The sequence below is a fragment of the Athene noctua genome, chromosome 1 (assembly GCF_965140245.1).
Source record: "Athene noctua chromosome 1, bAthNoc1.hap1.1, whole genome shotgun sequence".
In the NCBI taxonomy this organism is placed as follows: domain Eukaryota; kingdom Metazoa; phylum Chordata; class Aves; order Strigiformes; family Strigidae; genus Athene; species Athene noctua.
In genome coordinates this window covers 102,455,622-102,563,124 of record NC_134037.1, presented here as the reverse complement: position 1 = coordinate 102,563,124, position 107,503 = coordinate 102,455,622, and the positions used below count along the sequence as shown (strand labels likewise).

Sequence of the window (107,503 nt, the reverse complement as noted above, 5' to 3'; positions counted from 1 at the left end):
GCAGCAAGGTTGAAAATTATGGGGTGGGGGAAAAAAAAAAAAAGGGTTGGTGAAATTATGACCACAGATAATTGCAAAGTACACAGTTTATCTTTTTTTGTAATTCGGTCATTCCTTACTCAAGGCTTCTATTTTCTGATTTGTTTTGCATGTATTTATATAAATGTAGAAATATTTATATATAACATTGTTTAAGTATCAGGGAAATAATATCTGTAATAAATTGGCTATAACTTTAATATTTATGAATTATGTGTAAAATCTAGAATGTATCATGTGTTTGTGGGGAGAAAATACTCAGCAACAAAAAAACCACAAAATCCCCAGACCTGAAACCATCATAACAGAATACAAAACAAGGCTGAAAGCATTAAGCTAAATGACATTCAGTAAGTACTTTTAAAATGTTGCTGTTTAGAATTTTGCTGAGCTTGTTCCTTCAAGTGTGTCACCTTGTTAATCACAAGCTAACAAATACCTGGATGTGCAACATCTGCAATTCCCCGGCTGTAAATATAAGATGATTATATTATTAGTGTCACTTGCTTCAGTCAGCTAAACCTTTCTTGACCTCTACTAAAAAGTCTAATCGTCTTTTTAAAGGATTGTAAATTTCATTTTATAAAGGGATGAGGGTTGAGGTTCACATCAGTAATACTTTTTTTACTTTGTTCATACTTCAGGATAACACTTTGTACTCCCCCCAGTCTGCATTAGGAGGCTCTTTCTTACTCTGGTGGAAGCACATAACCAAGATAACGCCTGATGCCAGTGCTCCTCACAGCTGTCTTAACTACTCCATCTGTAATGTTATTGGGAATTTGTTGCCAGAGATGAAAGCTTGTGGATTGTCAGCCTTTTTACATCTTCAGCTCTCCCCTAGGTCTGTACAGCTTCCTTCTGTGTCCCTCAAACTAGACTTCATGGTGATGACCAAGCCAGTAAAATCCAGGCCTCTAGGCCTAGTGACTAGCTTTGGGAGCAACCTGGACTGAAGGGTTCAGTGTGTTGCTGCACCATACGGTTAATGTCTTTTATTGGGACGGTGGACATTTCACATGCAGCCGCACAGACCTTTTTGTTTGACATGAAGCCCTATCAGCTCTCATGCTCCAGTCTTAGCATGTTATTTTAAGTGCATTTTATTTTATGCTAAATAACTTGGTGTTTTGTTTAGAAGCTCCACCACTGTGATAATTTTCTTTATGACCTGAGTGTGTAGGGGAGAAGCTGAATGTTCAACTACTGTGCAAGTACCTTCAGCAGAAAATCACAGCTGTTTTCCTTTCTGGAAGATTAAGTTGCACAAGGGGAGTTGCATCTCAAATCTCTTCACATTAGAGTCCTGTTGTGATCAGCTGAGTATGCAATCTGCCTCCCTTCTGCCCTGGACTTTCTTTCTCTGTTCCTTTTTAGGAGCTGCCTTTGGCAAGTTGTGACTCTGTATTTCCATTCCACTCTTTAGATTATTGACATTATTATTGCCAATCCTGCATTTTAGTGGGAGTGGGATGGTGCTCTTCATACCTTAACTGGCATTAAATGAGAACTTTCTTAGGGAAGCATCCACTTCTCTACCATTAGCTGTTCAGTTCCTCAGCTCCTGATGGTGGGTGACCCAGAGTCCTACTTGACCCTGCATGAAGAAGGTTGGAGACTATAACACTGGATTCAGTTATTTTCAAGGCTTGCCTTCTGCTGGAGTGCTTCCAGCTGCTAAAGGAGTGACCCCAGCCGGGGAGCCTGCTAACCACACCTCTGCCTACATAGCTAATGTGTCACCATTTGACTGGCCACTTTTTCTGGGTAACTGGTTCAGGTTCTGTTGGTACTGCTTCAACATATCCTGAGGGACAGGAACACAGAAAGGTTTCTTACCAGTGATGGGAAGTCTTACAGACAAGTTTGTCTTTAGGGAAGTATCTGTCCTTACTATGAATTACTTATTTTTCCTCATGGGATTTGAATGTTTAGAAGAATGGCAAGGTGTAGAGTTGGCTACTTCTTTTGGGCTATGTTCAAGCAAAGGTAGGAAGAGTCCCACATTGCAAGCAAGTATTGCTGAGGCAAAAAAGTCTTCATCTTTTAGTGCCTGGTGAAAGTCTTGTGTGTGTGGATAGCACATCTTAATCTCCAGTTGCTGTCAACTTCTAGTTACCAGTAAGCAGCTTCACCTTGTTGAAGTGTCATTTGTTGGTTTGGGGAACTAGCAGTGGTTGATGTTACTATCAGCCTGGGATTACTATGTAGAATTGGCTGCTGGGACTGCAGCAGGCGTGCCCAGAAGGAGCTGGAGCCTCCCTGCCTCTCATTGCTGCCAGCAACCAGTGCCTGTGCAGTCTGGGGGTTTGCTGTTGTGGAAGTTTGAACTGTTGGCTAAGGGGCAGTGCAGAATTCCACATCAGGTGGGTGGTTGATAGAGGGTCTTGGCCAGTCAGTGCTTGCCCTCAGCCCAGGCTCTGGAAGTTCATCCACTGGAAAACCCTCTGAGGCCTTACAGAGTCCCGCAGAGCTACGCTCTTCAGACTGTTAGGCAGCTCTTTTCAGTAAAAGGGAGAAGGTTTTTTTTTTATTATCTATTTTATTCCAAGGCTAACAATGGTCGGGGGAAAGAGTGATTGCTGGTTCTGTTCTGGGAGAGTCAGCTCAGTGATGGCTAATTCAGGTGTGATGTTTGACGTAGCAACTGCACTGAGCTGGCTTTGTCAATAATTGGTTTTTTACTTTATATTAATCTACGTATTTTGTGAAATGTTACAGGCTGATACAAGAAGATAAGCTACATTAAAATAGTTTAGATGCTTACAAAGCAGGGCCCTGTGAATACCACATGTTGAATGTGTGTTGTACCCCTCTGATTGTGTAGGGGCGTGTTTGGACGCTGTTTAGTGCACCTTATCACCAGCTGGCCCTGAGAAGTAGGTGAGTATTTATGGTGGTAGATGGAAGCTTCATACTAAAACATCCTCTCAATTCAGCTTGAGACCCTATGGAAGGGTATGGTGACTTTATCTTACTTAACTTTTGAAGTTCACTGTATCCACCTGCACACTTAAAACCCACATGCACCAAGATTCATGTGTCCAAGTCATCTGGCCAGGACTATTGCTACAGAGGACAGGAGTAACAGCTGCTGAGTCCTCCCTGCATACCACATGGTTGGTGATGGCAGCTGGCTTTTGGAAAGATCTTTTATTCAATAATAACTGTGGTGCTGTGTTTTGCCTCAGTATCCTGCTTCACCTTTCATAAATCTTAAGTAAGGCTGCCCATTGTCTTTTCTTGGTTTGGAGTGCCTTGGCTAGAATATAATAATGTGAAGAGGAATGGCACACGCAACACACTGTAATCTCATTTTCTCCCTCTCGTTACTGAAGTGCAGGTCTGCTTCTGAGAAGTCAACTGTACTGTGGCCATTTGGAGCTGAGGCTTCCTGGGCTGGGTGTAAACAACATGTTTCTTAGCATCTACCCACTTTATTGCTGTCAGTCACATGTTTATCTATACATGCTGCTCTTTAAAGTCTTGCTCGATTATTTCTTCTGCTGTTTCATACATGTACATTTCTATTCATACTTCATTTGCAGCAGTTTTAGCCTTTCTTCTACACATTTTTGTACCAAATATATAAACTGCTTTGCATGTTCTTATCTTGAGGCTGTTACATATTCAGCCTCTATTTTTTTCCCTGCTCTTCTGCCCCCTTTCTTCCTCTCCTGGCTTGCAAACATTAGATGGCCCAAATCTTACATGTTTGTGTCTTGATGGAGGGATTTGTCAAACATTCTTCTCTTGGAGGAAAAAATAAGCGAGAGAGTATGAGGAGTTTCGCAGTGCACCAGGTGTAGGAGCTAAGAAATGGCAAGTACTGATCTTCGTCTCCATGACAGCAATGATTAAATGTTACTTTTTTATCAGTTTGTGAATATATATTTTCACAGTCTCTTTCCAGACAGCGTGAGCTCGGAGGTGGTAAGTTTTCCAGCTTGTCCTTTGCGTAGGATCCTGGAAGGAAAGCCAGGCTGGCTAGTCAGCCCGGGGCAGGGTGGGACAGCTGAGCTCAGGTTAGCGATGGCATCTGTGCAGACCACTGTGGGGTGTATTAGTGACTTACAAAACCAAGATGCTGATTTGAAATCAACCATGTATGTGAGGAATAATGTGTAAAATGTATTTCTGTACTTGCAGTACTGTAAACATGGAGGATGCTAAAACCTTCTAATAAATCAGATAAAAGGTTGTATAAAAATAACAAAGGCAAGGAGATCAGCAATATGTTCTCTGATGTAACCCACTAGTGTCCTCTAACCAGAGAAACTGGCATTAGAGAGGTAATGTTTGCCTCCCATAAAGACAGCTCCAAGGAGCCTGTGTTTTCCTGCAGTGATTGTATCGGAGTCTTTTGGAATGAATAATTCAGCACAAAGTACACTAGAAGATGAAAAAAAATCTGCAGTAATTGTTGGGCATCTGTTTAATGCTGTTGAACTAGTCAGGCATCTCCTCTGTGTATTATACATCTTCTCATGTCAAGCTCTAGTAATTCATAAAGTGTTTTAGTAGCTGAAAACTGGCATGAACTCTGAAACAGAAGTAATTTATATTCTTTTTTTCTGTGTACTACTTTTACAATGTAGGCTTTAAGCTCTCTATCTCTACTGTCAGCTTGAATAGGATGGAGCTGAAAATAAGGAATTTTGAGTGGGATTTTTAACTGAGAGGTAAATGCTGTGTGATAGCAACATATGTGGCACTTGGGGCATGCAGAAGGACACTTCACCTGGGAGGCTAGGGGGTAACAACTGTTAATATCAACATGTGAGACATTTAAGTAAAATATTTCAGTGTGGGTAGCATTTCAAATGGATGGGCAGATGTGGAGTAAAAGTTACACAGGTGTTGTTGAAAGACGTCACGTCCATCTAGGACAACAAACCCAAGAAACCAGCATGGTTGTTTCACTGCACTGGAGTATAACATGGGCTCGGGCTGGGAAGCTCTACTCCAGGCATAGCTGTTGAGGTGTGCAGGCTTTCCCAGCTATGATTGCAGTGACAGGAAGATGGGGTTGTTTCCTGCTCTCAGATCTTCAGGATCCACTTGTAAATCTTCACCAGTGACAGAGACCTAGTTGAGAAATATTTGAGGAGGGCATGTGGCACTGGGAATGAGTACCCACATAAGCAGCACTCTGGTTGAGTGCCAGCTTGCAAAGAGGGAGGGGACAGAAAGTCATTTTGTTCCACTGAAGTTGGGGACATGCTGTGGTATAATTATCTGAAATCGAGACATACCATTGTGAGTGTCTTCCTGAACAAAATGCTTCCTGAAATGAATTTAACCCTTTTTTAACATTACCAAATCTCAAGAATAATCTGAAGTACTCTACAATTTAAAAAAAACCTTGGCAAGTAGAGATTAAATTTAAATTTTAGGTTCTAATTACATTTAAAATTCTGGGGTAAAACAAGAAATGCTGTCATAATTTACTTAAAATATGCCTACAACGACATTACAGAATCAATGTTACTTCTACTCTTGATTAATATATATAATTAATGAAAGATTCATTCATAGGAATTTGTGAATTCACCTTGTCCTTGTTTGTATTTTCTGCCCGTATTTCCTTCATCTTTAACCTTAGTCTTTGTGTCAGAGAAATGAGTTTATATGTGTAAATGGGAAAACTCACACGCATTTGGAAAAGCATTTGTCTAAGGCAGAGCTGTGCTACCCTCTGAACAGGTTACGTGGGTAGCTGAGAAGGCAAAAAGCAATTCTGAAAAAGGAAACTTTGCATTGGGGGACTATGTGTGTGTTGGAACAGATGGATCTCCTTCCCGCTTGCATCTACTGACATTGCTGCCTGGCTGGAGAGGGGGCTCGGTGTGTCTCTGGCTGGGAGGGATGGCGATTTTTTGACACTGCTCTTAAATTCTGTATTGTCACATATTTCCAAGTGTCTGGGGAATTGTGTGTCTCAGACTTACTGCTTTGGTCTCCTCCTTTCATCACTCCTCTAGCTGCAGTTATAGCTTACCATGTTTCTCATGCCCAAGTCTCCCCATTTCTGATTTGTGCTGCTTGACCCGGTTTTGCCTGGGAACATGATGTAAAATGTGTGGAGGCGCGGTTGCCTAGTGAAGTGGTGTGCCTTCAATCAGACAACAGGCTGCAGACCTGCCCTTTGGTCCTTGTTTTGCTGAGTTTGCCTAGTACATCTGATTGCTGCAACTACCCTTCGCTCTGGAGAAATAGGCTTTGAGAACAAACTAGAAATGCACCTCATAATGAACTTAATAGTTGACTCATGTTTATGGACTATCCTTCTTTTTAGTAGAAACAGGTTAATCAGGCAAGATTGTTCTTTGTGTGTTGCTTTGGAAGGGGCTGATGGGATGGAAGGTGGGAGCCCTGCTCAGCTCTTCCTCTGCACTGTGAGTGAGGGGGAAACTGCAAAACGAGGGTGCATTCCACAGGGAAGGTGCTGCAGAGGTTGTGCATGTGATGGAGAGCCCACAAAGCTGAGCTCCAGGCCAGGGTTTCTTCCAGCTTTCCCACCTCACAAATGTGTGTTGGATTAAAATTCAGAAAGGCCTGTGAAGTGACATGGGACCTTCAAATGCAGGTGCTTTGAGAGAGATATTTTACTACTTTGGTGTTTCAGTCAGTCACTGAACATTGTAAGTATGATATAATTTAAAAAACAACCAAGTTTCATACACGAATTACTTCAGGTTTGAGATAGCTGCATTGCTGTTACCAGAAATAAATACGCCTAAGCCTTTGTCTCCCTGCAGGGGGCTGTTGTCACATGGCACCATTCTATTTTTCTGGCTTTATCTCTTAATTAACTAATCTCTAATAATGCTTGCTTTTTTTAAAAAATTTTTTTTTTTTAAATAAGCATTTGTGATCTGTCCCCGTTTTACCTTGATTAAGGTAAGAGCAATGGGATTTTTTTACAAAACAAGTCAGGTGGAAGTAGTTAACTGTTTTGCTGGGATTCCTTTTCTTTATATCAGCCTTGAAAAATCTTCCCTGGCCGTTAGCTAGGAACTGTTCAGTGCTTACAAGCTCGATATAGCATTCCCATGCTCTTTGCTAAGCTGCACGGATGCATTTGTCTGGTATTATAAAATGTCCCAGCTCATGTAATGCATAGAGGCTAATCTTATCAATTGTATTAAGGTTACTTAGGAATTAATAGCTTTAAGGAAGCTGTTTATATTTTCTCCTTTAAAGCACTTTATTGTGTTCTGTGTACCTTCAGATAAATGTCACCAGTAAAATAGTGCACTTCTCATCCTTTAAAAAAAAAAAAAATTCTTAAAAGGTGACGCTTCAAGGCCTTGGTCTGGCTTTCAGATCTGGGTACTTGGATTTAAGCCGGTAATCCATATGAAGGTACCTAAAAAGAAGTGGCCTGGTTTGTATGAAAGCTCACATCCTCCTGAAGTTTGTTAGTTTGAAAATCAGGGCATGGCTCTGGAAGTTGTTGGATTGCTGCAAGCAGATTTGACTACACAAGCTTTAGACTTAAATTTAAAATAACAACAATGCTTTATTTTGAATGTGTGTTGCAAGTTAGATTTAAATGGGGGGAAAAATGAGGTTATAAACCCAGTTTAGCTGATTGACAAAGGTCGTGAGGATAACGGTGGTTTCACTTGTTGAGTATGTCTAGAAATTAAGGCCTGTGAAGATGTTTTAATTCCTATGTACCACAAGACGATACTACTAAAACGTTCCAGCAGATTCTGTTTCTAGTAAGAGGCAAGTGATTTAAGGGTCTGCTTGCTCATCCTGAGCTTAGCTGGGCATATGAGAAGAGGAAGGTTTGCTGTCTCTCAGAGCATTATATAGAGTGGGGGAAGAGCCCCACCTGAAACACATAAAGCGGGTCCAAAAAAATGAATTCAGAAGTGAAGTCAGCAGTAACGCAAATCAAAGAAATCTGTATTAAATTGTATATATTTAAACATTTTCTTTAAAGAGTTCTTTACTTGCAATAGAATTTTTAATACCTAAATTTACATTTGCAGGCAGCAGAGATAGCTTTATCTAGAACAGCATTTATGAAGTCACAAGAAAGTGTATGTAAGATTGGATGAATGGTATATTACAGATAATATTTTACAAAGCAGTCATATTACAATCTTGTAGTAATTATGAGATGTTACAAAGATTTTCATTAACCAGGAGGCTTTATTTTAGACAGTATTAGCATATACACTACTTGTTCTTATGTTTATGAAGCCCTGATTCCAGTACTATTCTTCATAAACCTGTCTCAGATGGTGTCTCTACCTGCCTAATACCATGAGACTCTTGCTCTGGGAACTCGTTTCTCCAATGTGGCGTTGAAAGAGTAATTTGACAATTTGTTATGTCTCTCTAGCAATAGACTGGGGAAAAAAAAAAAAATAGAGGCCACAAATAATTGGAGAGTCATCTCTAAATCAATGGCCTAAACCAGATTTCTAGGGCAGCAATAAATCTAGATCTCTTTGAAAAATCAGATGTCATCACGTAACTGGTATAAATCACAGCACACTGAAGCCTCACAAGGAAAAACTGTAATTAATCCTTGTAATGCAGCTCCTATCCATATGTGACTCCTCTGAAAAGCTCTTCTCTGATATATGTGGCCACATCATGCTCCATCCACAATCCTGTTCTCTAATGGACCAACTGAGAGGAGCAGCCAGTTGTAGCAATCTCTTACTGAGAAGAAAGGAGTTGGTTCGGTTTGTACAGTTCTGCCATGCAGAGTATCCCTCAGTAAAGCAATAGATGATAGGCTGTGGTGAGTAGCAAGTTGGCTTTTATGTTAGTGCCCTTGTTCTAGTCAGTCTTGTGCACAAAAGAAGAGGGTTGACCTCTTAATTAATTACTGTAACTGAAGTTAAAAGCTTTGACCAGCTTTGAAAAAGTGAAAGGTTGCCACAAATACCTGTCAAAATCAAACCTTAGGGGCAGATGGCCTGAAACAGCCTGGCCATTGAGATGCAGACTATGGCTTGATGTATGGACATGTTCCTACCTCTCCTGCTGTCAACCGGTCTGTCCATCCTAGAAGGAGTTTGAACAAAAGCTGGAGGAGCTGAGTGCTGCTGGGGCAAGTGCACAAGTGATGAAGAATGAAAACTAACGCGCTGCGCTATGATTAGGCAGCTGCAGACATGGCTTCGTTTGAAGACTGGAAGGTGGAAGGGACCTGCTGAGAAAACTCTCCCAGCTACACTGCAGAGTAGAGCTTTTGCCCAGCCGGGGTGGTAAAAAAAAAAAAAAAAAAAAAAAAAAGAGTGGTGCCTGGCTTGTAGCTGAGGGACTGAGATGTCTGCAATTGTTTTTGCAGGAGGTTGGGGCTTGCTCCCAAGTTTATTGCCCTTTAGCTGAAATTATCTAGCAGCTGCATGATGCTCTGTTTCCTTACTAGAGGCCACACACCACAGCAAACTCTTTCCATGACTTATTCCAACTTTGTATATGAGGAAGGGTCCCCCAGCTATGACAATATGTTTGGAGAAATGCAGCATATGCAAAATTTGCCTTCCCTTTGACTTAAAAGGTATAATGAAGGGTACCCTATCACTGATAATGAAAAATAAAGCTTGTAAAATTTGCACACCGGGGGCTGATTTAAACTTTCTTTTCCCTGGCCTCAAAGTTCGAGGCTTGATGTACTTGCAGATGAATGGTATCCATTTGCTAGGATGCTGGAAAATATTTAAAGTGTTAGTTCTAAGTAGCCTTTTTTTTTTTTTTTTTTTCTTGTTTTAAAAATAATTGGGCATGAATATTGTGGAGCAAGCTATGAGATTACATACTTTTTTAAATGTTCAGAATAACTGTAGCTGCCACATGCTCATAGCATCGATTCCACCTACTACAAGTGGAATTTTCTAAGCTTCTGCTTGTTTAAATACAAGGTGAAGCATAAGTCTACAACATACTAATTCAAGATATACAGGCTGAAAAAAAACCCTGAGAAACAAAACCCATAAATCTTACCTTAATGTTGTTTTCATGATACTTGTGCTGTTTCATTAAATTACATTTTTTGCTTAGTACATAAATTCTCAGCATAAGTTTACATTTTGTTCTATGTACATCTTAAGAGTAGAGCAGAAAATACCATTGCTTAACACGTTAACAAAAATGACATTATATGAGAGGTTTGTCAAAATAACTGTATACTAAGTTATATACAATTCTGGAAATACTTCTTCCTTTGAGTTCTAAGATGTTACTCCCCAGAAAACCAATCTGTTTGCCTTCTAAAGTTGAAGTACATAAAGCATGCTGATAAAGCAACGTGAGCAAAAAATATTAACTTTTCAAATTTCACTTTTAATTTCAAAATAAGATGGAATGGCTCACTGTGTGATGCCAGCAATTTTATTTTATTTTTTTAAACTAACTGTCCCTGATAAGGGTACACATGAATATTGCAAGTCCTAGAGGGGTCATTTCCCCAAGAAGATATTAATATGGTGTACTGACATTGTGGATAAATGTATTATCCCAAGGTGCACTATGTTGTATACTCCCATACACAAAAAAAAAAAAAAGCATAGATATGTGTGTTCTGATGGTTGATACATAGCTTTTAAAACAGATATTCACAATTCTCAGTTTTTTTAAATTCCTCTCTGATAAAAAGTCCACACCAATTAGAAGCTCAACTGACCGTTGTGACAGCTGGCGTCTTCCCAGCTTCCCCTCCTTCGGCCCCTTCGGCGTCTGCTTCCACCTGATTGAACTTACCAATCTTTTTCAAATTCTCCAGCGCATACTTCAAAGTGTCCTTCAGGCTGTTCTCCAGGATCCACCCTTCGCTTTCGCATTCAGGGTCTTCGGGATTTGGAATGCTTTCCAGAGAGGTGTGCAGAAGACGCAAGCCAACTGTCACGGACATCTGTGCCATGCAATGGAAAAGACAGAGTGGCAGGCAAACCTTTATACCTTTGTCTGCATCTTCATTGTCCTCTGTTATCAGCAGCCTGGGCTGGTGATGTGAATAAAATGCCAAAGGCACCAAACAGATACAGCTTAAGGGCTGTGAGAATCCTCCACAGGAGAGGAGATCCTGAGCAGCCTTCCCGCTTTGAGGTGGCCAGGAGAGGTGAGGGGGAGCTGGTGGGAGGAAAATGTCCCTTCACGAGTAGGGAAGGAGAGGGTGGAGGTCTGAAATCAGTGAGCACCACAGGAAGCGTGACAGTTGATAAGCAATGAGTGGACGCATCAACTGATGAAGGATGCACGTGATGAAGGAAGCACAGCAGCTTTGTGTGGCCATGTGCACAAGGTGCCTTTCCATGTACCCCATCACAGGGGCGGCACCTTCTGGGAGATTTTAATGAAACTTTTTCTCCTGTGCACTAGATGTCCATAAAGCTGTATGTGCCACAACATCCTCTGCCACCACTCAGTTTTAACTCTAAATATTTTTGCTTTACATTGACCTTAATATGTTTCACAAGTATATTAATCTGATCAAGGAAATATTCATGAGTGTGCGGAACTGAGCCATATTAGGATTTAAGCCATCAGCTTGTCTATTTCAACTTTTGGTTTTGTTTTTATATAGATATGTGCAAATAGGGAAATCAAGGCAGCAGGTGATCTGTATCTCCTACTGGTTCCATCTAAAACAAATTTCTATTTCTGTCAGGCCCAGCAACCCTCAATTAGACTTTTTCTACTGCATTACGCTGATGTAACACCCCAAATGTGCCTCCATAGAGAAATAATGGTTTTAGCTAGTCTCCTGCTTTCTAACACCATGCAGAACAATCTGAGTTCCACCATTGTGGTGTTTATGAAGGAAAGTGATTCATCTGTGAAGTAGAGAAAGAAAGAAAAGACAATGCCAAAAAGAGACAGCTTGATGAGGTGGTAGAGCAGGTGGTCAGGATGGGGCAGCAGTGAGACTAGTTTGGCCTTTCATGTGCTAGGTAAAGCTAAGATTGAGACCACTTATTGTTGTTAGCAACCTCATAGGATTTGTTCTGTAAGGGAAGTAAAATACCTCTGTTATCCTACCCAAATTGCCAAGGAAGTGGTTACCTTTGGTGTTCCTGAACCCTAATGGCTAAAGAGGTCAGCATCCCTGTGTGTTGCTTATCCCGTGGCACAGCTGAGGCCCATGGAGAGCTGCCCTGGACCTGCAAGGTGCTGCTCTCTGTTGAGGTTTTTGAACTGGAGATGGAGGAAGCTTGTAAACTGTCATGTAGGATTACGGCGTTGTGTAGCTGGGCAGATCTGAAGTTAGGATTCAGCCACATAGCATGGCTGATGGAAAAATTCACATCTGGCTTTTGGACTCATGGAACTGCTCAAGCATGTGCTGCTGTGGACCATTCATTAGTCTGTCTACTGTGGTCATCCTGCCTGTGTATGATCAGTGTCTCCAAACTCTTGGAAGACTAAAGCTACCATTGGTTAGTCCCAGAATTTTCAGATGTTCATGTTTCTCTGTCTTCACTCAAGACCAGAAAGGGAAAAACATTGGTCAAACAAGCAAGTTTGATCAAATACTTCCATATTCAAAGAATATCCATACCCATATTCTGTTTAACTTGCAACACCTTGGTCCTTAAAGAATTTTACTATTTGGTAAATTATTCTATCTTCCTATATGATAGCATAGAGCCTTGGGCCATCAGTTTTGGTGAAGTCCTGCACCAGGAAAGGAACAACCCCATGCACCATTATATGCTGGGGGTGACTGGCTGAAAGCAGCTTGGCAGTAAAGGGCATTAGGGTCCTCGTGGACACTAAGTTGAACACGAGCCAGCTTGTGGCAAAGGTGGTGAATGGTATCCATGAGCACAAATTGAAATGCAGGAACTTCTGTTTGAACATCAGGAAACACTTTTTCACTGTGAGGCTGACTGAGCACTGGCACATGTTGCCCAGAAAAGTGTTGGAGTCTCCATCCTTGGAGATATTCAAAAGCTGTCTTAGATGTGGTCCTGGGAAACCAGCTCCAAGTGGCCCTGCTTGAGCAGGTTGTTGTGGACAAGATGGCCTCCAGACTCCCTCCCAACCTCAACCAGTTTCTGACTTTGAGTTGTAGACTTGTGCTTAATCACAACCTAGCAGAGAAGGCTTGGGTATCAAGGTCTCACAGCTAGCCCAGTCTCGCTGATTGATGATGTCCCCTAGCCAATAGACAAACTGTTATGAAAACCCTTGTCATTTTATAGCGACTTTAAAGTGGCAGGAAAAACAAGGCTGCAGTGTTTCTCCAGGGCTGGGTATGGGCAGGTGGGGCTGGTGCATCCTTCTGCACCACAGCATGCTCAGCCCCTCGATCTATGCCAGCAGAGCAAACTGTCCTTCTGGACAGTCCCTGCTGCCTATGGGCTGGTTTTGAAGATTATCAGGAGTTCACTCCTAGTATTCAGTGCATCGGAGTTTACTCTCCAGCACATGATGTGCAATGCACTTCCTGCTCATGTTTGATCGCTCTCCTGGGTTCCTACCTCCTGGAGCTCAGTGCTGGGCTCCCTCAGTGGCACCACACGAGATGAATCTCAGGGTATCAGCCATTGCCGTGCCTGTGACCTATCAAGAGCCATGTGTTTATACAGGTGAAGGACCTGGAGCATCTCAGGAACCAGCTACTGCTCTCCCTTCCTTTTGAAATGCTTTATTCAGGTCAACCTCGAACCCCCCATTTCCTCTTTGCTGGTTGAGGCAGGTCAAGAAGACAGCTCTGCTTGCTCTCCTTGGCCTTCTGCAGAGAAGCCCATATGTTTGCTAGGGTTTAGTCTGAGGCAGCTGAGCTAGAGCAGGGCGTGATGTTTTTTCACCCTCATGACTGGTTGTCATTCATGGGAAGCCTATAGCTTTTGCTAGTAAAAGCAGTATGTGGATAATGATACATTTCCAGAAAATATGACATGCTACTTTTTTTTTCAAATAGAAGTTTTGATATGTCAGAATAGGTTCATTTTTCCTTGCACCTAATACAGAAACACTAAACCTAAACGTCCTTCCCTGAGGTCCCTACAACCATTTAGCACATTACGTTTTTCTACAGCTCAAGGTAACAACAGCAATTAGCATTTTCCTCCATGCTCTGTCCCCCTTCCCACACCTCAGTAATACCCACCCAGCTGGAAGAGTCCTCTGTCAGCCCCCAAGAAGGGTTTTGCTAGGGAGACGCTGTGGCCGAGTTCACAGTGGCTCCAGGTGCAAAGCAAACCAGGACACTCCTTTGCTTTTGTACTTTTCTGTAATTTCTCATCAAGCTAGTCAAAGGGAAGATGAGAAGCACAGAGCCAGCATGTTAACTGACTGCTGGGTCCCACCCTGGTCAGACTGACATCTTACCTTGGCCAGGAGTTGGGACTTCTGCTATTCTCCTACTCAGTATAAAATTGTTTCCTACCTGACTGTAATTTAAAGAAAGTAGTTATATTTCAAGGGGGACTAAATTATTGTCCGCTTCCTGCTTTGCCTTAAAAGCAGAGAGAGTCTGAGACTCAAATCTGGACCCTTTATGATAGAATATCAGGCAAGTCATAAATATGCAGGAGGGCCAATTATTATAACCCAGGACTGTGATATTTCCTTAAAGCTCTGCCCCAAGAGTCTTCTGATTGCCTGAAAAAAATCTCACCTTATATTTTGAGAAAGATGAAGAAAAAAGAGAAGATTGTATTTCTCATTACATCACAAATCGGAAAAAGTACCTGGGTGTACTTTGAAGAGTTAGAAGTAAAATACTGCATTTCTATAGCTGCTATTAATGTTAGCGTATTACTGTCATTAATCTCCTGCAAGTCAGCAGAGGTGTTACAGGTTCCTAGATGATTTGTTGCAGCTGGCATTAGTATCTCTGCACATTTTTCCTCCGACTTTCTGAATTTCCTTCTGATTTTCGTATACAGCTGAAATTACCATCTCTTCAAAAACTCTTTATTTGAATCTGGGCTGAGACATGAGCTTCTCTTTCTTTTCTTACCAGAATAACAGTGCTATGGGGAGGTAGTACATTTCTCAGCCCTGCAGAGTGGTTATTTTTAAAATAACACACATGAAATAACTTTAGGTTTTTTTTTTTTCGGTTCACAGATTACTTGGGTAGCTGTTTATTTTCTAAAAAGCATCTTCTTTCCTGGAAGGGTGTAGGTCAGTGCTTGTATCAAAATATAATGCATCTTTTAAAATTTGCATTTATCTAAATTTTTGAAAAGCCAGCCAAATCATTTAAAATAGGCAATGCCATTTGCAGCAGCCATTTCAAGGGTTAGAAAGGGTCACACAGGGAGCTTCACCCTCCTCGTTTCCCATTCGGTCCTGCCCTACCTCTGCATCCAGCACCTCATGTGCCAGCCTTTGTGCCACTGCCAGCCCATGCTCCCTGCTTATTAGTATTGATTAAACACCCCTGCTTGAAAACTGGCCATCTCCCAGAGGCAGAAGGACATGTTTTGCTCACATTGAATGAATAGTATTTTAGCAGCAAAGCTAAAATGCTATGATGGACTGTGGTCTCCACAAACATCTGCACTGGGCAGTATCGGCACCTGTTTGCATATGCATGGTCATTTTGGGAAGCAGAATAAAATAAATCTATCTGCTTCACCTAAGCCACTTCTTGTGACCTTAAAACATTGGTGGAGCTGATGATGGACCTTAAACCAAATGTTGCTCTGAAGCTGGACACTGCATGGCTCTAGGTCTTACTCTCATCAGCACATAAATCCCTTAATTGCACTTTCTGTCCCACAAATTACTGCCACCTCTTTCCAATACACCGCTGTGTGTACTTTTCATTCTCCACTAATGGTGACACACGTGAAATTAATGCATCTGGACAGCTGAGCCCTCACATGCTCTTCTCTTCCCAGCACCCCGCATTTGGCAGAAAATCAGTCCCTTTTTCCCTCTTGCTGTGGGATACTTGAGGCTCTGGCCCCTTGCTCTGAAGGGGGAGACTGTAACCTAACACCCACCCCATGCTTCCCAGCTGTGTCTCCAGCCTGGGACCTTTCAGGCCTTACACAGATGTTCACTATTAGATGTTTTCTCAGCCAAAGAATGGTGGCAGATGATTTATTTTAAACAGATCTGATCTTTAACTTGAAAGTCCATGCTGAAAAATGCTCTGCTCCTCTAGAGCTGGCGTTTCAACAAAGCATGGCTGAAGGGACAGGGTTACCTCAAAAAGCCAGACGAGAAGGACAACGGCGCCCATGGAGGTCATCATGCTGCTATAGTAGTGCAGGAGGGCTTCCCGGCAGCCGCGGCGCCAGAGGTTGAGCTCCTCCGTTTGGTAGTCGTAGCTGTAGTGAGCTGAGTTGTTGGTGACCTGGTACTGGATGCAGGGTCTTGGGGAGCTGGGGTTGCAACAGCTGAAAGGGACACCATCCACCAAGTACCTTCCGTCCACGTTGCTTTTGATCCGACTATGGGCAAGGAAAGAAGGAAGTGTGAATACACACACGCACATATAAAAATATACTGAAGCAATTTTGCACAAGAAAGGAAAGCAAAGTCAACGCGGATTTTCCACCACACCTCCTGGCCATTTCTCTGTGTCCCCTGTTCATATAGTGGCATTTGTCCCAGGTGTTTTTATTTGAAATCTTTTTCCATGTCAAGGCTACACTGAGTCTATAATTAACTCTTCATGATGGAAATGCACCCTCTTGGGTCACTTCTTCAAATAAATTAATTTTTTAAAAAACTAAATGGCAGAGAGAAATTTCAGGAGGGGTAGCCAGAAAAGAGTGATCACAGCATAGTTAGGGTGGAAGGGAGGTGTTGGAGGTGACCTGAGCTTGGAAAAGGACCCACAACGGTCTTAGGACCCACCGTATCCATCTAGACCATTGATACATCAAACCCAACAGATTCTTTTTGATGATAATAGCTCCAGGAAGAGATTATGCATTTATTCTTGGATTGGGAATGTAGCCAGTGTTTAAAACATGAAATGTGCTTCAGCAATGGGATGTTGAATAATGTCTGAATTTCTGAAGCTCCCAAACTATTGTTCATTTGAGATTGTGGCTGTTCTCCATAAACAGCCATTTAGTGTGGTGCCTTATGAGATGTTTAGATGAGAGATATTTAGAAGGGAAATATTTCCACTGACACTGCAAAAAAAGACTGTAATAAGAGGACTGCAATTCTGATAGATGCCATTTTGCTTAGAAAATGACAGAATGGAGAGCTCCAGTGGTCTAGAAAGGTGAAAAAAATCTGAGAGTCGCTTGTAGCTTTCTATATTGATATTTTAAAGTTGTGTCATAGAGAGAGAGGTGATTGCAACAGCCTGGTGAAGTAAAATTCCACTTTGCAGTCATGACCTAAATATATCTAAACGTAAAGTTGAGATTTTATCTCTAGATGTAGAGTGTGCTCTGAGTCGGGTCTAATTCCTATTGATGTGTAAATGCTCCACCAGTTTCAGAGAGGCTGGATCGGGCCTTCACTCTACAAAAAATATAAAAATCGCATTGCAGGGGACAGACTCCCACCTTCCCTGGAATTAAGGCGAACTTTGCTATTGACTTCAAAGGGGCCCAAATATCCCACCGGGAATGTGAGCAGAGATTGTGCACCACCGTGTAGTTCAAACCTTGAATTCACTCATTAACGTCCATTTGTGGATTTTTAATGCCCTATTTCCTGCCTCAGTTGTACAAAGAAATTGCCCTGAGTCTCAGCCCCAGACAAGACATCATTTATTAAGGACAACATAACCTTGTTTTCCCTCTGTGCTTTGCCCTTCCACTGCTGCTGGATTAAGTTACAGCTCTCAAATCTCCATATAATGCTGGCAAGGTGAACCTATTATGTTTTCAAGTAGTTATTTATACCCATGGGCATACCTTCATAATGCAAATACTCCCTTATTAAATAGCGAATATATTTGTCATAACCCTGCAGTGCAATAGGTTAAGCTTGTAACAGTTTTCACTATAAAGTCCTAGTTCAAAATTGCAAAAACCACCAGATCACCCAACAAGTAAAAACAATATGTGGAGAGAGACACAAGTGAAATACCATTTACACAGCCAAGCAGGGATCCCAAGAGATACACAAAGCTTTTTGCAAAATTACTTCAGACATTTTTAACATAGGCAGTATATTTAAAAGGCAGATTGCTTCCAGTTTACAAGACCTTTTGTGCAACCACACAGTATGAACGTTAACGAGTGATGTTCCCAAAGAACTCTGAGTAATTATATCTTCCCCTGGTACTTAATTTTTTAAAAGGTTGTAGATATTTATGCTCAATGCTAATTTTTTTAATTTCAAAAGTTCATTTGTTCTCATGTTTATTTTTTACTTGCGCTTCCTGCACCTAACCTGATTTTGGGATTACTGCTTCTTTGGGCACTGACATCAGAGACATTAAGGTGTTTCTGGTCAACAATCTGCTCTGCTTTGTAGAGTTGGAATCAGTACTGTTCTCATGTGAGGTTTAAAAACATTAGGTACAAGTATATATGAACATGTTTTTATACAGGAGAGGATTTAAAATGCATTTGGCTACAAGGGACACTATGTGAAGCTAGGAACGTCAATAGGTGTTGATGCTCAATATTGTCAGAGCACTGAAGCAATCCATTGAGGGAATATAAAAATACAATTCTAAATCTTAAGGGTTTGAAACACTAACTAACACATAACTAACATGAGTTATTAGTAAAACATTACTATTTCTATTTGTTTCCGTTAGACTAATTAATTGCCAGTATCTAAAGTGGAGTTTTAAAACTGGTATGAACAGTATATATCCAAGCAAGTCTTTTTTAGGAACTTAATAACTTGCATTGAAATCTGCTTTAGGAATAGTGATGTCCTGATACTTACCTGTTAATTTTGGGAATAGGCATGTGTGGCTCAACATAATGGGTTTATAAGGAGGTAAAAGACAGTAAAAAATATTATTTTAAGTCTGTTTACGTTGCACTGAGTGAGAATTGTACTTTGGTGCTTTAGGTTTTATGTTCTGGATAACAATAATTTGTCAGGGGAGGAAGCAATCTAGCCGATCATTTGGGATGCTTACTAATCAAGAGTAGAGAAAAAAAACATCTTATACAAAACCCTCTCCAGTCGGTGCCTGTTGTGATGTACATTTCTTTAGTATAATACCAATCGAAATAATGATACTACACGATACAAACCCCACTAAGTCACTTACTCTTTCACTTCCTTGGAGCTGAAGTCCAGATATCTGTTGCTGATCCATTGAATTTCGAACCAATCTTTGAAGCCATTGTTCCCACAGCATTTGAACTCAATTTGGAGCATGTCAATGGTCTTCTTCATGAAGCATCTTCCGGGGGTGTCTGTGTCCCGGTAGAACTTCATGCTGTTCTTGAGCCCTTGAGCCAGTGTGCTCTCCAGATTGCCCCGCATGAGAAAGCAAATCAGAGCAACGAAGAAAATGAGAATGTTAAAGAGGAAACACAGTGCCAGGTAAGGTTTCAGCAAAGGCTTCCACTTGGCAAATTTAGCGGGATCCAGAGAATCATAACAAATTTTGCCAGCAAAACCATTGAAGGCGCAGGATAATATACCCATCAATATCAAAGAATTGGGCACAAAGTGGCTTTCAGAATTGTCCATCACTTCGCTTCGCTTCCGGAGTTCAACTTTGAGGAACAAACCCATGCTAAAAACAAGGATTCCAGCAAACACTGAAAGCCAGTTCATGAGCCATAGTCCCTGTGCTAGTTTTACTCGTTTCTTCTGACTGAATTTGATTTTCAGCAGTGCCATCTTCGTAATGTGAGATGCCGGAAGATTTTGCAGCCTCTACCCCTCTTCTCGGTGCAAGTGACTTGAGGAAAAACCATTCAGGCGTTGGCAGAGACCCCGAACGGCACGGCTGAAAGCAAGCCACTGCACGGTCCTTCCATCTTGAGCTTCCCCAGTTAGTATTCAAGCAAGTAAAATATTCAAATATCCCAATTAACAATTTCACATTAATGAGAATAATGGGCAATTAGCATCTACAACTATTTCTGGTGGTTCTTTCCAAGCAAAGGAGAAACAGACTCAAGGTTTCGAATGGTTTGATCTGGATCTGCATGACGTCATTCTAATACCTTTAATCATTTGATCCAATTTGAAGAAATGTCTGTCAAGAGATGAGTGGAAATAATCCCTCATTTTACTGTTTAGTAGATTTGTGCTTTCTTGCGATAGGCTGCCGGGCAGAATATGAAATCCCAGAGAGATAAAAAGATATTTGTTGCCAGAAGAATATGGCTCCTTTGAGGAAAAAGGAAGAGGGCTCCAAGATTAAAAAAGGCTGCTTGAATACTGAAATATACTTCCCCCTACAAGACCCTGATTTATTCATATGTACAGCCAAACCCACCTTTCTAGTCATTATCCTTCTGTGTTGACCTGGGATGCCATTCTGTGGCTTATGTGTTCTGGAAGCAGATAAGTGTGTGGTTTACAGTGACCTAAAAAAACTAAGCTTGGTATTTTCTATTTACTTCCAGGGCTTGTACCATCTCTTGGCCTTGGCAGGAGGGAAGGAGAAAGGAAAAGTTCAGAGAAACTCAATAAATAAACCCATGGCTGAAATCTAGAGATGCTTTTATAAAAAGTGAGCTGACATGAGCAGCTTACTGGATAATCACTGGGCCAGGGAGGGGAGAAGGGCTGCCCAAGCTGACCCGGGAGCTTACACCGGGGAGGAATTTGGCCCAACAGTTGGGGAGGGACCCTCGGGCTGTTGTCACTAGCCAGTGCAAGGGTGGCACCCCCGGAGTCCTGGGGGTCTGCTGAGGGACCTGCAGCCTGGCTCTGCTTTCACACTGTAGCGGGCAGAAAAGGATGGGTGCTGTCCCTCCTTCGGCAGAGGCCTTCCTCCTTATGCCCCACAGCCATTTCAGCCAAGCACGGATGCTGGGTTTTTGCTCTTCTTAGTGCTTTAGGAGTTTTACTCACTTTGAAATATCACCTTCTGCTCACCCCTCTCGCCCTGCAGATGTTCAGAGCTATTGGGAATGTCCTGCACTGGCTCACCACCTGCTGCAGAAACGCAAAATCAGCCCCAGGCAACCTAAAGCAACGCAAAATTATTCTGCAGGTGTGTGAGAGCTTGGGTGTTAACACTGAAGGTGAGAAAGAGCAGCCCCAGGAGAGGGACTGGGGGGCTTTGCCCTGACCCAAGCCAACCTGACTTGCTGCCACCCGAGTGCATCCTCTAGTGGTTGCCAGCAGCATGGAGCACCCAACCCCCAGGGAATGGTGAAGGGACCTGCCCAGGAGGAAGGCAAGTGTGAAAACTAATTATTATAATTAAAAAAAAAAAAAAAAGCACCGAAACCCATCATTTTGGTAGTGGGGTGCTGTACATGCTGCTCAGTTACTGCTTGAGATCCTGGGACACGAGAGGTCTTTTCAGGAAGGACAAAGGCTATCAAGCTGCTACTTTTTCTGGTGCTAATAGAAGGTTTTTGCTGTGGACCTTTCCCGGCCCATCTGGGTGCTATCACAGTGACCTGGAGAGCAGCTGGTAAGGGGTGTTTTCCTAAAACAGGCCTGATTTGTTCGCATTGCTGCTGCCCTTGCAGGTGGAGGGTGAGCGTGCAAGAGGAAAGGAGGAAGGCAATCATCCATCAGGGGCTATTCTCTCTGCTTGCCATGAAATGGATGGGAAGTGCTATATTGTGGAAAAACCTGTTAAATACTTTTGTGTGATAAGCCATAGCACTGAAATAATATCCCTCCTGGCCTCTTGGCCAAATAGCCCACAACCATGAAGCAAACGTTACTATGTTTTACTGACTCCTCCAGGGCTCAACTAGGAAATAAAAGATAGTCTAGAGGGTGTATTTATCTGACAGCCTGAAGTTAATTCTAGATAAATGAACCTGAAACTATTTCCCTTCTTGTCAGTGCTGACAGAGCAAAACTCTAGTTAAAGTGGAAAAGAATTTTCTATTGGGTCTGTGGATCATGAAGATATATAGTGAAGCATATAGTGCAGTTAATAGGACAAGAAATAGTAAACCTGCCTATGGCAGATGTAAGCCTGGTGCTGCTCTGGATATTGGGAAGCTTATATTCAGGAGCACAGATGATGGTCTGAATACCCATTACCTTAATTAGCATTCAGACATCTGCAATAAATCTGATGCAGCAAACCCATGCCATTGTATACACTGCAGTGTTTCCTTTTAATTCGGGAATAAAAATCGTGAAATAGAACATGCAGCATATGTTTCCACTGATCCGCTTAAATGAAGGTAACAGGAGGGGTCCTAATAAACCACTCCCAAATACTTAATGCTTTCTAGGAGATGATCAGTGAAGGCACACTCAGATACTAATTAGACCACGAAGACTTCAGGTAATACCTGTCAGAGGAGAGAGCAATCAACATAACCAAAACAACACAGATTTGTAAACTTGCTGTGTTTATTTCAATAGTTTCAATAGTTCACTACCAGCTGGGGACTTGGAGTGGCACAAACTACCCACCTATCAAGTCAGCTCACCAATGCTTGGAAACTTTAAAGGGGGTTGGTGACATTAAATCATAGGCTATACTCTGAGCTTCCTTCAAAAAATGAAGTTAGTACTTTTAAAAGTGGGATGTTAACGCTTCCCAGTTATCTCAGACACAGAGGTGATGAGCCCTGTGCAAGCTTCAGCACAAACTGATCACCTGAGGGCTGTCTCAAGCTGAGTAAGCTAAGGAAGAGCAAGGTTATAGGGGATCATTGAGAAGTGCTTTGGAGTGTGGACAGCACAAAAAAGAAAACTGGTTTTGCCTAGCATCTGCATTTCTTACAGATCTTTGTTTTGGCTGGGATTTGACTTTAATTGGGCAGATTTACTCCTGCTTTCTACTTCAAATAGAAAATACTGAAACTGATCCATAGCAGAAAAAAGCTAATTGCAGCAAGGATGTTTGAATTAATGGTCTCAGAGTTTACACATTAATTCAAATGTAAAATTCATATGCCATTTTAGAGAAAAAAAAAAAGGTGAATAAAATACTCAAATGGTTACTGATCTGCTCGAACTCATCATGAATGTGTTTGAAATATTGCTAAAAAGTTATATTTTCTAATGATGACAATACAATATTGATACCTTTCCAAAAAGCTCTGCCTGCTAACCTAAATATAAGCCAAAAACTTATCAGTTAATGTTAAGAGGGAGGAAAAAGTTGTTTTTAATGCTGATAGCTCTATCTGGTATTTGGTAGACAGTCTGCTGCCCAGTCCTGGAATAACCATGCTCTTTCCACCTTCGGGAATATGAGATATAAAAGGCAAATTCCTTTTATATAGGTATATCCTATGTGCCTAAACTATCGAAGTGCTCTTAGTTGCAAAAAAAAAAAAAAAAATTTTCCAGGCCCAATGTTTCTTTCACACTGCTCTGTGATACGAAACATGTTGTTTTCTCAGGTTCTTTTTTCTTTTCTTTCGCTAGAAGTGGTTAGGTTTCATTGCAAGGATGAAGATGTCTGGTTTTACCTATGATAGAAAGTTATTGTGTAGAGATATGAGGTTTGTTTATGTACTGTAGTTTATTGTTTGAGTTTATTGTTTGGCTTGCACTTGTAACTCTGTGGTGTGTACAGGGACACTCCTGAGGAACAACGTGATAAAATGGCTGTACCACACTGTATGATTAACAGCTGGAGAAAAGTCTGATTTATGACGTTTTTTGTTTTTTGGGTTTTTTTTCCTCCAATGTACACTAGTGACTTGGCAGGCTACTATTTCTGTGGCATGTAAAGTGACTACAAGTCCTGAAGCTGAAAACAGAGGCAAGATGCTAAATTCACTACTGGAGCTGTTATACACCCTGGGAAGGGTGATTTGATCTGCTGGATCCTGTGGCATCTAAACTATGCTGGGGCACACTGTGGGGGTTTTAGTGTCATCTTGCTCTGGGTCATTCCCAGCATTTCAGCCATCCTTATCCACAGTGTGGGTAACGTGTTCAGAAAGTACAGTTTTCCTTTGACCCCCAAGATGCTCATTATGAGTATTTATTTGTATTACTGATGCCCAGGGTGTAGTGTTCACTGCTGAAAGAAGAGGAGTTATAAATCAATGTTTGTACTTGCAGAAACAGAATAGAAATATGTTGGGAATTGAAAGAAGCTTACAAAAGGCTCACAATAGTCATTACTGCTGGAAAACATCTCAGCACAACAGATGGACCCTCAAGCAAGTCAGATAAATCAGATCACGATGTGAATGGAAATGCTGCAATTCCACAAGTTGCACAGGTTTTTTTTGGTTTTTTTTGTTGGTTGGTTTTTTTTTTTTGGTATTCATCTTTCCTTGTATGTGATGAAATTGGCTTTTTAGTACAGTACAGGCTGTGAGCTCTCTTGTGCAGATCCAGTGGCCATAACAGGAAAGCTGCATAGAAAAAAACAGGACAATCATAGGGGTGGGGGAGAGCCTGATGGAAAGTGGGAAGTAAGGGCGCAGGGCTGAGCAGCAAAAGGGTGATGCATAAAGGAGGTAAAGAAATGTATTTGTCTGTACACAGTTCTCAAATACAAGTCTGCCCTCAGATGCCACTCATATGCTGGAAGAAACCCACTTGGAAAGAAGTAGGATGCATATTAAGGGTGGGTTGGGGGGAAGGGTTGTATATTCACAAAAAATCCTTCCACTAAAGAATTTCTAAGTATTTTGTAACACCTGAAACAATTCCAGGTAAAGCCACTAAGATTTGATCCTTGTCTACACAGAGCTATTGCTTAAATAGGAAGAAGCTTTAAAAAAAACATAAATCCCAGCCTTAAAAATATGTAAGAAATTGTCTTATGCACGTATTTCTTACCTGTTTTTCACACAATTTTGTTAAGAGTCCACACCTGGATCTATTTAAATGAAAGAGGACTGGATAAAGGGAGGATACAAATAATTCCATTTTTGTTCCTGGTATTCAGAGTAACATGGGCTGACAGCGGGAAATGCCGGTCTCTGTTGGGAACTGAGGGGGTTGGACAGACCTCCAGGTGAGATGATGGCCTCATCGGAAGCAGCAGCAAAGCTCTCCACTGTTTCTCTGGAGGCAAGCTTTGGTTCGTGCTGCCTCTCACAGCCTCAGGAAATGCTGACACCGAAAGCTCTGTGTGGTGCCGAATAATGCTCTCAATTTTCTTCCATGGGTTCATGTGTATTTTTGCACAGAACTATTTCATTTCATTCACAGACACATATGAGCTTTAAAAAGTTGAGTAACTGCACCGTGGTGAACTCAGGATGTTTCACTGGCTCTAAAGATTCTGATCAGCTGGAGGAGGGCTGTCCAGCCAAGCTGTCTTTCAAAAACCTTTAAACCAGGAGTTTGCTCTCCTGACTCCCCGTGGAAAACAGTTCCGCACCTCAATGCCCTGCACTGTTTTGGAAATTTTTATGCCAGTTAGCCCTGTATTCAGGGCCAATTTGCACCTAGTTTATGGTGCTGATGTTTCTGTTATCCTCAAGTCTTCACAACCATGTCCCTGACAGGCATTTATTTTTCAGCTCCTTCTGATGCCTAGCATAATTAATTTCTTTAGCTATGTGTTTTTTAAAGAAGTTCCTTGGTTATTCTAGCAGCAATGAGATGCAAACCAGAGCTAGGGTTCTTGTGGAGGCTTTGCTTCAGTCTTGCGTTACGTATGTTACGTGAATCCCATGCGGGTCACACCGACAGACTGCTGCAGACAGAGAAAGAGGTGTTGGTGGTGCTGGTTGGGAAATTACTGTCCCTGAACATGCTCATTCAATGGGCTCCTTTGAATCATGTTTTTAGTTCTCCATCTTGCTACTAGGCAAGGTAGCTTGAAACCAGCTTGGTTTCACAGCAGTCCTGACTGCTTCTGCCCTCCCTGTAGCATGGCTGTGAGCCTGCTGTTACCTGCTACCTGCTCAGCCATGGAACTTGCTCACCGCACAGACTTGCACAAAGCCTCCCGGACAAAGTACCTCTACCCCTGTGAGTCTCCTGGGAAGGGGATTTTTGGAAGTTCTCCCTAGCAAGGTTAGACACAAAGCAATCCTGGCTCCTGGCCTAGAAGAGGCTGACAGGCTTTTTCTTTGTCACCATTGCTTATCACTCCGAGGGAAGACGCTGAGCATGTGCTTGTGCTCCTTTCTCCAAGATGCGATTAGCAGAGACACAAAAGTGGTTCTGACCAGGCTGGCATTGCAAGTCTCCTTGACCCAGGAGAACAGAGACAGCCTGGCAGATCTCAAAACAGATGCTGCAGAAACTCTGCTCAACTTTCCCTCCGAGTATTTCTTAGTCACAAGCTTCAGAAGGGGAATTCAGGAGCCTGTGATTTGCCGCAGGCAGCTCAGGGCACGTCATGACACACTCCTTACTCTCTTGGAAGGAAGTTTGGTTCTGTGTGATGTATGAGATGCTCCATCATCAAGTCATCTAGAGACGGGATAGCACAAAATTCCTCACTTGTTGAAACAAGACACTCCATAAAACTATTTCATTGCTTTCATACTTAAGATATGCTTTTGACCTCTTGAACAAACAGCTTAAGGCTCACCTGCAGACAGGAAGAAATTTTTCTGATGCCTTGTCAGTTGATGCAAAAGGTAAAGAAATGTGATAAAGCTACAAATACTGTGTATTAGACCTTTAGTCTTCCTGTGTTTAGCATTTACTCTGTAAGTAGTTCCAGTGATAATCTAGACAACTATAATCTAGATGTGCTGAAGTATCCCCAACATCTTATTTCCAAAACATTGATGTCAATATGAAAAAAAACGCTTTTTCCATCTAAGAAAATAGATGCTAAGAAATTAAATAGCTGAGAAATTTTAAATACAGATTATATACAACTAGCCTGTAAAACGTTTTTTTATATATATGCACACACTCCTACTGTGCTTTTAAATACTTTAATGAAAATGTAGTAAGTATGTAATTCTCAAGACATCTGAGCTATCATTTTCCACTGGATTTGACTGGAAAACGGATCATCAAATGAGTAACTGTACTTTTTGGCGTATCAGCTAATATTCTCTCATTCACATGGCATTTTACTTTTTTTCCTCCCCACAAGGGCTGGCAGAATGCTGTGGGTTATAGCACAGGTGGGTAACACACAAACTGTCTACACTGTTGTTGTCAGGAGGAAGTGTTCTGGGATACACATATGACAGCCTGCTTGTGCTGACAGCAACCGTGACTTCCTTTTCCATATGTATTTTTAATTAAAAAAAAGTGTTTTTCAAATAGCTAACTAGACAAAAATGCTTAGGTGTTTCTTCCAGACCTGAAAAAGCTGTAATTTCTATACTGATTGAGCCTATGAATATGCTATCAAACCTTCTCCAGCGCGTAACTGGTGTTCACACACTACATTACTATTAACATGACATACTTGTTTCAAAATAGTTTTGAATTTCTCCTAGTATGACTCTACATTAGGAAATTAACCTTTAAAAGAGGAGCATGGAAACATGCAACTGTCTGTGTATATATATGAAGATACATATTTAGAACTATAAATCACACATAAGTATTTGCCTGACAAATGTTTTCAGACTTGCTGTCCTCAAGTTTTCTTGTTTGATGTCATGCTTGAGACCAAGGTACACCTACCTGTTTGTATTACAAAGGTAACGAGATAAATCTTTAAGGCAAAGTAATGGTTTGGAACATCTTTAGCAGTCTCCCCTGAAGTCATGTTCCTGAAGAGTCTTGCCTAATAATTTTGCTTTGACAGAAATTAAGTACTTGAAGAAAACATTAGGAACTGGGACATCAGTAACTGACCTCTGAAAAATGTCACTAGGGAAGCATTTTCAGACTTAAATTGGTCTGAATTTCCTTGGTTTGACTCATGCTGTTTATTCAGCCATTACTGCGTGCTATGGACCAACAGCAAATACAGGAATGCACTCACGTGCCAGTCTGAAGCGTACTGAGAAGCCCACATCTGATACCTGCTACCGTCTAGTGGTAGTCTCTGCATTTCTAGATTTGCCAGTGTCCATCAACATAGTAAGTAAACATAAGCATTTATAGCTTTTGGCTAGCTGAACAAAGGCATTTCTGTAGTTCCTACTGACTGAACAATTTGCAGTCCCAGGATGAGAGGATGCCAAGGGCATCTGTCACTATGAGGGTATGTGGGGAAGAAAGATTAACTACAAAATCAGGTTTGGTACTATGATGGATGTGTTCAGATACTCGAGAGCCTCATCTGATCACATCCCTCTAATAACAGGTATTAAAAATTATGTATATTAAAGCAAGACTAAGGGTGTTTTAAGTCATTCTACCATGCTGTCAATGAAAAGAAGAATCATTAGTCAAGGGACAACTGAAACAATTGAACAAATATATTTGAAGTTCAAAATCATTAACAGAAGTAAACAAATCAAAGTCGTGAACATAAAAATTCCCTTTTTATCCCTCCCCTTTTACATTAAATATGCTGAAAAGAACTTAAATAGTTTCTCTGCTCAAAACCAGCCAAGTACTCAAGTGAAGTTTCAAGAACTTCCACTAGCAATGATGCAGTTTGTTTAGCTAGTATTCGTTTTCTGTTAGAGGCACATATATGATGGTAGGGCAGCATAAATACTTTGTAGTTTTAAATACAACTCTAAGCTCATTCTTAGCCCAGATAAAACTGTGATTTCTTGCAAAATGCCACAAGTTAAGGAGCGCACTTTATGCAAGATAACATGCGCTTTTGGAACTGGAATATAGCACCTCAGTCATTTTCCTGACTCGCTCTGTCAACACTGCACTTGGGCAGTAGCAGGGGGCTGTAAATTAAGATCACAGCACCACTGAGCATATTGTCTGGTGGACTGATGAAACAACTAGTAGGACATACCTGAACATTTTTCCCCTTACGTTTCAGACTGAAGTTGAACAGTTTACCTAGCTTCTGTAATGTTAATCAGCACTTACTACACACCCCGAAAGTACACTCAAAGCACTCATTAGTCTCAGGTTAAAACTCTTTATAGAAGGAGCATCCTTTTACATCATATTTTCAGACTGTGAAGATTTATTTATATAGCCTGTATAGGTTCATTAATTTCAAGCAATCGTTAATATATTAGGAGAGCATTAAATGTACATTAGCCTTTTTTCATTTAGACTTAACTCACATGAAATAAAAGCCTAAAGGCCACTTACAGATTTCAGCCACATCAACAGAACCTGGCTCATAATTATACCATAGGCTAGGCTATGCTGTTCAGTTACAAATTCCTTTAAATTAACCTTTTGTCTCCATTACCTCACAGAAGTCCTCTCCTGCACTTGCTGTAATATATAGTGTACTGTTGTCTGCAACTTGAGAACCACAAAAATATGAAAAATTTCGTATTTCATCTTTTCACTCCAGTACAGCTTGTACTACTTGCAGCTAATTTAGATTCTGCCTGGGTGAGTGAAAGCAGCACAACGGCTCTAACAGAAGCTGTTGTTTATCAATGCCCCTTGCCCCGCCTTAATTAGAAAAACTCAGCAGTGAGGTACTGCAGTAGATGGCAACTTCCACAGTAACACACAAAGATTACAGCAGCAGCTCGTGTAAGCACAGCAAGCTATGTGTGACTGGTATTCTTCGACTGAAAAAATCCAATCATACATTGTAATTCACAATTTAAATACCGAATGGAATCATTTAATGGCATATTTGGGACCAAGCCCCAGAGTTTATGAATCAAGACCGCGTTTACACCGCTATTTCTTGCTCAGCAGGGAGTTGCCTCTGCAGCCAGTCAGTCCCAGCAACTGATTCTCTCATGCTCGGGGATGAGGCTCCAGTTGGGCGAAGGCTCGTCCGTCGCCAGCCAGTCAAAGTCGTCCACCAGGTTCCAGTTGTTTCTGTTCCTGTCCAGCCCCGACGACTGGAAATCTCCCTCGATGCCGGGGTAGCTCCAGGTGTAGGGGGCGAAGGAGACCTCAGTGCAGTCCTCGATCACGGCTCGGCTGGTCACCTGCACGTAGAACCGGCTGTCGCGGGTGCGATGGGTGCGGAGCTGCTGGCAGGCCAGCACCAGAAGGCAGTCCCTGCAGCCATCCACCAGCACGGAGGTGGAGACGGGCCCGCAGAGCACGGTGCAGCCCCGGCAGTCCCGCACCCGCAGCGTGTTGGCGTTGCCGCGGAGCCGCACCCGGCAGCCGCGCAGCCCGGCGAGCACCACGTCGCGCTGCAGCAGCTCCGCGGGGCCGAGCTCCAGCGCCTGCTCCTCGGCGCCGCTGAACCCGCACAGCGGCGGCCCGCCCGCCTCCCCTTCGGCGGGGCCGCAGCCGGGGGCCGGCGCGGCGGGCGCAGGCCGGGCGGGCTCGGCGGGGCGCGGCTCGCTGCCCGGCGCCGCTTCTTTCTTGAGGGCCCGGAAGGCGAATTTCTTCTTGGGCTGCAGCTGCTGGCGCCGGGCCGCCAGGTCCCCCTGCAGCCGCGCCACGGTCTCCTGCCCCTGCCGCACCTCGTAGGGCGGCAGGAACCGCACGCTCTCGGTCAGCAGCTTCTGCAGCCCCTGCAGGCGGGCGGCCGCCTCCTCCAGCGGCCCCGCCGCCAGCAGCGCCTCCACGGCCTCTCGCTCCCGGGCGAAGGCGGCCACCAAGAACTCGCTCTGCTCCTCCTTCACCACCTGCGCCTCCTTCTTCTGCCGCTGCCGCTCCACGCCCTGCTGCCGCTCCGCTTCCCGCCGCTGCAGCCGCTCCGGCAGCACCGCGGCGGCCATCTCGGGCTGCAGGGGAGCCACGAAGGCGGCCGGCCCCCGCAGCTCCTCGGCCGCCGCCGCCTCTCCCGCCGCCTCCATCTTGGCTGCCCGCCTCCCCTCCGGTCACTAAGCAGCCCGCCGATTGGCTGCCGGCAGCCCCGGCTGCGTCGCCGCCGCCGATTGGCGGGCCGGGGGGCTGCCGGCGGGCGGGGAGGAGGGCCGGAGGGCGGGGTCTCCCGTGGTTTTAAAGGGGCCGGCGCCTCTCTGCGGGATGGGGTGAGTGCTGGCGGCAGGTGCCGCGCTCGGTGGGGCGCGTTATCCCGCTTCCCAAATTAGCGGCCGGGCTATAAATAACCCTCTGCCCTCCCCCGCCCGCCCCCCTGCGCGCGTAAGTGCCCGCTCCTGCCTCCCTCCCGCCTCCTCTCCCTCTCTCCCTTCCTTCCCCTCGCGCAGCGGCCCTGCCCTGGGCCGGTGGCTCGGAGAGGGGGGCCCCGCCTGCCAGCACCCCCACCCGCCGCCCTTCCTGCGGGCGGCAGAGCCAGCGCGGGGCCGGGGGCGTCTTCTCCCCGCCGCGGGGAGGGGAGAGGAGAGGAGGGCGGCTCCGTGGCGGGGAGGGCGGCTGAGGGCCGCAGCCGCTTCAGCCGCCTCAGCCAGGCCGCCTGCTGCAGGCGGCGGCCACAGCTCTCCACCTGCCGATAAAAATAAAAAAGTCGGGCCGCGCTGGCTGCTCGGGTCTTGGCTGATCTGGTCGCGTATTTCTGGCGGGCGTCAGGCTGCCCCGTGGGCCCGCCAGGTGCCTGGTGGTGGCGCTGCCCGCGCCCAGGGAGGCGCGGAGCCCCCGGCCTGGGGCCGGCTGGCGGCTTCGCAGGCCCGATGGCCTCAGGGGGTTCTGTACATGCCGCGTTTTCATAAACCTTCCCAGCCGTCTCCTCTTCTGCAGTGAAGTGTAGGTGTAGGGAAGAACTTGCAGAGGAGGGTTGATTGTTGGATGCGATGATCCCAAGGGTCTTTTCCAACCTGAATCATTCTATGATCCTATGAAGTAGTGATGAAAAAGGCTGTAAAATACTTGTAGGTAACTGCAAAGGTGCTGCCACAGAGGCTGCTTTTCTTCTTGGGTGTCTTGTTCCAGAAGAGGGTTCAGTTCTTGATGGAAAATGCGAGAGCAGCGCCTGTGGGTTGCTGTGCCCTAGAGAGAGGTCTGTAGGAGAAATCCATGGAGGCCTCTATGAAAACATGGCAAGAAAGGCTTTTCTTGTGTGTGGTGGTGTGGTGGTTTTTTTTTTGTTTGTTTGTTTGTTTTTTGGGTTTTTTTTTTTGTTTTTGTTTTTTTTTACAACTAGGAGATGCATTTTAAGTGAATTTGCAACAGGAACCAGAAATGAAGTATGCCTGGCTACAAAGTAGACAAGTGACCATCATTCTTATCTATTCTTTTGAGAACTGGTCTTATATTTCATGGAGTGTTAATTTTTGCAAAGTTAACACAAATTGAAACACTCTTAAAAACATATGAAAATAAATTTAACTCCTCTCCAGTTCTGCAACTATCTTCTCCCTTCCCTTGGCGTTTCAAAATTACTATACTAAATTGACATAGAACCTAAAACTATCCATTGAAACAAAAAGGTGGTAAACCCAAAGCAGATAACTTTGAATTTACTGTCCTCCCTTTGGTGATAAGTATGAGGTTTTTGTCCAATGTTCCTGTTTGGAAGTACAGAATGCTATGCTACTTAAGGTTAGCATTTGAAAGTAGCCTTAGCTTGGAAGTAGATGTTGTTTCCTGAGAAATACAGTTTAATTTGTCAGACGTAATAGAACATGGTTAGAGGGTAGGGAGTACCTGAATCTTACATGTAACAATGTCAGCCCAGTAAGAATGAGAGTAGAAATGCAGTGAAATGCCTTTAATCCTTACAATGCATAAAGGACTTGCACTCAAATAGATAATATTCTTTCCTTATCATTGTTACAATATGAAATCGTGAGATCTCGAGGTTGTTGTACAGCAGTAGTACTTTGGAGCAGGTCGGATGGGGGGCAGCAGGATGGGTAATATTGTGGTTAATGCATTACAGCTCTTAACTGTCACAACGCTAAAATGGTAATGTGTCCAGAATTCTGTTTCTGAAAAATGAGATTTTGGGTCTTAAAAAATAAAACCTCTTAGCTTGTAGAAAGGGAGAATGCTCAGTTGTGAAAAAGGATGGATAATTTGAAATATTCTCCCTTCATTTTTTTCCTACTAATGTGTTTAAATGGTGCATTTAGTAAGTATTAGGCATTTTTGCTAATAAATAGTGAAAACCACTCCTGCAGTAATTGCAGTAATGTTACACTAGGCAGAAAGATGGTGCAATCAATTCACTAACAAAATTTTAAAAATATTTCCTTATTTCTATTTTGTTCCATAAGAAAGATGCGTAAGTTTCATTTTACATAGCAGGCTTTTTCTGCCTTATGCTCCCACGACTGTAGGTGATTTAGATGGTAACAGTGATGTAAGTGCTTATCGCGTACATAAGAATACTAACAGAAGAAGGCTTTTGCCGTTTTTCAGTATGCACAAAATGTTACTGGAGTGTGGCTTTGGTATCGTTACACAGATGTGACTGGGTAGATGAACTGCAGTGGGTAACACAACTTTATATATGAAATGGTTACAAGAAAACACTAGTATACACAGCCCAAAATAAATGTTAAGTATTTTATGCTGCAGTATAACTATTACATTTGGGCACTTAGAAGGCTAGGTATTCTGAATTGTTTTTCCTAGAGGTGATTGGGGGTTTAAATTAATGAGGACCAAATACTCTTGTGAATAGGAGCTTCTGGGAGAAACTGGAATCTTTCCACCTTGTAAATGTGCACAAATGACTTTGGGGTTAGAAGCAAAATAACCCCAGATACAAGAAGGTGAAGTGTATGACCATAATGAAAAATTAAAAAGGGAGCAGTAAAATTCTTCAACTATCTCATCTTGATGTTTCAAAATTACTTTCCACACTTACAATTTGAGGTTTTGGTATAATTGATATTGGTGGTTTTTTTTTTTTTTTTTTTTTTTTTTTTTTTTTGTGGTAATACAGAGACTGACAATTTTCTTCCTGACTTTGCTGGCAGCAACTTTTATCTTTTAAGGCTGCTTAGTGAGCTCTATTATAAGCCATAGAGAACAGAAGATTTACAATTTCCCAAATGGTAACCACCTGAATAAAATGTAAGCCTTCTACTCCAGGCTTGGGCTCATTTTGGTGAGCTGCAACAAGCAGTTTAGCTGTTTGAGGATATTAGATAAAAGTAAGGTACGTAGTTCTGTCTGTGTTATAATTCTTTTCTACTTCCCCCCCGGATGTGCTTTAGTTCCTCTCTGGTTTGAAAGTAGGTAGTAGTCATTTCCGTAAGACCTTTTGCTGTTGCTTGGACTGTACAGTGTCATTTGTTTTATGAGAAGTTGCCGGTTGCACTTGCTTACTTGGTTCTAGTGCTGTGAAACTCCCAAAACATGAGCTGCATTATGCATGCTTACAGGTTTAAATCTGTATCCCATGGTTATCGCTCTTGAGCGCTATCTACCTGAAACATTTTGTACTGATTTAGACTAGTTCATCTCATAGCTTTTTGAAGTGAGATGTATTGCATAGTTCAGGTGAAGGTTCAAGATCCTGTCTCATTCCATCATCATTTTAAGAAGAGTGGGGAATAAAAGCAAGATCCACAGAGGCAACTGGATGGCTGGGCTCAAAATAATGGATTCTTAAACCCGAGGTTCCTGAGCTTGCTAAAGTCAGGAACCTCATAGCTGTGGTGCAATCTCAAGATGTAGATTTTCACACACGCAAGCAAAGGAAGGAAGTAAATAGAGTTATTCCTTATCATCAGAATGTATTCCCAATGCTGACATTTTTTATTCCAAAGGGTGTTGAAGTATGTACATTGCACCATCACACACACAAAAAGATGCTATTTTGTCATTCAGCTGTGTTTTTAAGAAAAGCAGCAACCCCTGTCTTGCATAGAGCTCTTATCTGATAGATGTGATCTCTGCCTGTTTGATTTTCTCCAGAAGAGATTAGCAGATGAACATAATTACTTCTGGCTACAAAGTAGGTACTTCAGTGGCTTGCACAACCATTGTATTGTACTGCTGGTTTTAGTAAAGGCTTTTTGAACTCCTCTGGCACTGTGATCAGGCATTAAAGATGTAAGCTATATTATGATTCATTTAAGTTACTGTAGACTGTACATTTTTCATGGTGGAATGGGGAGTCGGTAAAAGTGACTGTCAAGTTACTGTATCTCTGTGTTCTTTTGGAAAAAAAAAATCCTTTAAAATTATGTTTGGCATACTGGTTGTTTTTAAAAAACTTTTGTTTGGACTAAAATGTTGTGCTTTATATATTTGACCATATGGAAAGGCAAGACAATGTAAAATATGTGTGTTTTTAAATCAGTAATTAGAGAGAGCTAAAACTATAAAACTTACTTGGTGCATATTAATTACTGTGAGTAATGCAAAAGCTTTGAAATGGGAATGCTTAAGATACTAATTATATTCTGACCAGTCAACATGCACTTGTTTTGAAACAAGTCTGAGCTGGTTCCTTCTGAGAACCTGATATTCCCAATGCCAAAGGTGGAGAAACAAATTCATTTCCATGAAAATGAGTTATCCTGCAAAACCAGGGACAGACTTCAAAGCATAACATTTTATGACAAGAGGCCCTTTAAGAGTAACAAAGCAAAGCCCAAATATGCTAAACGCAAAAGTTCAAGAACAGAAGAGCACTTGGGTTAGGTCCAGGCCTAGCTGCTAACTGGTGTTTAGAATCCTAACTTGCTAATTGACATTAGTTAAATTCCAAAGACTAAGTATGTAAGCTACAGGTGCTGTCTTACAGATTCTCCCTTTGAGGTAATTATTAGTTCTGGAATACCTAAGAGATTTTTTTCAGTGCTTTACTTTAGACTTCAGATGTTTTTACTTTTTTTTTTTTTTTTTTTTTTAAGGCATTGTATTCTGTGTTTGGTTATTGGTTCAGTGAACCACCTAGGTTCAATAGTATGTCAGAGTTTTCCATTTTGGAATTGTGATTCTTAATGGCAAACATATTCCATTTATTTTTCTGAATAATGTAAATTAAATTAACTTGAAGTCATTGTATCCAAGTTTACTGATTTTTCTGTTAGTTCTCTTCTAGTATATTCATTAGTTAACAAAACTAAACTTGCATTCTTTTTGCCTTTTATCCATCTTATGAAACAATCCATCAGTTATCATTTTGAAGGAGGACTGCCTCTTCCTATTATTAGCATTTGTTCTTCAGTCTAAATCTGAGAGAGTAAATTCCATTCATATTGATACACTTTCTAGTGATAATATTAAGAATTATCTTACAGCAATCTTTATTCACATCCAGATCTTATCCAGCTGGTTTCTGATAGGGTCCCCAAAATACCTGAGTAAAACCATTCTTTCTCAGAGGTTGTGACTTCGGTGTTTTATTCATGATGTTCTTTCTGTTCCTCCATTTTGTCTTGTCCTTATACAAGCATAGCTTAGCATGTTTGTGCTTCTTTCTTGAACGTGAATGCTTTTGGTATAACTTACTACTCCACTGTGTTTCTGTTATCGCTCTAGCACCTTGTTTCATGTTTTAGGCTTCCATTTTTTGTTGAGGTTTCTTCTATTAATAGTTGATTTTTTTTCTTTTTAAAATCATCCATAGCACCTCAGTTGTATTAAGAATGGCTCTTTTGTTATATTCATTGCCTGACTGCTGTTTTTAAACCTTGTGTCCATCTACTCATTAACATACTCTTATGTATTTCTGTATCTTTGCTTACCTGATTTTTTTTTTCCCCATTCATCTATGCTAACCAAATTAACTATTAATATTATGGAAGCTTCTCCCAATTTATGCCATCATTTTTAGCTTAAATTTCTTCTATAAATTTTGGTGGTGTTAGTCATTGAAGATTATTTCTCCAGATGCTGTAGTAAAGTTCTGTCTCCGGAGGTTTTTTTTCTTTTCCCGATACGTTTCAATGGCTGAGTATTTTAAGATTACTCTAAATTGGAAGTGAGAGCTATTAATCTTTCAAACTTAATTCTCCTTTTTAAGGTACTCTAAGCTGAAGAATATGAGACTCTATTTAAATAACCTAGAGCATGATATAGTTATTCTTGCTCTGTTCCAATAATACTTTTGCACTGTCATTTGTTTCAATGGGAGGTCCAGTCACCGCATTTTCTCTGGTTTTACTTGCCTTCTGGATGTCATATCCACATCTCAGAGAAGCACAGTTCCTTGGATTCATCACAGAACAGCCCTGTTAGCTTTCACACTATTTCCAGTTGTAGAAACCTGTCTGTCTTTTGGTATTGGTGCAAATTTCTTGTTCTGAGGTTCGCTTTTCGTTACCTCCTCTTACTACCTATGTCCTAACTAATCACCTCTTAACATATGTTTTGGTTAGATAGTCCTGTGTTTGGGTATGATGATTGATACTGGAATCATACAGCTTTATAAGTTACATCATGCAGTTATGACCCTGTTTTTTGTAAGCAAGGCCTGGTATCAAGCTGAAATTGTAATATTTAGGAAATTTTTACTGGTGGGTCATCAAAGTATTGGTGGCAACTATACAAAATTTGGTGGTTGATACAGCTGTCATGAATTTTTCATGTGGCATGTTGCATTTGTATTCCAAATTAAAGCCCTTGTCTCCCTTCATGTCACTGTATTTGAGTGCCCTACTTTCCAAGCATTGTCACCTCTACCTTTCTACTGCTTGTACCTTTTCATGATGACCTATTTGTTTCTGTGCCTTCAAGCTTAGAGTTACTTATTTTTATCTAAATTAGTAATTAATAAAGCAGTATGTAGCTGGATAAATGATGTGTCTGACCATGAGCTGACAAACCAGAAACATGTTAAGGGATGGAGAGAGATGGAAGCATGGGAGGAAGAAGTGCCATCAGTACAGGTGAGGCACTTGGTCTGAGGAAGCAAGGCTGCAGTGGAGTAAATGGCATTCCTTTCCATCCAGTACACCTCAGAGGATGCAGTGAGTTGAGGTACAGAACAACTATTCACGCAAGGATCTTGGGATGACTGTGGAATTCATTCCTTTAATGAAAATAGCTTAGGCCTTAAATTCTTATGAATCTGCTGCTGCTTTTGGGGTACTAATTTATGATTGCACAAGAACTGGAATGCTTGTGATGCAGACCTGGAAAAATGGGCTGGATAACAATAAAGTGGCTTGATCTAAGAGAAACTTGTAGACAGAATGAATAAGGAGGGTGTTTGGTACCCCCTTATTTTCTTCCTCTCAATATCTAAGCCTTGTTTTCACTTCTGCACAATCTGTCATTTCAGGGCTAAGTATCTCGGCTCACTCCAAATGTCATTTGGTGTCTTCGCACACCTATGAGAGTGGTAGTTGTTAAATAGCATGGTCACAGTTTGACAGCTGATGTCAAAATATAGCCAAGTAGTATGTTGTGTGATGGGTGCACATGACGTTCCCAGTAGCTGTACTTAAGAATTATTATGCCAATGTCTGTCTTCTAAAGATTTCTCCTATTCCTTTTTGACACTGATCTTGCCTTCTCATGCTTCTTTCCCCTTACTCCTTCTGAATCTGCTACAGGCAAATGAATGAGAAAATGAATGAATGTGATTGAGGAAGCTAAGGAGAGAGAGCAACAGAATGTGCATTGTACGTAATTTGGAGGACTCTGGTTGGGGATGACAGCTTTGGGCAGGTGACCTTGGGGTAGAAGAATTTTGACATATTAGGGTCTTTTGTGTTAATGCAGTAAGGCAGTGAGAAGAGAGGGACAACCTCCTGGGGCAATAACACTCAGTTCAGAAACACCATGTGATCCTCATAAAAAGCATGAGTACCTCACGGCAAAAGCAGTATTTCTTTACAAGTGCGGTCTGGAAAATTCTGTAGTACACCAGAAAGTGATAACACTACAGCTGAAGGCTGCATTCAAAGTTATTAGTATTGAAGGTAACATTAAATACATACTTCAGTCTGACCTATAAAGTCACAGCCAACCCTTGATTTTTTTTTTTTTTTTAGTAACTGTTTCTACCTGAGCCAGTTTTGTTTCTGAACAGATATAGCAAATATAGAAATAAATGCAAATTTACTTCTGCAGAGGGTACAATGTGTTCTGGTTTGGTTTTGTCCACTCAGTGGCAATATGTGAAGGTTTTCATTCTTAAACTGACTTGTGTAGATCTGGATAAATCTTGGTGCTTCATTGTATAGATGTTAGCTCTCCTTCCCTTTTTGTACTGTCTCTGCTTAGCAAGGTTATTGCCAACACTACTTTGAAACATGCTTCAGGAAAAGTAAGTGTATATTATGGTACAATCGTGGACAATTTGCGCAGGCTTCCTCATGCTTCTTATGATGAAGGAATTGGTTCAAAATCATTTGTCCTCCTCCTGTTCCTTCTTTGTATTGCCTATTTCGGTATTTGTGGTTTCTGTAGGACTAGAATAATAATAATATATCAGGTGTTCTGCCTCGTAACCTCTGAGGCGAAGTTCCTTCCTCTTAACCCAGTCAGAGGAACGCTTGTGGGGTCCCTTCAGCTCACAAGTTCTTATGTGAGCAATGTTCTCTGAAGCCAGTGGTGCTGAGCAGGCTTTAATTCAGAGCAGAGTTTGGCCCCTTGAAGCATGTGCTGAAGTTAAGGACCTTGAAGTTTGGCCTTTTCGATTTTTCAAATGCTAGGGTCAGGAGCATAGGCCGTAAGAACAATTAGGATGCTGAGCTCTTTGACATGTGGCATTTATGTCCATACTGTATTTATGAAAAGTGAAGTTAATATATTGGCTGATGGACTAGGCAGCATCATGCTTGTGTCTGGATGGCACAGAGGATCTGTTCGATTCATGTTAAGGCCTGTTTGCTATCGCCCCACCTTTCCATTTAAGGAGCGATTTGAAACTTCACCTAAGTTTTCTACTGTGGTCATGCATGTAAACAAGAATCGCAGGTGAGTCTTGGCTTTGGCAAAGGTTTGGCATCAGGCTTAACCTTTGTTTCTATATTACAATATGAATTGGTTGATCACTTAATATAACCAGATGCTTGTTGAAAATGATGCTGAGGTGCTGACTTTTTTTTTTTTAAACATAAAAAATCTGGCCAGCTTCTTCAAGAAGCTCCACTTAAGTACGCTGCCCATAACCATTTTCTTGTAATTGTACTTTAAAAACTAAAAACTGTAAGTGGTTTCGAGCTGTAAAGCTAATAAAGAAGAATGTGCTACTAAGTAAAGACTTCAAGTCTTTGTCTCTAAGGAGTTTTAACAAAGTTACTTTTTCTTAGGAAAAAAATAAAAAGGTTGCTGTGTGCAAGTCCCTGGGAATTAACATTACTAGCAGAAAAAGGGTCTTAAAGAAATTTCTTGTTTTAAAATCAATACCCCAAATATCTCTACATGCTAAGAATTGAACTATTTTCAATCAAAATGGTTTGGTTTTAAATAAACTAGGCTTCTGTGAATCATCTGAATAAAGAATTTTCAATTATATTTTTAATGAACAAAGTGACTATTTTAAGTTGAATTTGCTTTGTATAACCAGAAAGCTTTGAACAAAATTAATATATTTTTTAGCTGAAATAAATTGTAGAATTGTATCAATGAACTCCCAGTGCTATAAGCTTTGACTTCAAATTAGTTTTTAGGTTACCCCAAACTTTTTTTAAGCAGCTGAAATTCACATAATTTGTTTCCACCAAGGGTGGTAAGAACGTATCTAAAAATATTCAAAATATTGCAACTTGTTATCAGGATCAAATCTTATCTTTTTCAAGGTGACCCTGCATTTATTTTTTCCACCCCACGCGTGTAGTGGTTTACAACTCTAATATGGAGGAAGTCAAGCAAGTTGTTAAAATTAATGTTCTTTTTAGTGGGGAAAAACCTGTGTGGTTTTATACTTTTCTCTCACCCAAAACACCCCCCAACTTTTAACCAAAAGTAAACATCTGAGGCACGTATAGATTGCCAGATATACGGCTTTCTCACAAAAAAAAAGAAGGAAAAAAAAAAAAAGGCAGCTAAACTTTTTAAAGGGACTGACTGTAAAAAACGCGAAGCGAGGATCGCGTTGGAGCTGGGGACTCATCATGTCAGGGCGGCGGTGCGTGTGCCCGGGCGCCGGTCTGCGGCATTGTCTCCCGGCGGAGCTGCGCGGCCGGGCCCCGCCGGCGCGGCGCGGTGCTGTGCTGCGCGGTGCGGTGCAGCGCGGAGCTCTGCTCTGCTCGCCTCTCCTCTCGTCTCCTCTCCTCTCCCCGTCTCTCCTCTCGTCGTCTCTCCTCTCTCGCTCTCTTTCTCTTTCCCCCTCTCTCGCTCTCTCCCCCCTCCCTCCTCGCTCTCTCGCTCTCCCTCTCTCTCTCTTACACTGCCAGCCCCTGATGTGATGGCGAAGAAACCCCGTTGACAAGGCACTGCTTTTTCATGACGGTGAGTTTCCCTTTGAGTGTATTATAATTTTGTGATAAAAATTTCAAGGAAAAAAAAAACACACAACCTCCTTCCTCCCTTCCTTCGGGGAGGGAAAAGAGAGGGGGGAAATCTATCTCCAGACAGACAGAAAAGAAAGAGGAGCAAATTAACAACCAGGAGTTGCCAAAACCAGGATATTAGGTTTCAGCCCAGAGAGCTATTGGCTCTGGGGCTATGTATATAAATATATATCTAGAGAGAGAGCGAGCGAGAGGGGAGACGAGGAGGAAGAAGAGGGATATTTTGTGGGTGGCTGTTGTTTGGGCAGATGTGGATTCACATGGAAATGAACTATATATTTATTTTTTCCGCGAGGGTGGTGGTGGTGGCTCCTGAGGGCACTTAAAAAAAAAAAAGTTGTTTCTTAAAATAAAAGCGGGGGGGTGGGGGGGGGGTTGAAGGGAGAGATAAGGTTTCAGGTCCAGGCTGATAGCTGCAGAGAGGGGAGAGGTTTGGGGTGGGTTTCTTTTTCTTGCTGATGCCATGCAAATTCAGGAGAGGAGGGAAGAAAAATCTCTTTTAATGACTCATTGATTGAGCCGGTTTAAAATTAGTTGTTGTTGTTGTCTTTTTTTTTTTTTTTTTTTATTTTCCGCCCCCTTGATGGCCATCAAGAGAGGGATGGAAAGAGGAGAGGAGGGAGAGAGAGAGAGTGTGTGTGTATGTGTGAGTGTGAGAGAGAGAGTGAGAGGGAGAGAGGGGGATAGAGAGAGTGTGTGAGGGAGAAAGAAAAATAATCTTTTCAAATCTCCTCCCTCTTTTTTTTTCCCCCTCGTTTCTTTGCTTTTCTCTAAAGCTCTGTGGTCTGTGAAACACTCTTTCTTCCTCCTCGTCGGGAAAATGGAGACACTTCGTCTCTCTCCTGGCTGTGGAGCTGGGAAGGATTTTTCTTTTCTTTTTTCCTTTTTCACTCCTGGCTTGATTTTTTCCTTTCCCCCGTCCACTCGCCACCACCCTAATCTTGTCATTTCTTTGAGCTTATGTCTCAGATTTGTGCCTTCTGGGGATTTATTTTTCACTCGTTTCCTCGTTTTCGGTGTCGCCACTAGATTTGATTTGATTTGTTCGGTTCTTTATTTGCAATTTCCTCTGAATTGCTCCGTGCCTCCTGCTTTTAACCAAGGAATGGAAACGGTGCTGCTTTTTGTGTGTGCGCGAAATGCTCGGTCGGTAGGTTTGGGCTAATGCGCTTTTTTCTCCTTTTCGGGACCGAATTTTCAGCTGTGGGTTGGTTGGTTTTTTTTTTTTTTTTTTTTTTTGTGTGTGTTGTGTTGTGTTTTTTTTTTTTTTTTCCCTTCCGTTTGGAGAGAGAATATTTAACTGTAACGCCTTTTTAAAAAATATAACAATAAACCGTCTCTTTCTGGAGTAACCCGTTTGGCTTTGCTGTAGAGTGGATGTGAATCTGATCCTTTGTGCTGCTGGGAGTATTTTCCGTAAAAGAAACAATGCTTACTAATAGTTTTACTTGTGGCTTAAACCAGTAGTTGGTTGTGGAGGATTTTCAGAAATCCTCACAGTTCACATTTAGGGGCGGGGAGGGGGGGACGGACGGACTTCAGTACTTGTTATAATTTGGTTTTGCTCTTAATTCCAAAATTCACTTAAGAGATTATGGTAGAAAGCAGGTATGGTAATGTTAAAAAACGGACAAAATTAAACGGCGTACAGAGGGCACGTTTGTATTCACTTAGAACTGTTCCTAAATTATCACTGGGGGAAGGAAAGAGATGTGGAGGCCTTTGCTGTTCCCCGATTCTGGGCTCCCCGCTCCTCTCCTCCTCGGGGCTCGGCAGTACAGAACGAAGCGGCTTTGAAGGAGAGGAGGGGAGAGCGTCTCCGGCGGAGGCTGCGGCCGGGCCCGGGCTCGGCGGCCAGCGCTTGCCGTGCCGCTCTCGGTGCGAGTGGGAGTGGGAGAGCGCGGGGAAGATGGCGCTGTCTGGCTTCCTGCCAGCGTTTGTTGCGCAGTTTCACTCTGACTCTCCTCCCCCACGGGCGCCATTTTAAGGCCCTTTCTGCCGTCGCCGCGCCGTGTGGGGCGTTGCCGTCGTGCCCCGCTCGGGCCGTTTCTCTTTTCTGTCTCGGAGGCGTTACTCTCTCGGGCTTTGAGATCCTCTCCCCGAAATCCCAGAAGCTGCTTGTTTTCTCCCTCCTTCCCTTCTTTTTCTTTCTTTGAGAAATTGCCGTAAGGGGTTTCATCTGTGTGTGCTTTGAGGAGACGTGAAGGATTCTTGGCTCTGTGTGTGCAGGAGAGCAAAAAGGGTGGATTGTTCTGGGCACGGGTCTTTTTGGGAAGGGCCCCGTCAGGGTTGCGACCCTGAATTGCTGCTTTCTCAGGCTTTCCCCATCCCCTGAGTCGTCTGGATCACGGTCCTGTGAGGTACTAAGCTGCCTTGGTTTGGAGGGGCCTGTGCTCGCAGCTTAAAGCCTGTAAACATCACTTGAGAGCTTGTTTTCATATCTCTAAGATAGGTGGGTTTTGACATGAGATGCATTCCCAGTGTAGGAAGAAAAAAGATTGGAAAGGACATCCTCTTCTGTTCTGAATCATCTGAATGATGACCAAAAAAATACACTATGTCATTAAAACAGAAATCCACCTTTAAAACATGCTCTAGTGTAGCACATAAAGTAATCTTCAATGAAGAGTCTGCAGTACCTTTAAAAGTGCTTGCAAAAATACAAGGGCAAGTACCTTTTTGGTGGGTGGGTAGATAACTCATTTTGTTGCGGTTACTCACTTGGTAATTGTTTTGTTTTTGGTTTTTTTTTTTTTTTTTTTTGGGGGGGGGTTACGCTGACATATTCAAGTTTTTATCATTCTGTTTCACAGGAAGCAGTGCTTTTTCCAAATTATTAAAGTTAGGCAGCGCCACTTTAATATGCTTTTAAAGTTTTATTTTGGTGCTGTTTTTTAGGGAGAGTGTTGAAATTGGTCTCCTACTTTTGATCAAAACTTTTTGTGTGTGTTTCCATTTCTGTGTAACCTGACCAGTGCTCATGAGACTTGAGTTTAATACCAACAACATTTGCATGCAGGAACAGCAAGTAATGCTGCCAGCCCAGCTCGTGCTGTGCCCGCTAAGGAGTGTGGAACGCTTGCTTAGTTCTTTATGTTTTTTGACAGATTAGAGGAGGGCTTGGCTTCCCCATGCCTCTTGCTCGTTCCTGAAAGAAGTGGGAGATCTTTTAAAATTTGTGATTAATTTTAAAGCTGTTTAATTTCTTTGCCTGTTGGTGTTGAAAGGTTTTGAATGACATCTCTGTGAAATACACATATGTCTGGATATAAAATTTTTTTCCTAAAGACTTTTGTGGGCATGACCTTGTTAACATTTTAGCTTTTTAAACAATACACCTGCTAAAACTTTAATTGTTTAAAAATCTATTGAGTGTGGAGTACAGGATTTGTTTACATATTTCAGAAATCTTATTAAATGAAATTCACTCTTTCTGGAAGCGATTGTTTTGCTTTTTTGTTAACAGTAGTCTTGGGGTCAAGATAGTGAATTTTTTTAGTAATAGTGTATTTTTATACAATAAAATTTCTCTGATATGCACTAATGTCTGCCAGATTGTGTGTGGATTTTTTTCATTAATTTGTGAAAATAATGAAGAAATGACAAAAATATGATAAAAATGACCAGTTTATGTTCTCTCAGGACATAATGCTTGCCAAATGATTATCTGACTTGCTTGCATTAAAGCAAAATGTTTTCTCATCTGGAGTTGAGATCTTTGGTGGTTAGTATTTAAATATATCAGATTTGTTCTTTTGATGTATTTCTTTGGCTGTGTCTGAGCTTAAGTTTTTTCTTTGTTGTTGTTGCAAGTAGTACTTTGCATTTCCTATAGCTTGTTGTCACTGAGCTCACCATGTGGATAAATGAGCCCAATTGTGCTTTCATTGGTGCAACTTGGGTTATTCACTAGTATGATACTCATGTATTTTGTGTTGTTTTGTTGATACTTCGGCCTCTTGCCTTGTATATTATACCTGTATGTGAGTTGATAATACTCTAAGTATATGTGTGGCCTTAAGTGAGGTCAGTTGTGCCCTTGACAGAGGTGGTTCTACTGTAGCTAAATACTACATCACCTTATAGATGTGCAGTTTTCCTGCTGCTCCATGTGTCCTTTTTCAGTAAAGTTTATATATTTAGTATGATTATACTGAGATAAAAACCCAAAGTCCTGCTGGTATAAGCTGCATTTCCAGTTTCCTCCAAGGAGCCTTTCTGTATCTATGAAGTTTTGCAACAGAGGTAAGTCTGTAGCGTAGTTGAAGAGGTCTGCAGTCATGGATGTGTTGGTGTGCTGCTTGGGCATTCGCTGTACTCTAGTAGTATTTTCAGAGTTTTGCTGGTATACTTCCACATCAGTTCCAGAAAAGTTCTGTCTGCATAACTCCAGTTATGTTTTATAATGTGGCTCTGATGGTCAGTGATCATGCCTTTTCACGCTGCATTAGGCTTGTGATAAGTCTAATGGCTGGTGCTTTTTAGCGTAGATTTAGCAGTGAGAGCGTGGAAGTGTGTCATCCCTAAGTAATAGATACAGTCCAGGCATAAGAGCCTCTTTGATAAAGTAGTTTGTTCTGTTCAGAGAGTTGGCATAATTTCTTGTAGTAGTTCTGCTGGAATAAGCTGCATCTGTGCTTGAAAGGTTTTTAATGGTGACATACCCAGTCCAGCACAGACAGGGGGATTTTCTACAAAAACAAGCATGTTTTGCGTGCTTACAGTAGAGGAAAAGCAGCAAGATTAATAAACTGTTCTTACAGTTTATTACAGTTGTGATCTGCAACTGTTATAGTTTGAAAGTTGGAATGAGCAGTATCAGTAAAGCCCTTGCGCCAACATAAAATGCATAAATACCAACCTGAACTGATCTTTTTCAAGATCATCACATAGTTAAGTGAACATGTGTATCTTTATTTTCAAATGTTCATTTGTCCCTGCTTTCATTGTTGAAAAAATGACTGTGTATTATTTTTGCTTTATTTGAGAATTTTTGAGGTTTTAGACAAAAATTAACATGATTAGCTAGCACAAATAGACTTTTTTTTTTCTTTATTTTCTTGCACTAGTTTTAAAATGTTCTAGAACTACTATCTTTTTTTTTTTTCCTTTATTTTCTTGCACTAGTTTTAAAATGTTCTAGAACTACTTCTGATGTTACTTTAAGTAAGGGAAAGCTTACTAAAAGGAAAAGAAAGGTAGCAAATCACTCTCAAAACTTGATACAATAGCCTTTCTTTCATAGCAGGTATTAAGAAAGGGTGGTGAAGAGAGGGGTGTCCAGGGAGAAAGTTTTAACTTCATTGCAAGAGACTGATTATTTTTGTAAGGGCTGATCTTATGCCTTGTCTCAAGTGGAACTTGTAGTAGTTTTACTGTGAACTTGATCTGAGTGTGAAATTTAAAGATCTGGTGTTGAAGCTTGAATTTACTGAGATGTGTCAACTACAGAAAACACTCGGCCCCACTGAAGTAGGTGGCAAAATCTCCACTGGCTTCAGCAGTGCATTGGTTTCAACAAGGACAAGATTGGCAGTGTGGAGGATTTTCAGTTTGGTTTTGGGGGTGTTGATATGGACTGCACTGCTGAATTAATGTGCTGGTTTTGGCTGGTGTACAGTTTGTTTTCTTCACAGTAGCTAGTATGGGGCTATGTTGTGGATTTGTGCTGGAAACAGTGCTGGTCATTCAGGGATGTTTTAGTTATTGCTGAGCCGTGCTGACACAGAGTGAAGCCCTTGTCTGCTTCTCACAGCACCTCCACCAGAGAGTAGACTGGGGGAGCACAAGAATCTGGGAGGGGACAGAGCTGGGGCAGCTGACCCCAACTGACCAAAGGGACATCCCACACAGTATGGCATCATGCTCAGCATATAGAGCTGGGGGAAGCGGAAGGGAGGGGGGGGATGTTTAGAGTTAACGTTGTTCCATCTTCCCAAGTAATGGTTAATGCATGATGGAGCCCTGCTGTCCTGGAGATGGTCAAACACCTGCCTGACCATGGGAGGCGGTGAATGAAGTCCTTGTCTTCCTCTGCTGCGTGAGCAGCTTTTACTTCACTTATTAAACTGTCTTTAGTTTAATTAAAAGCCCAGGAATTTTCTTACTTTTACCCTTTCGATTCTCCCCCATCCCACTGGGGGAGTGAGTGAGTGGCTGTGTGAGGCTCAGATGCCAACTGGGGTTAAAACATGACAATTAGTTACACATCTGTCAATTAATTGTATTGAAATCTCAGTTAATTTCCCAAACATAATAAATGAAAGGAGTATAAATCTCCATTCAGCTTTAATTGTTGGCATTTGTTAGCTGATACTAGCTTGTATGAATCATCCCTGTGACAAGGTAACCTTTTTTTCGTGTTTGGAGTGGCAATGAAAAGGTATTAATTAGACGTTCATTTATAAATTAATTGAGAAATGATCAGTTCATAAGGAAGTTACATTCTGGGACTGCACAAGTGTTTTTTTTCAGAATTTTTGAAATTATATGCACAGAATGAGACATGATACTAGGTATTCTCTAGTAGAAACAAGGTAAAAACATCTAAAGAACTGACTCAACATTTGTTGAATACATTTGTTGCACAAATAATGTATGTTAATAGCCTGCGTTACTGTGTACAGTAGTTTCTAGAAATACTTAGTAGCATCTAACTTCCTTTGGGCAGGTGAACATTTCTTTCCTAATGAAATGTTGAGATTACACATTCTTCTTTTCCTCTTACGGGATGAAACCTAAGGGTATAAAAGGACCTTTCAGAATGTTTTATGAATATTGAGATTCCTGAAGAATTGTGTATGCGGTGGAGCAGCTTAGAAGACAGAGCCCAAAATAGGCTGTAGCATAGTGATGAGGATAGTCACTGCTGGGGAAGTGGGCTGAGCTGAGTGTTCAACCTGGTGAATCCCATGGGGCAGGAAAGTATCCTGACCTCCAGGCTGTTAGTTACTCTGGATTTCCTCTATGTGATTTAAAAAAAAAAAAAAAAAATCTGTTTCCAGATGAAAGTCTTGTCAAGATTTTGGCCTTGCCAAGAGCAGCTCTGGAAGAAGTAGGAAAAAATTGTATTGAATATGTTAGAAATTTGATGCCAAACGTGTGGCCGAGGGAGAACAGATTTTAGACAGCTTCACTGGGGGTTCATACATGTACTTGGTGTGCTTGACTGTAGCTGGATTAGCCTTTAATGTCATACATACTGTTAACAGTTGAATTGCACGTTTCAATTTTTTTATTAATATATCAAAATATCACTGTTCTTTGAAAGCTTGATAAGTTGCTCCATTTGCCAAACTCAAGAATTTTTTTTTATCGTATACTAAAGAGAAATAAAATTTAAGAGTTGGATAAAAAACCTATTGTAGGTTGTCTGTGCTTTAATGTGTGTTTTTTTATTTGCCCTTCTGTATGTGAAGCTGGTACTTCACAGTTGTGTGAAGACTCTGCCCGCCCTCTTAGGTGTTCATCTACTGCCAGATCTTAGAAACCAGAAGGATGCATAATGCCACACCTAGCAATTCATGAGAGATAACACTTTTGTGTTTCTTTTCTTGTTGCTATTTGATTCCTGAATAGTTCTTATTTTTTTGAATAGTTTTTCATCTTTCTTCTGAGTATTTAAAATTACAGATTTCTTCTTGTACTCTGTTGCATACAGATGTCTTTGAAATACTGATGATTAAATTCAGTTCCACAGCTGATTTCAAACACTGTGAGTTCATCTTAAAAGTACAACTCAGATATCTTGGAATGAAAACACATTTGCGTGTATATAGAAAAGTTCACGATTGCACTGTGTTACTAGGTTAGAATTCTAAATTTCTTTGTTAGCTCTTTTTTTAGAGCACAGTTTCTGGTAGATTTTTGCAACAGAATAGTAGTTGTTTTTTGTTGATTACTCTGGAAGAGAAAGTATTCATAAGGAATAATTACATATTGTAGAATGTAAGCAGAGAATGGTTTACAACTGAGGAGTTAAATCTTCGTGTTGTACATTTTTAAAATTAATTTTCCTTCCTTACTGCTGTTGTCTTGAAATGGCAACTTTCTGATAATTTTGCCTGAGTAAAATTGAGAGTGAGATTTTAATTTGCAGTCAGGTTTTTCAATATTTACCTCTTTTTCCATTAAATACCGTGTCATTATTCCGCTGTACATAATTTTTTGCAGTAATGAGGGGAGGAGGTGGAAATACCTCTTAATACTATTTTTTTTTGTATTGTCTGTGTAAAAATCAGTTTCTTGAAAATAAAGGGCTTGATGTGGTGAGCAGCTCTTAGGTTGGTCATAAAACACATACTTGGTTAGTTGTAAGAATCTGAAATTGTCTGCTTTGCAAGATACTAGATTGTTCAAAAGTAGCACGACTTGAAATTTAAGAATAAAATACATGGTAATAGGGGTTTGAGTTTATATTCCTTTCTTACACTCTTGTGTTGCAGAGAATGCAAATGAGGTCTGGTTCCCGTGTAGTTTGAGTTTCCTTCAGTGAAGCCAAGGCTGCCTGTTAGGAACTGGAGAGAGAACTGACAGTGTAAGGCAGGCAGTGGTTACAGCACCTTAGCAACCTGGAGTGCATACTTCTTAAATGATGTGCAGTACCTAATATGCAGTAAAATGCTTAAATGCCTTCTCTCCCCCCCCCCTGCCCCCCGGTTCAGAAGCACACTGAGTGAAGTATTAGCACTGTGAAAATGAATGGGAGTCATAGTGTGGAAATTTGTGAGGGAAGGACTTTGACTCTGGGCATTTTGCCTCTGCAGTCAGTGTGGAATCACTTAACGCTCCTGTGATCCTTTGATGTAATTTAAAAAGGGATGGATGCTTGTATATATGCTGGTTAATAGAGCTATCTTACATCTGTATTCAAAAAAGATATGAGGGATAAAAATGTCATAAATTTGCTGTAGCATGCTCATATCATGCTCTACAATGACTATTAGAGTAACTTTGATTTCTTCTATTTTTGTTGTTCTGATGATTATTGTTATAGTGACAATTTATTTATTCAGATATTCCATAGTGAAGTTACTGTTAATGTTGGGATTGTAGATTAAAATTGTGGAGAATGGTGTAGAGTAACAGAACAGTACAGAAGATTTGATGGCTCAGATCCATTATAAAGCATGAAGGAGGTGTCGTCAGAGTTCCTGCTGACTGGATGTGTACAAAGTCTTAGCGATCTTGTGAGGATTAGTGGGCATATCTCGTCACTCAAACAGTAGTTGCTTCAGGTGCTACACCTGTTACTGCATGCAAGTTTGATTGTTCCCCACTATAAAGCTGTAACTATAGCAGTCATTTATTTTTTGAAAGCATTGATTTCCAAAGGGCAGTGTTCACTCTCAGAAGTCGTGGGTCAGCGTGCTGCCAGTCAGGAACTGATCCTGTGTAGTTGCGTAGAAGCTAAGAGTCTGTAGATTTCTTCAACAGTTTTGCAGTTAAATTTATTTACTTGTGGCTTACCAAGCTTTGATGTTGATTGTATCATGCTTTTGGGATTTACTGCTCTAAATGTTGTTTTTCTAAACTAGACACTCTCTTAGGCTTTTCACAAACTGTGAAAATAATATTTTACAAATATTTTACTTATTTGTATCTGAAGTTATGTATTAAGGTTGTATGAAATTATAAATGACTTTGAGAAAGGAAAACGAATCTTTTGTGACAAGCTTGAATATAATTTGAGTGAATTTAAAAACCAATATTTACAATGGTTTTGAATATTCCTGGTTTTTAATTTGTAAAAAAAATGTACAGTGTATGAAGCCTATATGAATAGTTGGACTGTTTCAGGACAAATCCAGTTTTAATAACTCTGCAGGTTGTAGACCCTGCATGTGTTGCATGATACTGTGGCTTGTGTAGCACAGTGATTAAAAATTTAGGCTGCTAAGGACCCTGGGAGGTTGTCCAGCCCCCTCCCCCTGCTGTAGGCAGAACTAGTTTCAAGGTTAGGACAGGTTGGTCAGGGCCATTGAAGTGTGTTTGTGAACTTCGTTTGTCCTAGTATCTGGTTGGGATTTTCCGTGTTGCATGTTTTGGCTGTTGCCTCCTGTCTTGTGGAGGCACATTGGTGAGAAGAGACTCTGCTTGTCTTAGTAACCCTTTTAGCTAGTGGCAAACTGCAGGTAGCAACTGGGTTAGCCTTCTGTTGGCTAAGATGAAGAAATGTAGTTCCCTCAGAGTTTCTTAGTGTCATGTGCCTGCCAGATTTTCAAGTTTTTCTGTGTTTCTTTTAAAGGGGTGTGTATGGCAAAACTGGATGCTGTGTTTCAGATGGGAGCTCACAAGTGCTGAGTAGAGGGGAGTAATTGCTTCTGTCGGCCTACTGCCTGCACTGCAGCTAATGTCGGAGTGGTGGCCGTATTAACGGTACATGTGCAGCTACAGTCCAACAATTGCTTTAAGCTGGCTGAAGCACTGCTGCCTTCCCCCATGCTTAACTACCCAGCTCCCTCATTCCTATTCCCTCTCGTGCTGGCACTATCACTTTTATGGCCCTGTGGCAAGCCAGAACCAAATCAAGAAGCTAATCCAAGTGGAAACAGATCAATGTATTATGTCAGATCAATTTTCTGTTCCAGGCAACTGTTCAAAGCCTTGAGCTGAATCAGGGAAAGTAGATGAGAGGAGAGCAGGACTGCTCTCTTCCTCTTCTATTGGTCTTTGCTCTGTAGTAGGTGGGAGTGTTGAAAGGGAGGCAGAGGCTTTAAGGCCAAGTAATAACAGTCCCCCAGAGGATTGGCTTGCATAGCTGGGACTTCCTTGTCAGTTTTATTACTTTCACCTTTTCTTATATTCTGTTTGGAAGTGTGTGGTAAAGAGCACTATGGTTATTTCCCAGAAGGGGTAGGCAGTGCTGCTTCCACAAGTATGTGTGACCCAAGTTGAAGTATATACTAGATTCACCAGTGCAGTAGCAGGGAAGTGAAATAAAACAGTAGAGGCTTTGCTAGTAATAAATTACAGGGAATATCTGTGCTGGGTTGTGACTAATTAGTAAGGATTGCCCTTTGTAAATTAGTTGGATGCACCACCATGGCTGAGTTTGGCCTACTTATGATAAACAGATTTTTAAAATTAAAAAAAAAAAAAAAAAAGACACTGTAGAACAGTATTGATGATAACTAGGTATTTATTAGGCTACATTGTAACAGCTGTCTGTGTGAATCTTCCCAACCTGTATTTTGCCCAAAATATCTCCAGCCATCCCCAGTGGCCCAGACAGGCCTCACCTGGAGCCCTACCCACAGCCCTTGCCCATGGGATGAACCCCCTGTCAACTGATCCAGATGCAGAAGTGAGTCAATCTTAGAGTCTAGGCCAGTGGTCTCCAGATGTTTTTGATTGCACACCTGTGTTGGTAAAAGTTTTTTACAAATTATATGCATGCACTACTGAGGTTCTGATATTTTCTTCCTGTACCCCAATGGATGATCTTGCACACGCTCCACTTTGGAGACCACTGATCTAGGCTATGTAACTCTAATACTCTAATTGCACTAATTGTGTCAAGTTTTATTTTCAAACTGTCCTGGCTTAGTATGGTTAATACGCATTTCATACACCAGTCATTGATTTGGCCCACTATATGTTAACAGTGATGAGGACAGAATTTGTGTAACTTGTGTGTAGAAAAACCCGAAAATATAGTTGTCAAGAAAAGCAGCAAACTTTTCTACCATTTGTGATGTAGAAAATTCATTAGGAGAACTTCACAGGATAGGCTTGCCTTTATTAACACACTTTTAAATGATCATTTGTGTCAAGGTCATGTGTTGCTAAAGTTGCCCTCTTTTCAAAATAGACTGAAGGAGTAGCTGCTTTTGGGTGTGCAAGGACTTGGTCTGATTGTGCATCTCCTCTGCTGCTTTCCTGAAGTTAACAGGACGCTAATCCTCTTTGAAAATCTGCGTCAGTTGAAAAGGTTTAAACCTGCAGTTATGTGATGGTGTAGATCTTGGGTATATGTGACGAAATAGGGGGAGAATTTAGTTTAAATAGGTAGGTTTGTGGCTTGGTTGTGATCTTGGTGTTCTTTTACAGGCCACGTACCCCTATATGTGCTGTTTAAATTGCGTGTCAGTCCTGTGATATTTTGCAGAAGCACTGCCGTGCAGCATCATGTAGCGTTCCCTAGCCATCAGTTGTGGCAATATTAAGATAGTAGCGATCTGTTTGTGCTTCATTTGCAGTTTTCAAGGTATGGGAGCATGTAGCCCCTTAGACTGCTAGTGATGATCAGAACAACTTTTGTATGTAGCAAGAGCCGTGTATGATAAATGTGTTCAGTGGCTTTATGACGGTGCATTGATCAGCTGCATAAAAACTTGGTTTTATACACATTAGCTCTTTGGTAAACCAGCATTTAAAAAAAAGGTGACATAATATTTCTTTTTCATGTGTGTACAGAATTCTGCTAGTGATGACAAGAATGTTGTTAAAGCTTGTTAGGAAGATGCATTTCTGGTGGGAACTGGTTATGATTCTTGGTGTTTATCAAAAATGTAGCTGTTTTGGGTTTTATTGTCTATCATAAGCTGGTAGGAGTTTAGAGTGTATTGGGTAGATGTTTCTTGTATCATGTTTGTGAAATGAGGAAAGCCAACAGATTTATTTTTTCTAATAAAACCCAACTCAGGTTCAGCCAAAGGACTGAATAGTGGACAATATATATTACCATTAAGATTTTCTGTCATTTGTGTTTTCATGAAAAAAAAAAAGTTCCTTCTGATCGTTACATGCAGATTTTCAAAAATTTAGTGAACTTAGCAAATCTGTCTAAACTGAGTTAGTAGTTTTAATACCCACAGGACTACTGTTTGAGCGGTCAACGTTTCAGTAACATTGGACCCTTATTGTAGTGTAACCACAGAGAATATTTGGCTTGGTAAAGCAAAGACATTTTATTTAAATAACAATGTCAGTATTGCCATAGACATATAGGATGGAATTTCCAAAAGTAGGCATGCAGTGTGAAAATGAAGATCATGTTGACTTTTGATAGAGCTGATTTTCACTTCTGGATAGCTAGCAATCCTTGAAACTTTGTTCTTGAGAGATGTATATGCTGTTTAGCTGTTAGAGGAAATAACAGTTTTCTGTAAATAGTACTAACAGTGCAGTTAGAGCAGAATGCTAATCACTTAATGGTAATAGCTTATTAATTTGTTCTTACTAATGCCCATTTACAGTTAAATTTTGTGACATAAAATGTCATGTTATTTGCTTAACCTTAAATAGCAGGATCAGTGCTCATGTTGGTGGCTGTGTGCAAAAGTGAGCAAATGTAACACTGAATCATGGGAGGAATTATTTTTCTTAAGACACATAATCACTTCATGAATGCTGATTTTGTTGACACTTGAGGTAGTTCTGTGTAGCTGTGCTTTGTTTTCCTGCTCTCCCAGAGAGGTGATACTGAGGGATCCTTATGGTGTGATGTATGTCCTGGTTCTGCTTCTCCATCACTATAAGCTAAAGCACAGGAGATGGAAGAAAAAAGTCTGAATGAGGTTATGCAGTATAGAAGACAGGGTACCCTCTGCTAGTCTGAAGTATAAACCAGATTCAGAATCAGTGGAGTATAAAAAAATTTTAGGAAAGAGGTTACAGAATCACAGGACAGCTGAGGTGAGAATGGAGGTCTAGAGATCACCTCATCCCGTGTCCTTCTCACAGAGGCTCAGCCCGAGCAGGCTGCTCAGGGCTCTGCCCAGCTGGGTTCTGGGTATCTCCAAGGATGGAGACTCTATAACCTTGCTGGAAAACCTGTGCCAGTATTTGAGTACCTTCAGAATTTTTAAAAAAGTTGTGGTTTTTTTTTTTCTTATGTTTAAATAGATTTGTTTGTTTGTTTCAATTTGTGCCCTTTGCCTCTTGTTCATTCACTGGATACTGCTGAGAAGAGTTTGGCTTGATATTCTTTACCCGCCCCCCCCCCCCCCCCCGCAGGTATTTATACACACCGGTGAGATTTCCCCCACAGCCTTTTGTTCCCCAGGCGGAACAGTCCTGGTGCTCTTGGCCTCTTGTATAGCAGATGCTCTGGGCCTTTCATTGTCTTAATCTTTATGGAGATCTGCATGAGGGAGAGCCTGAAGAACAATTCAAGTGGATCTGGCCAGGGAGAGTAGGTTTCTGTTTGGCAAGAAGTAAGAGAGAGAAAGCAAAATGAATTAAAGTCAAAACTATATTAATAAATTTGAGTGGTGTGATAGCAGACTTGTTAAGGAAAGTTGAGAAAAAAACAAGCGTGGAGTGCACAGTGATCATTTGATGTGATTAGAAGATAACTGTGGAGATGAGATTGGATAACTCAGTGGAAGTCGGGGTAGCAAGAGGTTTAGGAAATGCTAGCGTCAGTTGACAATTGAACTGGTGGATTAGATGGGATCTTTGCAGAATAAGGAAGGATAAAGTGATCCTGAGAGTTACTGACAAGGAAAAGGGAAAAGTCTCAGATGACATTCTGAGAGTTACAGTCAACAGGAGAGCCACCAGGATGTGCAAACAGAAGCTTTGATGAAATGGCGATTGGAGGAAAGAGTGATGGAACATATCTGGTACAGGCAGCACCCGACCCTGTAGCCAGTGTGCAAGAGAGTTGTTGGTCATGATACTGGGAGGCTAAATGTGCTCTGCACCCAGTGAATGGATGCTTACATTCCTATAGAAGCATTTTACATGGAGTCTTGAGATGGCATTCAGTGTTGGTTTTTTTTACTACTACTTTTAAGTCATAGAAGTTCTGTTTAATCAGTTATCTTTGTCCAATTTAAAATTCTAAAAAAACCCCAACCGTAAATGGTATAACATTGCATGGAATTTTGTGTGTCATTACACATGACTGATTTTGGAGAAATTAGTGGACCTCTGTAGAAGGTGCAGGTTTATTTAAGAACTTTGTCAGTGGTAGCCATCTGTCAACTTCATAATCACTGATAAAAAGTATTGAGATACTCTGAATTGGGTTTATTGTTGAAAGCAATCTTTCGTCTGATATGTATCAAATATCCATCCTCTCCTTTTTTGTTCTAGTTGTCATGGATGATGACGATGATGAATCCTGTCTCCTTGATCTTATTGGGTAAGTTTTCCTTAAGCAATTCTTTCAGAAAGGTTGGGAAAAATAATTTGACAAAATCACCTTCTAGAAGGTGATTCTGTGTCAAGACTTAGATGACTTGCGAATGGAATGAGTAGCTATACTTCGCTTCCTCCATGTGGAGATTGTGTATGGCAGAGCCTTCAATCCCCGTGTATACTAGCTGACAACTGTCCACTGATGGCATTCTCCTCAAGAGAAGCTGAGGAGTAAGTGTGCATGGAGGCTGGATTCTCTTCTCAACTAATGGTAACATTAAGTCTGTGTTGAAACGTGTTGCTAGAGATGTTGTTACAAACTTAATTGCAATGAACTATTCTTTTGGAATAAAAAATAAAAATCTTAATTTTTTGAGTAGTGGACCTAGATACTTTGTTAACACTATGCTTGTATTTTTAAAGGAAAAAGAATTGTTTTCTTAATGATAAATACTTACTTTCTGCTAATAACATGCATTTGCATAAAAATGTTAGAAAACCAGAACATAATACTGTTAAGTATTCACAATAAACAAGAATTTATCAGTATTTTACTCAAAAATACTTGATTTTAATAAAATAGGGGATTTTAAATGGTCCTGAGTTGATTTTGTTTTGTTCTATTTTTTCCATTATTTTCATAAGAGATTTATTTGGAGGTTTATTATTCCATATGGGAATTTCAAAAAAAAATTAGGATAGCTGAAGCATGAGCAAGGTTTTTGTGGATTATGTATGTGACAAGTTACCTTCCCTTGACTAACGTTAATGTCAGTATTCAAGAACAGATAATATACCATAATGCATTTTAAACGTAAGGAAATTGAACATGTCATATGTGATACTTTGTTCAAACCCTGCCAGAAATTAGTATGACATCTGTCTCATAGATCATTTCCACTTCATATAAGAATTTTTTACTGTCTTAAATGTAGTAAACAAGTAGGCCTTTTACCTTTCTCATACACTCAAAGCTTCCAGCAAAAACAGAGAGCTTTAACTTCAGAAAAAACAAAGTATCACCACAGTGGTTGCTGTAATTTGGGGGTTACTGTACCAAAACCACTGCCAGTAATGGCTTCCAGTTCTATTCCGTGAAGTATACTGTGCAAGATTACTGATGGTGGCCTCATGAAAACACATCCTGCTTGGAACATCATGATGACAATTAACCGCACGGGACAGTTAAGTGCTCTGTCATGAGCATGAATCCAGAGGATCCTGGTACAAGTTCACAGGTGGTCCAGAAAATGAAGTGCTCTCTATACACATGAGTGTTTGTGTGAAAAATTAGTGTTCTTCCTGCTGCTGGCAGCAATTACTGTCTTAAGTATCTAGAAGAATGGAAAACAGTATTTTTTTCAATCGGATCTTTGATTTTGGTAAGTGCTGTCTAAACTGTCTTCTTTACTAAAGACAATATTTGAGGTGATGAAGTGTTCTTCATTTTTAATTGCATTTTTCATAACTTAAAGCCAGTGAGTGTAATTAGTATTAAACAGCCTGATTATTGATAAAACTTGTAATCATAATAGAGCCCTGTATGAGACTGAGTTCTGTTCTCCTTTATACTTGAAATTTAGTGTAATCTCCTATGAAAATGACACTTTCCTTTGAAAAGATATGTAACCACTTCTATGTTGTAAGCATAATTGTACCATAAAGTCCCTGCCAAGTACTGTCTAACATGTCTTTTTGTAAACATGTGAATGCAGTTTGGTTTTTAAATGAAAAAAAGGAGGAGTAGAGGTGTATTTGTGGTTTTGGAAGAGTAGTTGTAAACCTGAAAGATCTTTAACTTCTTTCTTCTTTATCTTCTAGGATGATGAAGAGAGAAGGAGCGATATTTTGAATTAATATTTTTTTACAATCTCCTGCTTCTCAAAAATGTTTTATTATTACTTGTTAATCAGTAAAGAAGTTTTAAAATAAAAACATTCCATGTCATTTTACTCTCCATGCTAATGGACATGTTGGGAAATGCTGTATAATTGTTGTATTAAAATAATCCCAGGAAACGTGTTTTAATGTTTTACTTCGTCTTGATGTGCAGTTACATTAATGTATTTGTGATTTGTTTGAATTTCCAATACTCATTGTCAGACCAGATTTTTAATCTGAGTTTTATCCAGTGATAGTGCTAAGTTAATGAAATACATTGAAGTTGTATTTCATAATATTTAATCAGCTATTTCTGTGGTTGATGTCACTTGGAAAAGGTGCTGCTTTTTTCTCCAAGTCAAGGAACTATTACTGTGGCAAGCATAAATTTTTGTCAACTTATGTTAAGGGTAGCAGAAACCATGGTAAAGATTCATGTTCATAAATACCCTACTGACTTAGACACGAGCTAAACAAACATTATAGTTCATCTCTGTAGAAGAGATGGTATCTGGTTTAGTTCTGATGTCGTTTGGTGATAGCATTTTCCTTAGGTTTTGTGCTATGTGCTGCCCATAAAATACTGTGTTTTAAGAGAATGAGTATTACCCTCATAAAGGGAAGTAAAGTAGAATGCAACTAAATTTTTGTGATGAACGTGGTTTATTTCTTGAAATGCCTTGGTACAATGACAGCAAATACTGTCAACAGCTGAAAATTGGGCTGATAAAGAAACACAGATCCTTACATGGTATAAACTTTTGGCTTTGCATTGGAGTCAATGAAAGAAATGTGTTTTTACTATAAACCAGATTTATATGCATGCAATATATGGCTTGGTTAAGTTAGCTTCATTAGCAGCAAGAGCTTCCTAAAAGTGGTAACTTTTTTTTTTTTTCCCCCCTTAAGGGACCCACAGGCGCTGAATTATTTTCTACATGGACCTAGTAGTAAATCTGTAAGTAGCATTCCTGTGTATTAGACATACATAAGCTTCATTTAGTGTATTATTTCTAAACATTGTTTTTGTCTTTTACCAGAGCAATGAAGACTTGACTAATGCAGAATATTCTGTAGCCAACTCAAATTCGATTTTTGCCAACTCCAATGTAAGTGGTCAGGAGATAAATTTTTTTTGTGTTGAGATTGCATGCTTCTGTTACAGCATTACTTGGCTTTTATAAAACTGAAGTAGATGTGGGTTTTGACCTTTTTTGTATGAAAATTCTGAATGCTAACATAGAACCCTCTCATGCTGTTAATATTTTAAGTATTTAATTGGGTTTCAATGGGGAATTAATAAAAAGATATTGCAGTGTTGAAGTGTGTTTTGTAAATTTGTTAAACAGCTTGGTGAACAGTGTAAATGTTCTCCAGTGTAACTGTCTCCAGTAAACTAGACTTGCAATTTTAGTGACTGTAGATATAGTAGTGCTCAAATGTAGACCTTAAAAGCTAATCGTTCATACATTTCCTGTGTATGTTAGGATGATTTTGTTTCTCATTTCTAAGTGGAATATGGGCTACCAATTTTTTAAAATTAATGAATGGGGATCTTTTGTTCTTCAGGCTGAGTAGCTAAATTGGGATGTTTCCTTCCTGTAACTTCACTGTTAGGGAAGTCAATTTAAATTCATTAGGTGTTGCAAGTAGTCTTCAGTATTCTTTTTTTGCCAGGAGTATGTTGCAGCCCTGGGCCAAGTTTTACTGAGTAAGGTTGTGGAATCCCCATCCTTGGAGATAAAGCCAAGGCTGATCTGCTCTAGTGCTGGTAGTAGTCCTGCTTTGAGTAGGAGATTGGACTAGATGACTTCCAGAGATCCCTTGTGACCCACATTCTTTGATTTCATTGGTGTGTTTTGTAAAAAAGCCCTGCATTTTTCATCCCACAATTCAGTTATTTGAATACATAGAGTAGGGTTTCCTTGGTAGTTCTTCCTTCTGTTGTACTGTTATCTTGACTCTGTTTTGTCCCATGTTTCTAACAGATATGTCGATATATTCGTAGGTGGGTAGGGACCTTAAATAATTGACATAAATCCTGAAACTGTTTATCTGTACATAGAGAACTAGTGACTTTCCTGTAGCCACAGTAGTGTGATCTGTTTGCCCTGTCCTTCCCCTTTCAATATCATTATTAGATATTGTAGAAGAAGCATATATTGAGTGACGGTTCTTTCTCCATATAAACTGGTTGATGTAATGGTGGGAGACTAGGGTACAAACAGTAATGGGGTGTGCCCAATTTTCAGCTAATTAGCAACAACTTGGTACTGGGCTTGCCATTATCATACAGCAGCTTCCTGTGTGCAGCATGGCAGAGGTGGGTTTTGAGGGCTCATCCTGAGAAAAATGAGGTTATGGGGGAAAAAGGTGACATATGGCATGCGTTTGTCGTAGTCGAGAATTCCTAATTGTTCTGTGTAGAGATTCTTCTGATAAGCACGAGTAGCTGAGCAGGAGTTGGGTGTATTTCTGGTCTATTTTCAGAAAGTAAGTTTTTGGAGTAATTTTGAGAGGGAGTGGGAGTTTCCTGGCCAAGGTGGGATTATTGCATAGGGAGTAGCAGTTGGAAGAAACAGAAATATTTGGTGAAAGCCAACAGAGTGCTCTGGTATATGAGATTGGTGGGTGGATAATCTAGAAGGCAGGTGATCAGAGGAGCAGGGATTTCTAGTGTCTGTGCCTAGGATGGCTTACTGTATTTTTCTCTAAGACTTGTTCCTCTTGTGCTCTGTTCTCATTCTTTTGTATCTTCATAATGAATACTAATGCCATCTTCTCTTCCCTCCCTCCCTTCCTCCCTCCCTTGTGTGACAGCCCTGTGCTGACCTAGGTGAAGAACGACTTGATTGCAAAGATAGATTCTTACAGTGCATTGTTAAAGAACAAGGGGTATCTGAAATATAAATTAAATAGATGGTTTCACAGTCCCTGCTTATAATATAAGCTACCTGAAAAGTTAAAGGCTTCTGAGTTTTTTGTCATTGAAGTTTTTGCAGATACTGAAAGTTCTGTCTTTGTATGTATTCAGAATTGCTACCATGAAGTAGATTGACTGTCTTGATGCCCGTCTCATGCCTTTCAGTGGCAGAGTTTACAAATTCAATGTCAAGGGTTCAGTGCGTCAGCTGGTAAGCATGTTCAGCCAACACCTCACACAAACAAAGTTAAGTTCCTGCTGACTGAAGGACGAGAAAACAGTGTCCACTCCTTCCCCCCACCCTGCCCTGAGCTGAATGGTTGCATCCACCTCTGCTGATTCCAGATTGATTTCCTTGGGTGGTTGTCAGTCTCTTGTAACCCTCATGAGAGGGTTCCTTAGCTGTTGCCCTGTTACCTGGGTTGTACTCAGTGACTGCTTGCACCTTCCTATTACAGTATAGTAGAACACCTTAAGAGAGCAGAATATTCATGGCACCAGTGAGAATGAGACTTGTTGGTAAGCAGATTCATGAAGTTGCAGAGGCATGAATTTCTTGCTGAAATTAATGTGGTGTTCTGCGTGGCTGTTCTGAATCTGGGCGGCAGTGATTCAGATGTTAACTTGGAAGGCCTCTGGTTCCAGTTTACGCACATAAAATTGGTTTTGGATGTTAAACAGTCCTGGGAGCAGGGAATGAAACTTGGGATTCTTCATGCCCCTGGGAGAATTTCAAGCTATTAATCTTGATTGCATGTAATATTATTTATTATTACTAGTAATAGTTGTATTGTTAGTACTAAGTACAATAGCATTAACTGGAGCACTCTTAAGTTACAGTTGTGAAAGATTTCAGATTGGTTGTTGTCACTGGAGACAAGTTACAGATCCAATAGGGAATTCTCCACAAGAACTTGACAGAGTCCTAGTAATGCCTTAGTTAGGGACTCCTTTTTGCTGTCTGATGGTAGCTAGGTACAGTTGAGAACTTGATTTGTAATTTTAGGTTCATAAGGTGTAGACATTGAGACATTTAAGTACTAGTTTAATTCCTTCTGTTAACATAAATGTAAAAAAGTTTATTGTAGTTTTTTAATTGTATTTTGAAAACATTTTACTGAATTTTAAGAACAATCTTGATATTTTAAAACATGACCAAAGCTTCATAAAATAAACAGGCTGATTCAGAAACAGACTGGGGTAAAATTCTGAATAAGTATGATTGGGGAACTGAAGTTAGGGCGGAGATGTTACTGCATGTGATAATTAAGGCTTGCAGCATCTTCATGTTGTTTATATGAGGCGAGAACAAGTGTCTATGACCTTCAAGGAGTGAAGGCTCTGAGTATGAACATAATTGATAATTTCACACCCACATTTTGCGTTTATTTTGACCTAAAAAGAAACTGGATGTTGTTTTCGAATAGTTACGATTTTGCAATTTAGAAAGGTGTACTCTGTCTCACTTGAAACTATTGCAAGTATTACTATGTGTTTAAATTTGGCATTCCACCTGTAGAAACCTGATACTTGTGTTCTCTAGAGTTCTGGATTTTTGCTTCAGGAAAGTCTTAATGACAGTAGGCCAGAGTAAAGTAGGTTCTGATTTTCCTTATCACAGTATTTACGGATGTAGATTTGAAGGATATTTTTATTCAAGGTGCCACTTAGTATTTGCTGTAGTTTCAATGTTTATAGTTCTCCCAAATTGTTTCACTAGCATAAACCACAAAGGTGGTAGGATTGTTCTTCTTATTGCTTTGTTTCAAAAATTTTTCTAAACAAAGAATTAGCGTAATTCCTTAACCTTATGAAATGGTCACTAGTTTGCACTATATGCCTGTAGAAATGGTAGGATTTTGAAGATGGATCTCATTTGATAGAGGAAGTCAGTGAAAGAGCAGCTTTCCTCTGCCTTTTCCCTGTTACTACTGTTGCTACTGAAACTGTGCCCCAGATTGAGTTACAGTGGAGGTTTTTTCACTCCTCCTTTCTTTTATCCTTCTGTCTGTACAGTGCTCAGCTTGAGAAAGGGAAAATGGTACTTCAAGAGCATGTCACATCCTCTTGAAACAGGGCAACTGCAGAGCTGAGTGCTGTGGAATTGGGAGACTTGAGAAGTGAAAGGAGAGTAGTATCTCCAGAGGTCTGTTACGAGGGCATGAGTGAGGTGATGCACATGTTTATGCTGGCCAACTCTATGGGATGAAACTCACCTTATATACATACTGTGCAAAGAATATAATTTTGTAAAGAAAGTTTGCATGAAAAAAAAGCTTAATGGGGAAACAAGCTTGGAATTTCTGAAAAGGATGTGTTTTTTGTTTTGCATTTCAGAACACTGATCCTAAGTCGTCTGTAAAAGGTGTAAGTGGTCAGCTTGGAGAGGGGCCTAGTGATGGACTGCAGCTGTCCAGTAGCCTTCAGTTTCTTGAAGATGAACTTGTATCTTCTCCTTTACCTGATCTTACTGAGGATCAGCCTTTTGATATTCTTCAGAAGTCCTTGCAGGAGGCCAATATTACTGAACAGACTTTGGCAGAAGAGGCATATTTGGATGCCAGTGTAGGTTCTAGCCAACAGTTTGCACAAGCTCAGCTTCATCCTTCTTCATCAGCATCCTTTACTCAGGCTTCTAATGTTTCTAATTACTCAGGTCAGACGTTGCAACCTATAGGAGTTACTCAAGTGGTACAGCAACCTGTTGGAGCATCTTTTGCAAGCAATACAGTTGGTGTGCAACATGGCTTTATGCAACATGTCGGAATTAGCGTTCCCAGCCAGCATTTGTCTAATAGCAGCCAGATTAGTGGTTCTGGGCAGATACAGCTAATTGGTTCATTTAGTAATCAACCTTCCATGATGACCATTAATAACCTTGATGGATCTCAGATAATACTGAAAGGCAATGGTCAACAAACACCTGCAAACATGAGTAGTGGCCTCTTGGTACACAGACAGACTCCAAATGGTAACTCACTGTTTGGTAACTCAAATTCAAGTCCAGTAGCACAACCTGTAACCGTTCCATTTAACAGCACAAATTTTCAGACGTCATTGCCTGTCCATAATATCATCATTCAAAGAGGTTTGGCACCAAACTCTAACAAAGTTCCCATTAATATCCAACCAAAGCCTATCCAGATGGGTCAGCAGACTGCTTACAATGTGAATAACTTGGGAATACAGCAGCATCATGTACAGCAAGGGATTCCGTTTGCTTCTGCAAACTCACCTCAGAGTTCAGTAGTGGGTCCTCATATGTCTGTTAATATTGTTAATCAACAAAATACAAGAAAATCAGTTACACCTCAGACAGTTAGCAATGCTGGAGGTAGTATTGTTATCCACTCTCCTATGGGACAGCCTCATGCACCTCAAAACCAGTTTCTCATACCTACAAGTTTGTCTGTTAATTCTAATTCAGTTCATCATGTCCAGACCATAAATGGACAACTTCTTCAGACTCAGCCTTCCCAGCTGGTTCCTAGCCAAGTGTCTGCTGAGCATGTAATGCTCAACAGGAACTCTACAAACATGCTAAGAGCCAACCAGTCGTATTCAGGACAGATGCTGAATAATCAGAACACAGCTGTTCAACTTGTTTCTGGCCAGACATTCACAGCTCCTGGAAACCAAGTTATAGTAAATCATGGAACTTCACAAATTGTTGGTGGACAGGTGCCACTGCAGCAGGCATCACCAACGGTGTTGCATTTGTCACCCAGTCAAGCTAATGTTTCTCAAGGTAGATCGAGTTTTACTACGATGTCACCTGGGCAGTCTACAGTCTCAAGTATGTCAGCTTCCAATCGGTTTGCAGTTGCAAGTTCTTCTGGTTCAGTACATCCTAGCTTGGGACCATCAGTTCAGTCTGTTGCATCAGGAGGAAACTTCACTGGAGATCAGCTCACACAGAACAGAACTCAAGTTCCCGTCAGTGCATCACATCGTCTTCCAGCATCCTCTTCCAAATCTGTCAGCACCTTTAGTCACACGTCAATTGGAGTAACGCAACAACAGTTTGCCTTTGGTCAGGTATGAAAGCTGCTTAAAAATGTAGCCAAAGAAATGCTTGTAAGCTGTGCTAAAGTCTGGTTAAGAAAGTATTAAAATTGATGTTAATACAGAGAACGTTCGTTTTGCTAGTTTGCATTGTTACAGATACTGTGGAACTGCTGAAAATTATTGTAACCCGGAGACGACATTTCACTTGGTATTTTCCAAAGTCTGTCACTGAGTGAATGAGTCTTGTCACTTTTGTGAATTCAGAAGATTTTGTTGGTGATTTATAGTAATATTTTCAGAACTGCTTAGCACTGATCTATTTCTGCTGCCATTTAAAGGAAGGGACATTGTAAGATTACACAACGATGAGCTCTCCTGAAAATCTTACCGTAGAGCTAGATGTAAAGGCTTGGGTACATTCTTAGCACTTACAAGTCTTTCGACCTTACTACAACTGTGCATGCATTTTCAAGGTTTGACCTATTCAAAATAGGTTTCTTGGGTTTCTCTTTGATATTTACCATACTGGCATTTTGCCCATTGTAGTTCTGTGTGTCTGGAGCAGTTAGAAGCTTTGAAATTTGACACTAAGACAAGACAAGAGGTGTTTCTTAGAATCCTTAAAAGGAAATACCTTTCAAAGTAGTTTGTAAAAGCATAAAATTTAAAATATATTTTCTCTAAGAAGAGATCTACTTAGTAATAATTAAAAAAAAAAATCATTTTCTTTTAAGGTGAGATCTGGTCCTTTTTTGTCCAGCTGATGCAGCTGCAGTATATATTCAACTCAACTTTGGCTGTTTTCATAAGTGAACTTCCAAACTCTGCCAGTATTTAACTCAGTGACTTGTCACATGATTAGCAAGAAGCTATTCTATTCCACTTCTGTTGGTTTTTTGCTTCTGTTTTTTTTCCTTGATAATTATAAAATACTGATAGTAACTGTATATATTGTACTTCATTGTAAACCATGTATCATTTAGTCGCTAAACAACTGACAGTTTGTTCTGCTGTGTATTTTTTTTATTGTGGAGACAGCTTATTTAATCATCTTGCAGTTTTGAGACTCAGAAGCTGGGCTTTCTGAGGGCCCAGTTTGTAATGACAAATCATGAGTCTAAGAGAATGTAACTGGTGTATATTTGTGCTGTTAGTGTAATTTCTATTACTCTCTCATTTTCTTTATAAAATTCTTGAACTTAGAAATTGACATGTATGAAAATTCACTACTTAAGAGTTTGAGGTTGAAAAGGGATGTGTAGAGCTGAATTTTAGTTACCTTTTTTGATTTTTTTTCCTCTGTTAAAAGCTTTCAGTAAATATTTGACTGTTTTCGACATTTTTTTTTTTTTAAATGTATGTGGCACAGAAAAAAGCTATGAACCAGACATCACCAGTTTCTGCATCGAAGACACAGGATAATTTGAGACAGCCTCAGCTAACAAGTCTTCTGAGCAACACACTATCAGGTCAACTAAGGTCTTTTTAAAATAATTTTCTTAATTTTCTCTGGCAACAGAAATTGGTGGTTCTTCAATGTGTCAGACTTGCATTGATGGCTCATGCTGATAGGGTCATAAAAATTATCAGGATTTTATTTTTAGAATGCAAACTGAATTTTTCAGTGTTGAATGTGTTCTTTTATTTTTTCCAACCACAACACTTCATTTTTTTTATAGTGAAAAGTTGAATCTCCCCAATAAGCAAGTATTTCTCCCCTCTGTAAAATCCAAAATGGTACCCTCTCTTGTGGTGCCCACCTTAGATACAGAGGAAGGAAACATAGCGATTGCAATGTTATATGCAGGCTGTCATCAATCTATTTTTGAAAGTGTAACTTTCAGTTAGAATAGTTAATGCATTGCTCATGGCAAAATACTGGGCTTTTCAAGCTGTACCATGCTACTAAAAGAAAAAAAGCAATATATTCAAAGCAAACAGGAAAATGCAGTAACCTTCATCTTTGTGAATAAGTAACCCTTTTGAATAAGGTCCCATGATCTACCTGCCTTTTTTTTTTTTTTTCCCTTGTGTGCTGTTATGTGCAAGCTGTCCAGGCAATTCTCTACAATCAGCACAGTATGGGTTTTTTTGGGGGAGGGAAAAAAAAATTTTCTTATTCGTCTTGGTTGTAATGTAGCATGGCTGATAAGATGCTGTTTGAATTCCTGAGCAAGGCAATTGGAGGAAGTCTTCCCATGTAGAAAATCTAGGAAAAAAATATATCATGCCTGCTGTCTAAATACTTCCATGAGTTCTAGAAAAATTGGGTTTATGTACTTGAGGGAGAGTTAGTATTGAAACTTCATAAAATGTACTATATGTTTTTCAGTAAATTGTTGGGATACTTGAATTTCTTTCTACATTGCAGTACTATGATAGGAGATGATTTATATCCGAGGATTTTTGTAGTTTGCAGCACAAAATATCAGTCCTGTTTCATTTTTATGACCTAGTTTCTCCACAGGGTAGTTGCACTAATGCTTTTAAGCACAAGACATGCATCTTTCTGCTAAAAGCTAAAAACTCAAATAAAATGATCAGGATAGGTACATGAAGTTATTCTGTTCTTGCTTAGGATGACAGAGTCTTTTTAACATATTTTTTATAGGACAGGACTCTGGAGGAAAAATCATACAGCAGTCTCTAGGAACAACACAGCCACAAGAGAAAGTAATAGGATCGTCATCAGTTCAGCAGAGCATACAGGTAGAGAATACTTCTATTTATCTGTTTCCCTTTCCCTTAAAACTTTAGTGACATTAGGGATTTTTCAACTCCATATTGATAATCTAGAAGTCTTTGCTTGCCATGTGTTGACATAATAAATGTTGAATATTTTGCAAAGTAGTATTATGAATGCTGCTTTGAGATTTAATTCAGTAAGTGGAATCTGACTGTACTGTTCCCTGAAGATAATTTTGTGTGACGTAGCAATTCTTCATTGAGTTGGACATAGTTAGACCTACTTTTACGATTACTTCTTACAAACTCAGCTATCTTCTAGCTGACTGGGAGGGGATGTTTTATGAGAAGTAGCAGAAAAATTCCATCTGGTCTTTGTCTGTTTTATTCCTTACTGCATTGTCTTCTTTCCTTTTTTCTCTTTTTTTTTTTCCCAACCACCAAAAGTTCTATATATGGCAACCACGTACAAAAATTTAACCCTACATCCAGGGTTTGGGTCTGGAAGGAGAGACCAGCTTTTTTGGAGCAGGAATACAAGAACTTCTGGAGGGAGAAGACATTTGTTACATTCATGGACTGAGTAGCAGAGGACAAGGAGTGAGGGTTTGACATAGGCTTGAAAGTGTGGCTTCCTTGTGGATGGAACTACACTACAAAATCACAGAAGAAAACAAGGGAGGATCTGATGTAGAATTTTTGTTCCTTGCTGTAAATGTATTTGTCAGTGTAGTAGGACATGAATGTTTTTCCCTGCCTTACTGATACACAAGTAGACCGGAAGATAGAGTAGTGCTCAGTTATGAATTCAGCCTAGTTTTCTAACTGTTGGTCAGATGTTGCGGTGGTGAATACTTCTTGTGCTCTGAAGCTAGAGGCTTTTTGGCCAGCAAATACCATTGCAGCATGCCTGCTTCATGGTGATCCTACTTTGCTAAGAAGGATGCTCTGTACCAGACATTTTTTTGTTCCTTCTAATCATGTTGTAGTTCAAAAGAGCTTTCACGCTATCTTTTTCTTAAAAATTGTTAAGTAACTTTTGCTCTGTGAACAATTTCATTAGTGAAACTAGTTGACTGAAAAAAACCCAACAACTTCATATTAAACACGGACTGTTTGTTCCAGAATGGCTTCGTTGGCAGAATACTTGGATTGCAGTAATGCCTCTAATACAGTAGGAACATGAGCCTTTGCCACCTCAGAGAGCCTTACATTTTAGGGATGTGTTCCCTTGAAAAACTTTGGCTTCATAAATGTCTAAGGAAAGGAGGAGGTGATGTAGATCTACCTGATGGTTGTATCTGCAGCATCGACACTGAAACAGAGTTCCTAGAACCAATTTCACCCCCCGCCCAGCCACCATGGCTTCTGAGAATTTAAGTATGCAACCTTAGCCTGCTTTTCTGACAGATACTCTAATCCATTAAAATTGGGCAAAATAACATCAACTGAGAAATGCTGAGACAGTTCTTGAGAACAGGTTTCTTTGGAGAAGTTTTTGGTTGTACCTTTTCTTTTCATCTGCTACATTTGACAAAACCTTTTTCTTAGTGAAGCATATATATGCACTACAGTGGAATTTGCCTATGAACAACATTTCAGAGCTCTGGTTTATGTAAAAGAAGTGACTTCCCTATTTCGTAGATACAGTGCCCTGTGAAAGCAAGAGATAATTGAAAGTGTTTATGCTTACATGGTGGTTACACTTAGTATTGGTGATATACTTGATTGGCAGAAATAAATGCTGAAGCTTAGGCTTTGCAAAGGAGGGGATATATTGTAATTTGTCTTTTATTTTGAACTTAGGTGGATGGTCATTTAGTTGGACAGAAAAGGCCTGCTGCTAAACAGTTAACTAAAGGAGCTTTGTAAGTTATTTTTCGTTTGTAATTTTGTTGCAGATGTTTCCTCTAACCTTCATTTCTTTTTATTTTTTTCAGTGTATAAATTTCTGTTAGAGTATGTGCTAATTATATATAATTTATTTTCCTTGTAGTATTCTACAACAATTACAGAAAGATCAGGTGCATGCTGTGACACCAGATAAAAGTCGGTTCAGATCATTAAATGATGCAGTTCAGAGACTCCTTTCATATCATGTGTGCCAGGGATCACTGCCAACAGAGGAAGACTTAAGGAAAGGTAAATTTCTTTTTAAAAATTGGCAATAAGTTTGTAATCCCTGTTTTTAGAGAATTCTTTACATAAGTTAGAGCAATAAGAAAGGGAACATTTTAAAATTTGTGCAGGTTACTGAAGAACAGTATTTGAAAGTATGCTCTTGTCTTTCTAGTGGACAGTGAATTTGAATCTGTAGCTACACAGCTTCTGAAGAGGACACAGGCTATGCTGAACAAATACAGATGTTTGCTTATAGAAGATGCAATGGTAAGGTGTATAACCTAGGTACATTTTATGTTTATAGGATGTGATTCAATTTGTTACGAAAACCCAAAAACATTTACAGGAAGGTGAGAGCATTCGTTTTGTTGATTCTATTTATCACCTTACAAAGGCAATAAATATATACATGAAGATTTTAGAGATACATAGATATAGCCCACGTACTTGTTACTGCACCAGCAATCTGGCCAAGCTGCATTTTTAAGTGTATGCACGTATCTTGAAACCAGTGAAATGGATTGAGTTTGTATTTCACATAACTGCCTAAGGGTGCTGTTCTGTATTAAGTTCCATAGACATTGAAGACACATGAACTTCTGCTCTCTGCTTATACCTTGCTCTTGTGCTGAACAAGCTGTGGTAGTCAGGCAGGTGATTTCTATATATTTCTGTGGATTGTAGAGCCTGAAAGAATGTTGAAAATCTTCATTCAGAGGCCTCCAGCCATATTATAATTGGAGCCAAATCATACTACAATTTAGGAAATCATTATTTCTCCTTAGAAGCTAGGTGGAGCCTCACATTTTCATCAGAAATGCTTCTGATTGAAGTGCTTTCACAATGCCAAGCATGAGGTAAAAAGAAAACTAAGTTACTTGTAAGAATGTATTTTACAAGGATCAGGAAATACTGTTGTGGCTTCAGACATGCTAGTTTTCAAGCCCGGGAAAGTTTTGAATTTGAGTATAATAGACATTTAAATGACTCTGCTTAGAGACAGGAATACATAATATGTGTTAGAATTAATATTGGAATCTAATAATATTGGATCTAATAATAAATTTGGAATTTAATAGTCCCATTAAAAAAGATAACTGTCAAATATTTGCAAGGAATTGCAGGCGCAAGGGGCAGTGGAGGTTAAATTCTTTTAGCATCTGGTATGTGGTATGGTAAATCCCATGCAGTCATTTTGAAGAGGTTATTTGACATAATGTTCAGGTTTGGAACAGGAAGCCTGTGTTGTGGCTTAAAAGCCACTGAACTTTCTTCTGTGATGGCTGAATCCACCTGGCTTGAAGGCATGGTCAGCAAAATGCAACTCAGCACCAGCTAGTGAAAGGGATAAGTGAGAAGTGCAGGGAAGAAACACAATAAGGTGGTCCCGCTGCAAGATTTTTGCCGGTTTTCTCTCTAAAAGAGAAAGATACTCTATGATGTAAAAAATTGGAATGTACAGTGGTAAACATACTCAGTCCTGAAAAGGTACAATTCTTACGATTGGAAGAGTAATTCTGTGTTTTAAAATCTTGTAACAAATAAAATGTACCATAAAATGTGAAGAAAGTGTTATGGTTGAGTTTCAGTAGTGGTTGGAATCACAGTCAAGATCGCTGAAGATGTTCTGGAATTGTGCACGTTCTCTGCAAATGTCTAATGAAACACATTTCTTTTTCTCTGAAGAGTAACTACGCTATAAATGTTTTGATTGGGTACCAACATATGGGTGACTACAGAGATGATTTTTTTTTTACCTTTTCCTGCAGCGGATAAATCCCTCTGCAGAAATGGTTATGATTGATAGGATGTTTAACCAGGAAGAGAGGGCATCTCTGACCCGGGATAAGCGTCTTGCACTTGTGGATCCTGGTAAGTAATAGTTAACTTCTGAATCTTACAAAAGCAGTGTAAGTATGGGGTGTTTAAAAATAGTTGTTGCCACAGCAAGGCACTGATTGCTAGGGATTCCAGTAATCAAAATACTTATAAGCAGGTGCAAGTTAAATTTTTATAACTCCCAGAGACACTGTAAGGGTAAAGGCAGTTATTTGGGGAAAAAATATATTTGGCCTGTTCAGCAGAGAAATATTTCTGAGTTTCTTTGACAATAGTCGTGACATGGTCTTAATTCTAGTAGGGAAGAATCTGTTAGTGTGCTGGCAGCCAGAAGGAACACCACTGCATGAAGCATGAACGCTCTCGTTCACCTGAATGAAGTGTTGCTTTTGGAATGTCACGGCCACTTAAATGGCAGCATTTTTAACAGGCTGTTAAATGTAGCAACTAGAAGCACATTATTTGTGTAAGGTAACAATTACTATTTATTTAAATGTTCTGCATATTTTAAAATATACTCAGAGGATGTATTGAAGAATATATTAGTCTTCCAGATACCATATTGGCATATTTAGAATGCTGGGAAGTGCCCTTAGTCTGGTTTTACAGTGCATGTAGGTGTGCAGTATGCTGATTAATTTGGTGATAGTCACCTACACTGGATGCAGCGGAACACTTGAGTACATGTATGTCTCTTACAGACATGAATCTATAGGCTTTGTTTTTTTGAATTTTAATACTTAGAAACTACATTGGGAGTGTCTGTTATTTTGATGTATAGGTAATTTAAGTAAAATGTTGCTCCTTAATTTTCAGATGGTTATCAGGCCGATTTTTGTTGTTCTGCCAAACAATTTGATAAAACAGCTGAAGAAGCACAGTCCAGCAAAAGTGACCGTCAGTCTAGCAAAACATTACCTTCTAGAAGTCAGACTACCAAAACCCAAGCCAGAGACCGACCAAAATCCAGCTCAGCAGAGTCCACAAATCACAGTAAACTTCCTCTAGTGCCTAACAACATTCTGACACCACAAGAAGGAATAGCTTCTACTAAAAAATCGGAGAGCCTCACTAAAGCTTTAAAGTTTGAGAAAGCTAATTGTTCTTCTGAGAGTCAATATGTGGCCCTTTCTGAAGAAAAAATGGCTGGAAAAGATCTCGCCAAGTCCACTGAGAATTCTCCGAGTTCTGAAGACTTGTCAAAAACTGTGTCAAGAGGCAGTCATGGAACACACAATAAAATATCAAGGAACACAGTTCAGTCTTTCTCAAAGGTAACGTGTAATAATTCCCTCCAAGACAAAACTCTGAGGAGCTCTCCAAAGAATGAGGTTTTACATCCTGATAACAGGAAAGGCTCTGGTGAACCCCAGCAAGACTTACTGCTCAATAAGAGTTTAGAAACTACATTTAAAAACATCTTGGAACTTAAAAAAGCTGGGAGACAGCCACAAAATGAGGCGACAAGTAGTGGCTCAGTTGAATTAGAATTTCCTAATTTTTCACCTATTGCTTCACAGGAAAACTGCCTGGAAAAATTTATTCCAGACCACAGTGAAGGTGTTGTAGAAACTGACTCTATTTTAGAAGCAGCTGTAAATAGTATCTTAGAGTGTTAATAGTTACAGTACCATGGACAAGTTATGTTTCTCTTAGCAGAAGCAAATGTGAATGACACCACAAGTACAGCCTGACATGCATTTAAGGTTAACCTTTCTAAACTAGATTCTGTTCTGTGTTTGAGAGCAATACTCATTGTGGTTACAGTGAGATATCCAAGTAAAGTTAATCCTTGTTAGAATGCAGTCTGTTAGGGCCTTACTATTTCGAGTATTATTATGATAGTGCTTTTGATAATTGTGCAGTACTGCAACATAACAAGGTTGCAGGTTGTTAGGCCCTATGTAATACGGTAATATACTGACAATCACAGTCATTTGAAAGGATATATTTATTAAGAAAATGTTTTTAAAAAGTGATGGAAGCAACAATTCTCCCCTGCCCTTCTCTTCACAAATCATCAGATCTTTAGTTTTTCTGGAAAACCCACTGTACCTCTATTCAGAAGTGATTATTTGCTTTGTTAATGAATCTGTCTTCTAGGATTCTTAAGTTGGAAGGATATCATCAGTGTGTTTACAAGGCTTCATAATTTAAACTTAAAGTGCTTTTCTATTGCTTTCTGAGCAGAAACTAGTACTTGATATATTTGTAGTGGGTAACTTTAGTCTGTGGGATGATATTATATGATCTTAGTCACAGTGGCATGATAATGAAGTAATAAATGCTTGACTAAGGAAGGTAGAATGGAAGCCAGTAAATGGCAAAGTGTACAGGATGAGGCCATGATAGAGCCATGAATTTATATATATAATACATATATATGTTAACTCTTGAGGAAAAGATTTTGCATTTTATAATTGGATGTAGTCAGCCTTGAGTCTTTCTGAAGTGGTATAAATGTTTTTTTTATTTGGTTTTTTTTTTTTTTTAGACCAAGTGTCAAAAGCACTTTTATTTGAAAACTGTTATGATATTTGTAGCTTATATTTTAAGAGGACATTAGCCTTACTCTGATTAAACTTAAAGGCCAGTGTTTATTTTTGATTTTTTTTTTTTGCTTTTTGCTGTCAGAGAATGTTAAATCATCCGCCGTAGCAGTCATAATTAGCAAGATATGTACAGACCAAAGTTGATCAGCAATCCCATTGTTTAAACATATCAAAAAGTGTGTAATTATTAATTCATATTGTAGAGCCAAGTGAAACCATTGCATGGTTTGTATTTGGCTTGCTGTCATGTTGTTAAGAGAGAATCTTATTATTTTATTTATTTATTTTAATCTATGACATCTCTTTTTTTGCTGCCCATGCTGCTTTTTCCTAGTTTACTTTGGTCATGAGTGCTTTTGTGCACATAAATGCACTGACATTCGTCATGTGCATGTAGTACATATGTCTGCTCAGGAGGATATAGCTTTTGTGGTTTCTAAGGTATGCTCATGTTCTCCCCCGAACCTTCTCCATAATTTCTGAGAAAAATTACCAGTCGTTTTCCAGATTTGCTGATTACAGTTATCATGATATAGAGGCTCATTGTGACAAGCTGTGGTTGTCAGTTAGATTGCCAGGAAAGAAAACAAAAGGTTTTGCTGTCATGTAATTCAGTCCATCTGAATAGCGCAAAAGAAAGCAGAATTAGATCCTTGTGACAGTAGAATACAGTGCAACTCAGTATTGAGCTACAGTCCACTGTCTGACCATTGAAGGAAACCAAATCTAGAAAGCAATGTGAGAAAGATGAACTTAAAGTCATTTCCCCTTCAACGTGAATGGAAATACTGCTTTTGTACATTACTAATTGCCATTTAAAAAAATTGTGCCAATTTAAAAGTACATGTTTATAAAAACCCAACATTCCCAAGTGTTGTATAAAATATTCAAGGTAATAATAAGTATTGCCAGTTTTAAATTTTTAGTTAGGTGTCTATAGAATAGACTCTCAGGCGGTTAGTTGTTTTCTTATTGGCAAAACTGACAATATAGTCTTCACCTATTGCCTTTTTAGATTTAATAATATGCTCATGGCTGTGTATCCTGATGCGTATTTTATTTTATCATTTTGGAAATTTAACCGTTCTAAACTATCTAGGAGGGAAAACAGTAAGTTACACAGCTGTATGTTAACTAGTTGAATTATTCTTTTATAGGGAAAAAAGTAGAGTTGCACATTCATTGATCCACTTGCTTTTTGTACCACCTCAAAATGGGTGTGGGGTTTCCAGCCTCTCTACAGCAAATACATAATTGAAGTATCAGGCTATGTGTCTTCTATTGGATCTCATTTGGGGTTGGGGGACAGTGGCATATAAAAAATTACAAATTACAAAATGTAGTCATGGTTGATTTGGTCAGACACATTTCTCTGAACTACTTATGAGAGGAACCCATTGAACAATCCTAGCAAGATTAATCTTAGATTGTTAATGTTCTGTTGTTCACTCCTTTGAATTCAGTTCTAAAGGAATTCTGGTACGTGGTGAAGCAGTAAATGAAAGAATTGTATTTTTGTTGTGCTAAAAAAAAGTATGAATTTATTAATCATATGGGCTCAAGTCCAGCAAAGTATTGTGAATGTGCATGACTTTAAACATGTTTTCATTATTTTGCTGGATCAGCATTGTGATTTCAATGTTATTTAACACTGCCTAATATTAAAACAAATTTTAAACTGGCAATTAAGAAAACTATGTTCATTTTGAAGATTTTAGTCTAATTTATCTGTTAGATTAGGGAGGCCTTACAGACTGACTTCACTTAAAGAGGATGTGTCACTTATTGTCAGTGTGGTATGGACTTTATTTGCTTAAATACCTTCATTTGTAAAGTATGTCTCACTTGAAATTGCTTTGTATACATTTTGTAAAAATATTTATAAAATGTTTTGTAAAAAAAAAAGTATAACAAATTGCAGTTTATTTTGTTATGTTGGATAAATACTGTTAAAAGACACAAGTCAGTAAATATATTGTTAATCCATGGATAGGAAATGTTTAGTTGGAGATTACAAATTGAAACAACCATTGCAATACAGCCAAAGATTTGGGAAAAACTGTCTATCTGTGATTGTCTTGATTTAACCAAGTTGAATATTTACATTTCCAAAAGAGTACTGTTCTCAGTTTTAAGTAATATGGTTGCAAAATATTCTTACTCCTGTGCTTTTTGTAATGCAGCCCTGTTATGAACTATTTAATAAGCCAACTTTCCATACTCCTCATGAATCTTTCTGGACATAATGCTCTTAGGATTTGGTTCATGTGGGATTAGAACTACATATAATAGTGTTGATCTTCAGATAACAAGATTTCCAGTGGTCCTGCTCTGTTGTCATCAGAAATCTTGCCATGGTGAGGTTGCTGAGACATGCTCTCCTTCTCTGGCATGTTTTCGCAAGGTAGAGGCATCATCTTCCAATACCTTGGGAAGATAGAAGAAAAGAGAGGGGTTTTGCTAGTCAGCTGGCCACTTCATCAGGTTTCAAGAGTTGTGCCAGTTGTATTTGGTTATAGATACCTGTGTTTGCAGTGTTTCCCATTCCTTCCTTTTGGCTGTGAGAAGGTACTACAATTGCTGGTGACATAATGCGTCTTCCTACTTTTAGAAGGGTGATGAACCTTTTCTTACTGTGATTGAATTTTTCAGAAAGTATGCTGAGATTCTGATGTAGTACAGCTTTTATGCTTGGAACTTCAACACTTTATTTTTGGAGGCTGTGAAAACGAGGGACTGGTGAAGTACACTGCCTCTCAACTTGGAGTAGGGCCTGCAGTGTTGAAAGGTAGAAATCTTTTTGGTTAGTATTGGTTATTTTGTCAATGAGACAAAATAAACATGCCTTTTTAATGCTTCCCACATGGATTCACACAGTAACAAATCAAATAAAATCAGTTGTATGTTATTTTAATCTCTGTTTGGGTTAGGATGGCTAAGCATCTTGGGTACTTCTCTTTATCATATCCCTGTAGAATTACTGGGCTAACATTCTGGGTTGGGAAGCATTTGATATCCAGTTTACCATGCATCTGTCTTCACTTTAGAATATCTTTTCGTTACAAGAACATGGCATATTTTTTAAATTGCCTTTCAATAGCATTTTTATGGTGGGGTTTGTTATGTTTATTCCAACATTCAGGGCAGAGTTTCTGAAGATTTGGGCATGTGTGTTAATGCATAGCTTATTTAAGAAAGTCAGAACACCTTTCATTTTGAGGATCTGTACAAAGAAAAAATAAATTGCCAGAATAAACTTGGCATAAAGAAAAGGTATGTATGTAATTTTAAACCTTAGAGAAATTTCTTTTTTTTTCAGGAGGTGTTTTCTTTGTAAGCCTTTGAATTTTTCCTTTAGAATTGTACATCCTTTTTCTTGGAGTTTTCACAACAATATGTTTGTCAGACAGCTTCAAGAAATGGCAAGAAATTGTCTTCATGACTTGGGTGGTCACCTGTCACTTTGGTTAAAGAAAATCATTGTAGAAAACAAGCAAGTTCCGGTGAAGATCAGAACAGCAGCATCTCTGGTGCACAGATACAATATACTGTACACAGATTTCAGATTGTAGTAGCGGCAGGTATATGAAATTATTTGTTTGCAATTTATGGCTCGGCATTTGCCTTTCTGTGCTGCTTGTCTTGCAACTGGAAATTGAAAAAGAATTATCCATAATAATGAGTTGCAATGGGTAAACACCAAGCAAGCTTGAGCAAATTTGCTGTACTAGGGAAGAAAAAGGACACAAAGTGCAGAACCAATATTTTTGGTGTAAAACCAAAAACCTCTGCAGTTGCCTTGTTCTGTGCTGAGCATGAAACCCTCCTTTATTTATTTTTTTTTTTTTCTAGAGCTGATACCATACAGTTTTGTGGGGAAAAATGTTTTACCAGTGGAGAAACAAGCTAAATCAGAATTTAAGCTCTTCTGTAGTATACTCTGCTTGGCCTTGTACGGTAGCTTTTGTTTAGGTGGGTGCCATTGTTTCTGCAGATTGTTAGCCTTCTGGAATGTAGTGCTCAGTCTTCATTGCTGCTTTTGCACAGCAGGATTTTTGTAAGGAATTTCTTCCTTTTTTTTTTTTTTTTTTTTTCTTGAAATCATAGTAATTTAGGTTGGAAAAGACCCTTAAGATCATCAGGTCCAACTGTTAACCTAACACTGCCAAGTCAAATGAAGTCTTCTCATTTGAGATAAATTGCTGTAACTATATTAATGAAACAACAGCAATTTTAGCATTCAGTGCTTTGAAGGGAAGCAAGGTTAAGCTAGTCTCTGCTGATAAATCTAGATAGCTTTTAATGTTTCACTTAGCTTTTATGTCTACATAGCTTTTCATTACGTAGTGTTATACCAGAAGCCAAATTTTTGAAATGATCCCTAGGATTTGGCTATACCTTACTGTCACGTTTTTATTACAACTTGTGAAGATAGTGATGTTTCATTCATTAATTTACCAAAACAGGCTTGACCTGATAGAGCTCCACTGTCTCTGCACACCACTGAGGCGGATGTAATATAGACCTAACTCTGACGTTCCTTTCTAGATACTTGGTACATAGGGCCTGATCCACAGTCTGTTGAATCAGTGGGAAGGTGATTTTCAATTAAGGATTATGGTAGTAATACTTCCCTTTAAAAAATAAATATTAAAAAAGCATGAAATGTAATTGATAAAATATCCTTGGATGGAAGGTGGTGTAAGGGCTCCCAGATTCTACATCAATGACTGTCTCAGCACTTAGGTAGGCAACATAACATTAATGGTGTTACATGGGGTGGTGGTTGAATAAAATGTTTTCCTCTAAACATTATACACTTTTAATAATTACTGCACAGTTCCGAAAAGACAAAGCTTTATTCTCTCTGACTCCCAAGTGTTCGTACTAAGATGTGAAACCATGCACACGTCATGGTGAGAAATTATTGCAAGTAGTTAACATTAGTAAGTGGTACAGTGATTGGAATTAGAAGAGAGAGTTAAAACAGTTTACATTTATATGAGGCTAAAATCCTGTCTAGATTATTGTGACAAAAAAGTTCAGCATCTGAAATTAAATTCAGAAAATTTGTGAATTGTGAAGTTTAATTTGAGAAGTACAAGGTTGAAATTAAAATAATGCATGTCATTCCTGAGCTGCATCTCAATAATTGGTTTCTCCTTGCATTCAGGCTTTGGAAATTACTTCCAGAGACACTCAAAACTGACAGCTTTTTGGAATTACCAGGTGGCACATAAATTATACTGGAAAAAGCTGCTTGTTTTAAAAAATTTTCGTACGACTTCTAAAAGTGTAATCACAAATTACACTATTATTTTTGTGAGTGAAGTCCATTTGCTGACAAGTCAGGCAGGTAATAGGCTTCAAGAGAGCTGCAGGCAGCACGTACTTGTTTGCATACAGAAAAACCTGGTTAAAGAAAATTTGGCCTGATTTAGCTTCAGTGATTATTGTTGGAAATCAAGGGGCTAACATTATAAATATGGGTATTTAGATACTTTTCTTATGTTGTGGCATTAAGCCACTGGGCCAGCAGTGACAAAATACATGTATAAATATCTGGTTTCTTCTCTCTAAGTGATGCAAACAATATTTCTGCAATATTACTGAATTTGAATATTTTTTAGAATTCAATTTGAAGCTGATTTAATCTCTGATTAGAACTTCCAAAGTCTTATTCCAAAATGCAGCAATTATATATTTGTTTTTAAATTTCCTAATACATCTTTCAGGCTCTTTTAGCTATGCTGTGGATGATGTGTGTGTGGTGCATATCCTTTGAGTGAGCAGCAGCAGAGAATAACACTGCTGGAAACGTGCTGTAGTTCTTTTCACAGCTTGATATTGTGAGGTGTACCTGAGGCTGACAAATGGCAAATAGACTAAAAATGCACGTGGTTAATATTACTGAGGTTGAACAATTCGATTTCACCTTGCTTTCAAGGTAAAATTAATCAGGAATTTAGAAGGCCCCTATTAACGGGGAAATAACAGATGAGTCTGCTGTGTCTGTGAAACTTGTGGATACCAAGTGCTCAGGAACAGGCACTCAGAAACCTTTGTGTATGGAGAAGGAAATTCAGATGAAGCTGAAGGAGACAAGTCTCCAGGGTTTGGAAGAGATGAACAGGAAGGTAGGTGGGCATGTGTGGGATGGATTTTGTGGGAACTTTTGAAATTTGAATGACTAAACTTGATTTTAAAAACACCCAGGAAGTTGTACAGGATTGTATTCATTTCTGTATTAGATCACATAATTAACATTTAAAAAAAAATTATTTGAACATACTGTCTTTTTTTTTCCCCCTTGCATGTCTGAAAATGCCTGGATGGTACTGGCTGAAGAATTAATTTAACATAGTGGATATTATACTCAGATGTAGATTTGTATATCTTAACTGTTGCAAGGATGGGGTCAACACACAGTTTGAAAGCTGGTTATGAAAGAGCGTAGCTAATATGCAAGGGCTAGTTTTAAATTGAGCAAGAACAATTCTAAAACTTGTGAGTAAACTCCAAAATATTGTGGCATGGGGGAAGTGTTTTCATGTTACTGAATGAGCATCATTGGCAATGTATTCCTTACCATGAGGTAAAGAAGGTGTGGAATCTGTTTGCTACTATCCTGTTCCTTCATGAGGTCAAATTTTCCCCATGGATAGAGTAGGTTTTGAGGTTTTAGTGAAAACTTGTACAACTTATGACACCTGTAATAATTAGTGTTCAATTTATGAGAATGCATTATGTTACTGTTGTATTAGGGAGGGCAACTTTAATTTTGTGACAACCAGTGTGACAGTTAAAACTTATTTCCCGAGGAGTTCAAGACCTGCTTTTTTAAAAGTTCAATTACACCGCGTTTTGATTTGTCAAAGCCAAAATAGACATGCCACCCTGCTCTGATTTTTTTTTTTTTTTTTTTTTTGTTATATCCTTTGGCAATCAAATTTGAAGTCCCTAAGTAAATAAGCATTCTCAGATACTAGCCTGAAGTCACTTTGACATGTTTTTGCAGTGGTGTTCTGTCAGAGACTGCCTGGGTTATATCAAAGCCATTGTGATCAATCAGGATCCTACAAATAATCATAACTGTTTATCTGTGCTCCCCTTTTCCTGAACTGAAATGTAGTAACTTTGGGGGGAATTTAGGTTTATGTCTTCAACTTTTAAACACTCTAGCTAAGAGATCCCCTTTGCTATTTGTATACAGATGTGTTTAGCATCTACCCCTAGCAGGGTGAAGGTATTTTCTTTCTTACTTGGCTAGCTTAGTAGAAATAAATGCTAATCTAGATACCAGGGCAAAATTATGTGACAGTGAAAACTGGAAATTTGATTTTTTTTTTTTTTTTTGTCCATCTGCCATGATTTTTCAGACCTGAAGTTGCTAATAGCAGTTTTATGGCTACAACTCTGATACCAGGGTCCAGGCGTTGAAAGAGAGACTGAAGGTTGGAGTTCACCATGCCACAAATGGTGAGACCAGGCTAAAGGAGCCTTAAAATGTTACAGGCAGATATAGTTCTGTTCCTATACTGCAATCCAAAGGCAATATTTGACTCGAAATCCAGTTTTGTTGTGTGTATGGAGGGGAAGAGAAGGAGCAGGCATAAATTGTTAAAGGTCCGTTATTTTTACAACAGCCAAAAAATGAGGATTTTTGCTTCTTGCTTCACCTCCTTTACTTAACAAGGCTGTAGGAGCTTTGACACTAGTGACTTGACTTAGTCTTCTGTAAAAATTTTAAAAAAGGGAGGGTGGAAACAGAATATGCAGCTGTGTGTGTGTCCATTCCAGAGGTAGTTGAGTAACATCAGGTTCTGTGTGAATAAACAGTAGGCTTCAATTGTCTGCTGCTAATTATCACCCAAATTTGATTTGCATGCTCTTCAAAGGGACTTACATCTTTCCATTTAGTTATTTGTTTCAGTGCGATGAATCTTTAATTCAAACCAAACGCAGGTCAATTTCCAACTGGAAAAAAATGTGAGGAATGTGTTTGTCCGCGGTCATATCAGTGTCTCCTTTAGCTTTTATATATGTGGTGATTCATGGCCTCAGTGAGGAGGTGAATTTGTGTCAATCTGTGAATTGGCTTTGCCTGTTTGGCAAGTTTGTCCAGGGTTTGGCCAGTTGCAGAAGGGCTTAAATAATTGTGTCTAATGGGATGGTTCTGGTGGGCTTTAAGTAACAAGGGGAAGTTTTCAAGTTACACAAATGCAACCAAATCTCATTGTGAGTACATCTTTTCCCTAGATACGATTTTCCTTCTGCAACATCAGGTCAGTTGATCCTTTGCGTGCATATTTTTTTCTACTCCAGTAATTTTCTTTTTAATATGTGGGCTATTTGTTCCTCTGCCTGTAGTGATGCAGCCTACAGTTTACAGGGCATTGAAATAATAGTTGCATGCCTTTCCTCCACCAAAAGCATCAACTAAAAACTATAGGCTTATAATGAGAAAATAAGACAATTTGAGAAACATCTGATGCAGTGATTGACTAAGATGTCAAGCGCTATCTTTGAAATCTTGCAGCGCTGTGTCATCTGGACATTGACCTGGGCAACTGGTGTCCCTGGTGTTGGACAAGATGATCTTCAGTGGTCCCTTCCAACCTCAACCATTCTGTGATTCTGGGCCAATAATATTCAGCAAAAAAATGTGAAGAAAGGCTATTTAAGTGTGCAGTCCTAGATGTAACTTTGGTTTCTCTGCAGTTTTGAATTGAACTTCCTAGGATCACACAGGTGATGAGTGTATTGAAATATACATTCGTTTCAGTTGTTCATGCACTAGAAAGAGAATACATTGTCAGAAACATGTGAAAAGATTGTTACCAGTCAGATGCTTAGTATTTTTGAAAAAAAAAAAAAAAATTTACAGGTGCCTGTATGACTATTTATCTTGCTTAAGGGAGCATATTTTTAATTTTTATGCTCTCATAGATTAAATGTTTGAGAATATTTTAGCACTGCCTGTGCATGTTGTCACACAGTGCATTCATGTGCTTACACACACTCACCTCATTGCAACCTTTTGGACCTGCAATTATCCTTGGCTGTCAGACAGCTTTTAATTACATGACTGCCTGCTCTTGTGAGGATGCCTGTCTCGGTGAACAGCACAGCACAGGTACCTTGTATTGTAGTCAGGTCTATCTAAAGGGTTGGCTGCATGCTATGTAAATGTTACACTAAGCCTAATAAGGCCAAAGACCTGTCTGAACAGCATCGCCATTTCCTACGTAAGAGGTAGCCTCAATTCCCACTTCCTCGGCCTCCTCCAAGAGCTAAATTTCCTCCTCTGATTAACTCTGCTGTGGAGAAAGCACTGATCTCCCAGATCCCTGGGTACTCCAAGTACCAGTCTTTGTGAAGCCAAAATAGCAACTGGCAGTGAAGTAGGTGTCATCTGTATCAGAGCTGGCTCTTGAGTATTTACCAAATGCCACAGCTACTGATCCTCTGTTTTGGGGTCTGCTACATGCTCCTAACTCCAGGCAGTCTTGGCAACGCATTTGCTGGATGGAGTGAATGCTTTTCACTTTAACAGGCTTTGCTGTGTTCACCATTAAAAATACTCGGTGGCCATCCTCATCCACAGTCTTTGACAGTTATCTAGTCTATCATCTGCTACTGCAGTAGCTGCCAGCTTCCCCCTTGAGAGCAGTCTTGATCTCTTCTGCTCATGGTGCAAGCGGCACTGGCAACTGCTCTCTGAGTACAGATGGAAAACTTAAAAAGGTCTTTGTTCAGACATTTGAGCCTCTGCTTTTTCGGCACCTTGAAATCAGTCTTTGTGATAAAAATTCATTATTTCTTTAGTGCCTTTGTGCTGTAATGGATCCAGCCAAAGAGCAATCTGCCATCCAGCTGGCCAGCCACTTGATAGCCACAGCAGGGAAAAGGCTAAATCTGATCAGTCAACTGCTGCCTATAAAGGTGGTAGTGAAATCGTTAGCTAGCCCTGGTAACTGGTAACAACCATTTACAGTTGCATGTAGTTTTTGGTACAGATTCTTGCAAAAAACTGCATTCAAGACTGCACACTCCTGTTTCCTCTTCTGCATGTGGTAAGGTGTAGACCTTTGCAGGGTCAGGGTCCTGGCAAACCAGGGGCAGGCGGTGCCGGCTGGGTGCAGGTGCTAGAACCTGCCTTGCTTGGTGGGATGCCGGACTGCTCTGAGCTTGGTGCGGGGCTCTGGCCTCCTCTACCCTCAGCCAGGTGAGAGGGTTTAGCCTTAAATCACTTGTACCTCTGGGTAGTGAGTATTCATGAGTGTGTCTTTTCTAAAAACTTTTATTTTCCTCAGAGAAAGAAGGAGGAATTTGGGGCAGTTAAATGCTAGAATCTGGCTAAAAGTTAAAATTTGATTTGCAGACCCATTTTTTCCTGCATTTTGACTGCTTTTCAGAAAGAAATACCATGTATAGATTCTGTAAGCAGACAGACACAATAGTAATGCAAAGTGTGAATTTCTTCCAGCTGTCTTAATGGAGTGTTGATTTTTAAAACCTAATTTCACTGCTGCTTGCTATGCTATTAACACCCAGTTAATGCATTTGGTTAGTTCAGCTGTGTGGTACCATACTTTGTGTTGAGGTGGGTGTCAATATGGACACTTCAGTCCAAACATCCATTTAAGATATGTGAGTAGTCAAAGTGCAAACAAAATCTGAGGCTATGGAAGCTGGAATAAACTAGGAAAAGCTGCTAATACTGTAATTCTATTAAAATTAATTTGAATAAAACGTTACTTTCTGCTATGCCAAAAAAATCCAACCACCATAGCAAAAAAGAGAGAGAGCTGAGAGGAAATTAAAAATTTCACAAAGGTATTGAATAAAAGGGAACCTGACAAAACAGTGGCTGACACTGCGAAGGTGAATCGGATACCTCCATGTGAACTTGAAATACAGAAAAACAGGACAGCTAATGAAACAAAGATAAGCATCAAGTGAGATAAAAACCCCTTTATTAAGAATATAACTATTCAAGAATAATAAATGTCTTGTGTAATAGTATTTACTGGACAAGGTTTTGAAACCTAGAGTGCAGTGAGATGAAAAAACCCCACCCTGTTTGAGGAGACTGCACTTTTTAATGAGAAAATCTGTAAAAAAACTATCGAGGTAGTTTAAGATCTAACCATTCCTTCTCAGCAGTAGTCTCTAAGTTGCTTGCTTCCCTGAATATCTTGTAAATATAATGATGTTCTATACTAATAAAACCAAACCAGGGTTTTTAACTACTTAACAGTAGATCAGATGGAACAGCAAATTATTTACAAAAATTCTGGAGCTTTTTGGACTGGGGAAGGGATGTTTCTCTTGATTTAAAAATCTCTATATTTTATCAGTTCTTGGTTTGCACATCAATTTCATGATTCTCCACGAGGTGGAGGAAGCAGCTTGTGCTTCGGCTTGTGCGGGGGTGCGGGCTCCGTTGTGGGGAAGTGGCTGCAAGGACAGGCTCTGGAAGTTTGTTGCTGCTTTGCTCCTTTTAGAAACGATAACGGGGATTTCGGTATCATGATTCATCAGGAGGTCTTTAAAGGCTTCATGAAGGATGCCGATGTGATCCCGTCTGCTTTTCCATCGGAGAAGCGCAGTCCCGCAGCTGCCCACTGCCTGGGCTCATGCAGCAAGGCAGTGGCCAGGCTGGCAGATAAACCTGGTTCTTGGAGATTCGGTGTACTGCAGTATATTCACTCCTAGATGTTAATTTCACTATAAAATTGATGTTCTTTATGGATAAAATACAAGTAGGAAAAATAACAACTAGTGGCTGTAACCAAAATATTGTAAATTATACTAGGTTTCTGCTAAGGGCTCTGATTTTGCCAACAGTGTTTCAGATTTTCTGTTGTTGACTGTGATGGGATTTGGAAGGCATTACCTTGCACAGTTAGCCCCAAGTTGTGTGTCTTAGAATCCTGTGTTTTCAGTCTTTGCAGCTCCTAAAAATCAAAACCCACATAATTTGCAATTTCCTTTCTGTGTCTTAAACCCTATCATCCGATTGATTTTTATTTTTGCCTGTGAGGAAACAGGTCAGCCCAAAATAGAAAATATTTGTTGGTTTCAAAATTCAATTCAGTTAATTTCTGTTGAGTATTAACAGAGATCTGTTTTTTGTGTACAGACGACACTACACTGCTTCTGTTTTGGCTGATCATGTGAGTTACTTTTCAAGGCATTAAAATGTGTTTGCAGTAGTGTTAAGGTTGTTTCAGAGTTGTGCAGAGTTAACTCAGTTGTATCAAGATAAAAAGCCATTGGAACAGGATGTTTTTAAGGTGGTTTAAAATAAGTGAACACAGGAGTAGAACTGAAGACTGAAATAGTAAGTTGTAATGAAGACTGGAAGGGGGTCTTGAGGAGCCATTTCGTCTTTGACATGTGATCCTCTATGCCTATACTGTTCTTGGTAGAAGTTTGTCTAATATTCCAGTTATGAGCTTACACGGAAGGTTGTTTTGCTTCCCTTTAGCCCAAATATTTTCTGTGAGCTGCTTGTTTCTGTGTTCCCACAAGCATCGTGTTGCCATAAATGAAGCATCTGTGAGCTGCAGTGTGAGGTTAGAACTGGGAGGTGAGGAAGATGCAGACTTGATAAATGGTGTTGCCATTAGTTAAAATGTCCATGAACCTGTTCTTAAATGTACAAAGGAGTACATTCTACAATGTTCCAGAGCTTTTATTTTCTGGGGACAAGGGTAGATGGTTGGTTGGTTTAGTTGATGCTTGCTTTTCCACTCTTTACTGGTATTATTTGTGCCAGTACCTTAAAGGAAATAACAACAATATTTATTTTTGCCAAAATACATGAGGGCTTCTTCCAGCATAGCTTTGCCAGTTAGGGCCATAATTTTTTCTTGCTTCTGACTGATATACCTGTGATAGTAACTCATTTGGCTCGTAGTTAGGACTTCGACATTTCTAACAGCTTGGATGTGATCTGTACTTCAGTTGAGGTTTGGCTTCTGTTCCTTAATATGTTAGCTTGTGACAAACTAACAAATGTTAACATAAACTTTACTGAAAGAGGTTCACAGGAGTCAAGCTCTTCTAGCTTCTGTGACAGCTAAAAGAATATGTTTTGTTACGGAAGACTCAGCTGATTAGTGGTAATCTGTCAGTGTGGTCAATCAGTCAGATGACCAAACCCCAATTCTTCTCTGGAGACTTTAAATTCAGGTGACCATAGTTATGGTTAATAGAATCTTAGTTTTAAAAGAAATCATTCTGCTTCAGAAATACGGAAACTTAATAGTAATATGCGTTCTCCGGGTGGAGAGGGAAATACATGGGAACACCCTCCAAAGTACTTGAAGAAAAATGCATTTATCCTGAAGAACATAACCTTGGGTAGAGATACCTGATCTCTAGAGCTGTGCTAAATTATGTGAATTATCTATCCCAGAAAAGGCAAAACTTATCTCCAGAGACCTGAAAGAATATGCTGACTTTGCTGTTCTATTATTGATACAGGACTGAAGTTGGGCAATACCTACATGTGAGGTAGGTCACATTTAGCAAAATGAGACAGCAGTTACCTTAAAGCTTCGCTCTGTTTTCTATCTGGAGGCCCTGACTCAGATTCTCCAGCAAGAGTAGGTTCAAAGCAAAAGCTAAACGGGAGCTGCAGAGAAAGCTCTGACAGCTTCCCTACAGGGTTGGGGTGGAGCGAGGACCAGATTGTTGGTCTGGTCCTTGCTCTCCTCGGTGGGGGATGGCTCCTTGCTGAGCGGTGCCCAGGGCTGGGAACACCAGCCATGCCTCTCAGTAGGTGCCCTCAGTGTTTCTTAAAACCTCCCAGCAGACTCCAGCATGCATGAACTGGGATGCTGCTCCCGCTCCCCTGCCAGTGACCTGCACAGCAGAGGTGTTACCTTCTCTGCTTCACTAATGACTGTCCCTCCATCCCTGTCATCACTGACAATTGATATAAAACGAGGAAATAACAAGCTATAGGAATCAAATTTTACTGGTGTAGTTCAGAACTCCAGCAGATAAAAGCGAGGGTGAAATGAGTGCTGTCACCTTCTTTTGGAATGTGGACTTTAGTAGCTCAAACTGCGACCAGTCTCCTGATATAGGAAGATCTATGTCTTAAAGCTTGCAACAGCATTTTTTTCCTGTGTGATTCATTATCCTGATTGCTAGTTCCCTTCATCACAGAGATGCTATCATTTCTAATCTTTTAGATTAGAAATGATCAAGCCTTCTTTTATTTACTGGTGGCTCAGGCTGACTGGAAAAAAAAAAAAAAATCTATAAAACATGTGGTGAAGTGAAAAATATACCAAAATTTCACTTCAATGCTCTGGCCAAATCTATCTTATGGGAGTTGCTACTCTAGCCTGCACTGTGCTGAAGAGCCATTTTTCTCATCTTCACTTGTGCTGCAGAATTGTGCTTCCTCTTATGCTGAGGCCAAATACATCCTGAGAAAAAATTGCTTGGTTTGCCAAACATGCAGCTGATGACACGTGTATTTATGCTCCCTGGCAAACTAAGTTAAACAAACAGGGACTAAGTTGGGCAGACGTTATAGGAGGTAATACTTCATTATAACTTGACTATGAGCAGCTTATTCTGCTTTCCAATTATGGCATCCCTATGCATCACTTTCCCAAGAGAGGAGTATTCTGGGGAAAAAAAATTACAGCATATCAAGTCTTGAAAGCAAAAGCACAGTAACTGTACAGTAGGGGACAGTAGTTGAAATGAAGGGTCTGAGCACATGTACATATGTCTCATTTTGTTAAGAGCATGATTGTTTCTACCTCAGATATTAAACTGTTAAATTAATTCCTGAAAACTCAGTCACTCTGTTCTCAGTGTGCTTGAATTCAAGCCACGTTTCAGTAACATCAGGTTCTGTGCAAATAAACAGTAGGTTTCAATTGTCTGCTGCTAATTATCACCCAAATTTGATTTGCATGCTCTTCAAAGGGACTCATATCTTTCCATTTAGTTATTTGTTTCAGTGCGATGAATCTTTAATTCAAACCAAACGCAGGTCAATTTCCAACTGGAAAAAAAAAATGCGAGGAATGTGTTTATCCGCGGTCATATCAGTGTCTCCTTTAGCTTTTATATATGTGGTGATTCATGGCCTCAGTGGGGAGGTGAATTTGTGTCAATCTGTGAATTGGCTTTGCCTGTTTGGCAAGTTTGTCCAGGGTTTGGCCAGCTGTAGAAGGGCTTAAATAATTGTGCCTAATGGGATGGTTCTGGTGGGCTTTATAATAAGGACTGTAAGTCCTGAAGTTACACAGGCACAGAAAAATCTCATTAGATTTCAGTTCCCATCCTACCTATAAAAAGATATCTATGTGAGGATGAAATGGAGAGATGGGATAACATGATATAGACACTTTTTTACTGCATTGAATTTGAACTTAAAATGTGTATATTTTGTGCTGGCTCCTTGGTTGTCACCATGACCCTCTGCCATGTGCACAGCCATAAAATTTCAGTCACAGAACGGAAGGAATTCTGGACATTTTTCTTTCTAAAATAAACAGAAAGCACCAAATGCAAGCAAGAGGGCTATAGCAACAATAAAATTTCATTGTAATAAATACCACATGCGATCACGATTTACGAAGCAGACAATAAAGACTAATTTAAAAAGAGAAATCCTTCTACTCTCTTTCATGTGGCTAAAGGCAGCATCATTTCTGTCTGTCTTTACTGGAGATTTATTCCAAGATTTAACACCCCCTTCTGTTTTTCTTCTGGAAGCTTGGAGGAGGATACTTTATTAACTTGCTATTTTTTAGATTCAAATCTGACCTCTGTTTTCTTTTAGCGTGGAGGTGGTTGGTAGGAGTTTTGGATTTTTTCTTTAAAGGACACTCTCAAGATATTTCTGTAGTATAGTATAGCATTTCCTGCATTTATTTTTTTCTAGTGACTGGAGTAAATGGACCTTATTTTAAATAAGTCAATGAAAAAAAGTCTGCAAATTCTGTAATTTGTCTTTTGATACTTTTGAGATTGGGTATTTAATGTCTCAGAAAAGAAGAACCTATTTTGCTTTGGTGCCCAAACAGTCAGTTAAGTCTGAACTGGTGACCTAACGTAAAAATGTTTGCTGCTGTCAGTGGAGGAAAGATTTCAACTTTATGGCAAGTATTTCTTATGCCACACTGTATTGGGCTTCTGTTAGTCACAATTTAAAATCAGTGTCCTTCTGAAGTGGAGCTGTAATTACAAAATTAATATCAAGTGCATTTTTACTGTGGCTGTACCTATAAGGTGCATCTCAACAGGGTTTGATACAGGGAATTCTTCTTTGCCAAATGGAAACTTTTCTGTTTGTCTGGATAAGTGTTTCTGGATTCCAGTGCTATGTGACTGGTTAATCTCCATAATATTTTCACAGTTTATTTTCAGTTCTGCTTTCAGTACTTCAGTATTCAGTATTTCAGTACTTTCAGTTCATTCAATCCAAATAGTTGTATGTTTTCTTCCTACAATAGAGGTAGAGTCTGTGCTGGTAGAATTGATACAGCATACAAGACACATTAGGATGTATAGGATGATTTTTATATTTGGATTGTCTCAACATTTGTCAATGAAGGTGGGGGAATCTTACTTATTTACCAAAACCAAAAGTAATAATAGACTTAAGGACAAGTACTTCCCTGTCACAATAGGAGTGGGATAAATCTTAAGATTTGTAGATGTATTTAATGTAAATACCATGGGTGTTTTGTAAGATTTGGTTGTGATGTATGTAGACACTTCGTCTTTTCTAATATCTGTGGCTCCTCTGCTCAGGTGTTGAACAGCAACATGAGAAAGACTTTGCCTTTTTATACTCTCAGGACCTTCAGATAATATCCAAAATTATTTGTCTCTATTAGAGTGAAGCCCTAAAGGAATGGTCGCCTCTGTGCAGAGATTTTGAGGGCAGATGGTGGTGGACTCTGTTAAGTTCTTCAGTGGTTTAGCCATAATCATCATAGTAGTTGGAGCTCACTTTTGTAAACCTGAGCATTCACCTTTTTAAGGAACTTCTGTCTGCAGGTTGGCTGCCTGGAGCAATGTTTATACCATACTAAGCACTATACCATTGCTAAAATACCTCGGAAGTGTGCTGTTTTGTGGGAGGGTCTCTGTTCCCATTCTTATTCCACCAGATTCTGAGTTGAGACTCTGGAAACTTGTGAATGTGATGGATACTGTTTGAAATCACCACTTCTGAATGAACACACGGTCTTTCTCTTGAGCTCTTACATAGCAATAACTGGTATCCTTCAGGATTTGCATTGTACATGCTTGTTTCACTAGAATTTCTCTTTGAATTAAAAATTCAGAGAAAACAAGGACTTGAAGATGGGCTCCCACTCATAAAACTTCCCAGGTAAAGGAAAAGACATGGGAGACCCTCCCCAGTGACAGAATTTTCTGATCATCTCCTTGATGTGTATCTGGCTGTAAGTGCAATTGTTTCTGTGGGAACAATTCTGAACTCTGGTCCTTCATTTTTCTTCCTTTCAAGAGGAGGAGAGTGACCTAAAGTTCCCTTCTAGCTTAGCAGTATAGAGTAAATGGATTTTAAAGTAAAGATACATTTCTGAAGATGTGTTTACTTTAAAATTATTTGCTTCAGAAACGAGGCTGCCTTTTTTAAATTTTTTTTCTTTTTTTCCCCTCAAGGTACCAGACTGCTTGAATTTTCCTTAATGCTTGCTGTTTGTAATATTATGGAGAAGGAAGCTTTCCCACTCTGTAATCTTCCACTCACTCTTTTTGTCAGTCTGTCTCCCTAGATAGCTTCTGTGACCCCTTTCTCTTAGAAAGCTTTTTAACTGAAGTGGTCTTTTTGATGTCTAGATTTTTAGCCCGCTTTGTTAGTTTGGCTAGGAGCCTTACGTTGTTGACTCATGAAGAATAAGAAGTATAAGAAACTTAGCTGCAAATGCCCTGATGCATTCTTGGTAATTCAACGCATAACATCCTGTTGATGTAGATCAGTTCAATCACAGAGGAAGTTCTTACAGTTTTCCAGACTGGACAAGAAACGAAAATAATACTTTGTTTTGCATAACTAATAACTTTAGTTCATTGACTGGTCCAGTCTAGTATAATTTGCATTCCTACTGCATATTATTTTTCATAAAATGGTAACACAGACAGTCTATGCGTGCCAGAGCTTATGTCCCCAACTTTGTGCTGAATGTTTGTACCTGGACTCTGTGAGACTCCAATTGCCTTTATGTATGTAGGAATCTACTCTACAGTATTTGTTTATTTCTGTGTTTGGTCCAATGAGCCTGTTAGAACAAAGTGAAGTGTTATTTTAGATTCTTCTCCAGTCCTAAAGTAATTTGAATTGTTTATGTATTACAGTCAGAAAGTAAGTATTGAAAGAAGAAATGTGGAGAAAATCAGCTCAACTACATATGATTTTAAATAAGTTTTCAAAAAAGTACTACTTGGTACAGCTCAGTCCTGAATTGAGAATGTGGAGGGATTAACTGACCTCCATAAACCTTCAGTGGGGCATGGCAGAAATAAGCTCTGTGGAGGACAAAGACATTTTATCTACTAAAATTTCTCTAGTACATCCTACCTAATCTTCACACCTGAGGAGTTTTGGGGCTGATGTGACCCCCCACGCTGCTTTCACACCTAGGCAACTTTATTAATTTTATCAGGGTGAGGTCAGGAAATTCTTAAAGCACAGAGCAGGTCCATAACCAAACTTTTATAAGGGCTCCAAGGTTAGTGGTGTCTGGGGCATAAAAACACTTTGAGGAAAGTCTTTGACAGAATATCCACATCTCTTCCCCCCAGTGTTGCTATTAAGAAAAAATGGGCCTTTTCTGTCTGGCAGAGAAACCTTGTCACAGTTATCCATGCCTTTGACACCTTGACGCTGTATTATGTTATCACCATGCACTCCATACGGGACTGTGTGCTGAGACCCCTGGAAATTGGAGCTGGTGCATGATGTGGAGCTTCATGCCAAGAACACTTTAGATCAGCTCTGCTGGTTGTTAATAAGTTCCTGGGCAGAATTCGAGGTGTTAGTTTGAACTATAAAGCCCCAACTGGTTACCCAGGAGGCTGCTTCCTTTCCTGCAGCGCAGCACTTGTAACTGGGAGCAGAGACACTTGACCCCAGCTTTGGAATTCACTTCCCAAATCCATCCACCTGGACTGGGGTCTGTCAAAAGTTAGTGTGTGCTGTAAGTTCAGCTTGTCTGCCTGATGACCTGGTAGAGGATGGTGTGAGGTACTGGGTGTTTGCTTTATGCTGGTGGTGGTGTGTAATTTTACCTGCGGGTGAGTGGGGTTTACATCTCCTTTCTCTTTATGCTAGAAAGAACGGTATATTGTTTTTGAAATGATACCATAGCTGCAGTTTATACCTGCAATTATGTGGCTGGAATTGAGGCATTGCCAACTGCATTTTAATTAATGATATTTCTGATTCTGTTGAAATCAGTGGGAGTACACAAGTCATTCTCTGGAACTAGGATTTATTGCCCTGAGCAAAACTTTTGAGATCAGATAAGATCAGGAAATCCTGATAACAGGACTTCTCTTTAAGAATGAAGTCAGTGACATGCCATTATAGAGCAGAAATGTCAGTTGAAGAAAACAAAGCAAAGACAAGCAATAGTACAAGGGGAGGCAAAATCTGTGTTGATGTTTGTCATGTGATCTGTTTTATTCGCAGCTTGTTAAACGAGGTGCACAAGAGGGGAAGCTGCAAAAGGGTGGGATGTGCTTGACCTTGTTTTCTGATGGAGAGAGGTAGGATGTGCAGTTACAGTTCTGCAGTGCAGAACGTACAACTTGCAAGCTGAGCATGTTGTTCCATGCAGATTGTAGGAGGTGCCGTGATGTGGTCTCACAGGCCGCATCAAGCTAAACCTGACATATTTTGGCACCTAAGTTATTTCGCATGGCTGTGCTGTGCCCTTTAAGAAAGTGCCCGTAAAAATATTTTGGGGTTTGTAATAATGTAGCCCATGAGTAGGAAGAAATGGCAACAAATGAATTTGTTGCATTTAGCAATAGAAATAATAATACAAATAATAATACATAACTTTTTTAAATGGGAAGCCTAGAAGGCATTCAATGACTTGATGAGAGAGAGATCTGTTGCTTCTCTGGTTCACGTGGAACTGTCCGGAGAGGGAGGATAAGCTGTTAGAAAGCTGAGAGTGTATATAAATCCCAAGGCTGGAGTATTTTATTCACCAGTGGCTCATCCCTAATGTTTGGCTATAGACCAAAGTTCCTATCTGATAAGACAGGATATAAAACTGTGAGTAATCCATCCACTAAACAGCACAAGCCAGATTTTTCTGGTTTTGCACCTATAAACAGTTTGTCCCCATGTTTTTATTTCTGTTTATTTAGACAGATCCAAAATTTAGGCATTGTGCTATGTGGTCATCCGCAGGAGAGAGGCACTGATCCCCCAGTGAACTCCATGGGCCTCCCACCCATAGACCCCTGAAAGCACTGGGTCCCAGTGCAGCACATTCCTTCATAAAGAAAATATGTCAGATGCTCGATCAGCCCAAACTTAATCATCTTCTACTTTCAGCCTCCCAGTTATGGGGATATAGCTGTTTTAGGCAACCTGGAAAACTGCCTTTCCTTGTCAAAGCCCTCACATATTCACACAGTGAACAAACCCCACATGTCTGTCATGACAAAAGGCTTTTCTTCAGAGGTAGAGCCATCCCTATGTACTCATGATTTTTCTAAACTGTGTGTTCATTGCCAGTAAATAACTTCTTTTTTTCCCTAGGAAAATGCGTGTCCCAGCTCTAATAAGTTTATTTGTAAGTCTGATTGACATATGATGGGACAAAGTTAGACTGACAGTGAGTGTTTCGTTGATGTGAAATTTTACACTGTATCTGGACATAGTATATACTTGGTTTATGATCCAGCTGGGCATGCTTGTTAGTTATTGTTGAGGTCAATCAAAGTGTAATTGTAACATAGGGAAAGACGGTCCCAGGGCTACAAAGATTTGTTTCCAACAGCTGCTATTCATTATTCATTAAACTCTACCTTCTGTTTTTGAAATTAATAACCCTTGGCCTTCTAACAAGGAATCAGACTTTAAGAATATAGATTTAAAAATCAAAGATGCACTAGTTTCATCCCCAGACAAGTGAGACCATAAAGCACTTCAGCTAGTAATAGTAGCTGGCTGCAGAACTTAGTCTTTCTGTTTGTGGAAAACCAGATGTGGGTGAGTTAATCTGAAATTTACGGGCACTGTATGCTGGATATGAGAGAGCTGACTGGTGTACAATAAACCCCAAACTTATGGAAGTCAGGGGGAACACTCAAAACTTCAGTTAAATAAAATTTCATCAAAATTAAGGCGAAGTACAGTATCACAAGTCTACAATGGGGGAATATCAGATTAAACAGAGTTTGTTCAATTTGGCACTTGCACCTCCATTAAATTAGTGATTTTCCAACATCCATTCGTCATTGTTTGTCGGAAGCATAGCACAGGCTTTTGCTCAGGATGATGTCAGAAGGAGACACATGATGTTTCTGTCCCATGAATCCTATTCCTGGGTCCCCGTGAATGTTGCTTCAGTGAGATGGCACATGGGAAAGGTCTTGGGACAGCTTTGGAGCATGGCTGGAGGCAGGGACTGCTTCACTGCCAAGTGCTAGCTCTGCAGTCCTGCTGAGCTCCTCTGTGGCTTTGTTGCTGCTGAAATGCAGCTACAGAGGGACCCGGAAACTGTGGGTGCAGTCCTACTGAGCTTATTTCATAGTGTTGGTCTAGAAGTGTTTTCTGTAGCTGGGCGAGGGATGTGTTTTTTGATTCCGTGAACCACAGAAAGAAAATAGTGGTATCGGTGAGTGATTTGTTTGAATGAAAGCTGTGATTTTTGAATTGCAGTATTGGTTGTATTGTCCACTGCAAATTTCTAAACTTTGAAAGTTAGGGACTACTGCTTCAACTGGTCTCAGAACAAAACAGTCAAATGCATAGCTATCAGTGATATTATGGGATTTAAAAAAAAGTAATGTAAATAGCCACAAGGAAACTGTGACAGACCTGTACCCATGTATCTATATATTTGCAAAGAAAAAAATTTTAAAAAATATTTGCCTTTTTCAGTGGAAATATATCAGCCTCTCTGTGGTGTGAGTCCCAGTGTTGGAATCCAGCACTCTGAAAACAATCTAAAGAGGGGAAGACATTCTCTTTGAATTCTACCCTACCAAACCTCCACTGGAACAGACAAAAATGTTCTAGCGTTCACAACTAGACGACACCATCTTTGTTGAGATTTCTACTGTTGTGAAATACCCAACTGCTTGAAGAATGGTGCCCTTTCACTGAAACATCCTACCTATACATTAGTGGTGGGTGACGGTGGTAGGGCTCATTACTGTCACTGAGAGAGACATCCTGCCTTCCAGATGTGTTGGGCACCATCACTGAATAGTGGAGTTTTAAATCCCGTGTATGGGAGTGGGCCCTATGTCTCTTTCTCCAAAACACTGGACTATTCTGTATTGGCATGAAACAACCTTGTGATTCTTACAATTCCCCTTCAACAGTTATTACAAGTTTTAACAAATTCTAGTGGTGAGCACCTCGAATTGTGCTTATGTTTCTTATTGAATTTTATGTCAAAGTCTGTGGAAAACTTATTTCAGTTGAGTTTAGAGGACACTGGGTCCAGCCCAGGCAGCTCCAGGCACATTTTCCCCATTTCATCACTTTGTCAGCACAAAGGGCTAATACACCGTGGTTACAGGATATTATTCTGAGGCTGGGTGTCTCAGTGCAGGCAATCTATGGGAAATATGGTTACATTAACTGTGACGCATGATCATAAGACCAGTAACTATGGTAGTATGTCATAAAGTTAGTTAAAATTGGTCTGAGCGTTAACGCAGCCATCTCTCTACTCTCTGAATCACTCTCCTATCCTTTTCTTTCCTGTGTAAATTCCACTACTTATTCATCTGGGGCACTTTAAACCAAAACTAAATGTTACATTTATGACACGTTTCTAAGCAAACATTGGGATATCCATTGCACATGAGCATGTTTCCTGAGCTCTGCTGGCCTTGTTGGGCAGCTTATCTTCTGTTCTCCCCAGGTCTGACCTTTCATGTTTAGTTACTTTAAAGACATTAGAAAACCAACTATCTACTCAATTTCCTTGTAGCTTGGGAGTAAGGTTAAAATATCATGTAGCCACTGTATGTTTGACATTATAGAGCCACAACTGATAAGCAAATATTTTCTTTTTAAATACACAGTACATTTTGCAAGAGTGTATAACAAATATTCTCATTCCTATTCTTTGTCCCAGAGAAGGCCTAGTGTTGTTAAATATAAAAAGTTGCCACTAATGTTTATCTTACTAAATCTGTTCACATCAATTGGTTCTGCCTACCCCATATTTCAAAGCAAAATGATGGGGAAAGGTCGTATAGATTGCCCTTCTCTTCAGTTCTCAGCTTAAGGGTGTCCTGTTTGGAATTAAGGAACAATTTCTTTTGTGATGGTAGTCAAGAATTTTTTCTTTCTTTTCTCGCTTCACATAATATTTGTAAAGGTATGTGGAAGCCAAAGAACAGTTAATGCAGTTGGAAAATTTGTTGCTACAGAGGTAATTTATTTTTTTGAGAAAATCTGAAACAGCTCCTGTATTGTGTATTCAAATCCATGTACTATCAGCAGTGAATTTGGAGGTAAAGGGCTGAATTCAAAGGTTTTGATTGCAAGGCCATCTGGTATTATTATGAAAAATGTTCTTGAATGCTTAAAAGAAACCTAAACCACATTGCTCGGTAGGTGCTGACTCCAATGAAATTCAACCATCTTGGTGCAGGTTTGTTGTCTGACTGTTGGAGAGACTGTGGGAAAATCAGCGATTTCTATACTGATGAAGTGGCTGTGGCTGAGAATCATGATTTTAAGGGAAAAAAAGGTGAAATGGAATGTCTGACATGTTGAAGTAAAATATTTTAAAATTGTAACTTTTTTTTTTTTAAAAAAAACCAAACTTGCAAGATTCATGCAAGTTATACTTTTTTAGAAGACCAGAAAGACATAATGAATATTTTATTGCTCCAGCCTGGTTATAGAGAGATACTGAAAAAAAGAAAATCTATTTGCTGTCACAGAATGGTCTGAAAGTGTTTGGGCAAGAAATATGCTCCTAGAGAACATGGAGACTGGCATTAGTTGGGTTGTTCTCCTAAAGTTTGAGTTTTTAGATTTCTGTGAAACTCGATTTGTTTGCCCGTTTTTCTTAAAGTCTGTGTGCTGTGTTTGCTTACAACTTTCACAGCTTCGATGGAACTGAAGGGATTAGCAATGGGATGTAAGGGCTTTTCTATCTAGGTCAGATTGGATTTAGCACTGACTGAAAATGACACTGGTTGTTGAGTATTCTGGATCAAATGTACAGTGGCCAGATTCATAGCAGTCTGGGTCATCCGAGGTCATAGTGCAGCTAAAGTTGAGAAAACATAGCCAAAGCTGAAGCAGCATTTTCAGACTGCTAATCAGAGAAGAACAGCACTGACTATTCCCATGGAAGGTTTCATTCGTATGTATTTCCTCTTCCTTTTGAGGCCAAATGCTTTATTCCTAGATGCCACGTGTAACGCATTTATGAGCTAGGAAAGCACGCATCAGGCCAGGCATAAATCTGATGAATTGTTTTTAGTTTGAATCCGTAGAATTATGGAATGGTTTGAGTTGGAAGGGACCTTAAAGATCATCTAGTTGCAACCCCCCTGCTGTGGTCAGGGACACCTTCCACTAGTCCAGGTTGCTCAAAGCCCCGTCCAACCTGGAGGCAGCCACACCATCCCTGAGCAACCTGTTCCAGTGTCTCACCACCCTCACAGTAAAGAATTTTTTTGTTATATCTAACCTAAATCTACTCTCAGTTTAAAACTGTTACCCCTCATCCTATCACTACACTCCCCGATAAAGAGTCCCTCCCCATCTTTCCTGTAGGCCCCCTTGGTACTGGAATTCTGGAGTCTGAATTGCTTTGTCACTACTCTGAATCAAGAGTCTGTTTCTGAGACTGTCAGCAGATTCAAAACGTCCTCCTTTAGGATTTGAGGGAGGGAAGATCTTTACCTTTTCACTTTGTACAAGATTTATTTCAAACTAAAAAAAAAAAAGAATTAAATGTCTAAATATCCCATTCAAAAAATGTGGGTATAGAGATATTTGATCACTTCAGATTTCTTTATTTCATCTTTAACTTAGTGGACTCATTTCCACAGACATTGCAAGTTTTGTGAAAGAGGTGGCAAGTAGGTTGCCTGGACTTCCCGCCATATGGTTCTGGAGCTCCTGACACAGACATGATCTCTGCTCCATCTGATGGGTTGTGATGGGAGCACGCAGCCAGTCAGGAAAAAGAAGGGAAGATAGAGTCATTGATATGTTAATGTTCCTAGTGAATGTTTTTGCCCTTCCCCTTTCTTTGTTCAGCAGAAAAGGAAATTGGAAAGAAAAAGGAACTGGTTTCTTCTTTGGCACCAAGGACCTGCCTGCACAGCAGTTCGGTAGCTTGTGAAAGGCAAATGCTCTTTGACCTGGTCTCATCACCAAGCTGAGTTACTGGCTGCACCTCGATTCCTGTGTTCAGTTTTGGGCCCCTCACTACAAAGGGACATTGAATTATTTGAGCGTGTCCAAAGAAGGGCAACGAAGCTGGTGCAGGGTCTGGAGCACAGGTCCTATGAGGAGTGGCTGAAGGAACTGGGGGTGTTTAGTCTGGAGAAGAGGAGGCTGAGGGGAGACCTCATCGCCCTCTACAGCTACCTGAAAAGAGGTTGCAGAGAGCTGGGGATGAGTCTCTTTAACCAACTAACAAGCAACAAGACAAGGGGAATGGCCTCAGGTTGCACCAGAGAAGGTTTAGACTAGATATCAGGAAGCATTTCTTTACAGAATGTGTTGTTGGGCGTTGGAACGGGCTGCCCAGGGAGGTGGTGGAGTCCCCATCCCTGGACGCATTTAAGAGTCAGGTTGACATAGTGCTGAGGGATATGGTGTAGTTGGGAACTGTCAGTGCTACATTAACGGTTGGACTGGATGATCTTCTTTTTCCAACCTATATGATTCTGTGATACTTGCATCTTGCATGTGGGAGAAGGTTCAAGCTGTAATGCACTGGGTGACAGCAAACAGCTGAGAATCAAAAGAATGGATATTTAAATTTCATCTGACTTCTACATACCAAGCCAGGTGTATCCAGCATGCTTGTTGTAGTATCTGAGAACTACAGTTGATTTCTTGCTTGTAATACTAGAGCCCCAGTTAAAGGCCTTTATTTTGTATTGGTGAAGTAGTTCAGACATGCAAAAATTAGGCTCCTAAGATTTATAAATTTGGCAAAGTATGGGACCTTCTCTGTAACTGAGATCTTTTTCATGTCGTGGGACAACAGGCTTCAGTGGCTTTACAGTTGCAGACATGTTGAGCTGTGTTGGTAGAATACTTCCTGTTTCTGGCAGACGAGATGTCATAAATCTTCATTCTCTCTGTGATAAATTGTGTGTTAATAAAGATAGAACTTGCTCTGATATGTAACCAGGTTAAAAGAAGAATTCTTCTGATGAGACAAACGCAGAGATAGTGAAAATAACAAATTAAGGTGCAGGAGAAATGATGGCTTCTGAAGAGGAATTTTTGTGTGGACAATGACAAATTCTGCATAGCTGTACTTGAATAAATGTTAAAATAACATTTGAGTTAAGAACGAAGGGGTGCATTTACAAGCCACTGCTACAGATAATGACTGAAAAATTTAGTGCTGAATTTTGGACACAAGATGGATTTCACTGTAAGCACGCCTCCTCCAGCCCATAAAACAGCCTGTCTCTGTATGTATAGTCCATCTTGTCTTATTCCACAAAAAGGGCCTGCAAATGAGTAACTATAAGGTAGGAGGGATAATTCACCAAAAATGCTGCCTGCAGGGGTCACTTTGGTGCTCTCACCAGTGTCAAGTGCAGTGTGTCAAGAAATGAGCCCTCATGTTAGTTCATGGGTATGTCCTCAGTTTGCCTCACCACTACATTATTCCAGTTTTATATTGATGTAACACCATGGGAGTGACCTCCAGGTTTTTATCTCTGTGTCTCACTGAGGCATTTCTTAAGCATCCAGTCATCTTATTAACGGGGTGCCTTTCAGTACCGTGCAAGGCTGGCAACTCTGATAATGGTTGAGTGTGCATTGCTATTGTATATCCATTACATCTTCAGGACCAAATCATTCAGAGCATGGTGGTACACAGAAAATCTCTTGATACTGCAGATTGGTCACATATGTCCCAGCATAAAGACACTGAAATAACTAGGGACTTTACTACAGACTGAAAGGTCGCCTTCAATAACAATTATTCCCTTTTTACAGCTCACCTTCAGTCACGATCAGGCTACACATTTTTGTGTTGCTTTCATTTCTCTCACCAATATTGGATGTTTTAAGGAGGTAAACCCTGGCCTCATCTATCATTCTGTCAAATGCTGAACATCAGACCTGTACTTGAATTATCAGTTGCATGTGGATTATGTTACCTGTCTCTGTTCTGATCTGTTTCTGTTTTCCATATGATACAGCTGGTGTAGGGTTTTTTATCATATAAAAGCTATAACCTGGAAGAACCAACATTAATTTCCTCTGGAGCCTTATGAAAAGTATCAAGGGTGCGCCTGACTTGTGGTGACAGAGCTTTTCAGCATACTCTGAGAAAGAACTGCTTCTGGGCACACATGGCAGCCAGATATAACTTACACGCACAGCGGTGTACGTATAGTACTAGTTCATTAACTTTCCCTTCATGAATCTGTTAACCAGATACTTTATTAGCACTTTTAATGTACCATCTCATGTCTGGGGTCAAATACTAGTAATAGCCAGCTGCAGATAAGGCTGAGTTTCCATAAGACCTCAAACAATAGTGATTAGGTGAAAGCTTAATACCTTTGGAGTCTTATAAACCCTCTGTCTCATATATTACACCAGGCATTCCTGAAAGGGAAGACAGAATAAATTAGCCAATGTAAAATGTATCCGGAAGCCTAAAATAATCCTATAATTCCCAGTATTATCCCTAATAATGTGACCCTAGAACCAGTGATGAAATGGAGCAACAAGGTCATTGCACGCTAGGGTTCAGATAAGATCTGTGGATTCTTTCCTGCAAGATCTAACCAAAAAAATTGAAAGTAATTTGAAAGAACTCTCGAAAGTAGTCTTTAGTCTGAAGGGATTAGGAGCCCACAGATGCATATGATGATCCTCAGTCTTCCTCAAAGAAAAAAGCTTTGCTGAGACAGCCTCAAATCACTGCAAAGAAATCATTACAATTCAGGAACCTGGGGTCTGTTCTATCAGTTCCTAGACAAAATGCAGCAGATACTGGGTATGATTCAGAAATGGTGCAAGGGGACTTGAAATGGACCCTGCATGGGCAGCTGATTGAAGTTGTTTCTGGAAAGGATGGGCATCTGGGCGAGGTTTGTGGGAAAAGCAGCTTTTGGGAGTTTAATTTCCTCCCAGAGCTGCAGTGAAAGCGGTGAAGGTGTGAGGTAGCTCTGGGAAGGAATCACAGCTGTGAATTGGTCCTTGGCTGGAGCGCTTGCACCATGGACTGGCCACATTCTTGTGGCTCCTGTGTCCTCTGGCCTGTGTGTTGTCAGCTCTGCAGTGGAGGCCTCTTTGTCTTTTCTTTTTGTCTGGGATAGGTACCATCCGCAGGAGCCGTCAGATAAAAAGGGAATGGGGGAAGTAGTTGATGTGAAGGCTTAGCTGATGTTCCATCGGTCCCATGCCCACAGCTGCATATGGAGTAGATGGGTGCCTGTGGGCCTCTGCTTTTTGGGATCTTGGGGTGTCTGTAACAGAGGGGCCAGCAGCTGGAACAACAGCAGTCTGATGGGCAGGCCACCAAAAGCACTGTGGTGCATCCCCTGAGTTGAGGGGGAAGTCTGAATCCAAGAAAAACTTGGGGTTTGATTTTTCTTTGTAGACAAAAGGCAGATATCAGCAGAATGTCACTGATCCCAGTGTATCTGCTTATGAACTAGTGGTGCTGGTGATGTCTGGGGCTTAGTACCACATAGTCGTCCTTGAAACTAATCTCTATTCATTCTTCCCATAGGTTCCTAGGATAAGCAAGAATTTCTTGTTCCCAATGGAGTAGACTGTGAACGCAGGAGGACTTTCTATGATTTTCTCTGGAAAGAAACTGTGGTTGGGACATATGGTCTTTTAATTTGGAAAAATCTTATATTTTCCAGGGTGCTTGCCATAAGTCAGGGAGAGTTTGGGCTCACAGCAAAGATGGGAGGGTGGAAAAGTTTTGGGTTTTTCAGTTTGTTTGGTTTTTTTTTTTAATATTTTTGTTTCTCCAGTTTGGGCTCTGACATACGATGTTTCACTCTGTTGTTTGAGATTTTGCCACTAAATCTTTGGGAAGAAAGGAACCTTCTTCCCCATTGCAAGGCTGGTATTGTTTGGGATACCCTGCTGGGCTTCTGAAGAGAAGTGATGACAGACACCCTGCAACAGACATAAAAACCAGCTCTGGAATCTGAACAGCAAATCAAGTATGTGAGTAGAAGCTACACTGACTTGTGTGTCTTTGTCGTCGCCTGCCAGTTTCAAAACAAGCTAGGTAAATATAGCACTTTAAATGCTTCTTGGGACAATCGGTTGCTTTGAATAACTGAAGAGAAATTTGAAAGACAACTTGCAACTATGAAATGTGTAATAGTGCAGTTTCTGGAGAAACAATACAATGTAGGGATATAGAGATATGAGCTGTAAAAGCCTCTAAGTCAGATAAACCACCAGGGATTCACTTTTACCATAGTGAGAAGACTCTCAATCCTCAGTACGGATGTGAGACATCTACGCCCAATCAGAAAGAGCTGAACCCCTCAGACAATTAGATTGTTAAAGTTAAATGCCTGGCTGTATCATTAACTTTATATTGTAATAATAAAAGAGTAGTGGGAACCTCCAGTAAAAGAGTCAGATGATGTGCTATTCCCAACCTGTGATTCCTATGGATTATGGGCATAGTTGCAGCCAACACACAGCACAGTTCCCATGTGAACAGATCTGGTTTCAAAATCACTGCTATGAAATAAACACAAGGGTCCCAGGCAAGTGAGCTCTAGTCTAGTGTGGTTTGACAGCAGAGAGCAATTTCTGCACGTACACATTTCCAGTGCTGTGGGGCTGGAAAGGAAGTTGTGCTTTGACCTTGCCTCACCTGAGAGCAAAAGGATGAAGATGGACGAGTAGCTACATTCATGGCAACAGAGGAGTGGGAGCAGAGAAACAGCATAGGCCTAATGTTAACTCAGACTTGGCTCATCAAGGGCTGTCTGGAGCATAGAGAGACAGCCTTGAGACAGGGAGGGTGGCTGTAGCAGCTTTTGCTCCCCATAGCAAAGGGAATTGTGTCTGCTAGATCTACCCATATTGAAGGAATAGGAACTTTAGACTACTATACCTCATCAGATCGAACAGCAAAATTGGTCACTTAACACACTTGAAAATGCGTGCAGAAGCTTCTTTTCCTGTTTCTAGTTTGATAACCAAATGTACTTGCATACTTACAAGTCCTACAGGGGTTAATTCGTTGGGACTACCTTGGGGATAGTAATATTTGGAAGCACTGGAATTCCTGTTTCTCCAAGTGTGAGTGGATGTTATCTGTTCATGTCTGACTGTGTCTCTGATATCTTCAGATGGAAGGTGATGGTGATGCCCGAAGTCGTTTCACTCCAGCCATATATCACCGTTCTGGCACCAGTCCTCCTTTGACATCTGACCTGAGTACTATCAGTTGCAGCACATTCAATTGCCTACAAAAGCCAGCTTTTTGTGGTAGGGAATACCATTTCCTGTAGCTTCTGGCAGACCCAAGGGGCCAGTACTCACTGGGCAGGTCTGAAATGCCTGTTTCCACTGTAAAAGAGGCCCACTTTGCTCGTATGTAGCTTGCACCTTTGAGGGGAGCTCAGCCTTGCACAGAGGACAGGATGGATAGCACTCACTCAGTAACTCACAGTTCTTCAGTGTCTCACTTTATTATTCCATGGTTTTTGCCAGCTCTTCTGGGTCACATATATCTCCAAATTATCCTTTATATATAAAGCTCTCTCTTTTTGTGTACTTTTCTATGGTGCTGATCATGAAGTTATCTGATACTTTCATATCAATGCATTAATTTTCACTCTGCCCCAGTGAGGTGAGGAAATGGCCCAAACCAGAGGGGTTTAAGCGGGGATTAAGCCTGCAACAGGGATGTTGAGAGTCTCCAATAATTTCAACTAGCTTTGTGAGAAATTGGAACTCTATAGACATATCATCCCAAGGTGAGACTCCCTGAATTGTTGGCTATCTGTGGGGAACTAGGAGTATTGGAGCTGCCTAGAGCCACCTGAAAGCATTGCCCATTGGCAAGAGTAAATTTGAATTGCTGAGAGCAGAATTCATATGCTGGAGCCATGAAAATATGTGTCCCTGCATTCACTTTGCACCATCCAGGCTTCCCAGCAAAAAGGCAGAATGAGGAAGAAAGCAACAGAGATGTAAAAACCTGTGAGAGTTAAACAGGCAGTTCACTGCTGTTTGGTTGTTTTGTTTTGTTTTTAAATTTCCCCCAGCAGCATCAATCTTCAACAGGGAATTTACTCTGACCCACTGATGATAATACAAGTTGTTTTTCCCCACTATCTTCAGATAGAACTTTATCAAACCTGGCTAAATCCCAGGTCATTTTGTGCACCCAAGCACTCTTGAATGCTGAAGTTGAGAGCCTTAATGCTCTGATTCTTTTTTAAATATATACTCTTTTTAGTGTGATTCCTGGAGAGCGTGGCACAAAACCCTCCTCCTTAAACATTCATGACACAGACTCCCATGAAATCAGTCAACAGTTCTGAACTGTTAGAGGTAAGCACAAACCTGACTCATGTGAGTCAATATGCTCTCAGATTAATGATGACACAGTCTTTTTGCAAACTTGGGAGAGACTCCCTAAGAGTACCAGATTGTGAGAAAAATCAGTACAGGAGATGCCATTCTTGCAACAAGAGTGGTAGCTGAAAAGTTCATTTTGCCAATGGGCTTCTCAAATGCAAACAGAGGAGGGCTTGTGATTCCTGACTGAGGTTTAAATGGCATATGAGATTGGGGTATTCCTTTCAATATGATCCTGACAATAACATCTACTAAGCCCCATTTGGCAAGGCTTGCAAAATAACCTCTGCCAGTTGATACCACCTGGACCACTGGAATTTTTGCCCTAAATTTTAAAATTACCTGTTTACTGTATTTTTTTGAACATTGCAAAATATTTTTTTTTTCTCATACTGAGGAGTATGAAGACATAAGGAAAAACTTCGCTTTTTCTCCAGACCCCATTATTTAATGCAGACAGTTATGTCCATCCAAGAATGACACTTCCACAAAGGCCCAGTAACTGAGTTCTGACTTTGCTTTTAAGCCGTATTTCCTCTGACATTAGTTAGGAGCATACTTCTTTGCTCCTCTATAACTAGAGCTCATAAACAAGAACAAGCTTCTCTTGCTGACAGAGTACTTTGGAGAGTTAGGTTTTGAGGTTTACATTTTTAATATTACCATTCTATGAAAGTAAATAGATAATTAGGCCTTTTTTTTTTTTTTTTTTTCAGGGGAAGAAATGGCAAGGGGGGATGAGGGAGAGAGAGGTCCAGATCTCAGCCTGATAACAGCAGTCTCTTGAAAGCAGCACTGTGGTGGGCAGTTTCAGTATGGTGATTTGTTTGATCTGTTACAAAATCCTCTATACCAGTGTGTAGCTACCACCCACTTATATTTATTATGCAGTTTTATTTTTGCTTGGTAATATTTTTCTTGTGTTTATTTTAAAAGGTCTACATTTTGTGGTGACAGTCTCCCATTTTCCAAATTAACTGCTAGCAGATGTTGCTGTGTGGTGTGGAGCACATACAGCAGCCTAAACCACCAAGGTCTGGATACTGGCTTAGAAAAAAAATCTTTGTGTTATTCAAGCAAGTTTCAGGAGTGTCTACAAAGTGCTTATGTAGAATCTTATTCAGAA

At 40.1% G+C, this 107,503-nt stretch overlaps 3 protein-coding genes across 5 annotated transcripts; 1 reads left to right on the top strand and 2 right to left on the bottom strand.

The window, feature by feature from the left end:
* Positions 1-7,937: 7,937 nt before the first annotated feature.
* Positions 7,938-20,062, bottom strand: PRPH2 (peripherin 2). Its single transcript, XM_074897132.1, has 3 exons — positions 19,184-20,062; positions 16,184-16,430; positions 7,938-10,924 (listed from the first exon to the last, which is right to left on the bottom strand). Exons 1-3 carry the CDS (start codon positions 19,762-19,764, stop codon positions 10,688-10,690), a joined length of 1,065 nt encoding a protein of 354 aa, XP_074753233.1. The 5' UTR covers positions 19,765-20,062; the 3' UTR covers positions 7,938-10,687.
* Positions 20,063-28,326: 8,264 nt separating this feature from the next.
* Positions 28,327-30,899, bottom strand: TBCC (tubulin folding cofactor C). Its single transcript, XM_074897130.1, has one exon. It carries the CDS (start codon positions 30,783-30,785, stop codon positions 29,742-29,744), a length of 1,044 nt encoding a protein of 347 aa, XP_074753231.1. The 5' UTR covers positions 30,786-30,899; the 3' UTR covers positions 28,327-29,741.
* A 45-nt stretch (positions 30,900-30,944) lies between these two features.
* Positions 30,945-74,255, top strand: BICRAL (BICRA like chromatin remodeling complex associated protein). 3 transcript variants are annotated; one of them, XM_074897129.1, is made up of 12 exons: positions 30,945-30,962; positions 56,301-56,349; positions 59,136-59,184; positions 59,267-59,335; positions 63,487-65,187; positions 66,527-66,626; positions 67,769-67,866; positions 69,649-69,710; positions 69,839-69,984; positions 70,136-70,230; positions 71,733-71,835; positions 72,619-74,255. In XM_074897129.1, the coding sequence occupies exons 2-12, from the start codon at positions 56,306-56,308 to the stop codon at positions 73,419-73,421; spliced, it is 3,270 nt and encodes a 1,089-aa protein (XP_074753230.1). In that variant the 5' UTR covers positions 30,945-30,962; positions 56,301-56,305; the 3' UTR covers positions 73,422-74,255. The 3 variants fall into 3 exon arrangements, with proteins under 3 accessions (XP_074753230.1, XP_074753228.1, XP_074753229.1); XM_074897127.1 differs by lacking the exon at positions 30,945-30,962 and adding an exon at positions 40,444-41,193; XM_074897128.1 differs by lacking the exon at positions 30,945-30,962 and adding an exon at positions 41,468-42,405.
* The last annotated feature ends 33,248 nt before the right edge of the window (positions 74,256-107,503 follow it).

Excerpts from the sequence above, each read along its gene's own strand:
- PRPH2 (XM_074897132.1), bottom strand. The coding sequence starts at position 19,764 with ATGGCACTGCTGAAAATCAAATTCAGTCAGAAGAAACGAGTAAAACTA. Across the intron at positions 16,431-19,183 it reads AGCTCCAAGGAAGTGAAAGA|TCGGATCAAAAGCAACGTGG; the intron begins GTAAGTGACTTA and ends CCTTGCCCATAG. Across the intron at positions 10,925-16,183 it reads TTCTCGTCTGGCTTTTTGAG|ATGTCCGTGACAGTTGGCTT; the intron begins GTAACCCTGTCC and ends TGCATGGCACAG.
- TBCC (XM_074897130.1), bottom strand. The coding sequence starts at position 30,785 with ATGGAGGCGGCGGGAGAGGCGGCGGCGGCCGAGGAGCTGCGGGGGCCG.
- BICRAL (XM_074897129.1), top strand. The coding sequence starts at position 56,306 with ATGGATGATGACGATGATGAATCCTGTCTCCTTGATCTTATTGG. Across the intron at positions 59,185-59,266 it reads ATGGACCTAGTAGTAAATCT|AGCAATGAAGACTTGACTAA; the intron begins GTAAGTAGCATT and ends GTCTTTTACCAG. Across the intron at positions 59,336-63,486 it reads CGATTTTTGCCAACTCCAAT|AACACTGATCCTAAGTCGTC; the intron begins GTAAGTGGTCAG and ends TTTGCATTTCAG.